The sequence below is a fragment of the Cynocephalus volans genome, chromosome 1, assembly GCF_027409185.1.
Source record: "Cynocephalus volans isolate mCynVol1 chromosome 1, mCynVol1.pri, whole genome shotgun sequence".
In the NCBI taxonomy this organism is placed as follows: domain Eukaryota; kingdom Metazoa; phylum Chordata; class Mammalia; order Dermoptera; family Cynocephalidae; genus Cynocephalus; species Cynocephalus volans.
In genome coordinates, this window is record NC_084460.1 from 30036182 (window position 1) to 30140097 (window position 103916).

The 103916-nt window shown below is 44.6% G+C and overlaps 1 protein-coding gene across 3 annotated transcripts; it reads left to right on the forward strand.

The window, feature by feature from the left end:
• Positions 1 to 12482: 12482 nt before the first annotated feature.
• RALY (RALY heterogeneous nuclear ribonucleoprotein) lies at positions 12483 to 94590 on the forward strand. Of its 3 annotated transcripts, XM_063094786.1 has the most exons (10): positions 12483 to 12971; positions 52659 to 52741; positions 86529 to 86793; positions 87941 to 88013; positions 88202 to 88249; positions 90261 to 90427; positions 91116 to 91229; positions 91450 to 91634; positions 92866 to 92914; positions 94234 to 94590. In XM_063094786.1, exons 3-9 carry the CDS (start codon positions 86538 to 86540, stop codon positions 92908 to 92910), a joined length of 888 nt encoding a protein of 295 aa, XP_062950856.1. In that variant the 5' UTR covers positions 12483 to 12971; positions 52659 to 52741; positions 86529 to 86537; the 3' UTR covers positions 92911 to 92914; positions 94234 to 94590. The 3 variants fall into 3 exon arrangements, with proteins under 3 accessions (XP_062950856.1, XP_062950851.1, XP_062950863.1); XM_063094781.1 differs by lacking the exon at positions 52659 to 52741; XM_063094793.1 differs by lacking the exons at positions 52659 to 52741; positions 88202 to 88249 and having other exon boundaries at positions 12484 to 12971.
• Positions 94591 to 103916: the final 9326 nt, after the last annotated feature.

The following is a 103916-nucleotide window of genomic DNA, read 5'->3' on the forward strand; positions in this document are numbered from 1 at the left end:
AATGCCACTGTAATCGGTAATAATAAAAGGTGAATGATTTGCTCACTTCAGTAGTTTAACTTTTATTACTAAAATAACCCAAATGTTGCTGGGCTTCTATAATTTGCAAGTTCAAGGGAAATTACACTAATGGCTTCTGTCAATTAGCTATTGCTATAGTAATGCCACATAACAATCAATCTAAAACCCTTAGAGGCATTTGACAGTAAGCATTTAGTTTGGGATTGTGAGTTTCCTGGTCAGCTAGGTGGCTCTGCTTCACTCCACAAGTTGGCTGGGGTGGCTCTGCTCCATGCATCTCCTATCCTCCTCCTGCAACCAGCGAGTTAACCAGGACATATCTAGCTCTTGGAGATGACAGACTTGCAAGAGAGCATGCCCAACTGTGCTGGCATATTTCAAGCCCATTTGCTTCATGACTGGTGATATTCCATTGGCCAGAGCAAATCTCATAGCCAAGCCCAAAGTCAAGGGGTGAGGAAGTATATTCCATCCATGGAGGCAGAGGGGAAGGGAGGAAATCTTCCTACTATCTAATCTATCTTCTATCAAAAGCCCATAGTTTCTCTCCTAATCATTTTAAACTCATGCGGGACCTCAAGCCCTCTTTGCAAAGTCTTCCCCATATTGTCCCTTCAACCCCAAAGTGCTAAAGTATAATTAACCCTCAAATAATGAATATTCAGATGATGGCTTCTTCCTCCACCTCCCAGAACATGACTTTAGAAAAATTTACACTTATTTTTCTCAGTTAACCAATATTTCCTCTCAATAATAAGGAGGAAATAAAACACTGACTTGGAGTTTATGACTCCGAGCTCCCTCCTCTGCCCACCAGGATGGGGCTTGCTCTCAGAAGACTTGACAATAACCCCAGTGCTTTATGTTCAAGCTTTCACATGCACATGAAACCTTCTGTTTGAGAGGAGATGTGTATTTGCCATTTCTCATAAAGGATAGCTCTGTTCTAGTTTTTATGTTTATATAAGGTTATAAAAGGTAATAAATTAATTTAGAAATGTTTCAAAAATGGGAGAGATAAAGAATAAGAATCAGAACAACAGATAAAACATCTATTTTCTTTGCTGCCTTATATAGCTGAGGAGAGCATATTTAGGGAACAGGCTTTACAAAGATATTTAACAATACAGTACCTGACTCAGAATGTTGTGTTATGGAAATAACTTTTCCGTAAAGCTTTTTTTTTTCTTTATCGCTGGTGTGTGTGTGTGTGTGTGTGTGTGTGTGTGTGTGTGTGTGTGTGTGTGTGTGTGTGTGTGAAAATAAGAATTAAGCAGGGGATATTTGAATTCCTAGGAGTCTTTGGAAGGTATTTCCTACATGCTCAAAGACTGTTTTCTGCACACCTTCACTATAATCGTGACTCTATTTGAAGCTTGAGACATTCTGACCTTGACATGAGGGTTGGGACTCACAAGTCCTGAGTTCTAGAGCTGGCTCTGTCGTGCCACTGATCAGTTCCCTTCTGTCAACCCCTTGCCTCTTCTTCAAGCTCCCCCCAAGTGTGTCTTCACTCACCCAGAAGCCTGAATGAGCAATGTGGCCCTCTGTCAAAAGATTGGCATCTAACTGTACATTTATTTTAAATTAAACTAAAATGTTTAAGGTATGTATGCATTGTATGTTATGATTAATCCACATTTGGACTAATATTCTTAGTTGACAGACCAAATGTCTATCTTGATAACATGAAATAAAGAGACTTCTACCATATGTGTTTATTGTCTGTCATCCCCCAATAGAATATATAATGGATATGACATTTAAAAAATATTAAATAGCTGATGTCTTAGGGTTCCCTCAGATGCATACCTTGGGACAGAAATTTGAGAACAAGTAGTTTATTTGGGGGATGATCCCGGGAAACACCTTAATAGAGTGGGAGTGACCCCATTCTATAACAGGAAAGGAAAGGCTGCCAACAAATCGTGCATGATGAAGTAATTTACCACTGCTGAAAACTGGAGCTTAATCCCACTGCGGAACTTTGGGGGACAATTTAACACACTTCTCAGAGTCATCCCATACAATGGGAGAAGATAGTGGGGTCACCATCAACTCCCTGTCTGTCGTTGGCTGAGGGGTATTTCTGTGGGCATTACTTCTCCAGTACTTCTGTCTCTTCTTGTCCAGTGTGTAGGCCAAGCATGTTCCTATGGCCAGGAAAAAGCCCTCAGCAGGGTCATATCTGTGGTAATCATCTTTGGAGCTCCAGGTACTAAGGCGATACTGGCAGGGAATGGAGTTGGCTGCAGATGGATTTTCAATCATCTAAATCATGATAGCCTGGGATTTCCCCAGCCTATCACTGAATCAGTGGGGAGGGGAGGGTGGTCCACATATGGGCCCACGTGCTGTCCCCTGGCCTCTCAAGTAACATTCCCAGAGGGTACCACAAGGATCCACGTGGGGACTGGCCCAAACCCAGACAACATCTGAGTGAGGAAGAGGTGGGGGGCATGGAAAGATTAACTTTTTACTCAAAAGATATGAAATACCTACGTGAGACTTTTAAACTGGAAGAGACTCAATTACAATTAGTCATCAGGTTTATATTTTTCTCAGAAAATAGGGAAGGCATGAGAAAAAAATAATTCACTTATAGAAAATAAAGAATCCATACATTTTTTACGTGTGTGCCTATGAATTGTAAAGGATAGATTTCAATCTTCTCACATATGTAATCTCATGAGGACAGGTACCTTTACCCGCTTTGATCATTGCCATATTTGTGTAGCACTGTACTGGGCACATAAAGGATGCAGAATAAATATTTGTTGAATGAATGCATGCTCTATATTTCCCTATATGGTGTCTTCCCTCACAGAAAAGCCATTTAATTTTAATTAGTTTATTGCAGCTTCACCCAGAGCTAGGCAGGAGTGCTGGTATTCTCTCTTGGACAATTAAATGCTTTAGTGGAAAGTCAGGGGGTGAAGAGCTGCTCTTTGTGCTTCACACAAGTCTGGCTGGCCTTGCAGAAAATGGTAAGACTGTCAGAGCACTGGCCAGTGACCAAAGAGCTGCATGTGTCCCTTTGATTTAATGCCCTCTTAATTAGTATAAATAATAGCTGGGCCATTCCTTACTGCTGCTGCATGGCTGTCTTCAAGGGAGAAACTGCGCTCCTCTGATCCCTCATGTCCCCACAGTCATGGGGCCCTTTGCTATTATGTGGTACTGCAGAGCCTACCATAATGCGTGGCCCATGGTAGAAGCTTAATAGTGTTACTTCCTTTCCACTCCTAGCCCTCCTATGAGGCTCCACCAAATTTAGGCCTTCAAGGCTGGCCTTCTCCATCCCTTTCTCTTTAGCCAGAGGGGTCAGAGGGTTGGAGATGATAGTCTGAGGAGAAAAAGAGGTGGCCACGCCTAAGACCTCCCTGGTGTTCAGGCTCTGTGACTTGGCTGTGTAGGGCAGGGGTGGCATGGGTAAGTATCCTTTGATGTTGGTACAAACTCTGGCAGGACATCCAAAGCTGAGAGGTTCTCAGGCCTCCCAGTCAAGAATTCCTCAGATTCATCAAATAAGAACATCTGGGCACACACAATACCAACATCTGGCCGTGAGCTTTTAAAATAACATGGAGAAGTGGATTTGGAGAAACAGATGGAGAACATGAGGGGAATGTGGTGGGTGACACCTGCAGAAATGCACTTGGGAGACTGGGTCTGAAGCAAGGTTGATTGAAAAATCTCTGGAAGTGTGTGTGGCTGTTCTGAATATTGGGGGTAGGGTGGGGGTGGAAGGCCACATGTATCTGTTATTTCCTGGGCACTCAATCCTTTTTGAATAAGATGCTCTAGAGACGGTTTTTCTCATTAGAACAAATGCAACAGATGCAATGCCTTCCTCATTTATATTTCTTCTAATGTGCTTCTGCTTGAGCAAGTGAGCTCTTAATGTCAATCTCAATTAAAACGGCTGCATCTGATCTTGGTGGTGCTACTCATGGATGCAATGAGGGGTGGAGGAAGGTCACTGGGAAGTGGGGGGAGATGTCCCTTCTTGTTCAGAGGCTTGAAGGCACCAGTGAGGGAGCATTGGGAGGGGAGGTGTGAAGTGATTTGCTCCCTACTTAATGAAAACCATACTTTAAAGATGTCAGTCTGTCTTTTGTTTGATTAAAATAAATAAATAAATAAAATAATGTGGAGACCCAGTGGCAAGGCAGAGAGCAAAGACAAGAGCTCTGAGGGCTGAGCCAGTGAGGAATGAGAGACACACAGCCTTGCATTGACCTATGAGAGCTTCCCCCATAACCTTGAGCCCCCAGGAGTGGGGAATATATGCTCCAAGCCTGCTATATGCTGTCCTGGGTTTTCCCTGATTCTACCACATGGACTTTCTTCCCTCCCAGCTAGGATGGCTCAAAGCTGGTGGTCTCACACCAGTATGTCTGTGTGTGGCTTGAGCTCAGCATGGCACTGGGACAGACCAGAGTTTGGGGTGGGGAAGCAGAGCAAGGCTCAAGGAGAGGTAGAGACAGTCACAACCTGCCAATGCTTCTTCCTTCTCTCCTCTTTCCCTTCCTTTCTCCCTTATTCATTTCTTCCTTCCTAACAAGGGAATTTGTCCCCTTTGTTCCTTTCCAAAGGGGATTTGTTCAGGAAAGACAAGATATGGATTTATGTTCACCCAGAGATGAGACTCGGGAAGATGATTCTCTTCCCTTTGAGAAGACAGAGCTCTTGTTTTTCATCCTCTTCATCATCAGGAGCAATTATTATAAGAGATTACTATTTCTTGAGCACCTTCTATGTGTCAGGGGACACTACACATGTCATTTCTAGATTTCACAACAATGCTCAAGGTAAGTGTAATTTATGCTCACTTTACAGAGGAAGACATTGGAGCTTAGAGAGTTGAGGAGCTTGTTCAGTAAGTGGCAGGATTGGGATTTGAAGCTCCAGCGTCATCAATTACTGAACACTTGAGAGGTCCAGGCTCCTGGCTAAGACTTGCTAATGGGTGCATCTGAAATGAGAAATGTCTCTGTTCAAGTCCCAGACACCAACACTGACAAGGATTAAACACAGAGTTTAACCTGTGCTGTACTAGGAATCAAGATGTGAGGGTTCTAGCCCTGGTTCTGCAGCTCTTTTGATGGGCAGCTCTCAGTGTATAAGATGTCCTTTTTCTAGGACTCCTTTCTCTATCTGCAAAATGGGGAGGTTGGACTAAATATCTCCAAGGGTCAGTTCAGTTCAACCCAATCTGACAGCACTTACAGAGATTTGCTGCATGGCTGTGTTGGAAAGATACAAAGATGGACAAGACAGGCAGGCCTTTGCCATAGGTGAGCTGCACACGTGCTTTAATAGTTATAAATAAAGGTCAACAAAGCTTGGAGAGTAGAGCATATCATTCAGACAGTGGCAATATATGTGGCAGGGGAGATGAGGCAGGTTTCTTGATGGAGGCACCATTGGTACTTAGTCTTGAAAAAGAAACAGAACATTGGAGGAGGATATGGGATGAGGTTTCCCCCAGCCAGCACCACATGGGGCAGAATAAATACCTGGTCAACTCATAAAATTGTGAGAAGTAACAAATCTCTGTTGTCCTAATCTCTGTTGCTTCAAACAACAGAGATTTGCTGATTTGCAGCAATAGATAACTAAAACAGACCCCAAATGTGTCTTATTATAGCCATTATCCTACATGCCAGAGATTGCCAATTTTCAGACCACAGCCTACAATAATTGGCCTGCAGACATAGTTTGTTTGGTTTACACAGGTTATTTTAAAGTATATGACCTGACGTTTAAAATTTGGGTGATTTTACATGAAAATCCAGATTTTGGGGCTGTTGGGAAAATATAGAAAAATGGTCAGGGCCCCTTAGAAGTTCAGAATCTTACCAAGCATTTGATATAAATAGGCACGTGCACTCAGGTGTTCCTTGGTTATAGCCTAGTGTAAGTGCACATGCGTGCTCAGGTGTCCTGGGTTATGACTTAAGTATAAAGGATGAGTGGCTCTGATCTATGGTGCCTTCCACTCCCAGAGTGCCTCCGGGGTGCCATGAGGAGGCTGCTACTGCTGCTGGAGGCTGTTGCTGCTAGTGCCCCTGGGACCCTCCGAGAGGCCACCACCAGACCTGTAAGCTGCTGGGCCTGTAAGCTGCTGCTGCTGAGGAAGCTGAGGACCAAGTTCATGTTGTCTGCCAACAGCTCGCAGGATCTTTCCCAATTACCTAGCATGGGCCTGCGTGTGAGGTGTCTGTGGACCCAGCCTGGCATGTGAGGAGTCTGGGGACCCACTCTGTACAACAGGTTTGAAGGGCCTGAGCCCTAGCTGACAATATAAGTGGAAACTTAGTACAAGTGAAACAACTAAAATAATGAAACATCTTGTCTTTAGTTATGATTTGCCTTACTTTACAGGGGCTCTCTTAAAATCCTGCATCTCAGCACCTGTGTTCTAGCAACAGCTGGCTTGTTGTCCCCTACGTATGTAGTGCATGCTCTCCAGTTCACCACAGTGCCCTCCACTCCCTAGTATCTCACCCCTAACCTGCTTTCTGGCCCCTGTAGGCACTTGAGTTTCTGATCCGTACTTTGGCATGGCAGTGGGAAGCCATCTGAGCAGGGGAGGAGTGATGCTACCTGGGCATGAGTAATGTATTGGTTGGGGGGTAACTCTGGGGCAGGTATAGTAAAAATCTGTTATTTGCCCAGAACCATGAACTCCATCTTTTGAGAAATGCTCTTTTCCCTTCCCTGATCATATGGTTCTAATGGGGCTACCATCTTTTTATATGTCCCACCTCCTTATTCACAATGATTGGTTAGAGTGGCGCCTGGCTTAAGCTGGGCCAGTCACAGGGCCTGGCCCTTCAGCTATAGATATTGGTCCAGGGATGAAACCATACCCATGTTGGACCAAAGTCCTTCCCTAAAATTTTGTCCTTAGGACCCAAAGCAGAAAGCCTCACTCTCTCTCTGGTAGAACAGCTAAGAGTTGTGTGTGGTAAGAGCTACTGTGGCCAAGTGTCCAGACTTGAGGGGGAAAAGCTCACACACAGAAGATAAGGACTGCAGAGAGTGGGCAACATCTACATTTCTGCTCCCATCAGTTTGGTTCCTTTTCTGAGCCTGGTTCTCTAGCCTTCTCATTCTGGGAACTCCCCATACCCTCCTGATAAACTTCTTTCTGCTTCTGTTAGCCTGAGTGTTTTTTTGTTTTTTGTAACTTGCAACTGAGGACCCTGGCTAAGCTTGAAAACCCCTGGACAAGATGTCTTTGAGGACCTTTCTAGTTCTAATAGTTCATGAGATTGTATAGGCTACAAGAGAAGGAATAATGACTTTCACACTGATAAAACTATTTTAAGTGTTTGCTGTATGTCAGGCACCACACTAATTGCTTTACATACATTTACCTTTTTTAAAAAATCCTTACAGTAACTCTGATGTATGGAATCAATTGTCCCCATTTTGCAGATAAGAACCTGGAATGTGAGAGGTGAAGTAATTTGGTCAAGATCACACAGCTGGGAAGTAGTGAAGTGAGTTTTGTATTCAAATTGATTAGAAGGCATGAACTCACAGCTCACAGGCCAAACCTAGCCTTAAATCATGTCCTTTGGTCTGCAGTCCTTTTAAATTTGAATCAGTTGCCAGCATTTAAAAATCAGACAACTTCATATACAAAATTTGGGTTCAGAGCTTTTTTCTTTCCCTTTTTAGATTTGGCAACTGGCAACAAGTGGGGGCCTGCGTTTCCACATTAGTACCAGCTGCTCCTTTAGAAGGGTGTGAATTCCCAGCTTGCCACAGTCGCCGCTACTCTGTTATTTTACACCTGACCCACCTTGCTCATTTATGGTACCTGCTTGGCTCTATGAGGATCTGATTTTTGCAGCCCCTATTCTAATGACAAACCCATATCTTCCTTCTTATATCCCTCTATCCCGCCTGCCCCTTCCTCTTTATTCACTTGCCTCCAACAAAGACAACTGTTGGGTCCCTTTATTCTCCTCTCCCTCAAATGCATTTTTCTAGTCCAGGCTGGCTGGTTAGCTCAGTCGTTACGGTGTGGTCATCTTCCTAATCCTAGCATAGGTAGCTCTACAAACATCACTGACAAATCTTTAGAGGGATTCACCCATTCAAGGTGAACTCAGAGGGCAGAATTAATTCCAATGGTGGGGAGAGTAAGTGGTTGAATGCATGTCTTGGGGCTCAGATAGCCCAGGGTTCAAATCCTGGTTCCTTCATCTACCATCTGGGAGACATTGGCCATGTCACATTTTCTCATCTGTGAAATGGGGACAAAAACAACCTACTTTACAGGACTGTTAGGAAGATTAACAATGCAGTTGAACCAGATTACTTTTAAAGTTTCTTCCAACCTCGACACTTTATCATTTTAAAGAACCTTCTGTTCAAAACCTTTCAATGATTCCCCCCATCTACCGAATTGAGAGTAGAAGCCAGTTCCTAGTTTTAACCTATGCTTTACAGCTTATTTTTTTCAATTCAACTCATACCTTGAACTCCAAAAACCCCTAGCTCTTACATTCTTGTTATGTTTCCTGTTCCTTCTGTCTGGAATATCCCTCAGCAGTCTGCAGACAAACATCCCATAAAAATGTAAGGCATTATCTCCACCTGTTGAAACTTACTCATCTGTTAGTAAATTATGGCTGCAAGTTATAAAAATCACAACTCAAACTACTTAAACTATAAAGATGCATGGGTTCATGTTAAAGTCCAGAGGTGGGACAAGCTTCAGGAATGGCTTCATCAGGTTGTGTCAATTTTCCTGTAATATTTATTGGTCCTACCCTCCATGGAATGGTTTTGTTTTCTGGCTGGCCTCCCTATTAGTGGCTAAAAAAGTCTTCCTCAACTTTACACATCATACCTATATTACTCCGTTTATGTTGCTTATAAGAAAGTACACTGAACTGGGTGATTTATAAAGAAAATGAAATTTGCTTACAGTTTCTGAGGCTGGGAAGTCCAAAGTCTATCTGGTGGTGGCAACAGTGAACCAGAGGGTCTCACATTGCAAGATGGTGGAAGCAGAGAGAGAAAGACAGACTCTCCACTTCTTTTAAAGCCCTCAGAACCACGTCCCTGACCATTTCTAATCCATTCACTACTACATGGTCCTACAACCCAATCACCTCTTGGGTAAGGCCCCACCTTACAATTACCATAATAGGATTTCCCACCCTCTTAACAGTCACAATGGGGGCTAAGTTCCTAATATGTAAAACTTGGGGGACACAACTTAAGCTTCAGGGAGTTTTGGGGGGGACAATTCAATCCACTACAATACTCTATACCACTCTATGCAGGAGGCAAAAGAATGTCTCCTCATTCTTCACCTTTATTGAACCAATAACTCTAGGTCCTTAGTAGGAGGTAGGAGAGTATCAGTTGACCCTTGAACAACGTTGGGGTTAAGGGCTTTGAACTCCTGTGCAGTTGAAAATCTGTTTAACTTTTGACTCCCCCAAAACTTTACTACTAATAACCTATTGTTGACCAGAAGCCTTACTGATAGCATAAACAGTTGACACAAATTTTGTATGTTATATGTATTTACTGTATTCTTACAATAAAGATGGCCAGAGAAAAGAAAATGTTATTAAGCAAATCATAAGGAAACGACATTTACAGTACTGTATGTATACTGAAGAAAATCCACATATAAGTGGACCTGTGCAGTTCAAATTTGTGTTGTTCAAGGGACAACTGCATGGCTGGCCCTTGGCTCACTTGGGAGAGTGCAGTGCTGATAACAAGGCCACAGGTTCAGATCCTATATAGGGATGGCCGGTTAGCTCACTGGTTGAGCGTGGTGCTGACAACACCAAGCCAAGGGTTGAGATCCCCTTACCGGTCATCTTTTTTTTTTTTAAAAGGGTCAACTGCACAGTGATTCAGCATGCAGGCTCTAAAGTTTGACTCCATCATTTACTAGCTGTTTGACCTTGGGAAAGTTAACCTTTTTGTGTCCGTTTCCTCATCTGTACAACAGGGATAATAGTACTTACTTACTTCATAGGGCTGTTGTAAGCATTAAATAAGCTTCAAAAGCACTAAGCAGATTGCTTGGCAACTAGTTAATGCTCCATATATGTTAGCTAGTGTTGCCAGCATATTTCCCTAGAAACGTCTCCAAACTGTAATCTTCAGGGATTCTTCTAGACACCACTGAGTCTTCCTGACATTTCTCTGTTCAATTTGTAGTCATTCATTCAACAAATATTAAATTAGGGCCTATTGTTCTAAGCACTGAGGAATGAGCAAAACAGACAGTATCCTGTCCTTTTGGAGATCACACTGTAGTGGAAGGTGGGGATGGGAGAGAGAATAAGCAAACATATAGTATTTCAGGTGGTAAGTGCTATGGAGAAAAAACTAGTAAGAAAGGGAATGAGGAAGTGCAGAGGAATGGGCTGTTCCTGTTTTAAATGTGGCCCAGAAAAGGCCTCTTTGAGGAAGTGACATTTCAGCAAAGAAACGAAGGTGAGAAGTGAGCCATACCAATATTTGGGGGAAGAGCATTTGAGGCAGACACAACAGCAAGTACAGAGGCCCTGAGGCAGCAGTGTCCTTGGCATGGTAGAACAGGAAAGAAGCCAAAATGTGGCTGCAGCAGAGTGAGAGGGGTGAGAGCAATGATGGATGAGGTTAGAAGGTTGGCAGGGGGCAGGTCACACATGAACTAATCCTCAGTACCAGCAGGGAACAGAACATCATCTGCACAGGCAAATTTTATAACCGAGGACATGAACAGAGAGGAGTGAGAGTCTCAATGTGCCTGATGGGGGGGCTGAAAGGAGGTCAGAGAAGATCTCTAAGAGGAAATAGTTCCTGAACTGAGTGTTGAAGGATGAAATGGAGGCATTTGGGCAGAGAGAGAGGAGTAATCCAAGTAGTGAAAATGCTACAGCAGAGGGTGCTGAGAGAATGTGATGTATTCAAGCAAATATGGTAAGGCTAGTGCTCCGGGAGGGAGGTGTGGAGCCAGGCAATGGTCAGAAACAGAGCAGACCAGGTTGACCGGCTAGATTCATTAATCGATTGATTGATTCATTGATTCACTCAAGTGTTTACTGAACACTAGGTGTGCACCAAATGTTGCACTAGGTCTGGGAACATAGTGATGTACTGAACTTGCATTCTAGTGGGGGAGACAGACAAAAAAATGACAAGAGGCCAAACTAGAGAACATCTTTAGACGGGGTTCAGAGAAGACCTCTCCAAAGAGACATTTAAGCAGAATTGGGGAAAGAACGTTCCAGGCTCTGCTCTCAGTGTCACCGTTTCTCTGATTTGATTTCTCTTCCGTTTGAAGTGGGGCATGGAGGTCATCAAACAGAAGGGCACTTATAATTCCTGGTCTGGCAGAGCCAGGAATCTCAATTCAAACTATGCGCCATTCTAAGGAATCTAATTTCTTAGGCAGGATCTGGGGGAAGCGATGTGAAAAATACAATTATGAAATCACAGGTCAGATGAGACATGGAGAATCTGGCCAGTTCCCAGCCTTCAGGGAAGTCCATAGCTGAGGACCAAAGGACAACGGTCCCCTTGTGCTTTCAGAAGACCCCTCTGGCTGTTTCGTGGGGGCCGGAGATTGGGGGTGGGAGACACTGGAGGCTGGAAATCTCATTCAAGTGAGAGATCCCTACAGGAAAAATGTTTAGGAAGGAAGAGCGCCACCGGATCAAGTTATAAAACATCTCTTGCATCCCAGGTAAAGGTAGCTGAATTTAATCCTTCTTTGGGTGAGGGTCACAACTCCTCCCCAGCCCCACCCTCACCGCGGCCTCTCCACCTAGTCCCCGCGTAGGCAGCGAGTGATCTTCAACCAGTTCAGGCGCCAGGTTCCTTGAAAGTGAAAGGACCTGGTGCTTATTCCCTCCTTTTCTCTCCTGGATCCCTCGGGCACCGCCCCCAGTTAGCCGGTTTGGCCCCATCTCCAGACCCCGCCCACCCCAAGCACCACCCACTTGGCCCTCCTTTAGCGCACGCCTCCTTCCGGCTTCTCCTCAGAGTGGATCGCCCTGGGCCCCTTCCTCCGTGCTCGGCTTCCGGGCCCGCCTCTTTCAGGCCCGCTTCAACTTACCCGCTTCTGGGCTTCTCTTGGGCCCCGCCTCCTCCCAGCCTTGCCCGGACCCCTCCACTCGTGACTCTCCCTCTGGGCACGGTCTCCCCTTAGCACTGCCCACAGCCCCTCCCTCTTTCAAGCGCTGCCCTGGCTCCCGGCTCTCCGAGGTCTCCACAGTCTTCCCTACGGTTCTTGCGCCCGTCTTCCCAGGGGATCACCTCCCTTTCACTCCCGCCCCGCCTTCGGCTCCAAACTGGTGCAAGTGACTATCTTCCCGCCCTTAGCCCCGCCTCCCTGGCCCCACCTCAGTCCCTCCTCCCGGTCAGGCTCCACCCCCTCCCCGCCTTTCTTCTCTCCCCGCCGAAGCTCTGGACCTTTCCAAAGCCAGACTGAGTGGGTGGGGAGAGCTCTTGCGTCCTGAGAGCCCGGCTTTGTCAGGGCGGGGCTCCGGACTCCTCGTGCTCGTGTCACCGTGTCCTTCCCAGGAGACAGAGGCGGGGGGGGAGGGAAAGCCCTGCGCTGGGTCCGGAGCGGCGGGCGGGGCCGAGCTGAGGGAAGCCGCTCCGGGTGCCCCCACCCCCGCGCGCCTCAGTGGTGCCTGCCGAGGGAAGGACTCGCTGCTGCGGGGCTCGTGCCGCTGTCAGTGCGGCGGGGCGCGCGAGCTGTGCGGGCGCAGGGTAGCCGAGCCTAGAGAAACTGAGGGGGTGGTGGTGGTGGTAGCGGCAGCGACTCCCGCGCGTGTGCTCAGCCTCCTCACGCCGCGGCCGAGGCCACCGCCGCCTTCCTTCCTCCCTCCCTCCTTTCCGCCCCCGAGTGCGACGGCACCGCCTCCTTCCGTGCCGCGCGGCTTCCTCCAGACCGCTTGGTGCCGGTGAGTGGGGGCCGCGGACGTTTCCTTAAGGGTGCGGGGGGGGGGGTGTTCCTTGTGCCTTTTCTGTCGCCCACCTCTTCTGGCTGGCCGCTGCCTATTTTTAGCAACTCTTTTTTTTCAGCCATTCGGGGAGTCCTGGGAGCCAGAGTTAACTCTAGGCCCCCTCCCCTCGCACCTTTCTCCTACCCGGGCTCGCCGCCCTAGGTCGCCGGCCCCCGTCGATCCGCGCCCGCTCCCGGCCGTCCTGGCGATCCCTGCCTGCTTACCCCCCGCGGGCCGGGCCTGGGCCAGGAGTTGGCGGGGTGGGCCCGCGCCCGCTCGGAAGTTGGAATCTTTTGTGCTCGCGCTCCGCCCCGCCCGGCGAGGGGAGGAGGGAGGGGAGCGGAGGCCGCGCGGGAGAGGCCTCGGGCGGGCCCGGCCTTGGCTCTGGCTCCGGCCCGGGCCCCGGGCTTCTTCCGTATGTCCCGCCCGGGCTGAGTCCAGGAGGCGCGCAGAACTGGTCCTGCCTCACGCTCCGTGGACCTGAGCCCCTCTGCCCCCACTCTGCCGGTCCCGGACTCGTTGCACACTTAGGGCTCGGAAAGGAACAACAGGCCCTTGAACTGGGGCGGTATTCCAACCTTCACTCAGCCCCCTTCTCGGCGGAGCCTCAGTTTGCCCCTCCGTGAACTGGGAAGAGAAACTCCCCTCACAGGGTGTTTGTAGATTCAGGGAGGGAACTAATATTTGAGAAAAGTGTCTATTTCCAAGAGGTAGATTTAATGAGACTTGACTCTGGCACGTTATAAGCCTTGTTTCATTTAATGCTTACAATGGCCTTCTGGGGTTATCCCCGTTTACGGAAGCAGAAATCAAGGCGCAGAGAGGTTAAATAATTTGTTCCAAGTCGCAGTAGCCATGGAAGTGTAAAGCAGTGGTGCTGGTACCTGTTATTTATTTCTTGGTGTGAGCATATGTAATCTCTTAGTGCAGAGAGGATTTAGTTAGAGACATTAGAGACATTTGGTTAGAGATATAACTCTGAGTTCTCCTTGATTCTTGGGCCAGTGTCCACCATACTGTGGATGAAATCCCATTCTGGGGCTACCAGAGGTCCGAGGGAAAGGTTAGGATGAATTTCTTGCTAGTATTCCTTTTAGAGGCTCATGGATGCAGGGGACTGACTCCTAGATCTCAAGCACAACTGAAGTTCCTTGGCGTTTTGGCTCAAGGAACCATTGTCTGTTTTATAAACAGTAAGGTCCATCCTTTAGTTTGTTTATGGCACATTCCTCCCCCCAAATCTAGCGTGTTCTCTGTTATTTAGATTAATAGATCTTGGTTGGGGGGGGGGACGGGTAGTAGCTCAAGTTATCTGCTTCAACTCCCTGCTTTCAAATAGGGTTTTATTTCTCCTATTTTCAGCTAAGACCCAGAAGGGTTAAAGTGAGCTAAAATTAACGTTGGCAAGTGCTCCAGTTTTCCAATGTATTTGCTCCCTGTTGTGGGGAGTGTCTGAAAATCAGGTAGAAGAGAGTTCTTGTGCCAGGTCTTGAGGAGTCTTCTGGTATTTGCCTTAGTTCTTTGGAGTTTGGTAGGTCTGCTGCCTCCTCCCCCACCCCTCCCCCACCCCACTCTGGATTTAGGAGTCGTGGTATGTAAGAGCTGGAAGGGGTCTCACAAACCATCTGGTCCAACTTTGATACCTGCCTTTCCTTCTTTCCTATTTACCTGAACCTTGGAAAGAGGAAGTAAGTTGTCTAAATTCACAGCCTGCCTTAGTGGCAGAATCAAAACTAGAATTCCCACAGTCTTCCAGTTCAGTAATATTTTTATTTCTACCGTACCTTGCCAGTAATATTTTTATTTCTCCCGTACCTTGCCACCTCTCAAAAGGGCACTAAACCACTTACTCAGGTGTTAAGATCAGGTATCCTGAGTAATTGGAAATCCAGAGGAGTAGTCCCAGTCACACTCTGTTCCTCAGGTTTACCATTAAAAGGATGCCAGGTTTTGTACACGGATGTACCAGTTCTCATAAGTTGCCATTTTTGTTTTATTTTATTATGGTTTACTCTTCTGTAGCTATTATTTGATTTCATTTCTACTCCAATTCTTAATGAGGAATTGTTGGCAGTTCCTTCTGTGAGGGAGTTTGCCGAACTTGGTTTATACTATATCTCCTTTTTACTATAAGGGAATGGAAACATAGCAAGGTTAGGACATTTGTCTTAGATCACAGAATTAACAAGTGACGACCAGACACTTCTCATGGACAAAGGATTTGACATGGCATAAACTGAGCTGCTCATTGTAGCTCTCTGAGCCTCAGTTTCCTTGTCCGTAAACTTTCGCAGGGTGGTTGTGGGGACTGGGGGAATATGGCTGTGAAAGTAGTAGTAGTAGTAGTAGTTGTAGTAATAGCTAACACTTTTTAAGTACTGAATTTGTACCACGAGTCGCTGGACTGAGGACTTTCCATGGAGGACGTCATTTAATTCTGAGAGCAACCTATGAATTAGGTACTGTTATTATCCCTTTTTTTTTTTTAAAGATGACCGGTAAGGGGATTTTAACCCTTGACTTGGTGTTGTCAGCACCACGCTCTCCCAAGTGAGCAAACCGGCCATCCCTATACAGGGATCCGAACCTGTGGCCTTGTTGTTATCAGTACCCCACTCTCCCAAGTGAGCCACAGGCCGGCCCCTTATGATCCCTGTTTTACAGAAGAAGACACAGGTTACATGAATTGCCTGGGGTGATGTAACTGATAAGTGGCCAAGCCAGGATGCAAACTGCAGACAGTATAACTTTGAAGCTGGCATGCTTTTTGTTAATTGTGGTAATATATATATATAAAACAAAATTTACCATTTTCTTTTTTTATTTCTAAAAGTTACTGTTCTAACTATTTTTAAATGTACAGGTCTGTGGCATTAAGTACATTCACTCTGTTATGCAACCATTACCACCTTTCATCTTCAGAACTTTTTATCTTCCCCAACTGAAACTTTGTACCTGTTAAACACTAACTCCCCATTTCCTCCTGGTAACCACCATTCATTCTACTTTCTGTCTATGAATTTGACTATTCTAGGAACCTCACATAGGTGGAATCCTACAGTGTTTATTCTTTTGTGACTGGCAAAGCTGGCACGTTTAGTGCCATCCTTAATCTCAGAGTGCTGTGTAAATGCAAAATGACGGTTAAGTCCACATCTGCAGTGAGGTGTGGCACGCAGCCTCAGAGCAGGAGCCCAGGCCTGGTTATATCTCTGGTTAAGCTTTCTCCCTCTTTTCTCCGCTTCTGTGGGTTGAAGTGTTTTGTTTTTTTTTTCATCACTGAAGCCTGTTTTGGATCTCTGCTAGCCCTCTCTGTCTTAAGAAGAGACCTCCTACCCTTGAAATAGAACCTAGACAATGCCCCATCCTCACCTTGTTTGCGTCTACTTTTCTGACCATCTAGGGTTTGGGGCTGCAGTGATCAGGAATAACAGTGCTATGACAGCAGCTTGGATCAAAACTACTCAGGATGATTAAGTAGATTACCTTATGACATGCTTCCTCTCTGTGCCCTCCTCTTTCAATGAAGACACACAGGAGGGATTAGCTTTTGGGTTCTTAAGGGTGTTTATGAATCCTCACTGCTTGCATGTGGTTAAGATGGAGTTAGATGCTGCATTTAGCCTTTCAAAATTCCGTTTGGTTCAGCTGTTTTTGTGTCTGTATTTCGGGGGGTGGGATGTTTATGTTTATGAAAGGTGGTTGGAATTTTGTCCTGATAGCAGCAGGGGATTGGGATAGAGGGTGTTGTCAGAGATGGGTAATAAGGTAACAAACTCATGTTTGATCAGGTTGTACTCTCCTTTAAAAATCTGATGGTCCAACATTGCCTACATATTAAAGTCCAAACCAATGTGACCAATGAGATTAGAGTGTGTTGAATTGTTTATTGGATAGAATCTTGTAGTTGAGGGGCCTTAAGGTCATTTAGACCAGCCACCTGACCAACATTTAAATTGGCTCTTTGCTGAGATTCTGTTTCATTGGATACCTCATTGGAAAATTTTCCATTCGCTGAACAGTTATTAAGCATCTGTCAGGCATGGTACTAAGTGTGGGGATTTGGGCGCATACAGCCTAGTGAGGAAGACCGGCAAGGAAACAAGTTTTGTGACAGGGTCAGGCACCATGAGAGCAAAGAGGAATGGTACCTAATCCAGCAGTGGAAGGTCAGGGAAGGCTTCCTTGTGGAGAAGTTGGCTAAGCCTAGACCTCAACTATATCAGATACTATTCTAAGAATTTAACATGTGTTAACTCATTTCTTCCCATAACCATCTTGAGAAGTAGATACTATTATTATTCCCATTCTGTAGTTGAGGAAACAGGCCTAGAGGGGTTGAATAAATTTCTCAAGATTCCTGGGTGGATGGATCATAAAGCATGAGGTGGGTGGGTGTGGCAAGAGAAGAGACTGGCAAGGTTGGCAGAGCAAGGCCAAGTCACGAAAGAGCCTTTGTTGCCTTCGGTGAGGAGTTTGGACTTTATCCCGAGGTTAGGGAGCCATGATTCTGTGTGCATTTGAGAAGGATCTCTCTGGCTGCCTGTTTGGGGAGTGGACTGGAGAGCTGGAGCAGCATGGGCAGAGAGACCAGTTAGGAAGCTGGTGCAGTAATGCAGGCAGGAGGTGATGGCGCTTCAAGTGAAGGTGGTGGTAGAGTGTGTGTGTAGAAACAAGGTGGAATCAAGTGATGAGACAAAGGTTGCTTGTGTGGTGGGTAAGGAAGGAATTGGGATGACATCTGCATTTCGACCTGGTGCGATTGTGTAGATGGGGGTGCTCTTTATTGAGGTGGGGACACAGGAGAAGGAGCACATGGAGGGGAGGGAGGGTTTCTTATGCAGAGTCTCCTTACATCTGCTTTCATCTACCTCTCATTGTGGATCCTAGTTCTCCTTGTCAGATCTGGGGCGGGGGGAGTGAAGGAGAGTATGGTACAACCAGTTTTGTCACTATCCCTGGCTAAACTGGATGATGCAAACACTAGTTTTAGAAAGAAGGAAATAATAGATCCTAGGCATCCAGGTCCTGCACAGCCCAAAGACTGCTTACATTAAGCCAGAAAAAGCTTACATTTTCTCCAGTGTCCTTTGTCACTGCTCTCTCCATGTACTAGTGTGTCCCTCTCTTAAGTCTAAGTTATTTCTGTGCTTAATCTCTGCTAGGCACTGGGAAAACAAAGAAGAGTAAAACATAACCCAAGGAGCTCACGTTCCAGAAGGGCAGCAGATCTCAGTAGCTTAGATACAGCTGTGGAGAGGGCGGGATGGTGCAAGGTAGGGCAGGGTGGGACAGGAAGGATCAGGAGGGATTTTTATTGGAGATAGGAGTCAGGAGACCCTGCTCTGTGCTCTTCTTCATCAGGTGGCAAATGTCCAGTTTTATTCATCTCAATAACAAAGGGAAATAATGACTAGGTGGACCCCTATGGTCCCTCCTAGCAATAACACTTTATGATTCTAGATGATGATTTAGACAATATATCTCTAGGAGAGGTATCCCCTGCTCCCCCCACCTTAGTTAGGTGGTGGTAGGGGGGTAGGAATAGAGAGCAAGAGGGTTTTCACGTGAGTGTCAGTGAAACCTGGTTTTATTCAATTTTAGCCTATGTATAAAATGTGTAACTGGAGGGGAGAAAATGACAGTAGTAATGTTAGCCTGCTTGTCCTATAAGTCCCCCTCTGGGTACTGTAAAGAAAGTTTCAGACCCATGTTCAGGGTGCAGTTCACATACCCTTAGGACTGGAGAGAGAGGACAGTGGGATAAATTGGAAGTCTAGTCACTAGCCTGAGGATCATTTGATCTGGTCCCTGCTATCTCATTGTGTGGTCTTGACTAAGCCCCTTTCCTTCTCTGGCCCTATTTCCTCATAAAATAATCCGGGAGGTTCCTGAAATTCTATAAAGGCCCAAAGAGTGGAGGTGGGGGATGGGGACAGAAAAAGGGTTAGAGGTCCCTTTCCTCCCCTGAAATGAATAGAAACAGGAATCTGCCCAGGTATCACTGTAGTTATCTTTTCTGTTTCCACAGTCCTTCCTTTTTCCTCGGTTTTGGTGTCTTTGTCATTTCATAATGGCCTTCATGGTAATAAATGTGTTGTACCTCCTTTGATGAGATATTATCCCTGGACTGTAGTGTCGTCCATCTCCAGAAGAGCCATTCAAGCTGTCTACTGCGCCCTTGCTCTCTGTGCTGGGGTAAGGATGGGTGGTTGTGGCTGAATACTCAGGTTTCCTAGAGGGCACGTGTTGGGAGTGCTCCCCTGACTAAAATGCAAATCTGGCTATCCTCCCAAAACCCCTGTGAGTTCCACTGGGGGAAGTAGCATTCAGGGGGCTTTTAATGCTTGCCAAACTCATATTAATTGTAATTACCTAACACTATCTGGGATCTCAGTCTTCCTGTCTGTAAACAAGAGGATTGGATTAGATAATCTTGAATAATATTTCTACCTCTTCACAGTCTGAACCTCTGGTTTTATGGAAGTGGCTTAAGAATTCATCTCTGCAAGGAGAAAGGGCATTGCTAGAATATTGAGAGTATCTCAGAGAGTTGAATTCTGGGTTCACAGAAGATACCTTTCAGTATATAATATAAACAGATGGATATTGCTTTTTAGAGTGGACAGATTGCTGAAAAATTGCTTGTGAGATGAATTTATCAAATTGTCTGCTGAGTTCCATTATAAACTTGGAGCTATAGTCCCATGGGACAAACTTGGAGTCCAAGATTATAAAAAATTATATCAAAGTATGTAGCAGACTGTTTAAAATCACATAATAAAGGGAAAATAAAAAACAGTATAAGATTCTCACACAGTAATAGATCTGGAAAAACATTAGACCAGGAACTTGCATTTTCTTAGAGCTTTAGCCTTATGAGATAGATACCCTCACTGAGGTTACCTGGCCCTTGAAATGCCATCTGTAGAGACTGAATAGTTCTGTTTATTTGTCAAGGTAAGAATCATTGCTTTTCTAAGTAAGTGTTCTCTTTTAGAAGGCCAGGTTTAGAAGCTTAATGTTGGTCAGATTTTTTCATTCCAGAGGCATTTATCTGGTATTTATCTCCTATTTATTTGTTTTGTTAAGGATTTTAGTAAGCTTAGTTAAAGGTATTGTTTGCATTGTGTCTGTTGATTTGTTTGTCTAGTTTCCTTTGTAGTTCTTTGTGCTAATGAAAGCAAGCCTGGCAATAGATTTAAAAGGGTGATTTTCATAACTCATCGTTTCTCGATGTCTGGGTTTTCTTTGTAAAAGATCTGATCATGCTATACTAAGAAGTCAAATGTTCCCTGCTTACGCAGAGCATTCTAAAGCTTTGAGATTTTGTTCTTGCAGATAGCTGTAAGCTGGAACTGAGGAATGGAGCTGTCAATATAATAATGAGGGCTGTGCATGAATCAGTTGAACACAAGAATAACCTCTCTTCAAACCTTAAAGACTCACCCTAAATTGATTTTCACACCAATTAAAATCAACCTTTACTAAAACTAGGGTCTTGGGTAGAGTTACCATGCTAAGTAGGTTACCTAGCTGCTGTAACATGATTATTTATGCTTGGGAGTCCAACAGTTATCCATCCATCCCTGAGCTCAACCATTCATTCCAGGAGTTTGGGGTACCTACTATGTGTTCTCCCTATGGAGAACATAAAACCTGAGCATGACATGATGCCTGCCCTCAAATTACTTTTCAGTCTTGAGAAGGGAGACAGATAAGTAAAACAAATCCTGACCCTTTCTACCCCTGCCGCCTTAGCGTAGGTATGTGGGTTGAGGGTTCAAACTGGAAATTGTGTAACTGATGGATATATCACTAGGCAAGGAGACCCGTTTGATTGTCTGACTTCTAGTGTGGAGATTTATTTTTGGCATTCTCTTTTCCTCTCCCTTTCTTCTGCCTGTTATCCAGATATTTATCCTCTGTTGCTAAGGTGTTCAACACCCAGTGTGTAAAGTTAAGAACATTAGCGTAGGGGACAAGATCGTCCTTCGGGTTTGAATGTTCACACACCTGCCTACTGCCTTCCCAATTTTCCTCCCATCAGTTCTCTGGCTCTCCTCCAAAAAGATTCGGTATTGTCTAGCTTCTTGTTTAGGAATGAAGAAAATTGAGTTTCATATTGAATTATTTTAAGTTTTGTTATACTCTGTTTTGAAATAAAATAACTCTTTTGTTTGCAAGTGGAATTATTTGAGGTGTGGTTTCTGGCATTTGATCAATTTGCGACTTACTGATTGTGATTAAATTGTGGTTTTTGAAGCCCATTGCCACTGCCTCTGCTAGCCTTCCTTGAATGCTTTGTAGCAGGGAGCCATAAGAAATGGAAATGGAGGCTTCCTTGATCTTGAAGGGCTCTTCCTTTTCTCTCCTCCCTACTCTCAAAAGAGAAATGTTATTTGAGATACTGTGTTGTGTTCATGATTTCTTACAATTTAGCAGTGATTACAGGGCCTAGAAGAAGAGGAAAAATGCCTGTGCCATTCCTTGAAGGTTGGGGACAATATTGAAATCAATTGGCCATACTGTTTGCAGCCCACTGAGTGCCTTACTTGGTGTTGGGAGGGATATGGATGTGTTAAGCACACTCTGGTCTTCAGGAACCTTATGGCATCTTTGGGGGAGATAAGACAATAAAATCATGAAGATGTAGCTGATAATAAGGCAGTTTGGTATAGAGAGATTGGTTCAGAAGACTAAGGTCTACTCTTATTCCTTGGCACTAATAAGGCCAGGTAAACTGGAGGAGTAATTTTCTGTCTGTGAACCTAAATAATTCTCATCTATAAAATGGGGTTAATACTCTGTATCTTGCATTCTTCACAATAACATTGTGAGGAGCAAATTAGATAATATTACTAAAAGTACGTAGAAAACCAGATGAGTCATTTTGTCAGAATAGGTAACTGGCAGGGTTTTTCATAGGAGGAGAGATCTCTTTGGGCTGTAGTCATCAGGAAGAATGGTCTGAGTCATTCTCTAGGATTGGGAGAAAGAGTGATGAAAGCATTTAGACAGGGGCAATGATGGAGCAAAAGACCATAGGCAGAACTGTTAAGAGGCAACAGTGAGTGTTCAACCTCTCACACTGAAGTTGGAGGGTAGCATATGTTCAGCTTTAGTAGTTACTGCCAAACAGTTTTCAAAGGCATACCAGATCACATTCTCATCAGCGGCGTATGAGAGAATTCCTGTTGCTCCATGTCCTCAGCACTTGGCATTGTCTGTCTTTTTCATTTGAAGAAGCCATTCTGGTTGGTATGTAGTTATAGATAGGAATTTTACAAACCTTAATATGAGCTCTCAAGTAGTAAGTACCATAAAGGGGTAAAGTGATTGGGAAGTTCAGAGGAGAGAGAGATTGCTTCCCTGTGTGTGTTTTAGGGGGCTGTAGTGTGGGGAGATTTATAGAGGAGTGACTATTTGAGCTGGGCCTTGTAGGGTAAGGATAGTAACCATACATTGTTCGGGACCATCCTAATCTCCAATATTCTGTCTGTTTGTGCTTACAAATTACAAAATGCCAATGTTTTTTAGTCTGTAGTGTATCTCTCAGACTACCTAGAAACAACATCCAGATATCTTTTCTCAGTTGATGTACTTCCCTTTTCTCTCCCCCTTTTCTTTTCCGGGAAGTATGGTCACAGGAGATTTAGGCTGTGGAGATAGAGGACATTCTGTGCAATGAGAATAATTTAAGCAGAGACACAGATGAGTGACGAGACCTAGTGGCATCCACATTCCTGCTAGTGAGCAAGGGAGGAGGTGTCCCATACTTGGGGGTAGATGATGCTTTCTCATAGCCTCTCGGAGCAAGTTGGAAAGTTCATAATGTTCTGAAGCCAATTTGTATTTAAACTAGATAGAAGAATGAGAATGACTTCTTTGCCTATAATTACATCATTTCAGGGAAAAAACTAATCCAGTGAACAGTCATACTCGAAGTATGTCAAAAGAGAGTCTGTCTTCTCTTAAAATGGAGGGGGAAAAGGGGGTGCCAAAACACAAAGAGCTTAGTCTCTCAGAGCTTGTCTATTACTTATATATTTGCTCAGGGAGAGATTGCTGTTTCTTTGTCAGCTTTTATCCTGCTGGTGGACCTTAGCTGGGTGTCTATTTTCTGTAGTTTTACCAAATCACTTTGAAGGCTTGCGTGAACACTGATCATGTCTTAAGAGCCTTTCCTCTTTGTTCTGTTAGCAAATATTAGAAAATGTGCCTTAAATTACCTAGTTGGGGGAAATGAGGTGGCCCTGCCTGCTCCCAGAGAGCAGCACTTTCGTGTTAAACATTAGTCAGCTTCTGATCCTGGGTCATCCCCTAGGGTGTTTGTCAGAAGTGAATGGGGGTGCTAGAGCTACCACTGGGGACATTCACCAGAGGGTGTTTAGGCTTCCTGTTGAGGAGACTAGTCTAGTATTTGATTACAAATCTGACCTGGGTTCTAAACTTAACTCTGCCTTTCATATTAGTAACAGCTACCATGAATTGGGTGCCCACTGTATAAAGATATCATACTTGGCACCTTGTGTTCATACTAATAAAGATAATATGAGGGTACCTCAAAAAGTTCATGGAAAGATTCCTATTATTTTTCAATTCTATTTTTCCATGAACTTTTTGAAGTACCCTCATATTTACTGAAGATTACCATGTGCTAAGCCCTTTATACGTATAAAATCTTATTTAATTCTTACCTCAACCCTAAAAGGTAGGTTCTGTTGATCTTCATTGTACAGTAGGAAGCTGAGACACAGGGAGGTTAAGAAATATGCCCATGGTCATATCACCAGTAAATGGAGTTGCCAAGACTTAAACCTAACCAATTCCTCTTTATTTTTAATATGAAAAATTTCAGATATACACAAAGTAGACAGAATAGGTTACCAAAGCATTTTGTAGCCATCACTTAGCTTCAACAGTTATCAACTCAAGGTTAATCTTATTTCATTTATATCCCTACACACATCCTCGTTCTGTGCTTTGAAGAAAATCTCAGCTATAGTATTTCGTCCTTAAATATGTCAAAATGTATCTGTAAAAGATGACTTTTAAAAACACAACTACAGTGCCGTTATTATACTTTATAAAGTTTAACAATTCCTTAATACCATCAAAATGCAGATTGTGTTCAAATTCCCAATTGTCTCATATATATCACAATTTTATTTTTATAGTTTGATTTAGGATTCATCTAATATCCCCACATTGTAATTGTTTGTTATGTTTTTTAAGTCTCTTAATTTATATGGTCCTTTCTATTTTTCCCCCTTTATTTGTTGAAGAAATTGGGTTGTTTTTCCTGTAGAGTTTTCCATGTTCTGAATTTTGCTCATTGCATCGCCTGTGTTATGTTTAATATGTTTCTCTGTCCTCTGTATTTCCTATAAATTGGTGTTTGTATCTAGAGGACAATATCTCTTAATCCTCATGGCAAACCTAAAAAAATAGGTATTATTCTTATTTTGCAGATGAGAAAATAGACTGCCCAAGACCACACAGTAACCTTGGATTTGAACACAGAACTACGTGCCTTCAAAGTTCTTGCTCCTTTCTTTCCATCACTAACCCACTCTTTGAGTTGGGCAAATCATTTTAAGTTCTCTGGGCCTTAGCTTCTTTGTTGTGTTTGTGTGTGATCTGAGATCTCTTATAGGAGTAGTATTCTATGTGTCTATAACCACTTGAGTGCCTACCATGTGGCAGGATAGTACTAGGTGCTGTGGGTGGTACTTAACATGAGTAAGACTGTCTTCAAGGAGCTTGTAGTCAGCCAGGGACTATAAGACCATACTCTGTTTCATTCAGACATGGAGACTGTTTTGGTCTTTGTGGTGCTTTGGGATTTTTCATCCCCCATAAGAGCTTCTTAGCTAGCCTCCCTGCATCCTTTCTTGCCCTCTTCTGTGCTTCTCACTGCTGCCAGGTGCCTTTTCCTAAAGACCATTTTTGTTGTGTTCTCCCTGCTCATCAGTCTAGCTTGGGAGACTTGGTAAATAAGAAACAAAGTTTTTCCAGCAATAAACCTTCCTTCCTTGAATTAAGTTACTATTTTAAGGGCAGCTAGTCTTTTTTTTTTTTTTTGGCAAATGTGTTATATTGCTTTTATGGAAATACTAAAGGAATCTGGAGATGATAGAATAATGATGGAATGTGAAAGAAAGTGAGCTGAAACGCCTGGTACCGATCAAGCTTTATTAAAGGAAAAGAATCAGCTGGGCAGTGCTCAAAGTGGAGGGCCGCTCAGGACTGCCCTCAAAATGGAGGACAGCACTAGGTGTGGGGGTAGGAGAGCTTGTATAGGGCACCAAGGGCTGGCTGATACAATCAAGGAGGGGCATTATGCTAATGTGGAAGCTATGCAACCAAGGTGGAGAATTGCACCCTTGTGGAAGCAAAAGGGTTTCTATTTGTTAGAAATCATGAGGTTTCTTACAAAGGGAGGGGCTGGTGACTATTTTGTGCTTATTGTGTGCAAAATGGCGCTTGTCATGTCCAAGATCCATCATTTCTGTCTTTTAAGTATAAGGAAAAGGCAAAAGGGGGCAAAGGTCTCATTCTTCTGAAGCTACATCCTCCTGGAGATGGGCGAAGATATGGAAAAAATAAAAGATTTATGTTCGTGGGTAAAACAATTAGGTGGCAGGGTATTCGTTTCATGTGGGGAGGCTGTATTCTTCTGGGGAAGGGTCTCTGATACTGAGGGACTGATACCCTCCTTGCAGGAACAATTCAGCGACCTTTTGGTTCGTGAAAGCCTGCATTCGTTTCTGCAAGAAACTAGAGAAACACCAAAAGAGACAGGGACCAAAAAGTAGGATGAGTCCCAGCATAGTTAGGGGTCCTGGTAGGGGCATACGCCAGGGTATCCGAGAGTTCAGTGACTGGGGTCATCCCCAAGGTGTGTTTGTGTTTTGTAACCCTTTGCGTCTGCAATCAATGCTTGCCTTTAAATGGTTTAAGTTGTTTTGGATCACCCTGGATTCATTTACGTAATAACAGCATTCCTCCCCCAAGAAGAGGCAGGTGCCTCCCTTCTTGGCTGTAAGGAGGTCAAGGGCCTGAAGGTTCTGTAAAGCAACTGTTGTCGTGAGTGAGGTGACCTGTCGCTGGAGGGAGGAGAAGCTATCTATACTTAGTTCTTCTGAGAGTTTTTGATAGAATTGAGAGGCAGTAGCAAGGCCCGCTATACCAGTCCCATTTGCAGGAAGGATCCTTGTCCCAATTTAAAAAGGTACAATTAGTGCCCTACGGAAGCAGGGGGCACTTCCTGAGGGGGGGGCCAAAGTTAGTCCCAGTCCTGTTTCCATCCCTCCATCTGTCTGGGTGGTGATGTGTAGGGATGAATGTGAATATGCAAGAAATCGTGTTAGGAGGCAGGCAACAGGATAACATTTTACAAAGGAAATATATTCCGGTTTTAGGGCATGGATGAGGAGGGTGTAAGTGAGTGGTAGCGTTTGGTGGTGTTAGTAAGGCAGAGTGTGGGCAGGCCCCGCATAATGCTGACAGTTCCCATTGAGGTGAGATTAGAGGAAAGTAAATACGTTTGTGGAAACGTGGGTTGCATTGACAAGGAGGGCGGTGACCACAAAAAGTTTCTCGCGAATTGGGAGACAGAAGAGTCGCTTGGGAACCAGTCTGATTTGTTGAGGACTGCATCGTCCCTGTGGACCTGGAGCCTCCATGTTCCAGGTAAGGCGGAGCATTGGGATAGGAGGAGAAACACAGGAAGGATGCGAAGGGTTAGGGAGCCAAAAGAATTTGAAGGGTACATTGCCACAATGAAATTGCTGAGAAGCATCCTACTGATAGGAGGTAAAGGAGTTTTAGGAGAAATTTTCCTATAATGTTACACTCCTTTGGGGCAGCTCTGGCCAATCCTGTAGCAAGTACTAGAACAGATAGTATAATGAAGGTTAGGGACACGGGGTGGCATATACTTATCATGTCCCGCAATGGCAAACCCACAATAGCAGGTCGGGACCAGTCTTGGAGTAGCTCTTGTGTGAAGGACGTGAAGCGGGCCTGCAAGAGTGAGAGGATAATCGCCGGGGGAAATATCATCCTTCTGGGATTGGGGGAAGAATGGAGGTCCTGGAGATTTTCAGTTTCATGGGTCCTAAAATAGATGAAGTGTAAGGAGTTGTTGGGTTGGGGGTTGAGCAGAGGGGCCCCTCTGGCTTGGTTTTAACAGATTGTTTGGGTAAAATCTCAGGTGCTAGTTTTACCAAGGATAAGCGATATCAAGGGGCCTTTCCTAGTACTTTTACTGCTGCAGAGTGGTGAGAAGTACTGTATAATGCCCTTCTCAGCATGGTGAGAGGAGCTTTGGGGTTCAGGTATTAATATACACATGCTGTCCCGGGCTCAGTTTAAAGTCTGAGGAAGTGGTGGGGAAAGGATGAGGTAATAGAAAGTTGGCCTGTTCCCTAAGAAGATCCCTAATGAGCGAAAGAGTAGGGAGATACTGGCCTAAAGGCAATGAGCTGGAAGGGAGAGGTGTGAGAGTGAAGGGTCTACCATACATAAGTTCAAAGGGGGGCTGAGGCCTGAGGGTTTGCAGGGGGCAGCTCATAGGCGAGTGAGTGACTGGTAGGTAGGCCAAGATGAGGGATGATTTCTGAGGTGAGAGCATGCGTTACTGCTGTAGCATCCTCTGAAGTGCAGGGAAAAGCCTCAAGCCAACCTGAAAAGGTATATACTAGGGTTAGAAGATAGTGTGTCCTTTTGTGGGGATGCATGTGAGTAAAGTCAATTTGCCAGTCCTGGCCAGGAGTGTATCTTCTGGCCTGGTGGGTGGGAAAGGACCAAACTTGGAAGCCACCTTGATTGGAGCAACAAGTACACAAAGGACAATTTTGAGTGATTTGTTTAAGTAACTTGGCCATGTGGGGAGAGTAAATATAAGGGCTGAAGAAAATATAGTAGGGGATTCATAGCATATGTGAACTGAATTATGGAAATATGAAAGGATTTGCTCAGTTTGTGTGGTAGGGAAGACATAGCAACCGGAGAGAGTATACCAGTTGTCCTTTCTCTGTGCTCCCAACTGTTGGAGGTGTTGTATTTCTTGGGGTGTGTATTGGGGTAAGGGTGTAGGAGCCATGAGAATGACCTGAGCGGGAGAGGAAGAGTGGGGGCCTGGTGTTTGAGCAGCCTGTTTTGTGGTTAGACCCTCCAGTTTGTTTCCCTGGGCTATGGGGTCATTGGAGGTTTGGTGTGCAGTGTAGAACCCCAACTTCCTGTGGGAGTTGTGCAGCCTCAAGAAGTATCTTGATAAGATGTCCATTTCTTATGGGCCCTCCTTGAGTGGTCATGTATCCTCTCTCCTTCCATGTGGCCGCGCAGGAGTGTAGGATGTGGTAAGCATACTTAGAGTCAGTGTATATATTGACTTGTTACTTGCCAGAGTGAGAGCACGGGTGAGGACAATGAGTTCTGCCTGTTGGGAAGTGGTGTTGGGGGGGGCATCCCTGATAGTTTGCATTAGGTTTACTATGGCATAACACACCCAGGCGGGTGGGAATGGAGGTGGCGCTCCCATCTGTGAAGCATGTATGTTGAGGCTGCGTAATGTGATGGGGGGAGATGTGTGGAAAGGGATTGAGAGAGAAGTTCTGAGGGTCGTGAGTGTTTTGGGATGAGAGTGGCTGGATTTAAGGGAGGGCGAGGTTTAAAGGAGAACTGGGAATTTTCAGTGGAAGTAAGGTGAGTAAGTTGTAAGTGGGAAGGGGAGAGAATTGACCTGGACTTATGGCTGAGAAGGTCGTGAAGATGATGGGGGGAACAAATGACTGTTTGTTGTCCAAAAGTTAGTTTAGAGCTTTGTGTTAAAAGGGCGGCTGCCACCAAGGCCTGTAAACAGTGGCCCATCCCTGGGCTGTGGTGTCTAGTTGTTTAGAGAGGTATGCAACAGAGGAGAAAATATCTCCTGCCTCTTGTCCCAAAACCCCAACCACCAATCCTTGGGTTTTGGTGATGTATAGGATAAAAGGATGAGATAGGTTTGGGAGAGGTACAGCTGGGGTTGCGAGGAGAGCGGCTTTTAATCACTGGAAGGAAGAATGAATGGGCTTTGTGGGATCTAAGGGAATGGCAGGATCCCCTTTGGCTGCCTCATAAAGTGGTTTTGCTAGCACGCCAAAGTTAGAAATCCATAGGTAAAGATACCCTGCAAGGCCCAAGAAAGAAAAGATTTCACCCTTAGTGGTAGGAGTAGGGAGTTCAGAAACTAGACTCTTGTGATCCACCGTTATTTTTCTGGTGTTGGGGGTGAGGTGGACTCCCAAATAGGTAACTGAAGGAGAAGAAATTTGGGCCTTGCTGGGGGACACTCGATATCCCCTGGAGACCAGGAAATTAAGGAGAGCAACAGTGTGGACCTGTGCATCTTCATAGGAGGAGCTACCAAGGAGGAGGTCATCCACATATTGTATTAAAGTGCTAGAGGTTGGGGGAAGTTCAGATAAGTCTTGAGCTAAGGACTGGCTGAAGAAGCGGGGGCTATCCCAAAATCCCTGGGGCAAAACTGTCCAAGTAAGTTGTTGGGAGCAGCGTGTATCAGGATCAGTCCTGTACTAAATGGTATGAGCCGTTAGGCTTTATAACTGGAAGGATGGGTGTATATTAAAAGGCAAGTGGGTAAGCCGTAAGAGATGAGAAGGAGTTTGTGTATGATGGGTTTTAACCCTATTAGGTGTTTGTTAGCAATGGGGTATTGTGGGACATTAGGGAACAAAGAGGAGTTCTGCAATTCAACAAGGATAGCGGAATAGTACATAGCAATGAAGGAAGAAGAAGTGTCCCATACTACGAGATTAACCTTGTCCGAGGGGGAGGGGAAGGTGGAAGCCTCAGCGGCCAGGTCTGGGGGTGGCCTGTAACAGGAGTATTGTAGCTGGAGCTAAAGTGTTTAGGGTAAGAGTAGCTTTGAATTTGAAAAGAATGTCCTATCCCAGTAATGGAGGCTGGGCATTGAGGCATTATTAAAAATTTGTGTGTGAATTGGGTGTGATGTAGGGTGCAGGAAAGGGGTTGAGTGATCCGTGGGCAGTATTCTGATCCTGTGACCCCTACTATTGTGATAGAGGATGGGGCTGTTGGTCCTACATATTCAGGAAGGGTAGAGTAAATGTCCCCTGTATTGATGACAAAAGAGATGAGCTCAGCCTGCTGCGAGGAGAGTTACCCTGGGCTCACGTGGTGATCTCTGTGGGGGCCTCGGGCCCTGGGCATCATCAGTCCTCCTCCCGGGTGAAGGCAAGCAGCTCCGGTAGGGATGGCTGTGAAGCCAAGGGCTGTGGGTTGGGGACTGAGCTACTCCCTCTTTGGCGAGTGGAACAGTCAGCCCCCCAGTGACCTGGCTGTTTGTAGTGAGGACAAGGCCCGGAAGGGGGCCTGGGGATAGAACAGGCCCATGCCCGGTGGCCCAGTTGACCACATTTGAAGCAGCTCCCGTGTGGCTTGTCCCTTGAGGCAGCCGACTTAGGGGTATGTGAGTCTTGGGTGGCATTAGCCATGAGCAGGTATTTGGCCTGGTCTCTTTTGTAACAATCCTTCCTTTCCTCCTCCTCCCTATTGTTAAAAACCTTGAAAGCTGCGTTGAGGAGGTCTCGTTGGGTAATATTTGGACCATCCTCAAGTTTTTTTAGTTTTTTGTGAATGTTTGGGTAATGAAATGGAAGTGTAAGAGGGCTATGCCTGCGGGGGAGCTTGGGTCTATATTTGTGTATTTATGTAAAGCCTCAGAGAGGTGGGTTAGGAACTCACTGGGATTTTCGGTGGATTTCTGTGTGATTTCTCTAAGCTTGTCATAATTGACTCATTTGTGAGTAGCCTTTTGGAGGCTGTGAAATAGGTGTGTGATCATGTTATCCCAGAGATCCTGGTCCCCGTGACCGGTCTGGTAGTCCCAATTTGGGTCCATGCAAGGAATGGCAATGGCTCCTACAGGCCACCTGTTATTTTGGGCATGTACCTCATCTGCCTGTTGTTGGGCCGTTATCCAGACCTGCTCCTTGTCCTTGGGGGACAGAGTAGTAGTGAAAAACATTGTGCCAGGTGAGATCATAAGACTGGGTGAGAGAGCCAGCCTGTGGCTTAGGCCATGGGTTTGGATCCTATGTAAGGATGGCCAGTTAGCTCACTGGCTGAGCATGGTGCTGATAAGACTGGGTGAGATATCTGAATTCCTTAAGGTATGTGTCCAGGTCGGACTGGAAAGATTCCAGTCATTTTTTGATTTAGGAGAGATTGGAAAGAGAAAAGGGGATATGTACCTGGATAATTCCCTCCATCCCAGCCACTTCATAGAGGGGGGTACAAAGGAGCCTGAGTTGGGGCAGGGTTGTTACCTGACAAAGGGGGAGAAGGAAAGGGGGTTTGGGTGGCTGAGGGTGAAGAGAGGGAAAAGGTGGAGAGGCTGGTGAAGGTTTTGGAGCGTATGGAGGTAGTTGAGGTGGCCCATATGGGGAGCAGCGTAGTCTGATGGATTAAAAGATTGATCCAAGTCCAGAAGGGGAGGTCAGTCATAAGCTAGGAGAATTTGAGGCGTAGGACAGTTTTGACAGAGAGAGAAAGACCCGATCAGCGATAGAAGGAAAAGGCTTGAACATAATGAATCTCTCCAGCTTTTGCCATTTCAGTGACAAAAGTTGTCTAGGTCTTTGAGAGTATCTAAATCAAGAGTGCCATCTTGTGGCCACTGGGATCCATTGTCTAGTTTGTGCTTAGGCCAAACCTGATTGTAAAAACAAGGCTTTCAAGTTTTAATGTCTCCCTGGAGGTCAAGAGATTGTCCAGGAGACAGCCCGGAGGTGTGGAGCATCGAGGTCTGAATCGTGAGGATCCCATTTAGAGGGTGAGAAAGGAAATGGGCAGTCCTAGTAGAAGAATGCCACCAAGGTGTGTCCTGGTGGCACCAACTGGCTAATGGAGCGTCCTCCAATAGCTGGGGGGCACGGGAAGAGTTTCCTTGGCCAGGTGCCTGGGTTTCTTAGCAAGTAGACAGTAGTCATAGAGAGTAGTCAAGGGAACCCATACAAGTAGGTAGGACAGACCCACTGACTCGCCCTGAATTGAGGCTGATGTTGGATGTGTTGGTCTGAAACAGCAAAAGGAGAGAGTCCTGGAGGCACCTGGTTCAGCAGGTCTGGGAAGGGTGGCCAGGAGGGGCCAATCAGCCCAAGAGAGGGGATCGTCCGATGGTCTGGCCAGGACCCTTTCGAGGTTTCAGCACCATAATGAAAGAAAGTGAGCTGAGACGCCGGGTACCGATCAAGCTTTATTAAAGGAAAAGAATCTACCGGGCTGCGCTCAAAGTGGACCTCAAAATGGAGGACAGCACCAGGTGTGAGGGTAGTAGAGCTTATATAGGGCACCAAGGGCTGGCTGATACAATCAGGGAGGCTCATTATGCTAATGTGGAAGCTATGTGACCAAGGTGGAGAATTGCACCCTTATGGAAGCAAAAGGGTTTCTGTTTCTTTCTCAGAAATCATGAGATTTCTTACTAGGGGAGGGGCTGGTGACTATTTTGTGCTTGTTGTGTGCAAAATGGCACTGGTCACGTCCAAGATCCATCAGAATGAAGAATGGAGAATGCCATCCTGCTTCATTCAGGGGAGAACATATGTTCATGTCCAAGGGTATCTGACTGTAATGGGGCAATTTTGCTCTTTTGGAAAGAAGAAGAACTTTTAGTTATGAAGTTCATAGAGAAGAGTTTTAAAGGTATCCTTTTTCAGGGAACCAAGCTGCTGAACCTTCATCTCACTGGGGAGTCCTCAGGGGATTCCTGAATCCTTTCTGTTCCAGATCTGTTCAGCGAGTCTTACTCTCTAGATCAGAGGTTGCAAACTGGCAGCCCATTGGGTTGTGTCTGGCCTGTGTATGTATTTTGTTTGGCCTGCAGTGTTTTCATTTTGAGCTGGACTTCAGCCTGGAGAGATTGGGACTCCCTTTCAGTGGAGAGATAGTGTGTGAGATCAGAGGCCCTGGCATGTGGGTTATGAGGGTAACTGATTTCATGTGAAGAGGGAGGAGAATTCTGAGTAAGCAGCAGGGGCTGAAGCCTGATGCTGACCATGAGCAATTTTCCTCTTCACAGGATATCCTGCAGAAAGCTTCACTCCCTGAGTCCTCTGCCAGGGCTCCCTGTATTATGATTTCTTGTACACAGGCTTGTCCATGTTTAAGAAGCTTGTAGCCTGTCTTTTTTGGGATCTGAGGCAAAGACATGGCTCTGATCTTTGGGCAACCCTTTGGAATACCAGCCTAACTTGACAGAAACTTTGAGTTTACAACATCATGTTCTTCATTTCACTCCTTCTTTCCACTTACTGCTTCCTTATTGGCTGGTTTCTTTAGACAAAGCATATTCATTCTCAAGTTTTCCTGTTGTCTCTTTGATACCCACGCCCAGTGCTAGTCGTCATTTATCACTAGGCTAGCACTTTTTCCTTTGAAACACTTGGTCGACTCGTTTTTGTTACCTTGGCCCCCAAGGGCCAATCTAGGTCTAGATGGAACTCTGTAATATTGAAGGGATATTACCCAGTTAAAGTGCTGGTAAAGTCCCCTAGGACTAAGTGAGTTATCTTCATTTTATTAGGAACTTTTGGTGCCCCTGTTGACTAGTAAGTCTATCTTCTGGCCTGTCTTAGGACTTCACAAGGACAGCAAACTAGTCAAGGCTCAGGGGACGTTGTCCTTGTCAAGTTGGCATTTTTTGCGGTTCCTAATACTTGCAAGCTAGGGGGAAGTGGGTCTAATGTTTTATGAAAGAAACTATGACATCTAATTCAAGTCAAAACTGTTTTCCTTATGGGTTAGTACTTGGTCTTTTTTTTCCCCCTGGCTGCAATGAGCAGCAGCTTCTATGTGTTGAAAGTAGGTGACTTTCTGAGTAAGTGACTCTTCTCACTACCTGTTTCCTTTGGCTTTTTGTAATTACTGTAACATTGTCATCTAGTATGTGGAGCACCATGGTAATTTCCATGACAACTGATTGTGACTTCCCAGATAAAGAGAGGAAGCTAATAAGTGTTAGGAACTTGAAAAGGGTTTTGGGCTAAGTTCTTGTAATGCTAGTTTTCAGCTGAAAGGACTATTTAGCAGTAACTGCCTAATTAAACCTCTCCCTTTTGCAGAGGAGAAGACAGGTCCAGAGAGATTAAGTAATTTGTTGAAGGGGTCACCATGTTGTTTGTGGAATAAACTCTAAATCCTCAGCACAGTATCTGTGTCTCCTATTCTGCATGACTTCTTTACATTATATCCCATTGGACTGTGAGCTCCATGAAGACAGGAACTATGTCTGTCTTGTTAATGAACGTTTTCTCAGTGCCCACCATAGGATCTAATTTTTTTTTTTTTTAAAGATGACCGGTAAGGGGATCTTAACTCTTGACTTGGTGTTGTCAGCACCATGCTCTCCCAAGTGAGCCACAGGCTGGCTCTTCTAAATTTTTTTTGACTGAATGAATAAACTATGTGGGAGTTTTTCAAATCACAGGATAAAACATGTATTTTCCTGAAGTGTCAATGTACTCATGTTTTTTTTTTAAGAGTTGAGTTAGTTTAAGTATTATAACTGGTAGTTTAAAAGCTTGCTCTTAACATTAAATCATATTATGGAGTGGACCGTAAACTAGCATGGATTTTTGAGATAAAATGAGAAGGCATCAAATAAATTACAGGATTATAGCAGGCCCTCTGACCTCTACCCCATATGGTTGAGTGTTGCCACATCTCTGATATTTTTAAGAGAAGCTAGAAATCTAATATTTTAAAAAACAGGATCGGATTTTGAATGTTGGCAATTAACTCAGAGGTTTTTAAACAAATTTGTACAGATCAGACAAAACACATACTTGAGTCTGAGCATCTGTTTGTGGCCTCTGAGATAAAATAGAGGTTTGGGCAAGGACTAGACTTTGGATAGGACCAAATAGGTGGTGGTATCAGGGATGGCTGCCATTTTGAGTCTGGCTCCTTCTTGACTTCAAACTGGCCATAGCTCAGAGTAGAAAGAAAAAAGCTAAGAGACTGGGTAGGTTAAGGCAAATTCTCACATTAAACATTACCTTCTGTGGGAAGCAGCTTCTGTAAACTCATAGGCTATCTCAGCTCTTCTTGTTTATTCTCCTTGTTTTGCAGGTGAAACTGAGGTCTAGAAAAGGAACCAGAGCTTTCTTCTAGGACCCTACGCAGTAGCCATAGGCCCAACTTCAGGTCCCATGTCAAACTCGAGACCTTTGTTTGGTGCTTCTGCCTCACACATTTCTTAGGACATGGGGCAAGGGGCTTCTGGCATACTTTGGGATAGTTGGTAGAGCCGGGCTAACTCCACTTGGTGCAGCCCTATCATCCTGAGGGGGTGGGGGTGGGGGAGGGTTGATAATGTGCTTAGTCTCCTCTTGGTGCTAAGGGTCTATTTCTGTCATTAGCATCAGATTGACCTTATTTATTTTTACTACCTAGAAAGCTATAGAAGACAGCTCAGCAAAAGGAACCTCAGTGCTTAGATCTCTCCTTCCTCATGCCTTTCTTGCCTCTTCTTTTCTTCTTCTGTGTCTTTCCCTTTACTTCCTTCCTTTTTGAGCCCTGCTGTCTTCCTGCATCCTCCCCTCTCTCTCTTCTACCTTTATTTTTCTCTCACTGTTCCCCTTCTCCTCCTTGGGAAATTCTTGGCCTGCTATTGCAGTAGGCAGAGCCTGGGATTGGATCTGTTTTCTATGTTTTTTTAAAGGGACTTGCACTAAACTAGGGCAGATAAGTAGGGGGGATTAGACTTCTTTAAACTGTCTTCTTCACCCCGTTCTCAAGTTGTAAAGGATAAAATCTAAACTCTGGCCTTGGCTACAAGGCTCATACAGTCTGGTGCCATGTCACTTTGCTGCCTTATGTCAGCAGACACCCACTGCTTTCCTGTGCTTCTGCTCAGTAGAAGGTTCCCTGGACGTGCCAGGCGCTATCATGACTTTGACTGTTTCCCTCTAAGTAGAAAGCCCTCTGATCTTCCCATCCCCTTTACCTGACAAATTCTTACTCATGTTCTCATACCAATTCAAATGCTGCCTCCTCAATGAAGCTTTCCCTGATCACAACGCAGGCAAAATTTATTTTGATCCTGTAAGCACTTTGCTTCTACTTCTATAGTTACACTCTAGTGCTGTATCATACACAAATCTCTTCTCATTCATGAGATTGAGACCTGTAGGCCAGGGGACAGTGTGCTGCTTATCTCTGTTTCCTTTGTTTCTCAGTAATAGGCCTGGCACATAGTACTTGCAGAATGAATGACAGAAATGTATGTGTACAGATACCCATGGTATGAAATTGAACGTTAAGTGCTATAGATGAAGTGCGACAACTTTGTCGTATTCTTGACAGTTCTTGAGAGATAACTTCTAACTGGGAGAAATCTTAGAAGCTTCTAGAAGCTGGTAGCATTTGAGTATGTTCTTGAAGATTCAGAAGTTCAGATGACAAAGATGGTGGCAAGAACATTACAGATGGAGGGAACGGTTGGGTTGGGGTAGAAGCAGTGAGGAAGTATGGGGGTCAGGTCCCACCTACTAATCCACCCATCCCCTCATCCAGAATTCTTGTTAGAATGTGTGCTAAATTTCTGAGCCAACCTGAAGGAAATTCTTTTTTCCTCTTGATCACTTTCCTTCCCTTCTCCCTATCTCTTTTGACCCTCTTGCTTTGTATTTTTAGTTTCTTCTCAGCCTTTCCCTTTTTTCCATCCCATTTCTCCAGTCTTTTTTTTTTTTTTTTTTTAACTTTATTGTTTATCATTCTCTACCTCCTTTCTTCTTTCTTGCCCTCTTCTCAGGTAACCCAGGAAATCCAGGCCTTTGGGTGGAGGTGTGAATCCGCCATACAGTATTTAACTCCAAATAACACCTCCCCATGTGAAGCTGAGAAGTAATTGTGGCATAATTGCTTTTCATCTGTCTCTTGTGTTTAATTGGCATTGACTCTTTTAACTTCCCACGATGATAGGGGTATTGCTGTCATTTTGTTTTTTAGTAGTTGTCAAAGTATCAATTTTTAAATTTAAAAAAATTTTTAATCTTTAATTTTTATTGAATGAAAATTGATTATACATATTTTGGGGGTTCAACATTGAGATATGTTGATCAAATCAATATTAGTAGTATATATACTGTTACAAATCGTAATTATTCTTTATGCCCCTTGTCCAATCTCTCCTCTCCCCCCTCCCCCCTCTAATTACCTTAGATTTCTTCTCTCCTTCTGAAAGAATACTGATTACTCTGTTGATTTGTTGCCTAGATGATCTGTCCAATGCTGAGAGGTGTGATCAGGTCCCCCAGTATTATCATAGAGCAGATGCTTCTTCTGTTACTCTGAAATGGGCTTTGTGGAGAGAGACATCCTCTTCTTTTCTTTATCTTTACTGGTGACTCTCCTTGTGTCAGTGCACTCCAGTGGCTGGGGGACCATCTGTGTGGTGGTTGTGGTGTCTAGCCACTTTCGTGGCAGCCCTGGTTATTGTGGTGGCTTGTGGTGGGCCACCCACATGAAGGTGATGTTTTTGGCATGCTTCTTGATGCTGGCAGTGTGCCTGGTTGTGGAGACTATCTTGTCCTTGGCTCTGTGCCTTGGGCCCCCAGGTGGGCCCCAAGGCACTCGGATGGTGTGCCTGGTTGTGGGTGGGGGGTCCAGTCCCCTTCTTCATGCCTCAGGTCCCCGGGCGGGCCCTGAGGAGCTGGCGTGGTGAGCCTGGTTATGGGGAGGGGGTCCGGTACCCGGCTGCATGCCCCAGGCCTCCAGGCGGGCCCCGAGGTGCTGGTGGTGTGAGTGGTTGTAGGCAGGGGTCCTGTCCCTGGCTCCGTGCCTCATATCCCTGGTGGGCTCCAAGGTGCTGGTAGTGTGCCTGGGCTGGAACTAATGTTTTGTCCTTTGCTTACTTCTAACACGGGGGAACTTCCTGTGGGAACCAGTACTTGAGCTGTGTTGTTGAGCTAAATTGCTGCTTTGCTGCTGTTTCCCTAGGGAAGGCTTTTTGTGCAGCTTAGGGTTTAATGGTTGACCTTATAGGTACTTCCGGCTCTCCAGAGACTTGGTGCACCTGGGTTGTGTAGAAACTCTGATCTGGGCCTGAATCTTTTCATCAAACTCACCACATTCAATTCTGCATTCCCGACCAGTCTCCTCTCAGAGGTCCTGTGCTGATTGGGGGTGGATTTGCTGTCCTTGCTGTGTCCCAGTGTTCTCCCAGTGGGCCTGTCTCCCCCACCGCTCGTGCTCCAGATACTTCCCATGGGATGGGCCCTTCGCAGGTCCCTTACGTTGACTCACCAGCCTCTGAATGGCTCCCCTTTTTCAGCTGTTCTGGCCCCTCGCTTCTGCTTGGGTCCATGGGAACCCTATTAGTGGTCTTGCTGTCCTGGGGGCCACCAAGGCCCTTTTCTCCCCTGCCACCTCCAAGTAACTCCATCTGAAGGGCACAGCTGCGGCTTCTGCCAGCTCCTGCTCCATGCATTCAACAGCACCAGCATTAAAGCAGCCGTGGCCCAAAATACTCAGAGCAGTTTTTTCTTTCTCTCATTGTGGTTTCTCCCACCTTCATGAACTCTGTAGGTCTCTCCTCTTCCCCTGAGCTCCAGCGGCCCCAGCTTGGCTGATGTTACATTTTTGTAGTTGTAAATTGGTTGATTTGTGGGAGAGAGTGATGCTGGGGACCGTCTATTCTGCCATCTTGACTGGAACCTCTGCACTGAACTATCCAAAGTATCAGTTTTAATGAAAAATTTCTACAGATAGGCCTGCTCTTGAGTGGTATGAGTCTTCAGGCAAAGCCAGGGCTGGATGAGTCAGAAATGCGTATGGGTCTGTTTTCTTATGTATACAGTTGATTAGGCTATACAGACAAACACACTCCTTCCCATCCCTGCAGTCTCATATGCTTCCCATCCCTGCAGTCTCATATGCTTTTACAAGTGGCACACAATCGAATTGCGATGGTGCACATATTTCTTCTCTTCCATACACATCCAAATGATCTCCCTTACACTTTCAAGTCATCTGTTTCCCCTGCCATATACGCACACATTTACCTTCATACACCTGCCCCATGTCCCACTATCTTCTACCTAGATACCCAGAATTGTGTGTGCTACAAAAGTATCTGCAGGCCTGTTTCAGACACCACACTGTCTGCTTTCTTTAATATACACACAAGTCCTCCACACATGCCTATGTATGCACTGACATCTCTGTCCACACCCCAGATCTCACACACTCAATACCACAGCATCTCCCACGTATTCTTTATATCCAGGTGCAACTACCACCCCCCTCCTTAGGTTTCTGTCTCTTCATAACAGGCATTTTAGTTTCATGCTAGTTTTTGAAAGGAAACAACTTTGTTGGCAGTCAAGCTAGCAGACTGTTAGGAAGTCTGAACCATTTATGACAGATCCTTTGGATTCAGGCCCCTAGCGCTATTATAGTGAAGATGGGGGAGGACTGGATCTGACGATAGTGCATTGCTTCTAAATGGTATTGTTATGACTCAAGGTGAGTTTAAACCTAAGTCCAAACTGGGTCATATGATTTCAGAGTTCATTTCTATTGGAAGATGATCAATTAATTAGCAAAAGAGAAGCCAGAGTTACTGCACATGTTCCAAATCAGTATCTCTGGTGTGGGACGTAGAAACTGGTATTTTTAACAAGTTCCTTGGGTCCTTCTGTTGTGCAGCCAGGTTGGGAAACAGTTATCTAGAGGAAAGAAATAGAAGTAAGAAGATCTGCATTATCTTCTTGTACTATGTTGGACAAGTATCTTTTCTTTTCTGGACCTTACCTTTTTCAACTGTAATATAACAAAGCCCATGCTCATAAAGGACCCTTTCAGTTCTAACATTTCATGCTGCTTTATGATGAATTCAGTCTGGATCTTTTTCTTTCTCAAAGTGTCTGTTCTCTGCCTCTCTCTTGGGTAGGGCGTTTCAGGGCATTTGTCCAGAGGCCAGCAGAGGCAGCCAGGCCCTGACCTTCTGTCAGAAGCACTGACACAGCTCCTAATTAGAAATGGATCAATATGGGCCTGCAGCCAGGCGTGGGGAGCCTAAGAGGAGGCCAGAGGAGTGCTCCTAGCTAGGGAGAATCTGATTACCATGAAATGGATCTGGTTACACTTGTCAACACTATAGTTCTGCTTTGCTCTCCTCCCCTAGCACCAGTGGCCAGGGCTGCCCAGAGCAAGTGAGGAAATAGTTAACTTGTATCTCCCTTTGATATGTTTTCCTCACCTTTATAAACTCACACATATTGTAATGGTAGGTACATAGTACAGGCTCTCTCCTCAGACAGAAAAATCACTTATTGAATACCTACTGCTAAATACTGGGTTAAGTCCCTTTCTGTGTTTATTTCTCCTAACAACCTACTGGGATAGATTGCAAATGGAAACTGAAGCTCAGAGAAGCCAACGACTTGGCTACCCAGTGTCACATAGCATATTCTCTATTGTACTATACTACATCTCTGAGCATTTGCAACACTGATTCCAAGCTGACAAACTGTTTTCTACCAGGTCCCGACCCTTACCTTTCTATAGATTGAATTGGAGCTCAGCCCTTTCCCTGGAGCGCTTCAAATACTGGAGGAAATTCTTTAAAACCAGTGGTGAGGCGGGCACTGGGTGTGGGGAGAGGTGTTCTACTTGCTTTTGCTTTCTCATCTCCTTTCCAAGGTCCCTAAGGAATGAACAGACTCTAATGGGAGAGATCAATCATCATTTGGTACCAATGGAAGGCTTTCTCCTGCATGGAGTGCAGAGTCAGGTTTCTGAACTGGCCCTGTGCAAGGAGAGGAAAAGGACTCTCGATTGGATTTATCTAGGTACTGGAGAACTTGAGGCTTAACATGCTAAGTAACCAGTGTGGTCAGACCAAATTCCCCCTATAGTTGGTCATTCCAGATACTATGTGTCAAGGCTTGTGCTAGTGCTAAGGATTCCTATATGACTTCACAGTCTAGCATAAGAGTCAGACAAGGATACAAACCACAGTATAATGTGTGTGCCTTAATAGAAGGTTGCACAAGGGACTCTGGGATTACAGAGGCACGAAGGTGGGCTTTCCTTGGGGTTACAACTTTTGATCTGTGTTTTGAAGGAAGAGTAAGAGTTAAGTCAGAGAGGGCACTCCTGACCAGGAAACCAGCACAGACAAAAGTGTAAAAAAATGTGTCCAGGAACTTGATAAAGGAATGGGCATCAGGGCAGTCCCTAACATGTAATGAATCAGATTGACTGCCCTGAGCCCTTGCCCTTTGCCAGATTTAGGGCTGTGATAGTAGCCATTGGATGGCAGTAATACAGGATCAGCAGGTGGGAAAGAGGAGGTAGATTTATTAGCAGGTGCTGACTGGAACTTATTTCTAGAATTCTGTTGGGGAGAAGGGAGGAAAGCTGAAGATCAGTAGCCCTGTGTCCTGCAGACGAAGCCTGTAGGGGTGTGCTCTGGGTTTTTCACAGTGGTTTGAAAGTGTGTCTGGTCCGGGCAAATGGCTTTGCTTCTCTCATGGCAAAATCATCTGTTGGTTCCATGTAGCCTGCTCCTCCTTTCTGTGTTTTTTTAAAAAAAGAAATTAATAGAATCTGTTCAGAAATACTCCTGAAATGAAATTACATTTTTAACTCTAATTACCCTAATTAAAACTTGACAGCCATAATCCTGGAATGGCAGATATGCTAAATACCCCATGCCTGTGACAAGCTCACTTATCCAGATGGAATGTTGTTCTTTACTGGGCTTAGGAGAAAAATTCTTTTGTGTGTTTGTTTTTCCAATCAGCAGTTTGGTCTTTGGCCCCACACATTCCCCAAGCTAGGATAGCTGTGCCTGTGGGCTACAGGCTTGCCCAGGACCCTCATCTCAACAGAGATTCCTTTGTGCCCAGAAATGATGCTCCTAATGATTCTTACTACATATCTCTGAGTTTTTCTTCAGTTGAGGGACTGAAGCCTTTCTCTCAGTGAAATCCTCTGCCTTAGAGGACCAAGGTTCTGTGCTTGCTAGAAGGTTGTCTGCTGCTCTAGGGCTAAAACAGGACCTGGGGTCAGTTTATGGCTAGCATCAAGTATACAGTCTGAAGCCAGGCACAAGGAGGTCTGAAAATAGGATCCCTCTTCTCTTCACATATCTCCAGTTCCTTAACTCAGCACAGGCTAGAGCCCAGGTAGTGAGATGCCTAGTCTTGGCCCCTACTTTAACTAGTTACCTGGCCAGAGCCAAGGAACATGATAGGATTGGGGGCAAGCCTTTGAAGCAAACTGAAGGATCTGTTGATGCTAAGTCATCTCATGGTTTTGCTAAAACCAAAGATTCTATGTTCTAGTAATCTGCTCTCAGCCTAGAAGCCTATTCAGTCAGCAGACACTGGGTGCTATGTGAGAGGTACTACAAGGGACACAGAGTTGAATAAGACGCAGTTCCTGCTCCTGAGAAACTTTGAATTGTGGGGGAGTGGGGAAGCAGTGGTATCCTCATCTACTAGTGAGGGACAGCCATATACAGTATATGACAAGTTATGTAAGGCAGAACAAGCTTTATTCAGTAGATAGAAGGCTTAAGTGCCTACTTTGTACCAGGAACTGAAGATAAATAGAAAATAGATATATCAGACTCAGTTCCTGCTTTCAAGAGCTGCCAGTAAATTAGGACAGAGAAGCATGTAAAGGTTTGCTATAGCACAAATATGTGGATGACATGCTGGACAGTTTTACCAGGGGACAAGGCTGGTCAGGGAAAGTGAGGAAGTATTGATTAACCCCCACAGGGATGGGGTAGGGGTGGGGTCATCCACAAAGATGTCTCACAGGTTTGTCCCTGAATTGGTAATATTGCCAGAGGAATGGAGACGGGCATTGCAGGTGTTAAGGAACAATATGGGGAAAGCTTGGAGCTGCCTGGTATGACTGGAGTACAGTGTGCAGAGAAAGGATATGGTAGAGGATGAGAGTAGAGTTTAAACCATCCTGTAGGCAAAGAGGATCCATTGAGGAGGGTATAGGACTGTATAGGAGCATGGATGGCAGATTGGGAGAGGTGATTGGAGACAGATTAGTTAGAACAAGCAGCAAACTATGGCCTGTGGGCAGAATACTATAGAGACTAGTACAGCCTACAAAGCCTAAAATACTTACTATCTGGCACTATACAGAAAAAGTTTTGGACCTCTGAACTAGGTTTTTGTATAAGTTCCATAAGGAAAGATAAATGTCAGAACTAGCCCTCGGATTGGAAGTGTCAAATGAGACTTTTCAGAAGAAGGGACAACATGATTTAGCAGAGAACATCTGTTCTACATACCCTGTAAGACTTTGTAAAGGTCAAATTTGTTGAAATTCACGTGGCCATAAAAGGACATTTGATATGCAGGGTATTCCTGATTTGCATTTGTTAGCCGTGTAACCTTGTGCCAGTCACTTAACTTCCCAGAATATGGTGAGTAGAATAAAGAAAAGTCTTACCAATCAGATTCTTCTTCATGGAACAGAGCTCTTATTCTGCCTCTTCTCTGTACTTAACCCCCCCAGCTTATAAATCTGAGGGCTCTGTAGTGAAAAAGACAGATATCCTAGAAAACCTGGAACATAGTTTGAGTTAAGAAGTTGGGGTTGGGTGTGCCGAGGGTTTTGATCACCTACAGCAGCTGGTGTGGTGAATGAAGGGCTCATAATTTTTTGAGAACACTCTGTTCTATTCCCTTCTGTAACTGCTAACACTTGTTCTGGCCAGGTTGAATTAGTTTCTGCCTTTCAACTGCCAGAGCACATAAGGCCTCTATGAAACTACAGACTGGATTTATCCCTCAGTCACCTTTCCCAGCCAGAAACTGCGTTAAGTACAGTCTGACATCTCTATATGCCTCTCCCTGCCACGTCACTGACCCCCCTGTGCCTCACTCCCTTTTTCCTACAGCATTGTGCATCATGCATTTGCCTTGTAGGATAGGGCAGACTTAACACCAGCTAGGGAGACTGTAGCAGTGGGTTCTAATCTCATTTCTGCCTTCAGCATTGTGTGACCTCATCCAATTCATTTCATGTCTCTGGCCCTTCTGTAGACTCCAGTACAGAAGACTTTAGCCACATTTTGGGATTTAGGATTTTTTCTCTAAGGCCCCAACTTCAGAGCACAGCCTTTTATCTTTTCCCCTAAAGTTCCCCCCACCTTCCGATCTAGAATATTAGTAATGCCCACATGTTACTTGCTTGAAATTCACTACCTTTAACTGTGAGTAGTCATATCTCTAGTTGTTTTCATTGCCAAGGTCCCAATAACTGGCAGTCGATCTGATTACTAGAGTGGAACAGACTGAGGGTCAGGTCCAGCTCACCCCAGAAGTTCAGCAAGGCATGATATCTCCAGGATGGACAATCTCATTCAGTACAGGCAAATATTTGGCCCTGGGCATTTAAGATACAGTAGAGGAAGAAAGGCCAGGAACTGATGTAGGCAATTTATATACCTTTTCTCCCCATTTATCCTCACAACTCTGAAATAGGTGATTTTATCATTTCGCAGAGGTGAGAACTTAGAGAATGTCATTCAGTAGTAGATAATGACTTAACTATCAATGACTGCTTCACCGAAGGTACAGGGAAACAACTAAATATTCCTTGCTCCAAGTAGGGAAAAGTGGTAGAAGAGGCACAAGTAAACAGAGTAATCAAAGTGCTAAGGTTACCCAGTTTACCCAGTTTAGGAGGCAGAGCCAGGACTCAAACTCAGCTCTGTCTGCATGCTGTTTCTACTGTACCATGCTGCCTTCCTTGCAGAAGGGTGGGGAGAGCGGCAAACCTGAGTGGAAGTCCAGACTGGAGGCATCTTCTGGAGAATGGCCATTGGTGGGCAGGCCTGGCTTTGGATTCATAGCTACACTTTAGTCCTAGGAGGGGCTGAGGTTTCTTAGGCGGGTGACCATGACAGGGGCTCTCGCACGGACCTGGGCCCATTTATGGAATAAAACATCTGATTTTGTGCCCTCTAGAAAGTGAAGCCTGCTGGTCAGCACTGACCATATCTTGGAGTACCACAAGAGCCCTATAGTCAGTCTATGGTACAAGAATAAGAGGGAGGAATGGTTGATATCCAGGCCTTATGGGTGTGGAATGAGAATTAAGGCTAAGACTGTTTAAAAATTTTTCTACCTGGTGTCAGAATTAGTCTGAGAACTGGATTTGAGTTGCTGAATCCCACCTGAAATAATAGAGCTAGGATAGACTGTGAGAGGTAAAGGAAGGAACTTTAGAGGCTGACAGAGGCCAGTCTTCAGGTTAAAAAAATAAGCCTTGTTAGATTCTACAAATGCTTTCAGCTTAAAAACTTAAACCATTTACTTCTCAGCATTGACAGATACTGGCTCCTTTCCCAGAGACTGTGTCTGCCTTTTCTCTGACCATTGCTAGGCAGGCAGGCCATGCCTAGCTCTGGGCTTTAGTATCCTTCAGTCCTCCTGCTTCACCTTATGTAAAGCCCCTACTAATGCTAAGTTCAATTTCTTCATCTGTGATCTAAGGGGATTGAACTAGCAGACTGAGGTCCTTTCTCCACCAGACCTACAGTTCATTCTTAAGGTAACTCCAGGCCCCACCCTTGTACCTATGATCTTTACATTGCTGGGCTGAATCCCAACTAAAATTCACGGATTCTTTTTTTTTTTTTTGCCTTACCATTCACTTACAATTTTAGTTTTTGAGTAAAATTGGCATCATCTCTAGATCGTGGCCATCCACCCCAGAAGGGTTCTTGGGCCAAGTCTACATCTGCAGATCATTTTCATGGCTCTTTGAATACCTATTCAAGAATTGATATGTGAACTTAAAATTTGCACTTCCAGCTTCCACATTGATTACACCTCCAAAGTCATTCTGTATTGTAGGAAATCTGGGTGATGTGAGAAGTACTCTGGTTGGGAGTAAGGAGACTGGTTCTTTCCTTGACACTGACTTTTCCTCTTTGACTTTGGACAGATCTGCTCTGGCCTTAGCTCTCTTTCTGTAAAATGATGGGACTCTTCCAGCTCTGGTCTTGTTAAGGGCAGAAAGCCATCTTCTACACATTCTCAGTTGCACAGAGCACTGTCTGGCCCAAGCTTTGGAGTGTTGGTTACTGATTATAAAGCCTCAGATACTTGCTTCCGGCTCAGGAGGGGAAAGGGGAACCGAACCATCCAACTGTCTCATTAGCATGGAGAAAAGAAAACAGTAATTACTTGTGCCTCCCTTGATAATTCCTGCGGGGTTGGTTCTTCTAGAGAAGGAGGAGGGGGAAACCAGAGATAGCTTCAGCTGAGGAAGGAGAAATACCGTTAGCTGTCCAGAAAATGTGGAGGCAAGAATGATTGTCTTTGCACATCTGTTATATTCTCTGGACATTCCTCCAGGCAGCCTGGATTCTGCCTAGATTGAATTTCATCTATTTATGGCCTGCATTATGTTCTCATACATAGAAATGGGTTGGGCTCAAGAACCCTAATGTCACCTGTCATTAAGAAACCAGCTGCTCTCTAGGGCCTCCTTTTGTGATATGCCGGGCAATCTGACACCTGTCTTTGTTGGGGAGTAGGGGAAGGTTTTACTAAGCCATTATGTGTCTTGGCTGCATTTTTATTATGTCATGAAGTTGTCTTTTTAACCTCCACAGCAACACAGCCAGTTGGTGTATTATGCCAGGGCATAGGCAGCTACACAATAGAACCAGTCATAAGAGTCAAGGTCAGGTATCCTTGTGAATAGGAGGAGTCTAGTAGAACAACAAGACTGTGGGATTTGGTCAAGGCTGGGCAATCAGGCCTCACAAGAATGGTTGAAGTTGTTTTGAAGTTAGGGGCAGCTGGAGTAGAATTAGCAAATAGATTGGCAAGCTTGGCTGGTGGGACAAGGGCTGTTTGCTCTGTCAGCCCTTTACTCCCTGCTTGTGGGCAGTTGTTGAGTCCACAAGTGCTGATTGTAGCAGAAGTGAGTCACTGGCTGCCTGTGAGCCCTGCCTGAGGGAACCTGGAGCTGTTAGGCTATGATTATCCCTTGTGGCTGATCACTCCTGCCTTGGTTGCCACCCCAGAGGCCTAGAGAACTCATCTTCCCTTTTCCTTTCTCTCCCCTGAGGAAGGTATCACTTCAGCAACACATATTTCAACCTGTCTTCCTGCAGGCCCTGGAACTTGCTTATTCTAAACAGCAAGAGTTCTGAAGGGACATGTGATTTTTTAAAAAAAATTGTTTTACAAATGTTAGAGATAATTTCTTCAGTCAAAATCTCTCCTCTTCTACCCTCTTAAGGTGCTCCCTTTCTCGTGTCCCAAGCCTTTTGCTTGATTCCCCATCCTTTGATGTCCAGGCCCCAGTCTTCCCATAATTTTCTTTCTTAATTCACTTCCTGGCTACAGCCTGCAGCTGTAGATTCCTTGTTTCTGTAATACTCCTGTGTGTGTGGCGGGGTAGGGTGTCTTCTTATCTTTGGGCTTAAGAAAGTGCAAGGTATATAGTAGAAAAGACACTTTGGAGTAAACCTGGGTTCCACTAAGTTCTACAACTTCCAGCTTTGTGGCTCACCTCCCTCCTCTATAATGTGGGGATAATTCTTCTGAAAAAAGGTTATTAGGAATAAAAGGTTATTAAGAATAAATGAGAATAGTTAACACTTTGGGTATAAGTCATGATACATAATAGGTAATAGAAAATGTACATTTCGTTCCTTTCTCCTAGGCCCTTTTTATTGCTTCTGATTCATCCTTTTGTGATACTTCAAAGGAATAACAATACCTATCATTGAGTACTTATGCCAGGCCCTGAGCTAAGGGCTTTCCCATTCTGTCTTATTTATTATAACCCATTTATGAAGCAGGAACCCTTAAAAAAATGTAGGAAACTGAGGCACAGAGAGGTAAGAATACCCTGCTTAACATAACAAAGTTAGTGAGGCAGAGCTGGAATTCAAACGCAGGTGTCTCTGATTCTAGAGCCTGAGCTCTTTACTACTAAATTGGTCATTATTACTTTTCTGTTACTTTCCGTGAATAACATGTGACTTCTGGTGGTTCTTAGTTTTTCTCCATTTGGACCTGTTGGTATTTGCATACTACCTGTTGGTAGTTTCTGAGCTCTTTCTAGTCTCCGTTGGTGCCTGTCTTTTGATGGAGGTACACTGACAATGTGTCTGCCACAGCTCTTCCTAATTCTTTCACTCAGAGCGGATCCCTTTTTTAAAGAGGCCATGCCTGCATTCCTTCTTTACAGCTTCATATCAGACCAGCCATAGGTTTAAACAGTTAACCTGTTCTTGTCAGTCTTGTTTGTTCCTTTGGAAGAGCAGATAGAATCACCCTCATTTTACAGCTTTGAAAACAGTCCAGGAAGGTGAAATGATTTGTTCAGGGTCATACAGTGAATTAGAGGCACAGCTGGAGCTCGCCTTTAGGTTTTCTGACTCTCAGCCCAGTGCTCTCTCATTTAGTAAGGAGGAGAGATACATGTATATAACTTGCAGGTCAGACCTAAAGAGAGCTGTGCTGTAGATCGAGACCCAGGATCTACAGAGTTCTGAGTGAATCTTGCCTCCTGCATCTACATCTTCATCCCAGTTTGTTCATACATGTTTGTGGAATTCAATAGAGAGGGAGAGACACCTTCTTTTTAGGGCTTGACATGGCAGGGAGCTGTGGGAAACCGTCTAGAGGATGTCATTATCCCCTTATCCATAAGGAAGGATAGGCTCCCGGGGCTTATCAGCCTGGAGTAACCCTGGTAGAGGAGGAAGCAGTGGCCTAGAGGAAGAGCCTGCTTGTCTTCTGACCTCTGCAGGCTTCAGCCTAAACTGGGTGGGGGTTGGGCTGGAGAGGAAAGTAGTGAGGACTGAGGGTGGGAGCCCTGAGGAGCTGCATCAAATGCTTCACTTCACCTCTTGCTGACGGATTTAGTCTGGAGTTTGGACAAGCAAGTTCCCTTATTTAAAATATATGAAGAGGAATTTCTGCTGTCACTCGTAAAAAAAAAAAAAAAAAAAAAAAAAAAAAAAAATTCTTGTAATCAGAAGGAAAAAGAAACTTTTTCCAAACTGTAGCTCTCAGACATTTCAGTCCTGCCCAGGCATCCCCTTTCTTTTAGTTTCCTTCCTTACATTCTCTTCTTTTACTCCTTTTCTCTCCCTCTCTTTTCTCTGCTCCCTGCCAAACTTCACTTCTTATCCTTTTCTCTCTTCACTTTTTCCTAATTTGTGAAAACGAGAATGAGAAAAGGACAGGTTCAGCCAGCAGATTTGTAGATATTTGATTAATATAGATACAGGGGCTGAGAGAATATGATACTTGAGATTTGGGGCCTACTTCTAGTCCTCAGAACAAGGGTTATGAGGAAGGTGTTTATTCATTTAGTCACTCACATTTTCCCCAGATACTTAGGACCTCCTGTCTGCCATGGTCTGTGTGAGATACTTGGGCCATTACAGTTAATAAGACCCTAATCCTGCCATAAGATCACAGTCTTATGGAGAAGACAGCAGCAGCAATTGTCTTGCCCCCAATTTAAATCACTGGATTTTCTTTCTCTCTATTTAACATCACAAAAAAGTCATTGGATTTTGAGGTAGAAAGAACTTAAGAGTTTATTTGGTCCTATTTTCATGTTGCTACTTAATGAAGTAAGGCAGTCATAAAGCAAGGGAAAGCACATAGGTTTTGGACACCTAGGTTCAAAGCTTAGCTTGGCTACTTACTAGCTGTTTGACATTGAATGGTACACTTAACCTCACCTATCTTCAGTTAGTTTGGCTATAAAATGGGCATGCCATCACCTACTTCACAGGGTATTAAAAGGATTTACAGTTTCACACCTAGCCCAGTGCCTTTGTCTTTCTGTCATCCTACATTAGGGCCTGGCTTAAATCTTTGCTCCATCTGTGAAGCTTCTGAGGCCACCCCAAGTCAGACTGATTTCTTGCTCCACTTTTATAATACATAGCACTCTTTGAACTGTTATATCCTGCCTAATATTCTCAGTAGTCCTTTGTGGGAAGTTGATACAGTCCCACTATGGACTATAAGGTACCTAGGGATCATCAATCATCCCTGCATCCTCTGTAACTCCTAACTCAGAGCTGTGTACACAGTAAGGCCAACCAGAAAAACTAGTATCAGGAAATATTTTTTGACTGATTGGATAGAAGGCTCATGTATGTACTTGGTGTTTTTCAACTGACAAGAAGAGCTGTTAAAGACCTGGCTGGGAGTCTCCCTAACCCTCCCCCTTTCCTCGCCTGTTATCCAGTTGATTCTTAGGAAAGCTCTGTGTTGGCAGGATGGGAGTTGTATCCCTATTTTGCAGATGAGGAATCTGAGTCTCCGATTAGAACCCAGGTCGCTTGTTAGGAGATAGACCCAGACTAAGATAAGAGTAGGAGATATAGGAACAGAAATCTTACTTGACTAGGTCTCCAGTCTCTAGAAGCAGTAGAAATTTCTACAAGGAAGAAGGAGAACTATTCCTGAGGCCTTAGCTGATGGTAAGGCCAGAACCGAATATAGCCACAGTCAGAGATATTTCAAGAACATGGCAGAGAGAGTGGTGAGAAAGCTTTCTGTTCAGGGTAACTTCATAGATTCGCTAGGCCTTGAAGATTAAGAAGAATTTGAATATATACAAACGAGGAAGGGCGTTCCAGTGAGACAACAGCATGGATGAAAGTATGGGAGCTGTAAAGCCCATGGTAGAGGTTAGGCAGGTGATGACCAGCTCATGGCATACCTAGAGAGCAAGACTGAGGAAGTTAGGAGCCATGACTTTTTTTGAGTGCAGGAGAGTATAGCATTAGGACCATTAGTCTGGCAGCATGGATCCAGTGGATTGGAGCAGGAGGGTAGGGGGAGATTAGTGAAAGAGAGACCAAGGAAGAGGCTACTATAACAGTCTATTCTTTAAAAAGTTTTTAAAAATATTCTAGCAGTTCAGGCAAGAAATAATGTGAGGAACCAAGAGGAAGTTGACAAGTAGAGAATAAGGAGGATGGGTTTGGATGTAGAGCTCTTAGAACAAACAGAAACAAACAAAACCACAAGAAGTTGGCAATTGTGGGATAGGGAAGGAGGAGTGGAACACTAGGGAGAATGGTTATACCATTTGTTGAACCGTAGAGGCTGGGAAATAGAAATGAATTCAGTTTGTTGACGTGTCAAATGGGAGGTGCTGATAGTCCAATACCTTTACCACCTACCCCTATTGCCTCTTCCTTTGTGCTTTGACCCAGGGCTACAGAGATCCTTCAGTTTTATGTGTTTGTTGCTTTGTTCCAGGTCTGGGGCCCCCCACTGATTCCTCCACTCATGTCTTGGAGCAGCTCTCGTTCCCTCTCTGAAATAAGATAGTGCTTAGTCCAATTCCTAGTCTGTTTCCAAGTGTGCAGTAACTGGCTATTAAATGGCTGTTGTTGTTATCACCATAGCTTTGAGATCACAGTAACTGGAGGTTAGGGAAGCCTCTTGAACCACACAGCAGCTTGTATTCAGTAAAAAAGCCTGGACAGCAAGTGAATGGAGAGGATGTCAGTCTTGGGTGTAAATGGGTGGGAAGTTCTGAGCCATGTCAAGTAGAACTAGAGGGCATGTTTTTCAGAAGTGGTATAATGTATGGTTAAGAGGGCAATCCCTGGAGTTGGACTTCCTGAGTTCAAGTCCCAGCTTCATCATCTATTAGCTGTGTGACTTGAGCAAGTTTACTTAACTTCTCTATGCCTGTTTTCCTCTTTGTAAAATAATAGCACACCAATCTTACAAGATTATTGTAATGATTAAATGAGTTAATACAAAGAAAAGTTTTATAACGGTGCCTAATAAGTGCTACTATTCTCATTATCTCAGGGTCATCTCTGTCCCACATTCTTGGGAATATATGGTCTTTCTCTGTTTTTCACCATCCTCACCCAACAGAGGAAGGTGAGCAGAGAAACCTGAAATTAATCTGAGTGCTTGAAAGTTTGTCTTAGCTGGGGTCCAGGTTATCTAAACCTGGAGGAACCTGGCCCGGGCATGAGACAGAGTTAGAGTTGTCCAGAAGATATGACTTCCACTCCCAGTTCTACCACTGACTTATGCAAGTCACCTAGCTTCTGAGCCTCAGTTTTCTCATATGTAAAATAGAGAACATAAATAATTCCTCCATGTGTCTCTATTACTTCATTCTCCCCATCACTCCATTCTGGCTCTTTTGGCTTTCTTATTCCTTAAAAATAACAAGCATATTCTTTACTAACAGAATGCCTCCGGGCCTTGCTATTCTCCCTTTCTGGAACTTTGTTCCCTCAGATCTTTGCATGTCTTACCCCCTCGCTTCATTCAAGTCTCTGTCCTGATGTCACCCTTTGGAGAGGACTTCCTTAACCATTTTATCTAAAAAAAGGCTCCACTTTTATCCCTTGTTATTCTTTCTTCCCTTACCCAGCTTTGTTTTTCTTTATAGCATTTAGCACTACTTGAAATTGTATACTTAATGAGCCTATCTTTTGCAAAATGTGTGAGGGTAGGGACTTTGAATGCCCTCACTGCCCAAAGTTCATGCCTGTTCTGAGCAGGACCCCTAATGGATTTTTCTCTGTTATAGGTGAGCTCTGTTCCCAGAGGCAGCTCATACTGACACTGTAACACAAAAGAGGAAATAGCTGACTAAGCTCAGCCTTGGTACTGGTGAGTGAGGGTGCTTGGGAAAACTCTGGGCAAGTTTGGGCCAACATACAGGGTAACTTGTTTGGAGATTATTTGTACCCCTAGTACAGGTACCTTACAGGTGATTATTCTCTTATAGCATGTCTGAGAGATTAAATGTTGGTGGCATAGGCAGACTCCTGAACCGGGAAGAGGGTTGAGATCGCTTTCCTAGAGCTGCCATGAGAGAGTCTGGGATCATTTGCCATGAATAAGGCAAAGCACTTCCTTCTTGCTTCTACCAGTTTCCGGGGGGGTATCCTGGGACCTGTCAGCTATTCCTATCCTCCCAATAGCACTTATAACATGACCTCACAGCCCTAAGAGACTTTCTTGACTCCAGTTTCTGCTGTGACCTACCAAGCCCCTAGGTGAGCTTCAGGAAGTTCTGTAGTTTTCTCAGTCCTGCAAAATGTGATCATAAATGGTGGTGAGACTGAGCAATAGAGTCGGGCTGTATGAAGGGGAAGTCAGGGGAATATTAGAGGGAAGGCCACACCTAGATGGTGAGAAGGGAAGGGAAATCAATACATTAAGAACCTATTGTGTTATAGATCTCATTTAATCTTGACAAAACCCTATTTTATAGATGAGGAAATTGAGGCTCAGGAAGCTGAAATAATTTGCCCCGGGTTCATATCTGGGAATCCATAAAGTTGAATTAGAATCCATGTCAGTCTAATTATAAATACCATAGTTCTTTCTGACTTGACAGGCTTTCCTTGGGATGCTAATTTCCCGGGAATCCTGATTTTTCTTGCAAAGTTCAAGACACACCTCCTTAGGATTCAGGAAGGAGATTCAGTTATTTGAGGGGCCCAGCAGGGAAGCTAGGAGTTGAGGTCCCTTTTGAACAGTGATATTTCTAGTGAGGGGGCTAAGAGGCTGGAAGATAGGAAGAACCTTTAAGCAGGAGAGGCCCAGGCTAAATGTGACAGAAATAGGAAGAAAACATCTGTAGCACATGGGATCCTGTAAACACTTCAGCTGGTGCAAAATAATGACCTGGAGAGCTGGGTTGATGTTGGGAAACCTGAGTTTTATTTTATCTCTCAACATGTGACCTTCTCTGTTTGTAAGACTGGAGTGCCTCTTTGCCCCACCTCCCCCAATGTCTGTTGTGTGTGCACCAACCGTGCAGGAATGTTGTAGAGAATCAAATGAGAAATGCGAATTGGAAAGCTTTGTGAAATGTAAAACAGCATGAATGACACGAGAAAGTGAGAAGAAAGCATTGTATGTATCTGTAGCATCTCAGTCTCTGACCTATTTGCCACTCCACTCCCCAGAGGTAAAAGATAGGGTTTTCCTTTGGGAATTTGCATTGTAAATCTTCTCCTGTGTCCTCCTCCTCCTCTCCTTCTTTGGCAGGCCCTACCCAGAGTTTAATCTTTCCACAAAGAAAAGGATTCCAGGGCATTGGTAGCCATGATTTGCAGTGTGTGGGCTGCAGAGTGCAGGTTTAAATGTGCTTATGCACCCTGTCTGCAAGGCCACTGCTGGCATAGATATTAAAGCTGTTTTCAAGAGCCCATCCCAATATGAGTTCGCACTCACTGACTAGTTGCACTGAGATATTGCCTTGTTTCTTACTGTTGTCTTAGAAGAGGAAGGCTATTCCTATTTTGGCTCTGGATTCCCCCGTTCCTTCCTCCTAGCTCCGCTGCAACTGCTAGAGAAAAAGACATTTATGCTGTATGTAGCCTCATATCTTATAAGAGGCCATGGTCATTCCAATTTGACCACTATCTCGCTCTTTCTCTTGGCCAGTGATGTAGGCCACTGTCTTGGTACTGTGTAACAGTGAACATTCTGTTCTTCCCTTTATCTGCCTGAGCGTGCACAGAAGGTCTGACCCAGTTAGTGGTGTTCTTGGACTTTACCTTGGCCAGCTCCAAACTTCCCTCCTACTCTGAATCTCCAGGGTCTTGCTGCCACCTCTTTTTGTCTTGTTAATCTAAACTTTTCCAGTTTCTGGTCTTCCATGGCCTGGGTGCCAAGCTTGGATCTTATTTTACCTTAACACTGCCCTGTGGATAAGTTCCACTGTTGACTGTTTAAAAATATGAATGGTTCCATGTAAATAAGTATAATCTACAGGTATTCATATAATGGCTTATTTATCTAACAGCCTCATTTTCCCAGAGCCTAACTAAAAAACAAGAGGGAAGCAAAGCATTGTCATTCTTAAGCCCTTGCACAGCACTAATTTATTTTTATTTTTACACATTGTTGTAACAAGTTTAGCAATCTGGTTTTTAAACCCCCATAAGATTAAAAGCAGCATATAAAAAAAAGGAGAGAAGCTGTCATATTAATAGCAGCTAGAGGTGAGAGCTTGAAGCTGACAGTAAGGAGAGGGGTGAAAGAAGAATTATAAGAAAGAGAAGATAAAACAATAGTCTGTAGGCCATTTAATTTAGGGCAATAGCCCTAAAAACATCTGTGTGCTTCAGTAGATGGGGGTGGGGCTAGGTAGTTTCTGTGGTTATTCTGGGTTTCTTTTGAAGGCCAGACTTATCAGAAAATGTTTAATTAATTATTTATAGTGTCTACTATATTAGAAACTATACTGAATGTTCTACTTAAATTTATTTCATTTTCATAGCAACTGGGAGGTAGATGGAGATGCTTCTGTTTTATAAATTACTGAGACTGAGGGACCCATAGGCAGTGATTGGAAGAGGTAAGCTTAGAAATCTAGAAGAATCTGGCTGCAGGGAACCAAGTTTTTTCTATTATCCTGCACTGGCTCTTTCTACATGACCTAAAATCCTACTCTTTCTCAGCCTTTTGGGACAGTAATTCCCCCTACCTTTTATTCGTTCTCTTATACAAATTTTTCTTTTTGAAGACATTCATTCATTCATTCACCGAGTATTTATTGAGTATCTACCATGTACCAGGCACAGTTTCGAGTGTTTGAGATATAGCAGAGAATAAAATAGTTTTCTCTCTTGTAGTTTACATTCTAGTGGAGGAAAGCAGATAAATAAATAAATATGAAGAAAAATAAAGCAGGATAAGGGAATAGGGAAGGACTGGGTTATCACAGAAGGCCACTCTGAGAAAATAAAATCTGTGCAGAAGTATGTAGGAACTGAAGTAGTGAGCTGTGTATATATCGTGGGGAATAACATTCCAGGCACAGAGTTCAGCAAGTTCAGAGGCCCTGAAATAGGAACGTACTTAATGTGTTTGAGGAGCAAAAGGAGGCCAGTGTAGCTAGAGATGAAGTGAGCAAGGTGGTGAGTGGAATATGGAGAAATCACAAGGGTAGACAGGGACCAGATCATGTAGGACTTTATTCTGAGTGAAAGAGGAAGCCATTGGAGAGTTTTGGGTAGAGGAATAACATAATCTGATGTCTGTTTAAAAAAAAAAACAAAAAAAAAAACCCTCTCCCTTATTGTACCAGCTAGGACCTGTAGTACAATATTGAATAGAATTGGTGAGAGCAGACAGTCTTACCTTGTTCTTAATTTTAGGGGTGAAGTATTCAGTCTTTCATCATTAAGTATGGTGTTAGTTGTAGGATTTTTTGTGGATGACTTTTATCAGGCTAAGAAAATTTCCTTCTATTCCTAGTTTATTGAGAGGCTTTACTATGACAGTTTTGTTGATTGTGTGGGGTTTTTTGTCCTTTATTCTACTAATATGGCATTACATTAATTGATTTTTTTGATATTAAACCAATCTTGCATTCCTAGAATAAGTCCCACTTGGTTGTAGTGTATAATCCTTCTTATATGGTATTGGATTTGATTTGCTGAGAAATATTGGTCTGTAGTTTTCTTGTGATGGATGTCTTTGTCTGATTTTAGTATCAGGGAAATAGTAGGCTCATAGGTTGGCTGGTTAGCTCAGTTGATTAGAACACAGTGTTGCTAACACCAAGGTCAAGGGTTCAGATCCCGGTACTGGCCAGTCACCCCCCAAAATAAATAAATAATGGCCTCATAGAATGAATTGGAGAGTATTCCCTCCTCTTTTTCTGGAAGAGTTATTTCATCTTTAAATGTTTGATAGAATTAACCAGTGAAGCCATGTGAGCCTGAGCTTTTCTTTGTTGGAAGATTTTTAAATTACTATTCAATTTGTTTTTTCTTGTTATAATTCTACTCAGGAAGGTTGCCTGATACAGAGCTGGAGGAGAGAGCTGCCTACCTTATGGACTTAGAAGGCTTCAGGATGGCTTTGGGGCTTTGCTGAACATCTCTATTTCTTTTTTAGTCACTTTTGATAATTTGTGTCTTTCTAAGGAATTTGTCCATTTCATCTAAGTTGTCTAAAATGTTGGCTTAAAGTTGTTCATAGTGTTTCCTTACAATCTTTTTAACTTCTGTAAGGTCAGTAGTGATACCTCTTTTTCATTCCTGGTTTTGGTAATTTGTGTCTTCTCTCTTTTTCTTTGTCAGTCTATCTAAAGGTTTGTTGGTTTTGTTGATCTTTTCAAAGAACCAGCTTTTGTTTTCATTGTTTTTCTAGTTCATTCATTTCTAACTTTGATCTTTATTACTATTATTATTATTATTTTATTTTATTTTATTTTTTGTGGCTGGCCAGTAACAGGATCTTGCTGTTATCAACACTTCACTGTAACTGAGCTAACCAGCTAGCCCTAATCTTTATTATTTCCTAACTTCTGTTTGCTCTGGATTTAGTTTGCTCTTCTTTTCTAGTTTCTTAAGGCTTAGGTTATTGATTTTTTTTAGACACTGTGCAGCCCAAACCAAATAATTCTTCAAGCTTAACTAGACCTGTGGGCTGTCAGTTTGTTCGTTTTGATGCAGTAGTCTTGGGAGAAATATCTGGAGCCTCAGAAAGGGCCTAATTCAGAAATAGTAGGGGAGACAAGTGGTCTACAGTTTATATGTTACCAACAGAGAGGGGCTAAGGCTAGACCCATAGTGCTGGGCAGCCTGGATCTTGCCTGTCCCAAGTCATCTCTGTGCAGGCAGTGGGGCAGGCCTAAGCTTTGAATATGGGGGTGGTGTGGCAGGAAGTCAGGTGACCTATGGCAAACCATAGCTCCCCAGGCTTCTGAGGAAGGTTGCCAGATACAGAGCCGGAAGGGAGAGCTGCCCACCTTATGGACTTAAGAGGCTTCAGGATGGCTTTGGGGGCCTTGCTGAACATCTCTGTTGCCTGTTATATCTGAGTTTCTAAGCAGAGATTTGATTCCATTAAAGAAATAAGGCTTAAAATGCAGATCCCATAGGTGACATTGAGGTGGGGGGAGCTCTGAGCAATGGCTGGGTTTGCTGGGCACTTACTTGTATACTTCAGTTTTCTCACCTATAAACAAGGAATAATAGTTTCTACCTAGCCTACTGTTAAGGCACATTTCAAATAGGTGCTGTATAAAACTGTTAGGTATTGTATAAATGTAAGAGCCTACTAATGGTAGTAATTATAATGATAAGGACCTGGGACAGAGTCTGAAAAGAGCCAGGAGCAGTAGCAGTGCATCATCATCCTCTGAGGTGTGGGAATGAATGACCAAAGTGGACTTGGTAGCTTAGAAAGGCAGGCTCCCTGTCTGCCAGTGTAATCATCGGATGGCACCTAGAGAATTCCGTGGGGAGAATCTGAGGGAAGCTGCTAGAGTAGCTCATAAGTGAAACAGCTGTCCCTGTACACTCCCTACCCAAGGATTTTGGCCACATTTTATTACTTTGGTTCCAGAAACAGCTGCTTTTCTTGAGGGTTGCTGTCACAGCAAAGCAATAAGATCCAGCTTGGGGTGGGGGAAGAAATGGTGAAGATCTCTGGACTCTACTGTGTCCTGGTTCCCCCTCCTTCTCTCCTCAGTTTTCATTATTACTAAAGAGGATCTTTCTATCCCACTGGAGCAGCAGGCCAGAGCAGAAGATCAGCCAAATAGGGGAGTGACTGACAGGTCCTATGGGTCAGATTAACTAGAGGGCAGTTCTGGAGATATTGGCTATGGCAGTGAGACAAGGTCCTGAGCCCAAGAATATGGCCAAGAGATCAAAATCCAAGTTGGGAAACTGGGAAACAAAGATCAGGAAACCAAGGTATGTCAGCACCTGTGGCAATGGGACCCTAAGATGAGTAAAAGATGAATAAAGGGAGCTTATCATTTAATGGGACAGATGGAGGGGGGAAAAAAACTTAATCTACACAAGACCCCATTAACATACAGCAGAAATTGCTGCTTTGAAATTGTCATTTTGTGTTATCTGAGTCTCTACTCTCCACCCCTTCGCTTATTCCCCCCAAGCTCCCCCCATCTCCCTACTTAGCATAATCTGTCAAGAGTTACTATATTAAGTGCATAGGTAAGGGACAAAAGATACCTATGATATATAACTGGTCTTTAGGAAGATTAATTAGCTGCATCTTTCCTACTGTTGTGTATATTTTTTAAAACCTAAGGCCATGTGATGTTCAGGAAAGAGGAGGCTTTAAAAGCCAGATTTACCAAGATTTGAGTCTCTTCTCTGACATTTATTTCCTATGTGACTAACCTCTCTGAGCTATAGTTTCCTTATCTGCAAAACAGTAATAATAATGCCTGCTTTATATGGTTATTGTGATGCTAATAGGAGATGATGAAAAAAATGCCTGGCCTGGATTGGTGTTTAACCACTAGTGATTGAAATAAATTCTGATACCGTGTGTTCAGTATCAGGTTGAAGTAAGAGTATGGTGACCCAGGCTCTTAACCGTGTCCTACTGCCTCAACCTTGGGAAAACATTTTATCCCTGGGTCTCAGTTTTCTCAGCTCCACAAAGTGGAAATGAGGTAGAAGGTTGATCTGTAATTGCTGATGTCCCTTCTAGTTTTGTGCCTCCAAAGGCACATTGGTCTGTGTACAAAGGCATCCAAGAGTCAAAGTGGGACCAAAGGAGAAGGCTCACCTTCAGTCCTGTTTCAGGCTGCAGGAGGGACAGTTACAAAGAAAGAGCCATTATCTGTAGTGAGAAGGTATTAGAAGTGGCTGGGAGTCTGCTGCAGGGGCAGTGACCTGCCTATCTCCTATCATTTGGAAAAGAAATATCAAAGAGAAGATCAGAATGACCTGGAAGGTTGGAAACTGAGTATCAGCTAGCAAGTGTGAGAGACACCATGAGGCACAGGACCCAGTTTGTGCTCTATCATCCACTTGCTGGGTGTTCCCAGTTAAGCTATTTCTCTTTTTGCAGCCACCATATCCCTATCTGTGAAATGAGTTAGTTAGTTGGTATACGACGGTACTTCAAAAAGTTCACGGAAAAATTCATATGATCTTTTAATTCTATTTTTCCTTGAACTTTTTGAAGTACCCTCATATTCTCCAAGGGCCTCTCCAGGGCTAACCTGAAATTTTGTAATCCGTTCTCTTCTGGTTCTCAAGTTGGGTTTATACCCCAGCTTTTGCCCTTGGTATTGAGGATTTTGTTTATACGAGAAGGCTTTTCAACTAGCCAGGCATTGTCTAGCTATTGAATATTTAGAATGCTCTTGAAACCACAATTTTAGGCCACTAAGGACCATTCAGTTTTCAAGTCTAGAAATGTCTTGGTCCACCTGATCCAACCCCCTCATTTTACACTGAGAGAAAAGGCGGCAGAGTAGAAAGATTACAGGCTTTGATAGCAGAACCTGAATTCAAATTCCTACCAGCACTTGCTTAATCTTTCCGATTCATACTATCATTAGTTGAAAGTGGGGATAGAGATAATAGAGTAGGCACATAGATAATTATTATTCAGAAGAGTAAAGAAAAAACTGAGGCCTGAGAGGTGAAGTTACCTGTTCAGGTTTGAGCTCAGACCAGAACCACCCAGGTCTTTTGCATTTCATTCCAGGGTTTTCTCCTTTAGAGCCATGGTCATTTGTACCCATATGTATGCAGCAGTAAAGATTAGAACTGAAAGCATGTCAGCTTTCTTAACATCTCCACCAACAGTCTTCTCAGTTCCCCTGTGGCGCATGTCAATAACACAGCTCGTACTTGTTTTAGAAACATGCGCTCCATAAGCACTCCTGTTTGATTTGCTTTGGCTGGTACAGGATCCAGATGCTCCTGGAATAGCACAACACTCTTCAAATTAGTCCATTCCCATTCTGAACCACTTGCAGATCTGATCTGCTGCTGGCTGGGGTTTGTCCCCAAGTCTTCCCTACATGTCATGTGGATCACATTCTTTTGCTAATTTCCTTTTCCTTCTTGAGCAGAAGTAACATTTGGCAATTATGAAGGGGAGAATATAGTTTCCAAGCAAAGAGACCACTGAAGACAAAGGCACAAAAGCTTACGTGTATGTTTCAGAGAAGGGAAAGCAGTCAGAGTACAGGATTTCAGGAATAGGAGTGTGGTTAGGGTTAAAGTTACTAAAGTAGGTTGAGGCCAAACTTGAAGGGCCTTATATTCCAGACTATTGTGTGTGTGTCTTGTGTTTCACACACAGCATACCACAATGATTCATTAATTGATATGTATTCATTAATTAAGTGACATATTTGTGTATGTATGTGGCTCTGTGTTAGGATGTATGTGTTATATTTGAAGAACCACTGAGATAAAGCAAATATCAAAAATTGGAGCCAGAAAAACAGTTTAGACCTAAGCTCACCAAGGCATGGAACTTCTGAGATGTTCACCAGTTCCACAAGCCTATAAGTTAGTCACAGCTAGCCAGAGTTGGAAGGGAACTTAGGGACCAGTAGCTTATATACATCCATTCAGTTATTCATTCAATATAAATGCCTGATATTGCTCTTAGAGCCTGGGGTACAGTAGTGAACAAAACAAAAACTGCCTTCACGGAACTTGTTTTCTGGAGGCAGAAAATTAATAAATCAATAATATTTTTTAAAATAATTTTATTTTATTTTGTTGATATACAATGTAGTTGATTATTGTGGCCCATTACCAAAATCTCCCTCCCTCCTCCCTCTCCCCCCTCCCACCCAACAATGTCCTTTCTGTTTGCTTGTCGTATCAACTTCAAGGGATTGTAATTGTTATGTCTTCTGCCCCCCCAATTTTTTTTTGTGTGTGTGTGAATTTATTTATTTATTTTTAGCTCCTACCAATAAGTGAGCACATGTGGTATTTCTCTTTCTGTGCCTGACTTGTTTCACTTAATAAAATTCTCTCTAGGCCCATCCATGTCGTTGCAAATAGCAGTATTTCATTCTTTTTTATAGCTGAATAGTATTCCATTGTGTAAATATACCACATTTTCCGTATCCACTCATCTGATGATGGACATTTGGGCTGGTTCCATCTCTTGGCTATTGTAAAGAGTGCTGCGATGAACATTGGGGAACAGGTATACCTTCGACTTGATGATTTCCATTCCTCTGGGTATAGTCCCAGCAGTGGGATAGCTTGGTCATATGGTAGATCTATCTGCAATTGTTTGAAGAACCTCCATACCATTTTCCATAGAGGCTGCACTATTTTGCAGTCCCACCAACAATGTATGAGAGTTCCTTTTTCTCCGCAACCTCACCAGCATTTATATAATTTCATATGCATTATGAAGAAAGATAAGTAGGGATAAAATGCTTTTAAAAAGTGGCCAGAGAAGGGATCTGAGAAAGAAGATCATTTTCAGCTAAGAGAAAAGTAGGTGAAAAGGCCCTGAGGCAAGAGCATGTTTATAGAATAACTAAAAGGCCGCAAGTGTGGTGTAGCAGCACCAGTAGGGGAAAGAGGCAGGAGATAAGGTTGGGGAGTGGGCAGCTGAGGCCAGAACAAACAGGGTCCTGAGGTCCATTTGGCCAATCAGGAAATGAGGCTGACACATAGCCAGGGTCACACAGCAAGTTAATAACTAGGCCAGGATTGGTACCATTCTGATTCAGCCCCTCTTCCTTTGCTCTCCCTACCGTCTTCTGTCTTTTGCCCAAGATCAACTTAAATCCCATATAATACCTTCATCCAGTTCTCTTTTCCAGCATTCCTCAGACTCACATTTGCTCATGTGACCTGGGAATAGAGTGATTCCTGGAAGGTCAAAGCTAGAGAGGTCGTTTGACATTTTTTAGTGCAACCCTTGATATTAGAAACCCAGAGAGGGCAAATGACTTGCCCTAGGCCACTTTTCTAGTTAGTGGCAGAACTTGACTTCCTTTCCCTAGTTCTCTTGCCTCCTAGTGTCTGGCTCTTTATTTTTTGTACACTGCCTCCCCTTCTTTAGTCTCCTGCAGAGGGAGTCAAGTTGTGACCCACATAGTTGGCAAGAACACCTAGCATTCAAGGGCCCTCGGCCATCTACCTTTACTTTACCTTTTTATTTGGTCTTTGTCATGTGAATTTACTGTTTTATTCTGGCCAGTGTCTTTGAATTAGCAATGTGCTAATTCTGTATCCTTGTTTGTGCTACCCCCAAACCTGAACTGTCAGCCTGCTCTTAACCACCGGTCTATATCCAGGCTTATCTCCAGAGATACAAAGTGGAAAAAGGATAAGGTTTGGAGTCGAATATACAGTTGACCCTTGAGCAACGTGAAGGTTAGGGGCACTGACCCACGCCATGTGTAACTTTTGATGAACTTCCCTTGGAGTGCTCATTACTTAAGTAGTAGTTAAGTAGTTAGCTGTTACTACTAATAGCCTACGTTTAGGTTGGCTACTGAACTATTTTCCAATATATTTATTGAAGAAAAAGTGTATAAGTGGACCTGTGCAGTTCAAACCCGTGTTGTTCAAGAGTTTTCTGTATCTGGATTTGAATCTCAGCTTTGGCATGTACTGGGACTAAACAATCTTGGACAAGTTACTTGACTTCTGAGAGCAGTTTTCTCCTCTGTTAAATGGGTCTGTTAATACTTTCTTTATGAGGTCATTGGAAGAATTATTTAAGAATTATTGTATGTGTACACTTCAAGCATTTTATGAAGAGAAACTTATTCACTCCTTAAAGGCCCCTTCTGAAAGACCTCTCCTTTTTTTCTAATTATCTAATAGCTAACATTTTGGGGAGTTGGTTTCTGTGTGCCAAGCACTGTGGTAAGTGTCAAGTGCTTTTAAAAAGCACTTAGCTCTGCAAGTGCATCTACAATTATGTCAAAATTAAAAGTTAATTGTTTTAGAAAAGTACTGATCTCATTATTAATATATTTGCATTATTCTTGTTGTATGTAGATAGAGGCCAGGTTAGGATTCAGTATGTACCTATGTTCTAGTTGTTGCTCTGTGATTTTCTAGCTGTGTAAACTTGGACAAGCCTCTTGACCTCACTCTTACGTGTTTTTTCTCACCAGTCTTTTTTTTTTTTTTTTTTTTTTTTGTCTTTTTCGTGACCGGCACTCAGCCAGTGAGTGGCACCGGCCATTCCTATATAGGATCCGAACCCGTGGCGGGAGCGTCGCTACGTTCCCAGCGCAGCGCTGCACTCTCCCGAGTGCGCCACGGGCTGGGCCCCTCACCAGAGTCTTAAAATTCAACCCCATAACCATTTGGAAACCTGACTTGCTATCTGCTCACCTTGGAAAATGTGTCTCTGATGACAGAGCAGCAGCAACTGGGCTGGCCCTGAGTAACTTAGGACAGGATAGGAGGCAGAGAACTGGGGGCCTTGAAGCTGTTAGATCAAGGATTGGAAATTCCTCACAAATCAATTAAATAAAAAGATTTCTGGGTGTGATGCTGATAACACCAAGGTCTAGGGTTCGATCCCTATACTGGCCAACTGCCAAAAAAAAAAAAAGATTTCTGGGATAGCAGCTAGGGGTACTGTGGATGGTGACTTAGCTAGCTTGTATTATCTTCTGGGGATGGAGGATTGCCACCTCATTGTGTGGAAGGACCAGCAATGCACAGCCACACTTGATTGTGCCTGGACAAAAGAGAGTGTATTGGTGGCAAGTGTTTAACATGGCTGTGACTGCCTGCAGGACATCTCTGCCATTTAGGATGTCAGCTGCTGGCCCCTGGACAAAGCTGCTATGGTTTGATAGAAAGAGCCCAGTCTTTGGAATTTCACAGACCTGAGTTAAAAATCCCTGCTTGCTAATTACTAATGTGTTCCTTAAGCTGATTATTACTTTACCTCTCAGAGCCTCTGTTTCCCTTTCTGTAAAATAGGTGCTGTTGATACCTACTTTTGAGGTTGTTGTGAGGATTCAAAATACTTTAGGTTAATAGGTGTCACACGATCGATACCTGATACTTAGTTGGGTGAATGGCAAGTTGTTCTTTGTTGTTAGCTCTTTGAAGCCCCATATCCCTAAGAAATGGCAGTAAAGTCAGGGCAGCTCCGATTTTCTGACCAACCTACCCTCCCTCTTTTACCCTCATAAATGCCCTGTACCACTCCTTTGCTTCCTCAAGTTCAGGCCCCAGAAATGCTGGGCAAGAAGGCTTCCAGGCCAGGCTTTATCATACCAGGTGTCATATCTGAGTAAACAGTATTGTTACATTGCAGATATACAGGGGTAGGGCAGGTAGCCCAGGCAGCAGCTGATCAACAAAAGGCTTCTCTCTGTTCCCAATAAATTGGTCCCTTGGGATCTTAGCTTTGAAATTCTAATTGACATAGGAAGGAAAAGATTCATTAGGCACTGGACTCATTAAAATGCTCTGTTGCTCACCTACGATTTATTCTTGGCATTTCATCAGGAGTAATTAAGTAAACCAACACGTTGGGAGGCTGCTGACAGCAGAGTCCTGTGTGCTTTGTGCTGCTGGAGGCTGGGGTTGTTGGGCCTCCTGTACTATGGAGCATGTACCTGGCTTCAGAGGCACCTCACTCCTAGGACTTAGCATGAGCCTAAGTCTCATGTACTGTTAGTGCTGAAAGGACCTTCTGATCATTCATGGATGGTAATTCGTTTATGGATGGTCCAAAGGAGGACTGGGACTTGCCCAAGATTATCAAGCACATTAGTGGTGGAGCTAGAATTAGAATCAGTCAGGCTGCCTGACTTCCAGGCCAGGAATATTTCCCCTAGATCATCTTTGGATTTCTAAACCCAGTATTTCATTCATTCAGTGTTCAACAGATAATTTTGATACACTCTGTGTGTCAGGATTCTGTGATAAACAAAACAAACATGGGGGAAGAATGAATACCTGACCCAGTATTAGAGGAGATTAGAAAGGCCTCCAAGTCCAAAGGTTGAATAGGAATTAGCTTAGCAAAGATGTAGATGAGGAGTGTGACGGCTGAGGGACCAGCACCTACAAAGGCCAGAGACTCCGGGAGTGGAAAATTGAGTTTTGCTAGAGTAGAGGAATTGAGGAAGAGATGAGAAGTTAAGGCAGGTCAAATCTATGAGGTTTGGGCCAATTCCTTTATGGTTAAAAAGAATCTTGACCTGAGATTAGGAGTCCTAGGTTCTCTATGTGTCTCTGCTACCAATATGATAGTCATCATTCTGGTAACATTTATTCAGCATCTTTTAGGTGTGGCCCGCTGGGCATTGGGCTACAAAAATGTATAAGATGTATGTTGTCCCCTCTGTCAGAGATATGTCAGTTTAATGAGGCAGACAGACTGACAACCCCTGTAATAAATCAAAGGGATAGTTACCTTCCTGGAGAAAATCAGAGTTGAGCTGTGTGTTACCTTCAGCATTTTCTCTGGGCTTTGATGATCTTACCTGTCAAGTGATAAGTAGCCACTGTCCTGTATAGCTCATGAGCTGATGGGAAGACAACTTTGTAATGACATGTATTTGTGTGGCATTTTGTGGGTTATAAAACACTTTCCACATCGTTAATTCACTGAATCTTATTTTTTATTTTTTAATTCATTGAATCTCAATTCCCCCCAAATTACAGATAAGAAAACTACAACTCAGAAAGGTTGAGGCTTGTTCATGGTTTTATAGCTTTTGATTAACAAAAGTTAGGATTATAAATCCAAATCGTGTGCTCCATTTTTCAGTACAGTGGATTGAACAAAGTTTGAAAAGTATAAAGATGGCAATCTTTCTATCCCCTTTGAGTGACAAATTATACCCCACCTCTCCTCTTTCACAGTCACTAGAAAAGCAAAGAATGTCTATAGTGTGCACCAAGCAGACCTAAGCTGGCTGTGGAGAAAGAAAAGGAACTATTTCAGGTCTTCCCCAGGCTAGACTTTGAACTTTTAAGACCATGTGCCCTAGTGCTCCATCAGCTCCTGCTGTTCTGTCTCATGCTATTTACAGAGCATTGTCTCAACCATTATCTCATTTTCTATTCCTGGCAACTTGTGGGGTAGACATTGTGCTTTACAGATGGGTAAGCTGAGGTCTACAGAAGTCAAGTAATTTGCCCAGAGTTACTGAATTATTTATGCCAGATCCAGGACTGGAATGCAGGGCTCCTGACACCAAACAGGTGTTCTTAAGTGATAAAACGTAGACTCCTTTTGATTTAATTCAGTTGAAGCAATTCTTGAAAATATCTCACATGCCAGAGACATTGCTATGCAAGAGACCCTTTAGTTAGGCTTAGACCATCTTGGTGTAGTGCCTTCCTTAAGACCAAGGACTTGTGTGTGTTATTTACTTCTCTGTACCCAGCCAGGGCCTAGATCCAAGAATGCTTTGCTGTTGTTTTTGGCCTTAGTCTTCCAAAAACTGGAGGGAGCAGATGGCCACAGTAATGTGGATCATGAGGGTGTGAGCTCAGGCAGGGCTAGAGAATGAGTTGAGAGCCCTATACGCTACTGCTATTTTTGTGCCTAGCCCCCTGCCAAGATATTCTTCATCCCAAAGGAAAGTGAAGCTGGCCAGTTCAGTCCCATTTCTTATCTCCAGTCTCCTCCCTCCTGGATCCACCTGCTCTCTCCACCACATATTCTTGTTAGTCTCCTGGACAGACCTCATACAAAGGCTATTGGGATCTGCTGTCCCAAATGACTCATTGGACCTATTTCCCAGGCATGTTCCAGGATGAAGTAAGGAGTCTAGCCCCACAGCGAATCTGGTTTCTCCTCTATCTAGGTAACTCCTGGCTAAAGTACCTCCCACCATGTTTCCTAACAGGAAAATTTTAAGGAGTACTATTTGTGGGGGATGACTGAGAACCCAGCAAGAACCTCAGGTACCTTCGAAATCATGAAAGGAAATAGCAACATTTATTCATAATGTTCCAAATGCTCCTCATAGTCATATATTTTATACATTACAGAGCCCTTTCATACCCATTACTGCCTTTGAACCTTAGAGCAACTCTGTGAGGCAAGCAGTGCAAGGATTACTATTTCCACTTGATAGCCAGGACACTAAGGCCCAGGGAAGATTAGTGAACCTCTGATAATCATGGTGGCAGAGCCCAAAACAGAACCAAGATTTGGGAGACAAGTAGTCCTGGGTTTGAAATCTGGTGCTCACCACTTTCTAGCTGTGTGACCTTGGGCAAGTTACTTAGCTTCTTTGAGCCTCAGTTTTCCTCTCTGTAATATGAGGACAACAATCTGCCTCTTATGGTTGTCTAAGGATTAAATGATGCAGTGTATGGAAAATGTTTGCACAGTACAGAACAAGTATTAGGAGCTCAGAACTATACATTTTCTTCTCACTGTTTTAAGTGTATTGTATTCTGAGTATTTGAAAATTGGTACTCTCACTATAGTAAAATGAACTACATGTAATAAATTTCTATTAGAGTATCATTTAAGTGCATCACTGGTTTAAGAGAACTGGATTAGAGAGAAGCAGGGGTGCTCCAGGCACTGGCTAAGTACTTCTGATGCAAAGCACAGTAGGTTAGATCTGATAGGGACCCTAGGGATCTGTCCCAGTGTGTCTTCATCAAACTGTCTTCCTCAGAAGAAATGTTAATAATTTGAGGAAAACCAGATTGAAGAATGCTAAGTACATTTCTTTACTGCTGACTTGTCAGAACCTTACTGTTTAGGGGAGGGGAGAGTAGAATATGCCAAGTCTCTCTAATTCTTGTTTGACCTTGGAGCCCCTTTTCTGAGGAACTCGTATTAACATCTCGAGGAACACTGGTCTTCCACAGAAGAGTTCATGCAACATTCATCTGGTCTAGTTCTTCCATTTTCTGGGTGGGGCAAGGAAGGTCTGTTATAATAGCCCATGGCATAACCAAGTCTAAAGCTCGGGGTGCCTGACTCCCTCTTGGACAACACCATTATTTGCACTCTACCATTCTTCCTTTCCTAGCCAGCAAATCCTAAAATTACAGAGGATTTTGCAAACCACTAATCAGAGAGCATTGTTAGAGCATCAAGCTTTCTCTTTTGATGTGTTTATCTCAGTAAGCAGGAAAATGAGAAAACAACAGGCTTGATGGCCACCAAATGTTTCCAAACAGTTGAAGGACCAGGGCCCAGGCAATTAGCTCGGTCTGTCCAACCTACAAAGTTGAACTCTATTCTTGCCGTAAGAGTTTGAATTGTATCTGGGGGACTCATCCAGGAGGCCCACAGTGCAATTCCCAGTGAGGACCACTCTGATACTCGTAATTATGGAAAAGATTCTGAGAGGGGTTTGAAGAGAATGTGTCAAATTTCTGCTCCTCTATCACCATATCTACCACAAAATTTAGTGGGTAGGAATGTGCTGCTAGATTTCTCTCTAGACCGTGACAGAGGTAGTTGTCCTTGGCATTTTTGGTAAGGGCTATCCTTGCATTTTACTAAGACTTCTAGTTCAGATCTAGTAAAGTACCACCTTTACATTTGAGAAGTTACACAGTAGTCTTTTCAAAGCACATCTGATACTCAATCCTGTGACGTAGAAGTATTTTCCATGTATCATATGAGGACATTAAGGCTCTGAGAAGGGCGTAGTGACTTGTCCAAGGTGTAGACAATGAGTTAGTGATAGGTTCTTTGTATCACAAGTCCCTAGTGCAAGCCTGTTGTAGCAGTGGCCTTTGCTGCTGTCTGCTTAGTGAGAACCTTCTGCCTCTTCCCCACCACAGAATGCCTGGGTTCGGCAGTCTCTGGGCTACAGACTCAGCCTTTGCTGCCTCTGCTCCCTGTAGTTTACTGAACAAAGACCCCCAACTTCTGGCTCTGCCCTCCTTTGTTTTCTCTCTCATCACTTTCTTGCCTCTTCTACCCTACTGATGGGTAAGGAGCCTGGGCTCATCTCAGGAACACCAGCTATACAGTTCACTGTTAAGGAGGTACCGTGTCAGGAGCCCTGGGAAACCATCTACCGAAACAACACCCATCTAGGATTCTTTCACCTGTTCATTAGCAGAAATTCACTGAGCATCTACTGGTTGTCAGGGCAGTGCTAGAGGCTGGGATTGCAAAGGTTAATAAAACAGTCTCTATCTTCAGGGAGTTCAGAATCTAAGGGAAGGAGAGAGATGTATAAGTACAAAAGTGCAGCAGATGTTGCAGCAGAGCTCTGTAGAGACTGTTGGGGTCCAGGAGAGGAAGTGGCTGGACCTGCCTGGGGCTGGGACACGAAGGCTTTCCTGAAGACTTTTCAACAGAGGCATCACATCAGTGGATCTGTACTCAGAAAACTCCTTCTTGCCCCAGCCTCCATTACCAAATCAGAAAATTAGTTCCAGTCCTGCTTTATTGATGAATCTTAATCTTACTCAGTGTTAACAGTATGATATTTGATGCCATCTGTTAAATGGGGTCAATAGTAATAATACCTTTTTCATTCAGAAAATTCTTGTGTGCTTAACTTGCTGATGTGTTATTTCATTGAATTCTCCCAATAACCTTATGGAGGAGATACTGTAATATTTTCCCCATTTTACAAATGAGAAAACTAAAGCATAGAGAGGTTAAATCACTTACCCAGAGTCATACAGCCCAGTACATGGATTTGAACCCAGGTAGTCTGACTCCAGAATCGTTCTCTTAAAAGGGCCTAGAAAGGACCATTGTAACCTTGATATAATTCTTACCTCAAAGAGTTGTAAGGATGAGAAGTGAAATACTTAGGAATTCACCTACCACATAATAAGCAATTAATAAATAATAGCAGTCATTTATATTACAAAACAGCCTTTCCTAAAGACTGGGGTGGATTGGGCCCCTGCAAAGTTGTCTCCTTCCTATTTGTCCCCAGACTCTCCTGGCTTTAGCATCTATGCAGCCTGCTTCTTTTTTTTTTTCTGAACAAGCATGGATAGGGAGTGGGGGCAGTGGTTTGTGGCTCAGCCAAGTTCAATTCAGCAGATACTCCCTGAGCACACACTCTGGGCTAGGGCCTATTCTGAAAGGCAGTGGGGAGGCTAAGATGAAATAGATTGTGGTCCTTGCCATCTAGGAATTGACAGTCTAGGAAGAGAGATGATACTTGAAGCAGATCATTTTAGTAATCTCTTCAGGTGGATCTTAGCCAGCACATCAGACCTCACTGTCCACAGCTCATACCACAACTAACAGGGCAAGAATGCCTTGCTGTTACATTAGTTGTTAAAATAAGGCTCCTTTTAATATCCTTGACATCATTAAAACAGCTGTTATTAATGTAGAAAGTAGTAATACCTTAAGAGAAGGTCAGCAGCTACTCAAAAGAGACTTTTAACATGCTCAATTGGAAAACCCTATTTTATCTTTATGGAGTGGGAGGTATTGGTGTTCCAATACTGCTGTGCTGGTAGGGCTGAGGGAGTGCTTGGCTTGAGGAACGAACTGTGGGGAAGGATTTATATTCCCCTCAGGCCTCCCTCCTGGCCACCCGATGTGCTCCTTAGTTATCACATACTTTATAGCCTTCCTGTACCCAGGCACATTTTTTTATTTGGCAGAATGAGCAAGAAGGGGGGGGGGGGTTGCTTTCTGAGGCAAGACATCTGCCAAGAGAGGCAGTGACTGACTGACTGCCGAGATTGGTAGTGGCCATGCCAGGGCAGCCAGGGCTTCGTGAGTATATGTATTATTGTGTGAAGTACCTCCAATTAATCAATCCATAAGCATTATTGGAGTTCCTGCCATATGCCTAGCAATGTGATAGGTGTTGTGGAAAATATCCAAAAAGCTCTACACTGCTTGGTGAGAAAAAACTAACACATGAGGCAAAAAGGAGTTGGTGTAAGACAGAATGCTCTGTGTAGGGGTGGAATTGTTGGTTCAGATTCTCAAGATCTGTAGCAACTGATGAGTGCCTCCTTACTGAGCACTGTGCTGCATGTGACATAAGATGGGTGGTGGCTCCCATGAAGTCCAGTCTCTTCAATGGCTGTAAGGCATTTCTGATCTATTCTCTGCCAGGCTCTCCTGCAACATTCATTCTTACATCCTACATTCTGTCCAAACCACAGTATGTATTATTATTCACTAAACATGGAAGCTCTCTCAGGCTTCCATAACTTTGCTTATTTTGTTTCCTCTTTCCTAAATGTTCTGTCTCTCACCTGTGTGTGGACTAACTTCAACTTGCCCCTCAGGACGAGTGGGAAGTTCTTGGTGACTCCTCTTCTATGACTCCCTCCTGTCCCTTCCCTTCTGTTCCTTATGTAAGTAACATGCCCCTGAGTTCCCAGTTGTTCATGTCATAGCCCTTATCAAGATGAAACATAGATTCTAGTTTTCCTGAGGTTTCCATCACTGGACTATGAACTCCTCTACAGCAGGGATTGTACTTTATTCACTTCTGTGCTTTATACAGTATCTGGTAGTAATAGATGCTCAATAAATGATTTTTTGATAAATGAGTGAATAACTAAATCTTTTCAGCATGTTATTTCTCTGCCAAGGAACCTACAATAACTTCTTTGTGGCATTAAAACCCTGTAGATTCAAAAAGTGATAAACTAACACAGGAGACTATTCATCTTCACATATGCATAAAAACAGCAATGAGGATTTGTTTTTCTCTACTAATTGTTTATTTCTTTTTCTCTACTAATTTAACCCTCCTCCCTCAAACGCAAACAGTATGATAATATATGATCCTGGTGAGGTCATAAGGAAAGTGGCATTTATTGGAGATAGCAGTATAAATTAGTTATAGCCCTTTTGGAAAGCAATTAGGCAATGTATCTCAGGAGCCTTAAAAATGTTCATACATTTTGGTCAGTAGTTCCACTTCTGGGCATCTGTCCTAAGGAAATAATTCAATATATAGAATAAGCCAGATGCTATTATTTATAATAGTGAGAAATTGGAAAAAGCCTAAATAATCACCAATCTAAAATATGATAAATCCACTCAGGGAAAACAATGAGCTATTAAAATGGTAGTTTTAAAAAAAATGGTGCTTATTGAAAATTGTGCAGCAGTAAGGACAAATATTTGTATAATTAATATATATTTATAATAAATGTGTTACAATGCTAACTGAAAAAAATTAGGCTACAGAATTGAATGAATGATCCAACTATGTAATCCAAAATAACGCACAAGAAAAAAAGATTGAAGGAAATATACAAAGACGCTAACAATAATTATGTCCTATACAGAGGGGGAAGTTTAGGTGATTTTGTATCATAATTTCAAATAATAAACACACTAAAGAGTACAAATTCTTACCCAAATTATTGGTTAAGAATTTTAAAATAAAGAGGCAAACCTCTGATCTTAATTTCAGTTTTAAGCAAAGAAGATATGTGGTGATATTACTCTAGTGACAGTAGAGGATGGATTTGAAGAGTGGTAGTAAGAATGGAGAAAAAGCTACATTCTAAAAATATTTAGGAGGTCACATCAGCAGGAGTTGGTGAATGATTCTGTATGTGGGAGAAAAGTACATACCTAATAAAGAACATTGGCTCTAGGAGTATAATGACATTTCCAAGGTTACACAGCTAGTAAGTATAAGTAGTTGATCCTGGACTTAAACCCTGATCTGTCTCTGTCTCTGTCCAAAGTCCATGCCCTTCCTCCTGCAGCTGAGACTTATATTACAGTTTGGGGGAAACTTTTTTTTTTTTTTTTTTTTACCAGCTGTTGCAGTGTAGAAGCTTGTTTAGTGTAATGTCTCTTTTTTGAGGGGAAAGAGTGTCAGAAAAGATTAGTTAATTCTTCCTAAGGCAATAACAGGTGGAAAAAACCATACGTACCACAGCTGCTTCTCTCATGATCAGTTGAATTGATTAGTTTAGAAGTCCATAAGGCACTGGGTGTGTTCCACCTATCATCTTGGGGGCTGACCATTCTTTTGCTAAGCTATAGTGGTTCATTGGTTTGCTTTTATTTGGCACTCATGGCAGCAGGGCCTCTTGAACTTAGGTATGCAAATATATACCATATTACACGCAAAGGAACATTTTGGTTATTAAGCCAAGTTTATCAATGATGCTACAGTTGTGGGAGTGAGAGAGGTTAGGTTGGCAGTCTTGAGCACAGGACAGTGTTTAAGCTGCTCCCTGAAAGGAAGGGTTCACCTGAGCCATAGAATGCTCCTTTCCCATACCTACCTCACATAGGCTAATCCAAGAAAAGGTGGCTTTGAACTTGATTCTGTACTTTGGAGTATGATATCTATCCCTTCAGGAGGAACTCAGTTCATACTCATTATCACTGTGTGACCTTGGGCAACTCACTGCTTTTTTGCACTAGGGTTTATTCATTTATAAAGTGAGTATGACTTATAACTGCTGAGAGGGTTGTTGTGTATGGATTGGTAGCCTTAACTCATGAAGGTGCTTCTAAGACACATGCAAGGATTTGGATTTGATTCTTGGTGGTGAGAAGCCCGTTCAAGTTCTTTAATAGGATGTGGCAAGAGCGTACTTGTTCAATCACACAAAAGGCAGATGCTTAGTAATGTTTGTGGGGTCAGTGTTGATACCAGAGAGACAAAGGCAGAGTGGCTGTGAATGTGGCATCCTTCACAGTGGTTCCCTTTGAGCCAAACATGTGGCACTGTGGGATGATGCTTAGAGTCCTTAAGTTATGTTTATTTTTTATTTTTATTTTTTTTTTCTTTTTTCGTGACCGGCACTCAGCCAGTGAGTGTACCGGCCATTCCTATATAGGATCCGAACCCGCGGCCGCTGGGAGCGTCGCCGCGCTCCCAGCGCAGCACCCTCCCGAGTGCGCCACAGGCTCGGCCCTTAAGTTATGTTTAGATCAACACCCTGGAGATAGGTCAGCTTTCCTCTGTCTGAATGTGTCTGAATGTGAGTGAGTGAGTGAGTGAGTGAGTGAGTGAGTGAGTGAGTGAGTGAGTGAGTGAGTGTGTGTGTGTGTGTGTGTGTGTGTGTATGCTGATGCATGTGCTGTCTGTAGGATCAAGCCTTTGTGGGGCTGTGAGGGGTGGCATTTGGTTTTTCAAGGAGGATTGTTGTAATGAGAAAAATATTGATTCTACATGAGAGGATTTTAATCAACTGCCCTTACACATGAGGGGCACAGTGCTTGGCTGCAGTGCCAAGTTGTGTGCCATCCAACCCCTGCCTCTAGCTGGTTGGCCTGCCTGGGTGCCTCTGTCTAGGAAGACTTGCAGCAGCTGTCCATCCCAGGGAATATTCCTGCCCACATTTATGTAGCATGTCTCAAGTAATAGAACACGTTGTCTTCTTTGACTCTCACAACAACCTGTGCTGCACATAGATAGGGCAGGGAGTTTTATACCCGTTTCACAGATGGGGAACCTTGATCCTCAGAGAAGTGAAGTACCTTTCCAGTGTCACACAGCTAGAGGTGGGATTCAGGCCCTAGGGCTCCACAGGCAAGAAGGAATCTAAGGCTAAGCTCCTATTACTATTTTAACTTAAGGCTAGGCCTGTCCTGGGGAGGGGTAGGCCTCCGTCTCTCTGTTCCTCAGAGAGAGAGTCCCCTTACTTCTTCTAATATAGACTGGGAAATGGGGACACATGCACTACCATGGCACAGCTTCTGCAGCCTTACTCAGAATAGAGTAGCCACAGAATGTGGAAGTTCCATCAGAGACATAGAATAGTAAGCAGGTGGGGGCTGGGGGGAGGTCTTGCAGTATCAGCCCCTGAGGCCCTGTTGCCCAGGATGGGAGCTCAGTCTGCCTTTGGGGTCCTCACAGAATAAGGAGATCTTTCCGGGAAGCTTTGCTTTAGGGGCCTCTTCCTGCTCACCTATTCAAGTTCTGTTCTTTGTGGACTCTGGAAGGTGCTCTACTCCATATACTCATTTATTTATTCATTCAACACTTAATGAATGCCTACTGCTATGGTTCCTTTTATGTTCAAGGCACATTTCCAAATACTAGAATTTTTGTGACACACTTGATGAAATTTATTGCATCTACTGTGATAGTATTCTTTCCTTAATCACAGTTCAGCTCTAGGTTAATGTTACAGTAGAACTGACACCTTCCCCTTCATATTTAGAAGGAAAAATTTTTACAGGTTCCAACAACAACAATAATAATAGCAGCAGCAGCAGGAGCTAATATTTATGTGCTCTCTAATGTGTCAGACACAGTTCTGAATGCTTACATGAATTATTTTATCCTCTAGCTACCCTAGAGGTATTATTGCTATCCTCATTTTACAGGTGAGATAACTGAAGCACAAAGAACTTAAGATGCTTCCCCAAGGTCATGTCACACAGATAGTTGAGTAGCAAAATGCAGCATTACATGGCCTCTCACATGGGAATAGAGATTCAGGCTTTGGCTCCTGCTTGATGGCAGGCCATGTGTTTAACTCCTGCTCATAGCTGGTCGTTCCCCTGTCTACACTGTGTTGTATGATCCACTCAGCTCTGGGTTTTGCTGAAAAATAATACTACATAAGCTCAATTAGGGCAAAAAGTGGTTTTGCACACTGATGAAAATTTGGCCTCGCACTTGGAAGATTCAAGATATGCCATTGTGCCTTCGAACATTGGTTAAGAGCCATTTCCTTTTGTCTGTGTGTCTTATGCATTCTTGATCCTGGGTATTTTCAGACAGCCCATGTGGTGCCCATGTTTTTACTTGTCTGTGAAATGTGTCTAGGATAAATCAACAGGATAACACTGCTAAGGGGTGGAAGAGCCTGGTACACAGGCAGGTGCCCTTGTTACGAGAGAGAAGAGAAGAGAAAAGGAAAAAAATTAGGATAGTTTTTAAAAATTAGCCTACACCAAAGCCTAAAAGAAATCAGGTTAAAGGACTTGAAAGAAATGAAATAAACTCCATTGTTTCTTTGCTTTGGTTTCATAGAGGTTGATAGGGTTGGGTGAGAGTAGCTTAGAGCAGTGCTGTTCAAAGTATAGCCCATTAAACGGATGCCAGTCTCTGAACCGTTGCTGATTCACAATAAGTATAGAAGGTAAGAGTAAGTACTGAGAAACTTTTATAGTAATTTCACATTTTCATTGTATTTTACAAATGTATTTGTTCATAATGGATTGGAAATGTAAAAAGCAAAATCAAAAACTAGTCCTTAGAGCCGGCCCCATGGCTCACTTGGGAGAGTGCAGCACTGGTAGCGCTGAGGCCGCAGGTTCGAATCCTATATAGGGATGGCCGGTGTGCTCACTGGCTGAGTGTGGTGCGGACCACACCGTGCCGAGGGTTGCGTTCCCCTTACCGGTCAGGAAAAAAAAAGTAGTCCTTCACAGATAATTTTGAGAAGTACTGGCTTATTTAGTTAGTTTGACAAAGTGAAAAAGAGCTTCAGTCATTTTGTCTGTAAAATGAGATTAATAGTACCTTCTTTAGATTTGTTTTAGGGATTATTTGGTGGTAAATACTATTTTGAGTATTTAATATGTGCTTACCACTGTCACTGTATGTGTATTATTTAATCCTCACTACAACTCTGAAGTAAGTTTTATTATCATTCCCATCTTTCTGAGACTTTGATTAGGTTATGGGACTTGCCAAAAGTCAAACGTGGTAAGTAAGTAGGGTTTGAGTAGGAGTTCTGTGGCATGTTCTACACAGGAGGGTAGAAGGCACACAGGAGGGTGCCCTTGTCACTCAACTTTCTTCCTATCACTACACATAGAGATCTGCTTTCTAATTCCATCACTGACCCTAAGTTATTTTGTGACCTTGGACAAGTCACTTTCTCTGGACCTTAATTTTCTCATCTACCCTTAATGGCAGGGACTGTATTTTATTTGTCTGTGGTTCCGCAGCATCTGGCTAGACAGGCCCTGGCATGTAATGGGTATTCAGTACTGAGGCCATTGATTACATTCGAGGATTCTAAGGATCCTTTTAGTCTCTTCTTTCTTTGAACATCCTAAGTTCTTCATCTTCTGCTCTTTTCCTGAGCATCATTTTTGTCACCTAGTCCACCTGGCAGCATGACCTTATTTCCTCATGTCTATATGTCTTAGGCAGTCTTGAACAGGGTACTTTCAGACAGCCCACATGGTGCCCATGTTTTTCCTTGTCTGTGAAATATATCTAGGATAAACCAACAGGGATAACACAAGTTAAAGGGTAGAAGGAGCCAGCTTGCAAAGTCAGAGAAATGCTCTTATTCCATTCCTATCCAGTAGGGCCTGGGCTGAGGGCAGCTCTACTGGCAGCCCTGCCAGGCCTGAGTAATGACCACAGCCTGGAGCAGGGTTTTCCATGAGCTCCATCGCGGTCTCCAGTAATTGGAACATGGCACCTTCCGACTTGTAATGGATAGCAGAATGAGAGGGGCATTTGTCACTGCCTGACTTCCCTGTGGAAAAGAGGCTCATAAGTCACAGCTGACAAACCCTTTGATGACTTTTAAACTTCATTTACAGAAAAGAATAGCTATAATCAACCAACAGCAAGCAGTGACTAATCTCGCCACATTATCACTGTGAGGAGCCAGCCCCTTAAAGCATGGGAAGGGGGAGAGAGCCATCCCCCAGGCTCATAGCGAGTGCACATTGGCTCTTGGACTTGAGAGCGAGCCTTAGCAAGACCCCCTGGCTCCATGAGTTTGTGCCAGAAGGATCAGAAGGCAGTAGGAGGTAGAGAAAGAAACTGACCCCAGGCATGTACAGGCACACCCAGCACTGAAGCCATTCTGGGCCAAGGTTAAGACCACTCTGGTCTCACATATTTGTTCCAGCTCTGCCATTTCCTGGCTTGAGTAGGACTAAGCATTAGTTTCCTGTCTGTGAAATGGTCACAACACATACTACCACCTGTCTCGTAGCAGAAGGCTTAGTGCAGTTCATGGTGCATAGTAAGTGCTCAGCAAATGTGTGATCATGATAATAATCACCAACATTTAGCCCTGGTAAAGTCTTTTATGGTCACATGATCCGCAACCCAAGGTCATGTGGCACATTAGCAGCAAAGCTAGGACCATTTGTCCTGTGAGTGGGGGCTCAGTGGGAGTAATCTAGTGGAGTGCGAAGAGCACATGCTTTAGAATCAGGCAAGCTTAGGATCTTTCAGTTCTATCATGCCACTTAATGTGACTATGGACAAATTATTTAAGCTCTCTCTGAGTCTCACTGTCTTCATCTGTAGAGTGAAGATGATACTACTTACCTCATTAGGTTGCAATCAGGATTATGAGAAATTATGCCTGTAAAGCTTCCAACACAGTGCCTGACATAAAGTTGCTGCATATTAAATTGTGTGTTCCCTTTTTCCTCAAGACAAGAATAAGTATGCATCTACCAAGGGAACAGGAGACAGTAATGAAAACATTCAAACTTCTATTTCCAGCCCTACCCTGGATATACTTGCAGGACAAAGGGGAGGATAAGAGAATCAAAAAGGAGAAAGGGACACATTTTATACATTGTTTCTCCATTTCCTCCTAGCAGACATAGCCTGTCACCACCCAGTGAGAATTCATCTTAAACATCTACCCTTTTGGTAGCACCTTCTATGATGTTCCTACCCCTTCTCTGATCTCCCAGGTGCTCTGCTTGGGCTGCTTCTGGGTCAGTGGACTCCATCCTAAGGCACATGTGCTTTGTGGCCATGGTGGATATCCCCTGCTGGAGTGGGAGTTGCTTGAGATCAGGTACCAGACCAATTGCTGGATGAATAAATAAACGACTCATTTGTTAATTGTCTGACCCATAGTTAGCTCAGTATTTAGGTATTTATAATTATGATTAGATGGATAAGTAGGTGTTTGTGTGATTTCTTTGGCAAAAATAAAGAGATTAACAATCATTTGTAAGTCCCTGACTCTCAGTATTGGGGATTTGTAGGCCTAAGGTTGTCACTTACCCACCCCTTGATGCCTTTCCCCCATAGCTTCGAAGGGGCACTTGTCACAGAGGCTAAGCCGCAGCATAAGGCCACAGTCAAGGGTAGAGCTCGTGTGCAAGATGCAGGCAAGGTAGGGTATATACCCAGACCACACTGCAGGGAGTGATAAATGTGGCTGATCCCTGCCTTCTGTTTCTGCTTTGGGGTGTCCCTTCAGGACCTACCAGATGCTGACACCAGTGTTATAGTATAGGACTAAATACATCACAATATAGTTGAGGGGCAGGAGTGGATCTGCAAGGCTTGCCCCTCCTGGCCAGTGTTCTGTCCTTTCCCACCCCCATACAGTGACAGGTATGAGGAGGGGCAATTTTATGAAGTTTCTAGGTTTGGTTCCAGATACTAGGACAAGGGAGAGAGCATGCATAGGCTCCCTACCACTGACTCCCTTATTCTCAGGCAAAGTGTGGAGTACTGGGAGATGACATGGGTAAAGAATGTTAGGGCTGAAATGTAGAGGACTAGAATGCTGGGCTAGAATCACCTGCTTTCAGGGCTGGTCAGTTAGCTCAGTTGGTTAGAGCACAGCCTTGTAACATCCAGGTCAAGGGTCCCTGTACTGGCTAATCGCCTCCCCGCCCCCCCGCCAAAAAAAAAAAAAAAAAAAAAAAAGAATCATTTGCTTTTATGGGGTATTTGGGTTATCCAGTTTCTTAAATACTTGCTGATGCCAGCTATTATACTGGGCACTTTACACACATTATCTCATCCTAACCCTAATCCTGGGAGGTGAGTGTAATTCCTGTTTTCAGTTGAGGCATCTGAGGCCGGGCAAGGTTAAGGGGACATGACCAAGGTTACAGCTCTGAGTGATAGGGCTTGGGATTGGAACTCAGTCCTGTCCAACTCTAGAGCCTGTGCTGTTTTTGCTGTTTTATATGCACTTTCCCTTTCTTACTAGAAAAGAATCAAAAAACAGGTTCCTGGAGAAAGAGGGCTCCTTGAAAAGCAAGTAGAGCATAAGGCCCCAGGGCACTCTGTCTGGTTCCTGGCATCTCCACAGTGCCAGCACAGAGGAGAAAGAATGCTCAAGAAATGTTTGTTGAATGAGTAAAGGGGATGGGAATTGGGTAATAAATAGATACAGATATAATCTTGTATCCTTTTGAAGTATGTTACTGATGCAAAGAGTACTTTCACATCAATTAGCCCAATTTGATTCTTGTATCAGATCTGAAAGGTAGTCAGGGAAAAGATTACTTCTGTTTTCAGAATATGGGTGATAACACTGAGAGAAATTACATGACTTGTTGCAGGTCACATGACTAAGGATAGCAGCATAAGGCCAAGCCTTCTGGACCTGTGGCCTGCAGCCCTTACACTTCCATGCACCCAGGAACCTTCAGTATTCAGCATGCTGGGAGCTGTGATTTCTTACGGGAGTGGGAATGGTCAGGAACTAAAGAACTCTTTTTGGGAAATTAGTCCTGTCTGGCCAGTAATGATCATTCAGGCAATCCTAATGAGCCAGGGTCTGGCGAGTTTAATGAGATTAATAGATGTTCTGTCATCCCTGGCTGCCTGGTAACCAGGAGCCTCTGGACCAAGGAGGCCCTGGATGCTGATTAGTCTAATTGCTTTTCTTTCTCCAGAAATAATCTCCCCATCACTGATTGCTATTTTCCTTCTAAGCCACCCAGATGGTCCCCAGTGTTATCTAAGGGCAGAGAGCTAGCCACAGGCCGCTGTGACTCTCATCCCCATGCAGGAGAATAAGGAGAATAGGACAGAGATATCCAGCAGGACTGGCCAATACAGAGACTCTGAACAACACTGGGGGTAGCGAGAACAAGTGTAGCAGCTCGTCCTTTGAAATGAGCACTTCAAGAGGAAGAAGTCCAGGGCTGGAGAGAATTTACGGAGAGGGGAGTAGGCATTCTGATGGCTGAGTGCCTGAGAGTTCAAGCCAAAGGCTAGACTCAATCTGATCGGCAGGATTAGGAGTACATTAGAGGTGACATGGCAGAGTCAGAGGCTTAGGACAGCTGTTGAGGCAGTGGCATGCATGTAGGGTGTTGAAACAAGAAACCTGGATTCAAGTCCCTGGCTACTTCTCTCACTAGCTGCTTGAGCTTAAGTAAGTCACTTATCTTTGCTGATCCTCAGCTTTTTTCCCATCTATAAAATGGGACTAACAATTTCAGGATAAAGGATATTGTCTTAGTCTGTTTGGGCTGCTATTACAAAATATAAACTGGGTGGTTTATAAACAACAAAAATTTATTTCTCACAGTTCTGGAGGCCAGGAAGTCCAAAATCAAGGCACCAGCAAATTCATTGTCTGGTGAGAGCCCGCTTACTGGCTCATGGACAGCCATATCCTCCTCTCTTGGTAGAATGGGCAAGTCAGCCCTCTGGGGCCTCTTTATAAGGGCACTTCCCAAAGGCCCCACTTCCTAATACATTGGAGATTAGTTTTCAACATAATGAATTGGGGGTAGGAGGGGCATTCAGACCATAGCAGATATAAACCAGCTTTGTTCACTAAAGTCCTGTACAAATATGAGGAATTGTAGAAAAGGGGACCAAGGACCAAGGAAAGTATATGTGGCTGACTCAAGGTAACATATTCTCACTCCGGAAATTGGTACTCAAGGCATTACTATGAATGCGCAATCTTGCCCCTGCAGATTCCTGTTTTTGAAGTCAAACAGGCCTGGGTTCCAGCTCAGGCTTTGTTCTATTAACCAGTTACTTTGGTTCTCTGAGCCTATTGGAGGGTCCCTAAGATACCTTCCTACAGGGCTGTTGTGAGGATTAAATAATGTGAGTCTCTGACACATCATTGACACTTAGTAATTAGAGGCTGTTCTTACTGTGTTGGATCTCTGGAGGTCTCATTTACCCAAAGTTCAGATACCTTTTAGGGCTTTTCTACCTTTACAAAGCCCTGTCACTTTTCTACATGTTAAGGCTTCGTTTGTGTTCCAAAACATAGTTTCCATCTGAAATGTTTAAACTGGAAAAACGATTTGTTTTTGCCAAATTTCTTCTGTTTTTAATAGCCTGAAGAAGCAAGCCCATCCCTTTGAGCTGTAAATTGCATTTCAAAGCCTGTGTCCCTGTCGAGTTTTAATGAGCTTAAGAGCCCAGCTTTTATGCAGCAATTATTTCTCCAGCAGGTAAAGGTGAAGACACTTACTTGGGAGCTAGTCCCATTTTCTCAAACATAACATGTTTTTGAGATTCTGTGCCCACTCCCAGCTCCTCACTGTCTTGGGGGGACCTGTCTCTTACCAGCCCAAAAGGAAAAGTGGAATATTAGAACCCTAAATTTAGAGTCAGAGGACCCATGGGGTAATCCTGCCTCTGCTACTCACTAGCTATGGCATCCTGGCCAAGTCCCTTCTGTTTTGTTCCTCAGAGTGGGGGCATATAAGCTTCATGCTCACTAAGGTCCCTACTAATCTGACATTGCAGAAGTCTCCAGGAACAAATCTGGTTCTCTCTCTCTCTCTCTCTCCCTCCCCTGCCCACCACCATCAAGAATAATCCCTCTACCTACCTCTCCTGAGCTCATTGCTAAGCAGGGGCCTCTGGGAGGCTGCAGACACCTTGCTCTCCATTACACAGCTTATCTGTGAGGCAGAGCTTGGCCCAGGAGGAGAAATACCTTATCAGGTTAATCAGCTTCTGCTGAATAGGATGTCAATATTTTCTAGGGTTCCCACTCTAAGATAGAGGGAAGGTTTTGTAAAGCATAGGAAGAATTGGGTTGTGGGGGGTGAGTTAGCGAATGGTTGATCTGTGGAGGTGGGTGTCTGGGTCAGAGATTAGAAAAGGGTGCCTGGGAACCTCTGCCCCCACTATTCCCCACCACTCAAGGCAGGCCTCAGCTAGCCCTTCTTACCACCTCCTGATATCCTTGCCATTTCTTTCCTAACATTTATTGAGCGCTTACTGTGCCCCAGCCTTTGTCAGACTTGCTTCTAACATTTGCAGGGTAGAGTAAGAGTACAAATGAGGACCCATGTACCATGTGTCTAAATATTTGAAGGTTATAAGTGAAGCTAACAAATTGTGTTGTTTATAACAACTTGGAAGACCATGTCTGAATTTAGAATTCTTGGACTCTTTGGGATTCTATGCCTAAACCTGACAATTCAGGGAGATCTAATCTGGGCCTGCCCTCTTTTCATTTTCTACCCCCAGTTCCATCCCTCACTTGGACATTGTGTGGTCAGTCAAACTTTTCTATGTCCTCACAGATACATATCCCCTTGGGCTTAGAGAATCTGCATAACCTGCCCTCTAAAAGAGTGTGCAGACCTTGAAAGCAGATTGGGGGTTGTTTAGATAGGGAGTTCAGGGTTTGGGTACCTAGAGCATGCTGCAGGTGGGCATCTCTCCTTGGCCCTTCATATTCCTCACCTAGACCAGCCATACGTATACACTTCCTAAGTCTCTTCTCTACAGATCAGAAATCTAACTTTAATGTGAAAACTTTCACATGGCTTCTGGCTGCCTCTCCTTGGCATCATACAGAATGTGCTCCAGTCTGACCCTGACCTTCATCTAGAATGAGCCCACAAATGTCAGTGTTAGTAGAAAAGAGAAGTGTTTGTGGTCTGAGTAATTATTAAATCTTTAAAGGGCTTCACAGTTTGCAAAGTCCTTTTATGTACGTTGTCTCAAACCCCAGGTGATAAGAGAAAAGACTGAGTAGGGCCAAACTTTGCTTACCAGCCAAGAAGTAAGTGCTGATCTCTCCACAGTACCAAGCACAAGTGCTAGCACCAGCAAATGCTTCCTGCTCAGTGGTATTAGAGGCTCCTGGCAGACATCTGAGGGAACTCACAACTGTCATGTCCCTGCCAGGTCCATGGCAGAGCCAGCAGTCATCAACAGATCTCTGAACCATCATCCCTCCCTCTTCTCTTTCTATGTCAGTCCACACCCCAGGCCTGCTTGGCTCCCTCCTGCCAAGGCAGGTGACATCTTCTTGGGCCAAAACTTCATATCTCTGAGCTGAACCACCCAGGAGAGAATCATCTGATGCCCACAGAGACCCATAAACTTCTTGTATACCCATGGGTGGACGAGGAATTGATCTTTGAAGTTTGTCATCCAGGTAGGAGAGGGACTGTCAGAATTGTGAGGAATGGAGAGTCCAAGGGGACCACCATGCATTGAGCATTTCCTGCTGCAATATGAGCATGTTAGGTGTTTTCATGGGTAATCTCCTTTGTGTACTTCATATAAATGATGATTGGAGTAACAAGAGTCTGTCCCTTCCAAAAGTCTGTCATTTCCAAAGTTGGCACTAACCCCTTCATCAGTAGCAGTGATGGCATCCTCTCATCCCCCTTCTCTCATCTAGGGTGGTGCACACCTGATCCCAGTATATTATCCACTGAGCTTACTGCAAGCCGTCTTAAGAGCATTTTCTTCCTCAGAATCAGCCTCATGTCTAGCCTATGATTTCCTTGTAAACAGTGCCACCTGCTGGTCAGAAGGTGCTAGGTTCCAGGCCGGGAGGATTTAGGAGAAAAGGGTTGCTAACCCTAGTGGGACAAAAGATAGACTTTCCTTCTCTAATTCACTGAATAGAAGCCCCCTGCCCCCAAATATTAGGTAAATAGGCTGGTAGGCTAATGAGAGTTTTTTGTACACGTTGCTTGGTGTCTTTAGCATCTTCTGAAATGGCTGTAGGGTAGGGTATTGAGATAGTGAGTTGCACCAACCCAAGCCAACGAGCATAAGACTGAACCAGAAAGTATAAATGCCAGGGCTTAACTTTAGGCTTTTCTTATTGAAACTGAGCTTTTTCTCTCTTTCTCCCCAGAGCCTATGCCCAGGTGTAACCTGTCCAGGGAGGGGATAGGTTTGTGCAGTGCTTTGGGGTAAAAGACATTGCCAGAGTATAGAGAGCAAAGAGTAGGTGCAGTCTAATTTCTAAACCAAACAGAACAAAATCTGAATGTGTAAGTATAAAAAAATTCTTAGATAAATCTGCTGACTTAGACTGTAGTATTTAAGTTGGCGTTAGCTCTGGGAACCAGAGTGGTAAAGTTGAAAGAAATGGGCTTTAGGTACTTACTGATCTGGGTTTGAATGCCCATTACTAGCAAGTTAATGAACTTATCAGAGTCTTAGTTCCTGGAAGAATATGGGTAATAATTATAATACTCACTTGTGGGGTCTTGGGAATATTGTATGCCATCCATAGCCCAGTGAATGCCCAGTGAGGCTTATTTAGCACACCTTTTTCAAAATGTCCAGTACCAATAATGACAGTCATAGCTAGGTCTATGTCTGAATCAGATTGAACGATTTTCATAATATGGTATGTTCCGAGTAGCATTACTTGCAATTACCATGAGACCTCTTTGCCATAGTTCTACATTGAAGGAATAGAAGAAAAGCTGTAGAAGATCTTCACATTTAGATCCTGAATCGGATAACCTTTGAGATGAGCATGTAAAAAGGGGTGGGCTCAAAAGAATTGGAGTCAAGTAGACCAGGGTTCAAATTCCAGCCTTGCCATTCACTAACATTGTGACCTCTGAATGTGAGATTCCTCCCTTATAAATGTCGTGGCTTTACTTACCATGTGAATATCAAATGAGGGGACATATGTAAAGCACCCACCATGAGATCAGCAGCCAGTAAGTGGTAACTCTTGGTAATATAACAAGAAAACAAGATGCTGAAACAGGAAGGCTGGATGCTGCAGGAGTGTGTGTGTAGGAAATCAAGCAATCCAGCATAGCCAGGATGGTGGGTCATGGGCAGCCCTTGAGCCCAACTATGGACCCAGCCTTACAGTGGCTCTCTCTCTTCTAGGTGGCCACCATGTCCTTGAAGATACAGACAAGCAATGTAACCAACAAGAATGACCCCAAGTCCATCAATTCTCGGGTCTTCATTGGAAACCTCAACACAGCTGTGGTAAAGAAGTCAGATGTGGAGACCATCTTCTCCAAGTATGGCCGTGTGGCTGGCTGTTCTGTGCACAAGGGCTATGCCTTTGTCCAGTATGCCAACGAGCGCCATGCCCGGGCAGCTGTGCTGGGAGAGAATGGGCGAGTGCTGGCTGGGCAGACCCTGGGTAAGCCTCTCTCCATAGTATTCTTCAGAGTAGCTGCTGAACTTCACTCTCCAGTTCCCTTTTTAGCCCTCTATCTCCATCCCCTTCCCCAACCACTGCTATGAGATTTTGTAACTTAAATAAACTGAAGTTATAAATTAAGTAGTTATAAAATTGCTGTGTATAGGGGAGAATTTTAGATGCCTCTGGAAAACACTTTTGTACTATTCCTGCTTTCTCAGTGCTTCTTAATGATAAGCTTTATGGTTCTAGTTAAAATGCAGATTCCCCAGAGAAAAGGTACAGAGTGGACTAGCACAGCCTGTTACATTGGGCTACAGATGACTTAGGTTAGAACTCTTTTTGAGAGCCAGCAGGATGGGCTGGGAGCACAAGGACAAAGCGGGTATCCTTGGCCTTCGTGTTACGTATATGTGATGTGACCATGCTGGTAGTCAGCCTTGGAGTGTGTACAGTGTTTGTATATGTGCACATACTTCTGTGTATATGCGTCTAAGAAGGGATATCTATATATGTATTCCTGAATAAAAGGTATATGGATGAGTTTGAACATGTGGATACATACCTTTTTATGTGTAGGTGTAGTGTGTGTCAGAGTATAATTAAGTGTGAACAGATATGCATATATTCATTTCCCAAACATCTATCCTGTACACCATTCTAGCCATAAAGATGTTTGGTAGAATATCCGTGTGGATGTGCATTGACTCATTTGCATATGGGCAATTATGCCTATGATGTTGTAGCCAAGTCTGAGTGTACTTGAGAGTACTCAGGTTAGACTTTCTTACCTGGTTATGTGAACATGTGTGAGCATGTTTCTGTATGTGTTTCTGTGCGCCTGACGTGTGTTTCCATGAGTGTACTTGATAATACACATATGTATGGTGCATATGGCATGTGTGTGTGTGAGTGATATGTTTGTGAGTGTACGTGTATGTGTTTGAATGTATGGAAACAGGCATATCCGCGTGGTGTCTGGTTATGAGCCTAATGTTTGAAGATAACCTTTATTGGCTGCATCAGTGAGTAAAGTCCATGTGTGCATCATGTAGGCACACGAATTATTGCGTGTATGCATGAGAGTGACGTGTGTGGGCACCGCTGTCATGCCAGCATTCCGACTCTGCCTCCTCCCTCCACACAGACATCAACATGGCTGGAGAGCCCAAGCCCAACAGACCCAAGGGGCTAAAGAGAGCAGCATCTGCCATATACAGGTGGGGCGCTCTGTCTGTCTGTCTGTCTGTCTGGGTGGGATGGGTCCCTCTTTGTGAAGAGGGAGTAAACGCTGGTGTGATGGTGTGCTGAGCCTAGAACTTGGGGAGGCATTTGGAGATGAGAGCCTGTGGAGAATGGGCTGAGTGGCCATACCTAAGCTCTGGCCCTCTCCCCTTTGTTTCCCCAGTGGCTACAGCTTTGACTATGATTACTACCGGGACGACTTCTACGACAGGTGAGCAGGGGAGGGGCGTGCCCAGGCATGAAACAGCCAAGCTGGAAGGGTCCTGAGAGATTGCTGGTGCAGCCCTCTCAGGTGTCCAAATGAGAACCGAACCCAGAGTTGTGGACAGGTGTTTGTCCAAGGTTGCCCACAAGTCAGTGGCAGAGCTGGGACTAGGGTCCAGTTCCACAGGTGCCCAGGTCAGAGCTCCTACCACTACACCACACACACTGTCTCACATTCTGACTGCCCTTTTTCTTCCTAGTCCTATGATGAGACTTGAGGGTACTGGACAGCCAAGGAATGTATGAACATAGCCAGTTGGAATACACAACAGGGTCCAGCATCGGTAGCAGGAAGTTTGGGCCTCCTACTTCTGCTTTTTAGTCTCCTTACCTCTCAGAGGTGCCCAGCCAGCTGGAAGGAACCCCAGAGCTCATTCTGAGCCTCTTGGCTTTATGATTATAGCCAACAAGCCAGCAGCCCTTTGAGGTCTGAATTAGTCTCTGGTGGGCTGTGGCCTACCCTCCAACCCCAAGCCCACCCAGAATCCAGCCTTGAGGCTGTGGGTTCCCACTCCAGCAGCAGTAGCTACATTCTTGAGTGGAAGTCATAGAGGAGACTGACCCAAACTTCTCCTCCTCCCTTCCTCCTGCTCAGGCCACCCCCACCAGCAGCCCAGGAAGAATAGAACCTTTTTGAGCTTCGGTTTTCTCATCTGTGAATGATTTCAGGAGACAGTGGTGTAGTGGAAAGTGCTCTAGCCTGGGAACCAGAAGACTTAGGTGCTAATGTCAGCTCTGCCACTGAATAGATTATGTGACTTTGGGCAAATCCCCTGCCCAGTCTGTGGAATGGGCTTGCATCAAGTGATCTCTCAGGGCCCTTCCAGCTCTGGGATTCTGTGGTTCAGTGATTCTGACCAAGGCCAGAGCCGCCCCCTCCCCTTGGAGGCAGAAATGCAGGATTGGATCCAAGGTTGGATCCTTTCCCAGAGACTGTCTCCAGCCATCACCATCCCTAGGGCAGGGGCTTCCTGAATAAAGGCATGCCAAGGAATGGGACATTGAATTGCCCAGTAATGGCAGGTTTCCTGGCTGTCATCAGGAGAGTGGTCCCAAAGTGGAACTGCTGAGGCTGTGGTTCCCTGCAGAAAGGGTTGGAGAGACTCCTCCTCAGCCTGCTAAGTTTCTGCTGGTCAGCAGGAAAAGAAGGCATTCTGGAGAGGGCTGTGTCATGGCTTTGGGGACGCAACACACAGTCTGGGAGCCCTGGGGTCAATTGAGCTCCTGAACCTTGATACCCTGTGGGCCCGTGGCCTCTATCTCTGAAGCAGAGCAGGAAGGGTGGGGTGATTAAGGAGGCCCAGAATAAGGAAAGGGCTTAGAGTCTAGCCCCATCATGTCTCTGAGGTCATGGTCCCTTCACCTGTTGTTCCTTCTAAGGTGTGTTTTTATTAACAAGTTATCTCATGCTGTACCCTCACAGCAGACTTGGGTAGACACTGAATTTGGGTAGCCCTCCTCATTAGGTAGATGGGGAAAGAGGCTCAGGCAGGCTCAGGGATTGGCCTCTATTCCCATACTTCTATTCCTAGCTGGGGATTTGTGCTACTTTGAGGAGATTTGCAAACTCAAACTCTGACCAGAGATTGGGGTGGCAGTTGACTGAGCAGAAGCCAGGTCATGTAATACAGCAGGCCTGGGTGTCAGGACAATCTAGGGGGCCCTTTTTTGGGGCGTCTGTTTGCTACTCAGTTGAATTAGGGTATAACCACTACCATCTTCTGCCTCATCGCCCTTACCTGGCTTGGCTGGTAGGAGAGGTGGATGTAGTGAGGATCCCCGCTGCCATCAAGGTCCAAAAAGCCCATCCTCCTCACCCCAGGGCTTGTTGGGAGCAGGCAGAGGTGTGTAGTGCAGGCCTCCTGGCCCCTCACCAGCCACACGCATTGGGCTAGAGCCACAGTGCCCCCTGGTGGCCATGGGCCGTGCTGCAGCCTCTGGCCCCTTTGCCCTCACAGGCTCTTCGACTATCGGGGCCGCCTGTCACCGGTGCCAGTGCCCAGGGCAGTCCCTGTGAAGCGACCCCGGGTTACAGTCCCTTTGGTTCGGCGTGTCAAAACTACCATACCGGTCAAGCTCTTTGCCCGCTCCACTGCCATCACCACTGGCTCAGCCAAGATCAAGTGTGAGTGACTGTATCTTCTTTTTAGATAATTTATATTTTTACCATTAGCAAAATAATAGAATCACATTTTTTTACATTGGAAAATAGATAAAGGAACAAATCTCCCACAGTTCTGCAGCTCAAACACAACCAAGTGAGTATTTTCATGCATTTCTAAGAGAAAACGGCTGACATTTGAGGAGGAGGGGCTTGGGTTGGGCACAGAGAGTCCAGTGCTGTGACATGGTGCCCAGTGAGGTGATGGTGTCATCTTTCCTCTAGAAAGGACAAGGACATGTCTACACCGGCCCACTGCTCCACATTCACTGCAGTCAGGCACCCAGGAAATCTGATTGCAAAAGACCCACATTTACACATGATGGAGACAGACCTCATCCTATAACACAAGCAAAGACACATGGTCTTGCTCAGATGCACACAGAGGAACATACCACATACCTGCATTCCTGTTCATCTGCTGCCCCTTTCTGAGTTGAGAGGTGTAGGGAAAAGATAGCCAGGTTTAGAAGTGTGGCTCTTCACTATGGGGGTGGCCTCCAGAAAGTCTCAGGAGGAGGCCTTTTCCCTGGATCAGAAAAGAACCAAAAAAGAACTGCCTTCCTGGTTGACAGAATGGGTTTTGGGTTTTGTGTTAGTGTCAAGCCCCTAGGCCTCCGATGACAGCCCTGTCCCCCCCCTCCACTCCCAGTAAAGAGCAGTGAGCTGCAGACCATCAAGACAGAGCTGACACAGATCAAGTCCAACATCGACGCCCTGCTGGGCCGCTTGGAACAGATTGCTGAGGAGCAAAAGGCCAACCCAGGTCAGTCGCTGAGAGTTCTCACCCAGCTCTATGATCGGGCCAGAGCATGGGGAGGACAGTACATGGGGAGAAGGGCTGGGGCAGCCTCCAATTCCAGAAGCCCTGCAGCTCCCTTTCCACCTGAACCCACGTGCTGAGGCCAGCTTCTGCTGAGGTGCTGCCCTGGGTAGCTGCCCCAGGCTGAGTTTTATTCTCCCTCCTCCACCCCTTCCCCCTCAAGATGGCAAGAAGAAGAGTGATAGTGGCAGTGGCGGTGGTGGTGGCAGTGGCAGTAGTGGCAGTAGCAGCCGGCCACCGGCCCCACAAGAGGACACAGCCTCTGAGGCAGGCACACCCCAGGGAGAAGCTCAGGCTCGAGATGACGGCGACGAGGAGGGGCTGCTGACACACAGCGAGGAGGAGCTGGTGAGACCTCGCCGAGGGCGGGGCTGTGAAGGGCCGGGATGGGACTTCGCAGCAGGGGAAAGGGGACCCTCTGAGCTGGTTGGCCCCCTGTGAACACCCTCCTCCCTCCTTGCGTGGGCTCTAGTGGGCAGGGGGTAACTACCTGTTTCAGCCACCAGTCTAAAGTCCCACTGAGGATTGGATCAGACAGTGGGCAGCTTCCAAGCCCAGGGCCTGTTCTGGCCTCCATTCTCTGTGTGTGGGTTGGAGAAGAGGAAATGTGGGCTCAAGGGAGCACACTGTGTCTGCAGAATTCTAGAGAGCAGGACTGGGGTCACCTGGGGAAGCCACAGGGAAGTGGGTGTCATCTGCACATGAGAATTTTCTAAAAGCCACTGCTGCTTCAGCATTAAGCAGGCTGTCTAATAAGAGAGTGAGCTCCTTGTTACTGGAATTTAAGAGGGAGCTTATGTTGAGTAGAGAGATGGATTAGACTCTTAGTCTGTAAGGTATGTTGTATACTTGCTACTCATTTACTTAATGAACACTCAGTTGAACACCAGACCCTGTAGTCCATTCTTTCTAACTACATTTAACCTTAGCAACAGTCCTGCCCTATGCAAAGTATTACTGTTCCCACATTTTAACCTGTGAGGAAACTGAAGTTCAGAGGGGTTGAATAGCTTGCAGGGCCTCATAACTAATCATACCAAGCCAGGATTGGAGGCCAGACCTCTTCACTAGGTCTGGAGCTTTCTCTTTTTTCATCACTGATGGGTTCCAGCACGAGGACAGATGGGCTTGTGGCCATGACAGTCAAGAGGTCCTCCTCATGCCCAAGAGTGCCCTGCTCCTTTCAACCTAGCCTGATACATCCTCATATTCTCTCGGGCATAGTAGTCTCTATAAAGGCCCTAAAGAAGACTTAGATACCCCAAAGATGGGGAGCTCACCAGTCTATAAGGTTTGTTCTGATCCACGGTTTCTCTGCACAGAAATGTGTCACCTGCCACCCGTAGAACTCCCTTGACTGGTTCCTTGTCTTGCCTGTAGACAAGACCATCCTCTCAAGACCTCAAGTCAGCTTTGATAGCTGGTCCCCTGGTCATTCCCCTTGGCTGTCCCTTTCCCTTTCTGACTGTGTACTTGAGATGCACTCTGGGCCCCAGGATCTTTCTGGACAGATGGCCCAGGGCAGGACTTAGAGCTTTCAGTGAGTGATGTGTGGTCTCTCTTCTCTCCTCCTCATCAGGAGCACAGCCAGGACACAGACGTGGAGGATGGGGCCTTGCAGTAAGCAGGTACGGGGATCCTGGTGGCCAGGGGGTAGGGAAGCACTGGAGTGGAGGTCGTACCTTTTCATGGGTCGGGCAGGAATTGTCATGAAGCAGACCTGGTAGGGTAGTACAGTGCCCAGGGATGAAGGCCCTCCCCATAGCCAGCCATCCTGCCACACCCATTTGTGGCAGGGGGCTTGGCAGGCTGAGGAAGCATAGCTTTGGGTGGGCTAGCCAGGCCCACCCAGCAAGGGTTCCTTCAGTACACTCTGAGCAATGTTGCCTGTCTCCACCCTTGAGGAGCTCCTAGTCTGGTGGAGGAGGACACAAACCCTCACCACCCAGTGTTGAGCAGGATGACAGTAGAGGGAGGCCCAGGTGGTGGAAGAGACGATGTGTAGCTGAGTCTGCTCATGATTGAGGAAGAAGCATTCTACGCTGAGGGAACAGCCTTAGCAGAGGCACAGAGCTGTGACAGCCTTTGGTGTGTGGCGAGGCCAAGAGCCTCCTGTGGCTGCAGTCCCAGCTCTGCATCGTAGGGAGAGGACGCTGCTCATCATCAGAGGGTGATGACTGTGAAGGGACTCATGTGCCAGGCTTACAGGCTTGGGCTTGATCCTGTCATGGGCAGGAAATGCTCTCTGTACAAGCTGCACCTGTTTTATCTGATTTCTTCTTCAACCCCACAAGGTTGTGATTGTGCCAGTATAGCAGATGTACAAACAGAGGCACTGAAGGGTGCAGGAAGATAGCACGTATCTCATGAGATTCAAAGGTGTAGTGATTGGTGGGGCCTGGATTTGGACACAGTGGTGTGTGGGCTCAAAGCCTACTTTCTAGCTACTGTTCAGCACCCTGCTCTGCCCTACCCTAGAGGAAACCCAGATCACACCTAGCTCTGTCTCCTTTCTGACCGCTTCTCTTAGGACCATGTTCAGAATAAGACAAACTTAGGTGCAAGAAGGTCTCAAACACCTGTGCTGCCGGGGAGCTACCTTGATTCATGACACACTGCTGTTGTAAGATGCTCCACCAGCAAGGGCTTCCAGAACAGTTAAGTTTAGGAAATTGTAAATATGCAGTCTTCCTCTTGGAACTTCATAGTTTGTTTTACCTGGGAGGCTAATTTTTACCTTGTCAAGCTAGTTCACAGGTGAAGAAATGACTCAGGGAGGGCATGAGACTTGCTCAAGATTACGTGGCCAGAAAATTATATGAGACCAGGGCCAGACTGCAAGCATACTTCAGCTTGCAGACATCATTCCACCCTTTCTTCCCCCAATATCAGTAGCACCAGAGTCTCTTCCTCTCAACCTTAGTCTCTTTGTCTCTCTCTTTCTCAGCCTTACAGGAGCAGTGGCCACCAGCAGGAGAGGGGCATCACTGTCCCAGGCCTCAAGCCGGGCACCCACCCTTGGATGCCACTCCTCAGCGGGTACCAGAGGAGAGCTGGCAGCAGGCACCTTTTTCCCCTGTGCATCGCAGCCAGTGCCACATCCTCTGCAGGTGGAGTTACCGGCCTCCCCCTTCCCTGTGCACCCTCCCTGTCTGCACTGCCCCGGCCAGAGGGCAGAGCACAGGGGTTTCCTCACACTCTGCCTTCCCTCCCCAGGACACTCCCAGGCTTGGGGTTTTTCTATAGGTTTGGAGGGGGGGCCACAGGGAGGGGGGACCTTGACAATAAAGAGATTGGATCCCAACCTGCTCTGAGATGGGATGGTTTGTTTCTCATGAAGGTGTCCTAGCCCTTCTGCCCACTATAAAGCCAGTCTGGTGTACCCCTTCCGTTCTCACCTACTTCTCTGCTCCCTAGCAGGGAACCTTGTCTAGGGTGCCTAATACTGATGTATCTGGACCTTAGTTTCCTCGGCTAAAATAGCCATAGGGCTGTTGGGGAGGGTCAGATATGCTAGTGCCTGTGAGCACACCTTGCTGGCTAAAGCGCCAAGTGGTTGTGACCCACTTGGTCACCCAGTAGTAAGTCAAGGCCTCATCTCTTTCCTCAGCTTCTCACTAAGTCTGGTCTTTGCCAGCTCTAAAATGATTCTAGAATCCACCACTTCCTCAGAGACCTTCTCTATCCTGGCTTCAGACACTATTGTTTTTTCTCTTGGACTTTGTCCTCTCACCAGCCCCCCAATCTCCAGCTTCTCCCCTACACCATTTCCCACCAGCCACCGCCCTCTACAGTGTTATTTCTGAAACGTGTCCCTTCCCTGTGTAAAAAACTCTTTCTTGTCTGGATCTTCATCATCACGACAAAATCCCAGCTCCTGAATGTGGGGTACATGATCCTGCTTGCTCTGACCTCTCGTTTCTTGTCACCACCCCTCTTTTCTACCCTCCTCCCCCCAAACCCCACACCTCAGCCTCAGAAAACACGAAAAACCTTCACACTCTAGGCAGTTTTGGTAGCAAGGAATAGAGCACTACCCTGGTTACCTCAAGCAGTAGGAAATTTGCATCAGGATACACATGACCTGTCTGCCCATGTCTTGGGCCACCTGACGTTTGCCCTGTTCTCCAACAACTGGCTGGGTTCTTTCAAGCTTCCACTTCTTTACAGCTTACACATGGCTCAGCACATCCTCCTAATTTCACCCCCCTTCCCCTTCCTTCTCTGCAATGAATTGACTTTCTCTATGTTCAAGTTCCCCAAAAAGAAACAACTGCTACAGCAGATCTTTTTGAGTCACTCATAGGTTATAAGCACCCACCCCAGTCCAATGAACTGGGCAATACCAATATGGCCACCTAGGCTGGTCTCATTGGTGTGGGGCTGTGGGAGGGCAGCACCCAGAAACATGCTTTGTTCCAAGCCTGGCACGTACTCCTCTTGCTCTTACTTTCTCCACCTAGGAAATATCCACTCATGAAGCTGCTGCTCTAGTGTCACCACCTCTGATAATCCCCCAGACCAGCCGACTGCAACTCAGGAACTGCTTATTTCTCCTCTGGGTAGCCTTCTCCCAACAAAGGAAATTCAGTCCCATTTTCAGGAAAGAATTTAGGTTCTTTTCCTCCATCTTTACATGTTCTTCAAAGTTTGCAGGCCTGCTGGGATCTTTATTGAAAATTCGCTTTTTCAGACCACCAGTTCTATAGCATAGGTTCCACCAAAGCTTCTGGAACCCTCGACTTTGGCTCCAGGTTTTGGTGGAGGATGGAGGCTGGCCTTGGGACAGTGCTCAGGCTCCCCGGGGAAGTCTATGTTGTCTCATGTGTCCCTCGCTAGGCAGCTTTCCTGCTGCTGTCATTGGTAGGCCAGCAGTCTGAAGCCCCAGTGTGGCTCTGGGCTTTGGCATTCCCAAGCTCTGCAGGGTCCTGACCAGGACAGCCCCAAGGCAGCCAGGGTTCTGGCCCCACGCCCAAGCCAAAGCCCCCAATCCCTTCTTGGTCATTGTCTCTTCATATGATTTGGAGCAATATTTCTGCCCCTTCTGTTAGCTGCCCAGTGGGATTGCAGTCCCCATATGTCTGCCTGCCAGGGACCCTGGGCAGCAGCAGAGGAGGAAGTAGAGGTTTGTAAAGAGCCTCATGGCAGAGGCTGAGGCTTTCAAACTGATAGATCAGGCATAGGGTGAGAAATAGGCCCAATTGAACTGGGCTGGACCAGGCCCTGGCCCAGCTTAGTCAAAACAAAAGGCTTCAATCTGGAGACATAAAGAATGTGTCAAGAGAAAAGGGCTAGGTTCACCGGGAGTGCCCCGTTCCCCTGTAGAGTCCTCAGTGGAAAACATCTGTTCAATCCCTGAACCTCCCAGAAGGCCAGAGCCAGCTCTAGCAGACCCACTTGTATACCCAGACAGGTCACTGCTCTTCCTGGGTTTTCATGTCCCCATCTGTACAGCATGAGAAACAGCTGCCCTGAACTGGAACTTGGGCAAAGTCCAAGAAGGGGGTTTGGAGCCTGGTGAACCTCACACTGAAGGCATATAGCACTAAGCACTGTGTTCCCAGAGCCTAGTGCTATGTGCTGTATGCCCACTGCAGACCCTACCCTGTAGTGCTTTACTGAGGCACTCACTTTTCAGAGCTTGGACGGCAGGGTAGACCAGCAGAAACCGTGGGCTTTCTTAGTATGTCAGGTTTGGAGGGCCATGAGAACAGCAGTGGCCACGACACCTTCAAAAGCAGGAAGCATATGCCTCACCCATATCCCCATAAGGCCCTGCCTAATCACCCTGGCACCAGGACTTGGTGGACAAAGGGGGAATGGGAGTTCCATTCTGGAACCCCAGAAAAGCCTCTGTACTACAGCCCCTGGGAAAGCTTACAGTTGGGCCATTGAGTGGGGAGGTTGGCATCCAAAGCCCTACATGCACATGCCCTCGCTCCTTGAGTCTGGGGCCAACAAAGACATCTTTCATTCCACTGCCCAACAGTCTCCTGTCTAACCTCTGAAAACTCTAAAAGAAGGTGGTGAAGAAATGCAATACCAGATTCTGCCCAAATGACCAATCTCTAGATGTTTTCAAGATTTGAAGCCTCATTTGTGATCCTAGCAGCCATCTTGAAAGAATACAGTAGCCAGTGGTTTTACTGGAGTGTGAGGTAACAGGCCCAGGGCTTTGCCTCCTTATTGCTGCTAAAAAGGTTGGTGACCCTGGGCAAGTCTTGTTCTTTGCTAGGTCAGTCTCCTCAGTTGTTAAATGAGGGTTTGGCCTAGATCAGGGATAGTAAGTGGGTCATATATTGGTTACTGACTGTTGTATAACAAGTCACCCTGACACTTAGTAGCTTTAATAAACAATATTTATTAGATCCCAGCTATGTGACTTGGCTGGCAGTTTGGGCTGTGCTCAGCTTGGCAGCTTTCATGCATCTGTAGTGAGCTGGCAGATCAGCTGGAGGCTGGTTGGTCTTACCCATGTCAAGTGGTTGTCTTGAGCAATGGAGCCACAGGTTCCCAGCACCTGGCAGGCTGACCCAGGATTCTTCACACCAGTGGGTTTCAGAGCAGCAAGAAAGGGCAAGCCCTAATAAACAGTGCTTTTCGAGATCCTGTTTGTAAGGTTCTACTGGCTAAAGCAAGTCACATGGCTAAGCCCAAATTCCTCTGAGTGGGAGGAGCTTCAAAATATGGCCATGATTTGTTTCTTATTGACCTCAGGCCTCATTACACTGGCTAACTCAGAATGTTTAGTAGTGGCTGCCTGTAGAGCTTCTTGAGGATTAGGAGCAACTTTTGGACTATTTGGAAACAGTAACATGATAGTAATGTCTCTTATGGGCAAAGACTTGAAACATGGGTAATGAGTGTCAGGTATTTGTCAACCCTGGCCAGGTTGACCCATAAGGTCATATCCAGTCCCAGAAGGACAGTGCATACAATGGGCCTGACAAGACCACAGAAATACAGAAGGCAGAGCAAGGCAACAGATTCTGAGCCCAGTGTCCTGGGTTTGGATCCCAATTTGATCTTTGATACATGAGGGCTTCAAGCAAATCAACATCCCTCCACCAGTGGCCAGATTCTTCATAATAAAATTATTCCTTAATAATAACCACTTTCTGACTACCTGCTGTTAAAATGCACATTTTACATTTACTTAATCCTCACAACCACCCTTAGGTGGATATAGAAAGAACTTGGTGACAAGTTATAGAAACTGAACTCAGACCTGTTTAAGCAGGAGGAAGTTTACTGGCTCATGAATTGTAAAGTTCAGGGGTAGATCGTCATATACAGGGCTCGGGAGTTCAAAAACTCCATCAGGAATCTGTTTCGTTCTAAGTGGTGGTTGAGCATGACCTGTAAGGGCAGAGGGGGAGAGGAGAGAATCCCTAAAAGGAAGACAAGGGTTCTATTATTGGTAGAGAGGAGACTTGGCTGACAAAAACAACAGGTGTTCATTGTGTGGTTATGCCCATTTTATTGATGCGGGAGGGGGGTTCAAGGCATGGCCCCATAGGGAAGTAATATCTCTATCCTCTCCTTTATTGGGACTCTGATGGACAGAATACTGCAGTGGTGATGCTATGCCAGTTTCCCAGTCTAATACTTAAGAACTAGCAGCTTCCACTTCTTGGCTCTTGGGACCCAGCCACCATTTTGTGAAGCAGCCCAGGCCATGTGGAGAGGCCATGTGTACATGTTCAGCTGACAGCCAGTATCCACTGTCAGGTGTATGAGTGAGGAAGCCTTTGAGATGACTCCAGCCCAGCCACCATCTGACTGAGAACCAAGTAAGAACTGCCATGTTGGCCCCAATCAAAGCTCAGCACCACGAGGAATAGTAATAAAATGATCGTTGTTTTAAGCCACTAAGTTTTGGAATGGTTTGTTATATATCAGTAGTAGATAACCAAAACAAACTGAGTCTCAAAGAGGTTAAATAGCTTGCTCTACTTTAGGGGGTAGGTTAAGAGTATATATAGACTTTGTGTTGAACCGAGTTCCTGTCCAAACTTTGTTGTGTGACCTTAGGCAAGTCGCTTAACCTCTCTGAGCCTCATCTTCCTTATCTAAACCCTACCTTGCTTGTTCCAGAAAGCATTTCAGGGGCTAGCTGGTTAGCTGAGTTGGTTAGGGTGCAGTGTTGTAACACAAAGGTTAAGGGTTTGGATCCCTGTAACTGGCCAGCTGCCAAAAAAAAGGTATTTCAGGCGGCTTACAAAGAGAAAATGAATAAAAATGAGGCAAAGGAAGATAATGACAAAAAGACCTTTTTTAGTGTTCCATCTTTGAGTTACTGCGTTCAAGAGCGGCATGTTGGTCGGTCACTAAGCCCATGGGCAACCTGGCTGACCCTCCATGCTGTGTGAGTGAATGAACACCTCCTCCTGGCACACACACATCATCCCTGCACCTCCTGTGGGAGCCCAGATGATCTGTCCTTCCATGAGGGTGCAGAAGCTGGGTCTTGTCTAGGCAAGTGTGTGGGTTTGTTTTTTTGGATGCATGGAACAGAAACTGTCAGGGTCACCCATTCTCACTTCCTGTCCTGGACCCCATCTCTTCCCCATCCTCCAGTCCCTTCCAACAATTAGCCCTCTCATCCCTCAAACTCCACTTTCAGTGTCTCCTCCACCCCCTACTCCCCAATGTCCACCCCCCTGACCACACAAGGAAGTTGCCTGTGGCCAGAGACTATCTAATTCATTCTTGCCCATAAAAGTCTTAATGAATGTGTGACTTGGTCAACTAAATAATTATGGAGCAAATGCAAACAATCCAGCATCTACCTTTGTGTTCTTAATTGTACTCCACCTCTGCAGCATTTGGCTCTATAGAAAGAGGAATATATATAAAAATTAGTATTTACTAAGTGTTCTGTTTAGTCCTTTACACAGATTGCATTATCTCATTTACCCCTCACAACAACCCTCCCTGGGTGGAGATACTCATCCCATGTTACCGACTGGGAAGTTGAGACTTAAGGTTGAATAATTTGCCTAAGATCATGTCACCAGAAGGAGGTGGAGGCAGGATGCGAACCTTCTCCCATCCCTGTCATAAACAACTCTTCGAAATTCCTCTCGATTTTTTTGACAAGCCTCTCCTGGCCCTCCTCCTCTGCGCACTCCTCAGTTTCCTTTGTTGACTCTTCTTATTCCTGTACCTTTCCATCGTCTCTTCTTTCTCTGTACATGCTCCCTAGATGACCTGATCCATGGCTTCAGGCTTCACTCATTGCTCCATAACCTCCATCTCTTAACTCACTTCCCCATGAGCACCAGGGAATATATACAGATGCCCATCGATAGCTGCACTTGAATGTCCACAAGGACCTCAGTTGAGCCCTACCCTGCTCTGGCCCCAGTCTGTCTTCATGAATCCCACATCTTGGGGAATGGTACCACTGTCTGTCCAGTTGCCCATGTCAACATCTTCTACTCCTCTGTTTCTATTTGTCAGGTTAGTTTTTCCATAGTATGTCTTGGCTCTAAACCCTGTTCCACCCCCCACTGCCTTAGGCTAGGCCCTTTTCATGTCTAACTTGGACTAGTAACCTCCTAAACTAGTCTCCCTGCCACTTACTTCCCACCAGTCTTTCCCTTTTGCCACCATCAGTTATCACTGCCCACTGAATAAAATCCAGACCCCTTAGCATGGCATGCAAGCTCTCCATGATCTGACTCCTCTCTAGCTCAACACCTCCCCTCCTGCAATCTGCTCCCTAGTCTCAAGCCACATGGAACTAATTGTGGAAAGACCTGTGCTGTCTGGCTTCTGTGCCTTTACACGTTGCCTCTGCTTCAAATGCTTTTTGTCTTCTCCTACTGGCTAACCCTTATTCTCTATAGCTCACAGCCCAGAAGTCACCTGCTCAAAAACACCTTCCTGGCCTGAATTAGAGCTGCCCCTCCCATGTGCTACTCCAGTTATAGCTTTACCATAGTATATTTACCATTGGTAGCTTATCTGTTGTTTCCACTAGACTAAACTCCTGTAGGGAGCAACTGCCTTTTGCTCTCAGATAATACTTTTGAACTTATACAGTCTCTGAGAGGGGCAGCATTGCAGAGTGGTTAAGAACACAGACTCTGAAGCCAAAAGTCTGGAGCTGCATCCTGGCTCCACCACCTACCAGCTATGCAACCTTGGGTTAGTGCTTAACCTCTTAAGTCTCCAGTTCCCCATCTGTAAAATGAGGATAATAGTACACCTACTTCGAAGGGTTGCTGTGAAGAGTAAATGAGTTAATTTGTATATACAGCATCTAGAACAGGGCTTGGCAAGGACTATGGCATTTAGCCACTTCTTATACAAATTATTATTTAAGAATAGCCCAGATTCTGGGCCATGTGAGAGGCATGTCATAGTACACTGGTACATCTGAGACTCAAAAATGAATCATAATTCTCAGAGGCCAAAATAGTTATACTGAAGCTGTTGCCACTTATGATTAAGTCTGGCCAACCTCCCATGTGATATTTTTGGCTTTGATATGAATTCTGGCTCATTTAAAAGCTCATGAAAATCTACAACTGATGAATTTAATTTAAAAGATGCCCATTAAATCTGTCATTTTATATGAAGACTATCCATTAAAACAGATGATCCTCCAATGGCTTCAAATGTTGTGTTAACAATATAGAAGCCAAATTTAAATAGGGGCAGTAATTTTACAAGGGTTCTGGAGTATCTTATGTTATCCAGGGAGGGTTTGAAAGGGTCAGGAGCCATGACAAATCCTTTCCCTGCCATGAGGCAGGGAAACCAACAGGTCCCAACAGGGGACCCAACAGGTTCTTTGTTCTCTCAAGAGCACCACCATTAATGTGACAAAACTCCAAGGACTATGCCTCTGTTGCAAATCTTTGCAAAAGCTTGGTTCCCTACAGCCAAAGGTGGCAGGGTTCATCAGGATCACTGAGACAAGCAATCATCCCAAGAGCAATCTTCAATGGGAAATCAAAAATAGAAGCAATATCTAGTCCCCAGGATTTGATGTGAAAAGCACACACTTGGCAGGGCCAACTAGTACCATCCTTTGGGAAAAGGGATATGGTTACAAGTACTATCAGCCATAAACAGTCTCCTGCCCCATGACTCTGGAATCCCACCCTGGAAATTCAGACTAAGTAAACCACAGGGGAAAACAGTTCTATGTGCTCGGCAGACATGGGTTAATAAGCACTTTACCTCTTTGAGGTAGGCAGCTTCCCATTTTATAGATGAGAATACAGGATAATAATCAAAAGCACAAGAGGACTGCCACTCTGGACTGTTCAAAGCCCATACAGCATTATCAAGAATTAGCAAGCACCCACTATTAGGGTACTGATTTAATAAACTATGGCATAACATGAACAGACTCTTACGCAGTCTTTTAAAATTATGAAGATTAATAACTTGGAAAAATAGTCTTGATACTAAAAGGTTGTTTGGTGGTAAGATTACAGGAATTTGACATTTTAAATTATAATTTCATCTTCTCAATTAAAAAAGACCACACATACTACAAAACCCAACTTCTAAGAACCCATCGCAAAATCTTTCTATTCAAATGTGAAACCTTGACGTTGTCAGGGCAAAGGATCTAGATGGGAGAACCCAGGTGCAGAGCTGGGGCCTCACACATTACAGCAGCACTTCTTCCAGGCTGTCCAGCCCAGCCTTTTTTCTGTAGAACACTTATCCTACAAGATGTTTGGCAGAGGAGTGGAGAGGGGCTACAAATTTGTGTGTTCTATACTCCCTTTAAAGAAACTCATTGAAACATTTAGGCAACACCTACAACTTTTTAGGCACTGCTTGCTCTCAGCACTGGGGATACACAAGTGAACAAAACAAAAATCTCTGCTCTCAGTACTCAATATTATGGGGGGATGAGGGGAAACAATATCTTAAGACGGGGCAGGGACCTGAAGAGCTTTTCTGTAAGTAGGGGTGAGGGGTAAGGAGTCTGCAGAGGGTCTTCTAAAGAGTAGAGCTATAACTGCATGTTTGTGCTGAAGAAAATGCCCATCAGCATATCAAGACTTCCCTCAGGCAGTTATGAAACTTGTTTACTTATTCTCAAACAGTTCTTAACCAGGAACCCCTGTCCTTTTTTTTCCCCTTTGCATAATTAGGAATAGTCCTCAATACCATTCCCCAAGACACTTTGGAAATAATGGTCTGGTACCCTTCTGACAACTAGAATCTGGCTCTTGATCAGAAACCCTTGATTGCCTTTGCTTTGTCATTCCATGGCAAGGTTCCTTCCAGCTGGGCTGTGGTTAGTGAGAGGTAGCAGAGACAGAAGAGGCCTATGCTACTGTGTATGGGTAATCTAGGGCAATCCATCATTTTCAGTGGGTTCAGTTATAAAGTCAATCTAATTTTAATCAAACAGTATCTCAACTGGAATATTTTAAAGGGGCAGGATCAGTCCTGAGAATCTGCTTTGAGAATGGAGTTTAAAACTAGGGTTGAAATCACCAACCTGTCACCAAACTCTGAAGTCCCATGACTTTCCTTAAGGGGTCCCACTAAGTAAAGAAATAAATGAAACACACATACATACACACAAAAGCAATGGAGCACTAATTATACAAGAGGCACTGATCCTTGCTTTATTCACGCAGTAATATC

Bases quoted from the DNA above. Each gene is read 5' to 3' on its own strand.
- RALY (XM_063094786.1), top strand. From the start codon at position 86,538: ATGTCCTTGAAGATACAGACAAGCAATGTAACCAACAAGAATGACCCC. The intron at 86,794-87,940 runs GTAAGCCTCTCT...CCCTCCACACAG, and splicing joins GCTGGCTGGGCAGACCCTGG to ACATCAACATGGCTGGAGAG. The intron at 91,635-92,865 runs GTGAGACCTCGC...CCTCCTCATCAG, and splicing joins CACACAGCGAGGAGGAGCTG to GAGCACAGCCAGGACACAGA.